Source organism: Meles meles, chromosome 14 (assembly GCF_922984935.1).
Source record: "Meles meles chromosome 14, mMelMel3.1 paternal haplotype, whole genome shotgun sequence".
NCBI lineage: Eukaryota > Metazoa > Chordata > Mammalia > Carnivora > Mustelidae > Meles > Meles meles.
In genome coordinates this window covers 25,403,078-25,547,256 of record NC_060079.1, presented here as the reverse complement: position 1 = coordinate 25,547,256, position 144,179 = coordinate 25,403,078, and the positions used below count along the sequence as shown (strand labels likewise).

Sequence of the window (144,179 nt, the reverse complement as noted above, 5' to 3'; positions counted from 1 at the left end):
GAGCTGTCTAAGGGAAGCACTTCTTCTTTGAAATGCATTTCTCAAATTGCCTCCAATTTCCTATTCTTAACTTTTGATTACCCTCAACCCCTCATTTCTACTTTTTTTTTTTTAAAGTAAGGGTGTTGAACTCAACATGGAGCTGGAACTCATGACTCTGAGATCGAGAGTCACATGCTATACTAACCGAGCCCGTGAAGGGCCCCTCAACACCTCACTTCTGACAGTGTGTCTGAATTTCCCATGGGTGATGTTAAATAATTTCGCGTTCAGAAAGCAATGCTTACTAAGCTGTCACATCAAGGCCCATCACCTTCCAGCTGGAGAAGACTATGGCCACTAGGACCCAAATAGCCAGAAAGGGGTAGCAGCCTCCAGCCTGCTCACACTGCCTGCCTGTCCTCAAAGTGTTTCCACAACCTTGCAACAAGTGTCCAAGCTGCAGGCCAAGCCAGCCTCTCTTGGTCTGGGGCATGTTTCCATATTCTCTGAAGCCAATAAGAGGTAGCTGTAAGAGTTCATCAGGCACCTCCTGGTCTACCCACTCTGGACACCCCAAACTTGGTTCAAGCTAGACATTGTCTTTGCCCTGTATCAACTCCCAGACCTCTTGTGGGGAAGCTCTGTTGAGTTCCTCAAGCTGACTTTGGCTGCTGGTTCTTTCTACTCTTAGTGCTGGTTGTCCACTTAGTGCTGATAGCAGCCAGCTCCTCCTTTCCCTCCACTCTCCTTCCCACTCCCACTCTGTGCCCTTATACTTCTTAAGGTGATAAGAATTATAATTATTATGATAATAATAGCCAAAATTGATTAAGTATTCATGATGTGCCAGGCACTGTGCTCAAGGTTTCACACAGGATATGTTTTCTAATCCTCACAACAACTTAGTGGGTTACATACGACCTTTTCATGATAAGAAAATTGAAGCATAGAGAGGTAAAGTAATTTTCCCATAGTCATAATGCTAATGAATGGGATTGCTGGCATTCGAACCCAGGAAATCTCCTTCCACCTGCCCCCACCCCGTCCCACGTGGTGTCTTCTCTGGAAACAACAGGTACACTGCTAATTAGAATTGCAAGCCAGAAATATGTCAGTATGTGTGTCAACCACCCCACTCAAATTCAGATAAGGAGGCTCAAGGCAAATTAAATCATATTCTGACTGTTGCTAGATTTAGCTTCCTTTTTCTTTCCTTCCTTCCTTTTTCCCCGCAGTAATAGACTTGGAGTAATACGGTGGCCCCATGAAAATGACAGGGATCATGTCACACAGTGGACAGAAGGTCAACTTTGGGGTCAGCTCACTGACCAACTCCTGATCAACGTCACTTGACAGTGGCAGTCAAGGGAAACACAGACTCAGTGGCCATGTGATGTTGATTTTATGACATCACTCCCTTGAAATTTCCTAGGAAAGTTGGCTGTCCTTCTGTTAACATAGAAGCTGGAAGGGTCTCTGCTGCTTGGTCAGACATAAGGGCAAGGCAGATGAAAGGGAGGGGTGTGAGGTACAGCTGCACAGATCATGGGTCAATGCTTTATCCTATTTTAGTTTCTATATACAATTGGTTTATTTAGGCTTCTTTTTTTTTTTTTTTAAAGATTATTTATTTATTTATTTGGCAGAGAGAGATCACAAGTAGGCAGAGAGGCAGGCAGAGAGAGAGAGAGAGAGAGAGAGGGAAGCAGGCTCCCTGCTGAGCAGAGAGCCCAATGTGGGACTCGATCCCAGGACCCTGAGATCATGACCTGAGCCGAAGGCAGCGGCTTAACCCACTGAGCCACCCAGGCGCCCGGTTTATTTAGGCTTCTAAACTCATGTGATTAAAACAGAAAATGTTTCAAATTTATATCTAATAATTTTGTCCAACTGACTTTGTCAAACTTTACCAATGAGTAATTCATTCATTATTGATATCTTTGTCAAATTTTTAATTCTTTAGGCATTCTTATTTTAGAACAGTCTCATCTTGATATTTAAGGCTCGTTCTTCTCCATTTCCAAACTTCTACCTCAAAAGTTGTTCTAAGCTTTTTTCCTCTTGCCCTCGTAGTACTAACTAGTCCTGTCTTGGCTCTTGAGGTTTTTGATGTTAAATGTGGTTTGTATAAGTTTGATTGAGAGCAGGTTTGATTCCCCTGACAAGATCAGATTTGATTTAACAGGCAACATTTCAGATCACATGGCTCTGTAAATTGCACTGGCTTCCCCCCTGCCCTCTCGCCCCGTCTCACTCCCCTATCCATACCAAAGTTGCTTCATCCCACACCTCTCAACCCTCAGGTCATTATTCCCTCAGGTTGACTATCTTTGATCTGGTATCAGCAATGTGACCTAAACCTATTTCTTTTCACTGATCTCTGCTTGATCCATTGGAAACACATCTTTGTCTTGCCAAATGGTAATGGAGCTATTCCACCTTGGAGAATTTCCTCTCTATCTTGCCATTATCCTGAAGTTTCTCTTCCTCTCTTTCAACTAACGGGCAGATTAGACCACTACTAGATAAGCAGATGTTCAACTGTGGAAAAAAATACAATTCTACCCCTCTTGTAGTTTCCCCAAAACTTAATCGTTGATTCTCTTGGGGTCTTACACTTGGTTTTAGAGAATGAAAGGAAATAGCTTCTTTTCATAAACACTGTATTAGTTAAAAAGCCCAGGACTCCTTTACCTCTTAAACTTTTTCTTATGGTCACTGGATGTGGGGTGGGGTGGGAAAGTAGGATTGCCCCTGAACTGATGCCTCTCATAGGCTCTGAGGGTAAAGAGATAACTCCAACTGTTGGCAGCTCTCTGAATGTGGGGTGCTTAATGCCTCTGGTTAATTCCAGGACACAAGAAAAATTTCCCTTCATGTTCTGTTATGTATAATTTCATGTTTTAATAGTTGAGGGTAGAATTTACCCAAGTGATTTTTCAGCAATAAAAGCCCACATTATTAAGACCTGTGTGCTTAGTGTGGGGTCCAACACCCATTCTTTCCATCATCCTTCCTAGAAGAACCATGATTTTTTTCATGAAGAAAGCCTCCTCTTTCTTCTTTCTGTCTCATTATTTTTCTGGATCATTTAAGAGTAAGACACAGACATAGTGTCTCTTCATTCTCAAATATTTCAGTGTATATTTTCTCAACTCAAGGAATTTTCTTCAAAAGCACAAGACAATTATCAAAACTAGGAAATTAACCTTGATAAAATAGTGTCTAATCTATAAACCTTATAAATATTTTGTCAATTGATCCAATAATATACTTTGTAGCAAAAGAAAATCCAAGGCATTTGTCACATTTCATGAGTCTCCTTTTATTTATTTATTTTTTTAATTTCTTTATGTAACAGAGAGAGAGAGATCACAAGTAGGCAGAGAGGCAGGCAGAGAGAGGAAGGAAGGAGGCTCCCTGCTGTGCAAAGAGCCCGATGTGCGGCTCGATCCCAGGACCCTGAGATCATGACCTGAGCTGAAGGCAGAGGCTTAACCCACTGAGCCACCCAGGCGCCCCTCATGAGTCTCCTTTTAATATACAAATGTTCCTGAGTCTATCTTTGTATTTCGTGACATTGACCTATTTTAGGAGTTCAGGGCAATGAATTTGTAGACTGTCCTCAGTTTGAGTTTGGCTGATGTTTCCTGGTGATCAGATTCAGAATTTCACTCTAGGAGGCACCTGTTGACTATGCCCATCGGGCTGAGAATTCCCCTCCTCTCCTCTCCTCTCCTTTCCTTTTTTAAAAAAATATTTATTTATTTGAGAGAGAGACCAAGAGAGGATTGGGAGGGAGGGGCAGAGGGAGAGGGAGAGAGAATCTCAAGCCAACTCTATGCCAAGCACAAAGCCTCACGTGGGGGCTCAATCCCACGACCCTGAGATCATGACCTGAGCCGAAATTGAGTCAGCCACTTAACCCACTGAGTCACCCACACATCCTGAGAATTTGATTTCTAACATGAAAACATTACTGGGTCATTGGCCCCTTATGTCTGCTACTTTGTTACCACCTTCAGAATTTCCCATATTCATGCTTTTGTCCTGACTATACTGACTCCCACTGCCCTTTCTGTAGCAAGTTGTTAATCATGATCAGGAAAGAACTGATCTGGTAAACTAGATCTATTTCTACTCATTTAATTTGGGGGGAAACTTCCTGCAAATATGGTTGGTCCTCCCGTGCACTCTTCCTGGTACCCACAGCCCTGCTTGCGGTTCAGAACATGACCCACAATTAGTTTGCTTGATAAACCTTGGGCTTCCAGTGACTGCTCCTGAATACATTCAAAATGGGATTCTAGTGCCTACTTTTCATTTTTAGGAAGTGAAAAGCTGCAGAGTTGATTGGTTGATTTTTATTTTTAAAGAACAAAGTCTTTTGACCAGGTACTATTTATCCTAGATCTGATGAAAATAGACTTTATGAGCCTGTGCTCAGAAGTTGGCTGCAGTTTACTAGGCTCAGCCTTGCTCCTCTTCAGAAGGACTGTTCCTATTACTTTGCTTGCACTTGGTTTTCCCAGGGGAGGAAGGGGCTCCAATGCGCTCCACTGTACTCTCTTCTGAAATTCGCAATGAATGGAGGAGACACCACAAGCATGTGAGGTCTTCTGTGTGGGTGGGAGATGTGGTCTAGCACATTCTCTGCAGAGTAACCCTCTCTCGCCAGGATCTCCCCAAGATTAGGCAGGTGACTCCAGGGTGTGAGGTGCTGATGGCTTCCTTTGTGGGTTGCCCCTGCACCCGGGAGAGTGCCTCCCCCTCAGTGTATCCTCAACAACAGATGTGCTACCACACAGCGGGACTCAGTGACAGGAAGTGAAACCAGAAGTAGCAGGAGCATGTGGCGGAGAGGGTGGTGACAAGAAGGGAATCTGGCTTTTGTGGTTGAGAACGGACTCGTGATGAATGACAGTCTATAGCGCTCCTCCAGGAAGCTGACATACTGGTAGTTTTATTTTATCTTTTATGGCAGCCAAAAGTATCATTTAATACTAGCCATGTTTGATACCGGATGTACTAAATAGTGCTTTTTGACACATGGTTTTGAAAGGGGCTACTTCCTCAGGTTCTTAAATAATGGCTAAGTGAGTTTTAAGAATGATAAATCACCTATAAATGTGTTTATATGCCAAAAAGAAAAAGAGAACAGTATGAGTATTACTATCCTTATGATTATAAATATGACCCCCATTTAGCTCACACAGTGCAGGTTCTCAAGGGCGCAGCTGGAATGCTGCATGCTCCTCTCATCTTGAGGCCGCGTTTTGCACCACTGCTAGCCCTTGAGATCTCACATCTTGAGAGCTTTTCTTTTTCATTAAAAAAAAAATATGGGGGCACCTGGGTGGCTCAGTGGGTTAAGCCGCTGCCTTCGGCTCAGGTCATGATCTCAGGGTCCTGGGATCGAGCCCCACATTGGGTTCTCTGCTCGGCAGGGAGCCTGCATCCCCCTCTCTCTCTGCCTGCCTCTCTACTTGTGATCTCTCTCTCTCTCTCTCTCTCTGTCAAATAAATAAATAAAACCTTTAAAAAAAATAAAAATAAAAAAATATGTAATTTACATACCATAAAGCTCACCACTTGGAAGTTTATAATTCAGTGACCTTTAGTATGTATACAAGGTTGTGCAACTATCATCACTAATTCCAAGAACACTTTTATCACCTCCCAAAGAATCCCTGTACTCATTAGCAGTCACTCCCCATTTCCCCATACCCCCAGCTCCTGGCAACCACTAATCTACTTTCTGTCTCTGTGGATTTGCCTCTTATGGGCCTTTCTTAGAAACAGAACATAGAATAAGTGGCATCATGTGGTCTGGCTTCCTTCACTAGCGTACTATGTTCAAGGCTCATTGGCATCCTAGCGTGTATTAGTACCTCATCCTTTTCAATTGCCAGATAATATCCTATTGTATGGACATACTATCTTGCTTATCCATTCATCAGCTGATGGACATTGGGGTGTTTTCCTCCCTTTGACCATTAAGAATAGTGTTGCTATGAAGATTGGTGCATAAGTTTTACTGGAGACAGGTTTTCATTTCTCTTCACTTTCTCTTCTCTTCACTTCCAGAAGTGAAATTCTTGGGTCATCGGGTCACTCTATCTTTAATTTGCCAACAGATTGTGGAATTGTTTTTCACAGTAGCTACCCCATTCCTGCCAGCAAAGTATGAGAGTTCTTACCTTTCCACACCCTTGCCAAATCTTGTTAGTGTCTGTGTGTGTGTGCTTCTAGCCCTCCTAGTGGGTGTCTTACTGTGCTTGTGAGCATTTTTAACACAACGTTCTCACACATATTAGAACTCTAGTTTGCATATAGGAGTGCCCCTAGCCCATAGTCTATTGGAGAACCTTAGCCGTTCTGTCATTTAACTAAGACTTACTAGCATCTGCTGCGCACCCAGTGCCAGACACAGGGAGAACAAGGCACATCTGCCTGGCCCTCATGGAATTTATATTCAGTCAAGACGCTACAGAAAAAGGTGAAACAATGAATAAAATGTCTGTACGGTGGAACGAGCTTCTGAAGGACATGAACAAAGACTGAGGAAAGGGATAATGATGTGTACGTGCCTGGTGTATTAGTCAGGGTTCCCCAGAGAGACAAATGTTTATAGGGAGAAACATCTATTTTAACAAATTGGCTCACAACTGTGAAGGCTTGGAGAGTACAACATCTGGTGGTGGGGGAGGGTGTGGGCAGCAAGCTGGACACTCAAGTAAGAACTACAGCTTGAGTTCAAAGACAGTCATCCGTAGAACCAGAAAGAATTGATGTTGCAGGTGAAGTCCAAAGGCTATCTGCCATCAGAATTCCTTCTTGCTCAGGGGAGGTCAGCCTTTTGTTCTATTCAGACCTTTAACTAATTTGACGAGGCCCACCCACATTAGCGAGGGCAATGTGCTTTACTCAAATGTAAATCTCATTCAAAAACACCTTCACAAGAACATCCAGAGTAGTGTTTGACCACATCTGGGCACCATGGCCCAGTCATTACCCATCACAGGGGGTATCCACAGTAGACAGGTGATTGGGAAGGCTCTCTCAGCAGGTGACATTTAAACTGAGGTCTAAAGGATGAGAAAAAATCAAGTGCACAGTTAGAAGAACATTCCAGGCAGATGATACTGGCATCAGTGTCACCTTCTCTAAAGTTCAATTTTTTCTTTCTTCTATCACCTGCCATCAAAGTTAGTAAATAACAAAAAAGGAATAATGGCTGGAACCAGGGTTGTGGTATCAAGTGCCAAAGGTATTTTGCTATTCCAAAGGTAATCTGCTAGTCTCCAAAACAGACAACTTTGTTCACTTCCCAGGCTGGACGCCAAGGCGGGTTTCAAAGGAAAGCAATGGAATAAAAGACAAATCTCAAAAGTTCCAGAGAAGATGCTTGAGGACTTGATGGCTAGTCATTTCTTTGGAAGTCTACAAAAACAAATTAGACTAGATAGGTAGGGTTTCCACGTGTGTGTGTGTGTGTGTGTGTGTGTGTTTAGTCTTTTTTTGGAGGGAGAGAGTGGGGCAAGGATGAGCAGAGGAAGAGGGAGAGAGAGAATCTTACTTAAGCAGGCTCCACACCCAGCACTGACCCCGATGCAGGGCTCCATCTCACGACCCTGAGATCATGACCTGAGCCGAAATCAAGAGTCAGACACTGAACTGACTAGAGCTTCCCAGGTGCCACCCCAACCCCAACCTATTTTCGAAAAGGCAGAGCCTATTCTCACAGTGTGGAGTCCGCAGATCCAGACCCATCCTCGCTGAAAAGATCCTAGCTACCTTCCACAATTGCCGGAGCCCCTGGCCACAGATTTGCCTTATTCCATTTTTTTTTTTTTTTTTTTTTTTTGGTGGCCTTATTCCATTTTACTGAGGTTTCCGAGTATAATGACACACAAAACAAAGCAAAATCCCTACCAAACACATTTCTCCTTTGCCAAGCCATTTGGTTCTTTTGGTAGTGTGGTGGCGACTGGGGTGCCAGGGCCTGTGGGCTTCTCCTCAGCTGACTCTCTAGGCTTCAGGCAGGATGTGACAGTCTCTCCTGGGTCGACTTTGTCTCTTGTAGTCTTCAGCTTTCCTTCTCTCGCGCGGGGGAGGGGCTGACCAACAGCTTCCATGCCAAGTGACATGAGCTCATTATTTGCCTTTCTGGCCTATTTATGTAGCAAGAATGCGCGTCTTTTCCATTCAGCTTCCTGCTCGAAGATCTCTTACTCTCCTCTTTCTCTTCCTATCAGAGAAGACACAAACCATCACTCTGCAAGGGAAGTATCAAATGCTCTGCATTGTGTTTCCTAGTCAGAGTGGGCTCCTTTTGTGCTCTTCTCTCTGGAAGGAGTAAGGCTCTGACCTCTCTCCTTTTCCTCGGGCCAGGAGTTGACGATTTGATTCCAGTAACTCAACTTTTACATGCAAATGTATTCACCAGCCAGATTGTAACAGCTTCAGAAACTGGCCCTGAAGCCAGAAGAAGCGTATAGGGTTTGAAAACACTTGGGTGAATAATTTAATTCCGCCAAAAATTTCAGGTACGCAAATGGGTCATAGGAAATAAATTTTCTGGTTGAATGTTAACTCCTCCTGATAAGATAAACCCAAAAAGAAGGTCATAGGACCTCCTTTTATCTTTCCTGAAATAATAATAATAATAGTACAAGCCAACTTACTATGTGGTAGACTTGTTCTCACATTCTATGAAGACTGACCCATCCAATGTTCACGCAGCCTCGGAGACAGACTGTCATCCCTGCCTTCCCGTGAGAAAAGAGCCGAATGAGCTTGAAACCTCCCCCACTTCCCAGAAGGAAGTGGTGAAAAGTATCTCAGAGTCCACTACAAAGATTTTAACATAACTGTCAAAGTATTAACTAGTTTGCCCGCCCAAGTCAGGAAACAGACTTGAGAGGGTCGCTATCACCTTCACGACGGTAGCCCTACAGGAGGGCTTCCTGGGCTTGCTCCCTAGGCCTGTGGCCCCTCGGTCCCTTTTCTGCAGCAGGACGCAGGCAGAGTCACTGAGGCACTTGGATGCAGCCCCTCTCAGCGGCAGCAAGCAAATCTTAAAGTAGTGCCTAGAGCACAGCGTCTCCAAGTATGATGGCAAAAGATCAGCTGAGACGCAGGGACAGTGCAGGGACTGACTCCGAGGGGCAGGGGGAGCTGCCAGCTGAGGCTCACATGGGATGCCCCTGCTGTTGGCCCACAGGGACTAAGAAGCAAAGACCTAGATTAACACCTGCTTCTTGATTACACCTGTTAATGCGGGTTTCAGCCGGAACTTTTCTACTAAATTAGTCCTGTATTTGAACATGCATTCACTGTCTCTGTTTTTATTTGCTGCAGTGGACATTTTCCATCTGGGAGAGTGTTCTGAGCTAAATTGTGCCCCTCCCCCCACCATATGTTGAAGTTCTAACGCTCAGGACCTCAGAACTTGACCTATTGGGAGAAAGGGCCTTTAAAGAAGTGATTAAGTTACAGGGAGACCTTAAGGGTGTGTCCTAATCCGATTTGACTGGTGTTCTTTTGAAAAGAGGAAATTTGGATGCCCAAAGAGACAGCCGGGGAGGCACTTCACAAAAGAAAGACCACAGGAGGACACAGTGGCTCAAAGGTGAGAGACCTCGGGGGAAACCAAGCCTGCCCCCACACTTGGATCTTGGACTTCCAGTTTCCAGAACTGTGAGAGAATAAATTTCTGCAGCTTCAGCTTCCCAGTCTGTGGCATTTTGCTGTGACAGCCCAAGCAAACTAGGACAGAGGGTACGTATTATCTGAAGTCTGCCACCATTGGGCAAGTTTGCTAGGCGTCAGAGTGCCACCTGAAAAGACAGGTGATTGTTTTTCCTGGCTCTCAGCAGCCTCAGAAGGGACAGGAGGCCCGTGGTGGGCTCTATCAAGGGCTTCGACTTCGGAGATGGGAACACAAGCAACGGCAGCTCAGAATCTTCCTAGTGGCAGTAGTGACTCCTTTCATCAGGGGGCCCCATGGCCGCGGTGGCAGTGGAGGAGGCCAGTTTCCAGCAGTGATGAGGCCACTGCTAGGGTCCCCGGGACAGCGTGGAACCGTCAGTGGCAACAGCGCCCCCACCAGGCTGTCCTGAGCTATGACCCCGGCCGAGTTCGTGGCCTGATTCCCTTCCTTTGCCTTCTTCCAAACCGGGTCCTCCGCCTCCCTAAGGGTTCCCCCAGCTCCCCAGCAGCTTTCTGGCGGATTCCCAGTCCGCTTAAGCTTATAAAGCAAGTTTTTATTCTTTTCAGTCAACAGTTTTGACTCGTATAGTCACAAAGTCAATTATTTGAATAACTGACCTTGCTTTGTGGCTTGAACATTCTTCATCTGGAATTTTTTTTTCCATTCATCTATGTTTCATTGCCTTCCGATCCGAAGCAGACTGATGAGGTTTGCTCTGTTTCCCATGCTATTAGATCCAAGAAGAGTCTGGAACCGTGGATTGCTTTGGCCCTCACAGGCTGCCTGAGAGCAGTTCCTCCCTTATCCTTCATTCCAGCCAGGATAAGGGGAGGTGTGCTTGGATGCCCAGTGTACATCTTCATCTTTAGCCCAAACCAGATGTCTCATGCTATCCATTATAGCAATGGCTTTGTGCTGAAAATGAAGAGAAAAACAGCAGTTCATGCAAGTGTCTTCATAGTATCTTCGAGCACGGCAGAGGTTTGGAGCCACAGAGGCCTGCCCGTGTGGTTATGGCAACACTGGCATTAGAACAGTTCTCCCCGGGAGTGCCTGGGTGGCTCAGTGGGTTAAGGCTCTGCCTTGGGCTCAGGTCATGGTCTCAGGGTCCTGGAATCAAGCCCTGTATCAGGCTCTCTGTTCGGCAGGGAGCCTGCTTCCCCACCCCCTCTCTGCCTGCCTCTCTGCCTACTTGTGATCTCTGTCTGTCAAATTCATAAATAAAATCTTAAAAAAAAAGAACAGTTCTCCCCAGCTATACCAACAACCAGATCTCTTTAATTCCTACCTAGTACTTCAACGTCCCTAGTTGCTGGTTTTCAAATCTCTTACTACAAAACTGTATACATTAATTAACAAATTTATCTTTTAAAATCAATCAAGGCATTACTGTGGAGCCTTTGGAAACTCTCTTAGTCTGTCCAGCCCTCAGTTTTATTATGAGAAGAGAGCAACAAGACTGACCAAGGAGGAGAGCAGGGTCCCGTCCGTCACCGAGGGTCAGAACATGTTGAGTGTATTGGGAGGCCTGGTAGGACAGGCCCATTACAGGTCTGATTTGCAAGAGGGTCATTAACTTTACTTGTTTGGTGAGGTGATGGATGTTTCATTTCATGAGGCCCAAGTGTTGTAGTTTCCATTTGCTTTTTGGAAACATGAAAAATTGCTCCAGGACTCTTGTTTCTGTCTTAATGGGCTCCTGGGGAGGAAGTCTTCAGGTCAGAGACCATGAAGGATGTGAACAGCAGAAGGGTGTGATGGGATAAGGCATTGTCCTCCATGTTTTGTGCTGCAGGCCAATCAGTGATTCCTGAAGAATTCCAGACCCATGTGTGATGGGTCGCTGGCCCAGCCACATGAACTTTTCTAGTGGGTTTTCGTTTGCTTGGAGATAGAACTAGAAATTCTGTGAGGCCTTAGGAGACCTGGGAATAAATAAAAAGGCCCAAGAACTTCAGGGTTAGTGCCATGAAATCGAGAAAAGAAAATAAGACTGAAAGTTGGGAAAATATTTGTGGACTGTAAGTGCTATTTTCAGGCTCCTGGAAAAGATTGAAATGCCACCCTGAAGCATTTAACACTAGATGGGTCACCAAATGTGAGGGAGCACTAAAGGAAATCGTGCTGTGGAGGAAGGGGAGGTGACCTGTAATTTTCATTCTATCCTGACTTTCTGTCAGCACGATAATTTGTATTTCCTACTATTTAGATAAACCCCTCTGTACAAACATTCTCAAGCCTTTAGTCCTCAAACTTAACCAAATCTGCCATTTATGATGCTGTTAAGGATTCTATAAAGAAGCCTATGTGCACTGAGCATTATTAATGAATAAATCTAAGGGATTTGACAGCTATATTGGAAGTAAGGAGGGTTGGAAAGGAAAAGGGGGTAGGAAAAAGTAGAGCTGGAAGGGGCAGCTTCAATGTCTATTGGCAAGATGTAATATTTCAGTTAATCTCAGGGTTTGATGAAATTGGGCAGAGATCATTTATTCTTAGCCCTACCCAATACTCTTTCTTCTCTTGTTCCTCAATATATAATTGAATTTAAAAAAAGAAAAGGTGAAGGGGCACCTGGGTGGCTCAGTCAGTAAAGCATCTGCTCAGGTCATGATCTCAGGGTCCTGGAATCAAGCCCCACACTGGGATCAAGCTCCAGGCTCAGCAGAGAGCCTGCTTCTCCTTCTGCCCCTCTCCCTGCTCATGTTCCCTCCCTCTCTCTCTCAAATAAATAAATAAAATATATTTTTTTAAAGTGAAGGTTTTCATCCATCTTCATCAGCAAATGAGATGCTTACCCTCCTATTTTACTGAAAAGTCAAAGAAAGCTTTCAAGGGGAATTGGAGGCAACCTAGCAGTCTCCCGAGCGCCCTCTCCCATGGATATACGGAATGTACAGTTACTCAGAGTGCGGTCAAGAAACTAGCCTAGTGACTTACACACATTGGAGGAATGAGAAAATACCGCCACCAAAATGTTTATGAAAGGCTGAGACACACCGTTACCATAAACTCTACTCCCAACACACATCATACAACTAGGGGGGAAGTCATAAGTCTCTGCTTTGCGGGGAGGAGTAAGGGGTGTGGATTCCACATCCAGTGCCCTAGCTGTGAAGACTCGCAGTACAGGAGCTGAGTTCTTGAAATACTTGACTCTGAAATCCAGTGGGCTTGTGTCTGAGACCGCAAAACCATAGCAAACAAAGAGGCGGTTCTTCAGGACCCTGTGAGCGCTCACCACAGCGGAACCCCAGGGCCCAGTGCAGACAAAACAGGCAAAATGGTTCATCTCTGTCTTTTCCTGAAAGAGAGGTTTATCTGCATACTTTCAAAGCTTCTGCCAGTCTTCTTATTTATCAGAACCCAACCTCCACCCCCCCTTAAAAGATGTTGAACTCAAAGAAACAAAGTAGGAAATTGGTTGCCAGGGGCTGGGGGTGGGATTGGAGAAATAGGGAAAGGTTGGTAAAGGGCTACTAAAAAGAGAGACAGAGGTATGAAAATAACAATTTACATTTTAATCCAGAATTATTAGACATTCTTCTCCCACCCCCCACCATGCCTCCATACAATTTGATATTTGGGAAAGTGGACATCCCACTGTTGGATTTCCAAGTTTATTTAAGTCCATATTTTTTTTTCTTTTTGTCAAAATACCTGGCAATAAGAGTAATAATAACATTTGGTTTGAGTTTTTGATGGACATTATAGTATAAGTTATACTTTATATATATATTACTTAACTTAATGATCATAACAATTTCATAGAGTAGACATTATTATACCCATTTTTCAGATGAGGCAACTGAGCCTCACTATCAGACAGGATACGTTCAGCTTAAAGTTACAGAAAACCCAAATCAAAGTGGCTTTGTTGCGGAAAATAAGAATCAGACTTGTGAGAAATCAAGCAATACTTGGAGAAATAGGTGAACTTGGTTTATTTTATACTGGTGGACCCAGACAAGCTTACACTCGAAATTCTGGGCCCTGGACATTGGGGTTATAGAGCTTTTATAGGGGAGTGCAGGAAGTGAGTGTCCAAGGGCTATGCTGACCGCTGGTAGGTGGGTTTAAACTGGGAGGTCGGAGTTCTTTAGATGGGAACAGCGGTTAGGGCAGGGAACTTATGGAGGGAGGCCTATTTACAGAAGCAGAAAGGGCTGGTTTTATATTGCTCCTGGTGGGGATTCTGTTTATCTCTTGCCATTTCTAGTAACTTTCTATCTTCTGGGCCTGTCAGCCTGGGCCTGCTCTGGATAAATTTCCTCTTCAACTTGACCAATATAGATTGAGTAACTCTTGTTACTGAAAAAGACCAGAAGTTGGTGGGACCAAGCACAATTCAGTATTCTTGTTTCATTTCTCTGAGATTCTCTTGGCTTTTTCTTCCCCCAGATGCCAGATTCATCCCCAGCCTGGTGTCATGATGGCTAGGAGAACCGTGGGTCTCACAGCCACCTAGGACTATATCCAGGATCTCTTGCTGTGGTCCTCCGTGGAGAGTGAAGAAACTTTCCCAGAATCCTTTGACTACCTTCTCCCCACATCTCACGAACCTGAGATTTTATCACCTGTCCATGTGTGAACCAGTATCTGTGACTATTTGAATGCCTTGTGCTGACTGGCTTGGGCCCAAGTTTCTAAACCAAACCCTGGCAAGGATCATGGGATTACTTTTAGACCAATTGGTCTAAAGGTTGTGTAAAACTGAGTTCAGCAATCTACAAGGCAAATAAAAAAAATATATGAGTGAAAATGCCCAAGACTCAGGCTCTGGTCTCGATTTTGCCTCATTAGGTGTGTCAATGAGGCCATGGAACTTTCTTTTGTCTCTGTCATAAAATGATGACTTCCATCTACCAGATGAGGTCTAGATAACTTCAGGCTCTAAGCCCTGGTGGGCTCCCTTCAGTGTCTTCCCCTCTCCGGTTCCCCTGGGACCTTCCCAGTCAGTGTTGAGGCACTACCATTACTGTCCTCTAGCACTGACCATTCCTCAGTGTTGTGGCGGAGTTGTGAGCACCCATAGTCACTTTCTAGTTCCACACGTGACCTTATGGAACGGTCCTGTGTCTCAGCTTCCTTGTTTATAAAATGGGGCCAAAAATATCTTTCTCTAAGGCTCTTGAAAGAATTAAGACAGTGCTTGTTAAGTAGCTAGAAAATGCCAAAGACTTAGTAGGCATGTGGTAATTTTTGTTCCCCTCCCTTTCTCCTCTGTTGTCCTCTTTCTAAGGTCAGTGACCAGCTCTTAACTCACTATGTAAACCTTTATTATCTAGCTCAAACCCTGCATGTAGCAGTGCAATGTGAAGTTCATTTCAGTGAGTGAATAAATTCCCTTCTTGTACAACTGTAACCAGGGTCAGCCATTGCTAGGGGATGAGGCATTGCTTGCTGGTGTTGGCATCAAGCCTGTGGGGCTGGGAGGGGAAGAGAAGGCATTCTAGATGGTAAGATGTCTCTAAACAAGGCATAGATGCAGGAAAGGGCAAGGCTTACTCCAGAAACTGTGACCCCCGGGTGATAAGAAAAAAGCAGTTGTGAAAATCTGGGGAAAGGATTCAGATGGCAAGGCTCTATGGTAGAAATGAGCTTGAAGTGTTCAAGGGTCAGAAATAATCAAGTATGGCTAGAGGATAGGGAAAGAAGAGCAGGGTTGAAGGAAATAGATTTGGCATGGCAAGCATAGGTTGTATTATGTAGGACCTTGAAGGGCTTTAGATTTTATACCAATCACCATGTTTGAAGGCTTTATGTAAGGAGGTCATATGATCAGATCTATGCAATGGGAAGATCACTCTGGCTGGTGTGTGGAGAACGGATTGTAGTGAGCTGGAGTGGCAACAGAGAGATCAGTATAGAAGTAGTTACTATAACCCAGCTGTGTTGGTCAGGGTTCTCCAGGGAAACAGAACCAATAGGATGGAGATATATAAAGATACTTATAGAGAGATATTATATATAATATAAGGATATTTATTAAAAGGAATTGGTTCATACCATTATAAAGTCTGAGAAGTCCCACCACCTGTAGTCTGCAAGCTGGGGGCCCAGGAGAGCTGAGGTGTTGTTTGAAAGTCTGAGAACTACAGAACTGATAGATCTATCAGGAAATGTGGATCCCAGTCCAAGTCTGAAGGCCTGAGAACCAGGTACACTGAAGGGGGAGAAGATCAGTATTCAGCTCAGGCCCTCAACAGATTAGATGACGTTCACCAACATGGAGGTGGGTCATCTTTACTCAGACCACCAATTCAAATGCTAACCTCTTCTAGAAGTATTCTCACAGACACATCTAGAAAAAATGTTTAATCCGATATTGAGTCATCCTTTGGCCCAGTCAAGTTGACACATAAAATTAACCATTATACTCACTGAGAGATAGTAGTGCTTCAGATCCGGGTGAGTGTCATGGTAATGGTGAGCCAACAAGATTGCTGACGAATTGCATGTTTGTTTGGTTTAGTTAAGATTAGGTTCTGCTGTATCCAAAAAAAAAAAAAAAAAAAAAAATAGGAAGAAATTTATTGTTCTCTGAAGTCGAAGTCTTTGTAGGAGATCCAGGGCCGATGCAGCCCTCTGTGCCAGTTAACAGTTGTGCCTGCCTTCTCTCCGAATACTCCTTTTAAGTTGGAAACCTACTGGGCCTGTCACACCACTGTGTTTTGGAAGCACATACTTTTCTTGGGTTCACACATTCATAGTAGAGAGGAATTTTGCCTCAGAATGCATCATACCTTGGGTCTCACTTATGCCTGATTTAGATGCTGTTTAGAGCAGACTCTGAACTTGGAGTCGATGTTGAAATGGGTTAAGACTGTGGGGCCCGTGAGGATGGGAGCAATGTATTTTACATGTGAGAAAGACATACATTTGGGGGTCCAAAGAGTGGAGAATTTTGGACTGAATTGTGTTCTCCCCAGATTGTTATGTTGAAGCCCCAACCCCCAAAATGACTACATTTGGAGACAGGGCTTCTAAAGAGGTAAGTCAAGGAAGGTCAGAAGGTTAGTGTAGAGCTCTAATGCAACGTGACGGGTGTCTTTAGAAGTGAGAAGACACCAGGGGATTCCTGTGTGCATGCAGAGGGAAAAGTCCACGTGAGGACACAGCAAGGAGGGGACCATCTGCAAGTCAATGAGAGGCCTCAAGAGAAAGCAAATTTGTTGACTTCTTAATCTTGGAATTCTAGCCTCAAGTACTGTGAGGAAATAAATGTCTGTTGGTTAAGCCTCCTGGTCTGTGTTATGGCAGCCTAGCAAACCAGTACAGATGTTGCTTCTTCACTCCAAATCCGTTCTTCATTGCCTTGTCTGTAGCACTGGAGTTGGATTCTGTAAGCATTTTGCCTTTGCTGTTTGGCCTGATGTTAGCTTTGTCAGTAGATGGTACAATAGGGATATGACAAGAAGAAAGAGCTTCTCTTCTGGGTTATGGTTCTCTTTCTCTTCCTCTTGCACCTACAAGGTAACTCCCAGTGGCATGCATACAGGACATCCCATGGCCATCTCTGCCCAGTTTTGGCCCACAGTGTCCCACCTACTACTTTTAGTCCACAGGCTGTGAATCTCCTTTAAAGTAACCAGCCTAAGCAAACTTCACCTCTAGTGGGCTCTGGCACACCTTTTCCAACAAGTTGTGAGCCCCTCTCCCCTTTCAAATTTGTTCCTTCATTGGCTACTCTTTCTCAGCCCTCAGGTATTCTTTGGAGCGTTCTTCTCTCTGCTTTTAGTACCCAATCCACTATAAATAGTTAGTATAGTAATTCATTATATTAAACTTTGCCTGTTTAAATTCTATCTCCAGCCTAGACCCTGAATAATACACATACTAACATCTCATTAGGGCATCATAGGGTGGTAGCCCTCATCCCCATGGTCCAAAACAGCCTCTGCCTTTAAGACATCATGATAGAAAAAGTGATAAAGAAGAGACAAAAAGTTGTCCCTTGATGCTTCCCAGTCCTAGGGCCACAATTGGGTGCAAGGGAAATGGAGAAGTTCCATCTTTACTCTGGGTGTACACGCGCCCAGTAAAAGTTCTACACTATGGAAGAAGAGAAAATAGTAGAGCCAAATAGGAGTCCCTATATCAGTTAGAAGTGAAATCAAGATTAGCTGCCAGATTGTTGTCTGTGCAAAAAATATAGATGGTAGTGTCATTTATTAGGATGGATAAAGCTAGAAGTTGAGAAGATTTTGGGGGTAGGTGTGGGTGGAGAAAGAATCAAAGATTCTGTTCTGTCACATTAAAATTGATGTTCTCATTAGAAATTTAAGTTAAGCCATCGACCATAGAAACCTGGAACTCAGGAGAGTCATAAACATATAGCTGACATTCAAAGCACTATGACTGGATGGGATCACCTAGGGAAGGAATATAAAAAGGAAAAAGAACAGAGGACACAGCCTGAGACTCCCAACATTCAGAGGTCACGTAGAAGAGGGAGCCAGCAAAGGAAGCTAAGAGGGAGCAGCCATCGATATTTGATGATATTAAGGACTGTTAATTTTTTTAGGTGTGACAATATGGTGTGGTCATTATTATTTTTTTTAAATAAAAGAGTCCTTATTTAGAGAAACAGAAATATTTATGGATGAAAGAATATATCTGGGACTTGTAAATCATTTGGGAGGGGGAAGTGAGTAGGAGATAAATGAAACAAGATTGGTCATGAGTTGAAGCTGATTGATAAGAGCACCGGGAGTTGATTATATTACCCTGTTTATTTTTTTACATATTTAAAACAAAATAGCTGTCACTGGTGGTCTTGTTAAGAGTCGCTGGGCGAGCTGATGAGGATGAAAGCCTGGCTGGGAGAGGAAGTTGTGTAGAGAATGGAGGATGAGGAAGTAGAATGAAAAAGACAATTTCTTTGCTCTAAAGGAAAACAAAGAAATGGAGAACTAGCTAGAGGAGCGTGGGGTCAAGGAATCTATTTAAATGGGTCATATTAAAGCATATTAATATGTTGATTGGAATGATCCAGCAAGGAAGAAATTTATGCTATAGAAACAAGAGCTTGAGTAAGGAGAGATGGTTGGCTAGAGAGCACAGGAGAGTGCCTGGCTTTGGAGAAGAGCAGGATCTTTGTTCCTTTGTATCAGTTGAGAAGGCAAAAAATCCATGTGGGTCTCCACACAGGTTCTGAGTTTGTTAGTGGGAAGATGAGGTAGTTCTCATCTAATTGTATTTTCTCAGTGAAGTATGAAATGAGGTCACAAGCTGAAAGTGAGGGAAGAAGTTTCTTGTAGGTTTGAGGAAAGGGAAGAGAAGTGGCCTAATAGTCTCCTTGAGGAGAGGGGACTTGATTTACTGGGGAAATGTGATCACTTAAAAGCTGTCATTTAAAGTTTTTTTTTGTTAAAGATTTTATCTATTTATTTGACAGACAGATTACAATTAGGCAGAGAGGCAGTTTTTTTTTTTGTTTGTTTGGTTTTTTTTTTAAGATTTTATTTATTTATTTGACGGAGAGAGAGATCACAAGCAGGCAGAGAGGCAGGCAGAGAGAGAGAGGAGGAAGCAGGCTCCCTGTGGAGCAGAGAGCCCGATGCGGGGCTCGATCCCAAGACCCTGAGATCATGACCTGAGCCGAAGGCAGCGGCTTAATCCACTGAGCCACCCAGGCGCCCCCAGAGAGGCAGTTTTAAAGAAAAAACCAAGCAGCAGGATTGTCTTATTTTCTTCACCGAGTTTCTGCTGCTGGAGTATGACCACATAGTAGGCAGATAGTTGGATTTAATTAGGGTTGGGGTTTTGGCAGGTGAATTCAATGATGGGAGAAGTAGGGGTCTAAGGGTGTTTGGAAGAGTGAGGCTGGAAGGCTGGACCATGGGCTCTAAGCCTGGGAAGTGTATGATATGTGTGTATGTACATGTGTGAGTGCACGCATGTATGTCCTGGGGGTTAGAGGGCTGGCCATGTGATTTTGAAGAGTAGCTCAAAGAAGTGAATCAGGAGGTGAGGAGGCAGGGGCCAAGAATGAATAGCATATTGAAATAGAGAATTTGGAGATGGTGTTCTTAACAGTGAAGGCAAAGTCAAAGCTATGCCAGCGGGGGCAGATGGCGGAGGTGGGTGGGGAAAGGGCCCACTGGAGTTAGAGGCCAAGAAACCAAGAGGCTAGAGTTCTGCTCCTTTGTTTTCCCACCAGACATCAAGCATGGACTCTACATCTTACTGGTCCTTGGTAATTGTTGACTACATGTCGGGCATGAGGCCAGGTACAGGTGAACAAGAAGCAGGAATTGCCTATGTAGGATGGAGGGAGGAGAAGCGAGAGAGATGAGTAGCTTCTAAATGATTCCCCTATCCCCTTGGGTCTGCCTAGAATGCTGCCATTTGTGGGAGTTTAATATACTCTAATGGAGTAATCTGAGGTCTATGGGAGGACATATTCAACTCAATTCATCCAAGCAATGTTTATTGAGAATCTGTGTGTTTAGAATGGCAGGCTACATGCTGAGAGTCCCCAGAAAAGCTTATAATTCAGTTGGAGAGAGGGCATAAGCCATGCACAAAAATGCCAGACACTCCTGCTAAGTGCCAAATAGTGAAAATAAATTGCTTTGTCTACTCTTTTCAGGTAAGTGAATCCCTTAAGGGGTTTGTTTGAACTGTACCATCTCAAGAACACCTGCTTTAAGACACTGAGGGGGCCACAAAATAGAAACTTGCAAATAGAGAGAGGTAGATGGTTTGTTTGGTAATTATCCCTTTCTCCCCAGGTGCCACAAATCTGTATTCCCCAGAAAGAACAGTTACTAACCCAATCTTTCTCCTTCTGTATAATCCTATTCATTCCTCATAAAATTATGTCATATGTTACAATTTCCCAACATCCTGTATATTAGGGTTTTCCAGAGAAACAGAATAGATAGACTACGCACAGCCACACACCCCCACACACACATCCATATACACATAAACAAATTTATTTTATGGAATTGGCTCATCCAAATGTGGGGGCCAAGTTCAAAACCCATGGGACAGGCTGGTAGGCTGGAAATTCTGGTACCAATTAATGATGTCTTGGGTCCAAATTTCATAGGGCAGTAGGCCAGAAACTCAGACAGGGTTTCTATATTGCAGTCTTGAGAATTTCTTCTATTTGGGGGAAACTCACATAGTCTTTCTCTCTTTTTTTTTTTTTTTTAAAGATTTTATTTATTTATTTGACAGAGAGAGATCACAAGTAGGTAGAGACGCAGGCAGAGAGAGAGGAGGAAGCAGGCTTCCCGCGGAGCAGAGAGCCCGATGCGGGGCTCGATCCCAGGACCTTGAGATCATGACCTGAGCCGAAGGCAGCAGCTTAATCCACTGAGCCACCCAGGCGCCCCCATAGTCTTTCTCTTAAAGCCTTCCTCTGACTGGATGAGGCCCAACTGCATGACAGGGGATACTCTGCTTTAGTGAAAGTCTACTGAGTTAAGTGTTAATCACATCTAAAAAATACCTTGCAGCAACCTCTAGACTAGTGTTGGACCTAGTAACTGACCACCATCGCCTAGCCAAGCTGACACATGAAATTGACTATCATACCTGCCTAGCAGATAACACTGAAGGAATTTTTAATTCATCTGTTTTTTTTTTTTTCCTGCAGAATGTTTATACTCTATCAAATGTATAATTTCTGTGAAAGTATCTTCTCTGAACTGGGGTTCTTTCAGCTCCTTAATAGTAGGCTCTATTTTCAATTCATCTTTCCATCCTCTCCCAAAACCTAGCACAATACCATGAATTACCAGGTCCTGTGCCGAGCACTTCCCGCACATTAACGTGGTTGTCCTGCACGACAGCCCCATTTGGCTGCTGCACTATTGTGACCATTTCATGGCGAGCAAAGAGGCTCAGAGAGAGTAAGTCACATGCACACACACACACACACACACACACACACACACACACAGCTGGAAAGGGCAAGGCAGGGTGGAGCCCATGCTGGGCTGTTGCTCCCTGCAGAGCCCTGGCATTTCTTCCAAGATTCCTTCTGCCACAAAGGCCCTCCTTCCACCTGGGACCACTGCTTCTGTCCCGGAGCCAACTCCTGCCCCACAAGCGGGAAGCAGCCTTTTTCTGCTGTGTTCTGCCTTAGGAAGATCCTGCCAGCGCCAGCTACGTCCTGGACTGAGAGGATATTGGATGGAAATCCAACCTCTGTGCCCTGGCAACTAAGAGAGCCCTCGGTATGGGTGACTGAGGAAGCTACACTTTATTGTAATTCTCATATTCAGAAGGGTTGTCACTCATACAGGGGCACCTGTAGTGTTAGCTGGGCCCTAGGACCCACCATTCCTCCTCCAGGCCCCGACCAGCTCAAGGACTCAGGAATGTTCGCTTTCTGCCTCTCTCTACTAGGCAGTGACCCTCCTGAGGGCAGGACCCATGCCTTAGGTAGTGTTGTATACCTCCCTCCAGCATGGGGACTGACACAACTCTGCTTAATGTCTGCTGAACAAATGGATTAAAAACAAAACAAAACAAAAAAAACGAGTGGAGGAAGGGAGGAGCCCAGATGTATTTTTTGAAGTTGGCAAGATTATTTCATTTCTTTCTTCATCTGTACACATATATTTATTGAGCATATAGTACGTGTCAGTCAGAGTATAGACAGTGGGGCTACAAATGCATGTGAGATGTTCTAATTCTGGCCCACTGGAGAAACTCATTTATTCTTTCCCACTATTTTGTACAGAGAGGAAAAACAACACCCCTACAGCAAGCTGGTTCCTTAAAGTACCCTACGAGGTTTCCTGGCTCCAAATTACCTAACACGTTCAAAACAGAAGAGCCTTTTTTATATATACCAGGGGAAGGAATTTATAAACGTTGACATTCCTGGAGTTTGGAAAATTTGGATTTCAGAACGCCTTCTTCACTGCATGTTTCCCATCTGTTTGTTTTTCCGCAGCATCTACTCCTCAGCGGAATCCACCGCTCTCCACTCCACCGAGACAGAGCCCAGCCTGGACTGCCAGGCAGAGCTCCTTTCCTTCTATGGGTTCCCTGCCTCCCTGTTGGAGCAGAGGGTGGTGCTAATTGGGCCCTGAGAAGTCATCAGTAGGAGCCTCATGGCTCATCTGTGAAAAGCAAAGTGAATTTGTTCGTCTGGGCAGTTCCTAAGTGTCTTGGTTCGTTGGACCTCCCTAATGACTCAGATGAAATAATGCAGTTTTCTGGGCTCTGAGGAATTCTGAGGCCTCCAGCTATTAAATCAACTGCAAAGTACTCTTTAGGTACTTGAACGCATGACGCATTTTGTGTTACTGTTTTCGTGGGCCACGCACTTGGGCTCATTCTACTGAGCATGCCCAGCTGCGAGGGACATGCTGCCCCCCTTTCCATGGCTGTTGAGAGGGAGAAGCCGGATAAATTGAGAAAGCCATAGTGTCAAATGAATGAGTGCCATTGAAAAGCTCAGCAATGCCAAGAGGACCCCAACCTTTCTGTGAGTAAGTAGAAATCCGTTAATATCGATGGGTGGTTTATAATGTCAGAGGGATCTCTAGTGTGTATCCCAGGCATCTGCTAATCGCAGGAGGATGCATGATTACCAGCGTCTCTGAAATGTGGGCACCTCATGATTTAGGTGATGTCTCAGCTGACAATATTTGCAAGGGTCCTCGCAGTGAGAGCATGGGTATGGGTGGGGAAGTGCCTGTCTGGACCAGGCGCACAGTGGGTGCCCAGTAGCTGACTGTGGGGGCATCTGAGTGTGGTGAACGCATGTCCCTCATCGAGCGAGGATCTCGTCGTCTCACGCAGGCAGGGGTGGTATAGCTGCCAGAGACCAACCAGGAACACAGAGCCCCCTCCAAGTATTTAAAATAGGGAAGGTTTCTGCTGTGCTGGAGGAGCTGAGACCAGAGGGAGATGAGGTGACACAGAGATTAGCACAGTGGGAGACTATCACCATGGTGGCTGTAGGGACAGAGGGGGGACACAGCCTTCCCCAAGCTCAGGGGCCACCTTGCAGAAGCCTGGTCGTGGCAGGCAGGAGCTGGAGCCACAGAAAAGACACAACAGCCATCAGAAACAGCCATTCACCTGAAGGGTGAATGGGAAGAGATATCCTGTCTCCTCACTCCCTTCTTCTGCATTCCACCTTCCTCAAGAGCCAGATCCAGCCGGAAGCTGAGCTGACCTGAGGGCCTGAGGTAGGCAGCCTCTAGGGCTGGGCCTGCCACCCCAGTGCAGAGAGAGCAGGGCAGAAGGCGTGGTGGCTGTGAGGAACAGAGCTGAGGGTAAGCAAGCCCAGGCTCCGGCGGTCCAAAGGGCTTTGGATCCTGCCTCAGTGACAAAGGGACCAGGAGAATGGTCTGGCTCAGAGGTCTTCATCTGGGATGAGAGTCTATTTCCAACTAGCTCTTCCCTCTTCTTGTTCCCAACCTTTCCATGCCTATTTCCCAAATGTCCCTGAGGTTTTCTACTCAAGCTAGGCCATCCTTCTGTCTATGAAGGAAAGGAGGAGACACCACAGACCCAGTGTGACTTCAGGCCATCACCGTGCTGCCATTGTGTCTGCCATTTAAATGCCTGAGATAGGCAGGGCCAGAGCTGGCCAAGCACAGAGGGAATCAGGGTAATGCCACCATTTCTGCCACTCTGCCCAGAACTGGGCAGAAATTGCTCATAGGATCTCTCAGGGAACCCCTGGCACCTGGCTCTAGGGTGGGAGATGAGGACAGTCCCCTACCCCTAAGCCACCTACATTGATTCTTAAAGCTCTGGCTTCAGACTCAGACTCAACGCAGAGAAGGCAGAGAACAGAACGTTCCTTAGGGTTTTCTGACAGACCTTTGCTCTTTTTCGTAAGAGTCATTCTTCCATCATCCACCATGTTAAACTCCATGCTACAAAAATCCCCTCTTACATTCTATTATTGAAACTAACCCAGAGCAACCACAGTGGTCTGTCACCCTGAAACTGGGAATAGCTTTATGCATCAGGGGAACAAAAATAACCCTGACAGCAGTTTAATCTCCCAACTACCGTCCATCCTGTTGACGGAATAGAATTCAATCATTAAAATATTTCATCTGAAGTGGAAAAATGCTTTAAGGTGTTAGTGGAAAAAAGCAGGATGCAAATTTACGTCAAACAAAGGAAACGACAACTGTGCAAACAACAGCAGAAAAAATGCTGGGAAGGGAACGTACTACAATGTGGTCTTTCAGGGGATGGCGCTATGATTGATTTTTGTGCAAAGACACTAAGTTAAGCCCAGAATTCCTTGTGTTACTTATCATTGTGTCGTCCTTCCTTCCCCTCCACCATGGAGAAGGTTCTAGTGTATTTCTAAGACCATACAACTAACGTGCCAAGATTGGACCAGACTATCTCTTGACTTCCTTCAGGATTCTTACCTGGCCACCTGCCACCTCAGGCCAAGGTGGGAATTAAGAAGGCACTCACTGCTATGGAGGGCAAAGAGAGTGTGAGATCACCTTAAGCAGGGCTCATGACAGCACCGTTGAGATCTGGAAGATGAGCTGATGAGCCATTACAGATTTGAAACTAAACTAGCAAGTTTCATTGAATTCTCTTCTGTACCATGCATTTTGTTGAGGCTCTAATCCTTTGCTGTTGGGTGTTTTTGTTTGTTTGTTTGTTTTTTAGGATGCTACGTTGTTAGGCGCTAATTCATCCCAAGTGACTTGACTATTTGCTTCCTGAAGGCCTAGGGTAAGCAGCAAGAGGTTTTATGGGTCTCCGTGAGGGGTGGCCTAAAGGGAGAAGAAAGGGTCTGATAGGGGAAAAGAAGGATGTAAAGATAACTTCAGCCCCCTCCACACAGAGAGCTCAGCCTGAACCCAATTTTAAGTGTTGTAGCTTGGGAAATGGACCAGCTCCTTCCGAAAGAATGTTGACTGGGTCTCTGAAATAGACTGGGAGTCTCTAGACTCCCATTCTCATGCAAACTCTGAAGGGACCCGGAGTCTATTGAGTCTCATTCTCATGCAAACTCTGCAAGGGATGCACACCTCCTGTTAGAATTTCTAACTTGGCAACTCATCACCAAAGTGTTCTAAAGCACTTAGCAAAGGCGGAAGTGTGAGGTCATGTGTCACGTGACCAGCGTACAGCACGTTTCTCTCCATCTCCTCCCAGCCCCTCTGACTAAACTGGACTGGAGCGGCCCTGAATGCTCACTCCAGCTCCACCGCCTCTCCAGAGAGCTGATCCCACTCGGGAAGCTAAGTTGTTCCTTTGAAGGGAGAATCCAATATGAGAGGTTAAAAATCAAAACATAAAAATAGAAGGATTTTTATTTTAGTTTAAAAAAAATCCTCTATGGATTAGTTAAACCTATTAGTCTACTGATCACTTTCTCCCCACATTCCGGGTCTTTGTGGTCAGGGAAGCTTAGGCGTATGAGTTCCCCAGGGCTGCCGTAACAAATTACCGTCAGTTGGTGGTTTGAAACAACAGAAATTCCTTCAGAGTTCTGGAGGCCAGAAGTCTGAAATCAAGGTGCTCCATCTAGAGGCTCTGGGGAAATCCTTCCTTGCCTTTTTGAGTTTTGGGTGGCTTCAGGAATTCCTTGGCTAATCGTTGCCCCTCTGTAACCAGTGCACATGGCCTTCTCTGGATGGCTCTGTCAAAAGTCCTTCAGCTTCTCTGTCACAAGCATAACCACGACTACATTTTGGGCCCACCTGGATAATCCAGGAGACACCCTTCTCAGGAGTCTTCACTTTGTCACAGCTTTTGCCATATAGGAGGCCATGTTTGGCCATCTTTCCAAGCACCAGAGAGCCCACATGGGGAGGGGAAGTGTTTCAACTGTCCAGTATGCTTTCTGGATGGTTTAGTTTGGTTTGGGGTTTTTTTGTTTTTTTTGTTTGTTTGTTTGGGTTTTTAAACTTGAAGCAGCCCAGTGATTAGTAATTGCAATAGTAAACTAGTAAAGTCCCTCCCGGGTAGGCTTTGTTTCCTCAACATCAGGCAATGCCTGAGGAGTGACTGCTGGAGGAATGGCTCAGAGGGAAGGAGGTCCTGGAGGGCTGGGTGTGGGTGGATTCATCCCTCAAAAGCTGCGGGGCCGTCAGCTGTGAATCCTGTCACCACACTTCCGGTCCTAGTAAACCATTCTGGCTTTGCCTTTTGTATACTTAAACTTCTGTGTATCCAGTATAAGTAAGGAATGAACATTAACACTGGTTATCTGTGTTAACATCTCTCCAAGGATTATGATTTGTAAGCAGTTGAGCCACTGTGAACACAAGTTACTCTGACTCAGAGTACTCTGGGATTAGGATGGGGACCTATCTTTGGTGCCACCATTCAGCCCATTACGCGGGGTAATTTTTTTAGTCTTATCATAGAATGAACCCTCCTGTGCATACACTTTGGTGCTTTCTAAATTCCCTGAGCTTGCTTCTATTCTTTCCCTCTGTTAATGACCTTTATAGACATGACTCCCACGGACTTCTTCCATGGTGTTTAATCTTGCATTATGAAAATAAGCTACTTTCTCCAGTGCCCTAGCATCTTAACGGTAGTTCTGACTTTGTAGGAATCCCAGATTTGCGTTTACAAGAACATACCTGCTAGATTCAAGTTTATGACTCTCAAACTCTGAGGAAAACGTTCTGTGACTAGGGCATCAGTGTAATCAGCAAGAAATTGAACCCAAATTCCCCTCGTTCACTTTGTTACCCAGGACCAGCTGAGATCTCCTTCAAAATGAGAGCAGATTCCCATCTTTCCTGCAGGACATCTGTAAGCCCTTAAGAGTTCCAGACAGCTCTCCATGTCCTGAAACATGCTGCACATGAAACAGGCTGACTTTTTTCTTGTTGTTTTCTCAAGCTTGTCAGGAACAACAAATTTTTAAAAATATGTTGATTTATTTCTCTGCTCTCTGAGGATTTTATTTTTCTGTTTAAAGCCATGAAGCCTTTCCATTTCTACTCTAAACAAATGCCTTCATTGGCCATCCTGGAAATGTCGTATTACACGAGTTTTGATCTCATGTTATCAGGCCAAGTGGTACAAAGAAATACTTTCTAATGGGTCCTTTCCGGTGAAGTGACTGCCTGCTCTTGGAATGCTTAGAAATTCCAGACTGCTCTAAAAATAAAAGAAAGTCTTGATGAGATTTCTCCTCTACCAGAGGTTTACAGAATCAGAGGTAAAAGGGGGAAAAAAAAGAGATTTTCCTTCCCTGTCTTCCTAACTATTGAAGAAAGTGTTACTCTGCTCCTTGAAAACCTAATACGCAAAAGTTAGTTCTGGGTGTGTAGGGTTTAATTTTTTCATCATTTTTATTTTAATGAGTTGGACATTAGTCAATTTGCTCGATTTGGGGAGGAGGAGAATGAAAACCTGCAGTGATTGCTTGTAGACTTTTTTCTTAAACTTTTTTCTTTTTTCTGAAGGTAAGAATAGTAATATAATATTTGTACACTGTTAATTTCTGCTTGGGTCAATCAAATACCAGACACAGAGTTCCCGGCCCAGGAAGAACCTTGTTCTCAGAGCAGCAGCCTTGGCCCCGGTCCCGTCTCCACAGCTCCACGAAGAAGCGGCACAGATAAGCCCCCGCTGTCACCCTGGCTTCTGTGGTGTCAAGGTCACCTCACCACACTGCCCTATCCACAGCCATTGCTGGAGAGCTCTGGGATATTCACACAGTGGTTCTAGAAGCCTCTTTCCTTTTCATATTCACAGCAGCAGCAGCCCAGAGCTTTTGAGGAAGATTCCTTTTTTTCTCTCCAAGTTTCAAGATTTTCGTCACCTGCGGGACCTACAGATGGGATGAGGAAGGATTTGCCATTCCAGCTACTATCACCAGGCCATGGTGAAGGGGGGTGGGGGACGGGGCTGGGTGCTAGAATCTGCAGTTTCCTGGGTTCTAGGAGACATAGGGTGAAGGTGTAGTCAAAGACAGCATGTCTTTTCTGCAGCCTTTGGGCTGGCAGAGGACACCGGTGGAGTGAGGTCAGACGGGTGGGCCTGGGAACTGTTTGCAGCTTTTCAGGACGCCGCCTTGGGTTCTGGGGCTGCTCGTGTCTGCACTGAACTCCTTAGCAGGTCTGAACCTCTGCGTCTTTAGAAGATGCGTGATAATTTGTGAGGTCTGTTATAGGGCCAGTGAACAAAGTATAAACAAATGAAACAAACAAATGTTTATTTTTAAGGAAGCATTTGCTGTTTTCTATCCAACACAACTAAACTCCTTATCATTCTGTGCTATTCCTGGGCCCCAGTACAGTGCTTTTTATTCTGGGAGATAAAATAAACAGTTCAGTTTGAGGCATGGGAAGGGAACAAGAGAGCCATGAGCAGGAAATGTGACATGAAAGGGAGGCTGGAGTGGGTCCATGAAGGCAGACTACTCTTACATAGGCACGAGGAACCACTGCCCTGGGGGGGCATGCTTTGGAGGACCCCTCTCTGGTCCTCCTCCAGCCCTTCCTGTCCCAAGGGTGCAGGGAGTCTGTGGAGCTAACCTCCCCCAACTTTGCTATCTGTGGTGTGCTCAGGATACCTGAGGATTCACCAGCCAAATATCCCTAAGGGCTGTGTGATCCCCTCCCCAAGTGTGTCGGAACGTACAATTTGTGGAATTGTCTTTTCCTAGCAGTGGCCAAGGGCAGCCATTTGCAGGGGCAGGGATGTGGACAAAAAAAGGTGGAGTGTCCACAGTCCAAAATGTGGGGCTCTTGATGATGTGCGAGGGAGCCAAGGGGGGAGGGACCAGGACACAGGCAGCTGCAGACATCTGAGGTGGCCAGAACCCCAGGAAGTCGAAGTCTGCACAAACATTATAGGAGCTCCACAATTTACAAATACATATATTAAAGAAGTAGTGATGGTGATGAACACTGTAAAGCACAATAAAGCAGGTTAAGGTTGGGATAGAGTGTGTGTTGGGGGGGGCTCTTTTAGAAATGGAGATGAGGAGGGGTGCCTAGGTGGCTCAGTCGGTTAATCATTTGCCTTCGGCTCAGGTCATGATGTCTGGGTGTTTGGATCAAACCCCGCATCAGGCTCCTTGCTCAGCAGGGAGTCTACTTCTCTCTCTCTCTCCCTCTGCCCTTCCCACGGGCTTCTTCTGTCTGTCTCTCAAATAAATAAATAAAGTCTCTCTCTCTCCCTCTGCCCCTCCCACATGCTTGTTCTCTCTCTCTCAAATAAATAAATAAAGTCTTTAAAAAAATAAAAAAAAGGGAGATCGAGAAAGTCATCTCTGGGCCAGTGGCATTTAAGCAGAAACCCAAATGTAGTGAGGGAGTCAGGGGGCAGGAACATTCTGGCACAGGTGCCTGGAACAGCAGCAGGAAAGGCCTCAGGGAGAGAGATGAAGTTGTACAGATATGTAGGATGGGCCAATAGGTCAGGTTTTTGTAGACTGGAAGGATTTTTTTTGTTTACTATAAGGATTTTTATTCTGAGAATTTTGGGAAATCATTCCAGAATTCTGAGCAGGAGACTGCCATGATTTGATTTACTCTTAAAAAACTTGACAGTAGGATAACAAAAGGGGAAATGGGAAGACAATTAGGTAAGTTGTTAGACAGCATTCTTTTATTAAAGATTTTTCCAATTTATTTTAAAAATTTCTTATTTTTAAAAATGTGGTTAAGTATGCATAACCTAAAATTTACCATTTTTTTAAAAAGATTTTATTTATTCATTTAACAGAGAGAGGGAACACAAGCAGAAGGAGCAGGAGAGGGAGAAGCAGTCTCCCTGCCGAACAGAGAGCCCGATGTGGGGCTCGATCCCAGGACCCCGGGATCATGACCCGAGCTGAAGGCAGACGCTTAATGACTGAGCCACCCAGGTGCCCCTAAAATTTACCATTTGTATGTGTACTTCTCAGTGATGTCAAGTCCATTCACATTGTTGAACAATCACTATCCATCTCCAAAACTCTTTCATCTTATAAAACTCAATCTCTGTACCCATTAAATAACTCATTTCCCCCTTCATTTAGCTGCTGGGAACCACCTTCTACTTCCCGTCTCTATGAATTTGACTACTTTATTTTTTTTAATTTTAATTTATTTACTTTTAGGAATACAAGAGTACTCTTATTTTTTCATTTTGATGGTGCAAAACACAAATGCTGACTTGACATCCATTCACATATCACTTTTTCTGTCACATTTACGACCCGGCACATTGGTGGATCCAAAGGAAATGGTATCATCACTATTTGGAGCATATCACATTAGTATTTCAATAGTTTATTCCAACCATTTCTTCTCTGATAAACTAAAACATCTTCATCATGTTGTTTGATGAGAGAGATCCACAAGAAGATGGAGGTGGTGAAGGTCAGTCCTACTCGCAGCCAGTCAGTTCTATCATGTGGTAGCTTTTGAATGTAAAATTTTGATCAGGCTGAAGAGCCTCTTGGGAGCCCAGCCAGAGCCAGCAGCTTGCAGAGCAGGAGCAACAATGCAGTTGGTGCCATCTTGCCGGGCCAGGCTCCCAAATTTGACTACTTTAGATACCTCATCTAAGTACAATCATACAGTTTTTGTCTTTTTGTGATTCAATTCCCTTAGCATAATGTCTTCAAGGTTCATCTGTGTTGCAGCATGTGCCAGAATTTCCTTCCTTTTTTAAAAGATTTTTTATTTTTGCTTGTGTGTGTGTGTGTGTGTGTGCGCGCGCACGCGCGTGCACATGTGAGAGAGAAAGAGAGAGTATGAGCCAGGGAGGGAGAAGCAGACTCCCTGCTGAGCAGGGAGCAGAATTTCCTTCCTTTTACTAATGAATAATATTCCATGGTATGTATATAGTATATTCTGTTTATCCATTCACCCATCAATGGACACTTGGGTTGCTTCTACCTTTTGGTTATTGTGAATAATGCTACTATGAACATGAGTGTACAGATAGCTCTTCAAATGTTCCTGGGTATGCGATAGGTGCCTTCAATTCTTTGGGGGTATATACTCAGAAGTGGAATTGCCCTACCATATGGGGTGTACTTCTATTTTAAAATTTTTTTGAGAAGCCACACACATCCTAGCAGCGATGCACAAGAGTCCAATTTCTCACATCCTTGTCAACACTTGTTATTTTCTTTTTCTTTTTCTTTTTTGGTAATGGTCATCTTAATGGGTAGGAGGTGGTATCTTACTGTGGTTTTGACTTGCATTTCTGTAATGATTAGTGATGTGTATCTTTTCATGTGCTTATTGGCCATTTGTATATTTTCTTTGGAAAAATATCTATTCAAGTCCTTTGCCTATTTTTAAATTGGGCTGTTAGTTTTTGTTGTTGTTGAGTTTTGGGAGTTCTGTTTTTATTCTGGATATTAATCCCTTATCAGATATGTGTTTTGCAAATATTCTCTATCATTTTGTGCATTGGCTTTTTACTCTGTTTATGTGTCCTTGACGCCCAAAAGTTTATATTTTTGATAAAGTCAAATTTGCCCATTTTTTTTAAGATTTTATTTATTTATTTGACAGATAGAGATCACAAGTACGGAGAGAGGTAGGCAGAGAGAGAGAGAGGTGGAAGCAGGCTCCCCGCCAAGCAGAGAGCCCGATGCGGGGCTCGATCCCAGGACCCTGGGATCATGACCTGAGTAAAAGGCAGAGGCTTTAACCCACTGAGCCACCCAGGCGCCCCAAATTTGCCCATTTTTTTAAAGCCTGTGTCATATTCAAGAAATCATCACAAAATCCATGAAGCTTTCCCCTATATTGTCTTTTTTTATAGTTTTAGCTCTTATGTTTAAGTCTTTGATCCATTTTGAATGATTTTTTTTGTGTATGGTAATAGGTAAGGATCCAGCTTCATTCATTTGCATGTGGATATCCAGTTTTCCCAGAACTATTTGTTCAAAATGTTTCCTTTCCCCATAAATGGTCCTGGCACCTTCATCAAAAGTTATTAGAACATATATGTGAAAGTTTATTTCTGGGTTCTCTATTCTGCTTCATTAGGCTATCTATCTAACTCTATGCCAAGATTATATTGTTTTGATTACTGTGTGATGTAGTAAGTTTTGAAATCAAGAAGTAACGTTCCTCTAACTTTGTTCTTTTTCAAGACTATTTTGGCTATTTGGGAATCCCTTTAGATTCCATATGAATTTTAAGAATATATTTTTCTATGTCTGAGAAAAACATTGTTAGGATTTTGAAAGAGATTGTATTGCATTTGTAGATTGATTTGGGTAGTATTGCGGTCTTAATTATATTAAGTCTTCCAAACCATGAACATGGGATGTCTTTCCATTTATTTATGTCTTCTTTAATTACTTTCAGTAATGTTTTGTAGTTTTTAGTGTACAAGTCTTTCATCTCCTTAGCTAATTCCTAAGTCTTGTTTTTATTTATTCTTCTTGATGTTATTGTAATTAGAATTTTTAAAATTTCCTTTCAAATTGTCCATTGTTAGTGTATAGAGATGCAACTGATTTTTGTGTGTTAATTTTGTATCCTGCAACTGATGAATTTGTTTATTAGTTCCAACAGTTTTTTTGTGTGTGTGGAATCTTAAGGGTCTTCTACATAAAAGATTACATCTTCTGTAAACAGACATAGTTTTCCTTCTTTCTTTCCAATTTGGATGTCTTTTAGTTCTTGCTTAATGTTACTGCAACATTCTATCCAAGACATGATGAAGAAGATTTTAATGGGGATGGGGGAAGTAAGAAATGATTGGATTTAGAACACATTTTGCAGGTAGAACAAATAGAATTGGTTGGTTTGGATATTGGTTGTGGGAGAAAGAGAGGAGTTAAGAATGACTTCTAGGCTTACAGATAGAATGACTGACTGAATCACTGTGGTGCCATTTGATTAGATGGGGTAGATGGGGGAGTGTATGCTTGGGAGGGGCCATGTTAAACGTATCCATGGACGTGGACAATAAACAAATAAAAGCAAGAGAACATGGTAGGAAGAGGTCAGAAGACAGACTTCTGAGGCAACTCACCTTTAGAAATGGAGTAGAAGAAAAACATCAGGAAGGTAAGAAGAAGCAGCCCAAGGAGTACCAAAAGAACGAGAAGAGTCAGAGAAACAAAACAGAGAAAGTTTCAAGAAAGTGGCCGTAATTGCACAATGAGCTTGGACAGGAAGATGAGGACTGAGCAAGAACCTTTTCTGTGAGCTGTGAGATTATGGGTGACCTGCAACAGAGCATTTGCAGCAGAATGGGGAAGGCCTCTACCCAGGAGCAAGTAAACTGGAAAAGCAAGAGGTGGCGGGAAGTGCTTTAACCAGCTCTGCAGTGCTCTATCTATAAGGCGGTAAAGGCAGCTTTGCTGTTACTATTGTCACGGAAACAAAAAACATTTAGGAGATCTAATAGCTATTTAACGGCCCTGAGTCTAGCCCACCACATTCCCTTGATCTGTTGTGAAAGAGGCTAATAAAAACAGGCTTAGAGCGACAGGGTTAATCTGGGCTTCTTCCTTTTAGATGTGTAGTCTCTAACTGGAGAATTCCCCTTCTTAAGAAGGAAGCCAAACCAACCCCCACACCAAGTTCTATAAAGCCCTGAGAGACCAGCTGACCAAAGTTCCTTATTCGCAGGCTGTTAGCTGAAATTTGTATAAAATAAATTTGCTGTTTTCACTTTTAAGTAAGCAAGCTGAATTACTTGGAGGAGGAAAGCAGGAGGAGTAGAGGAGACAGAGAAGACAGCTGGAACACAGGAACCTTTGGGTGAGCATTTTAATCTTTGTTTTGTTAATTCGTTATTGAGTATCAGAAGTTGCTGATAGCATGCTTTCTAAAAAGTAAGTTAATTTTGTTCCATTGTAAATTTTTTTTCCTACCATATACATAGCCGATTAAAAGATACTGGGAAAGTACAAAAAAGGAGAAGAAAGCAAAACCACCACCGAAAGTCTTTATTGACATTTGGGCAGTATTTCTTTCCATTCTTCTTTGCATGTCTGCATATAATTTTAGTTTGATTTCCACAGTTGTGTCCATACAGCATGGATTACTTGATGCTCACTTTTTTTCCCCTTAGAGCACGAACCGTTTCTGCATTGCTGTAAAGTCTTCCTAATCCTAATTTTAAATTGCTGGGTACCGTTGCATTGAGATTCGCCACACCTCACTCAAGCATTCCCCTGATTTTGACCAGATAGCGTCTTTCCTGTCTTTCATAGACTGGGTTATTTTATTACATAAAATGTAGTTTTTCCCATTCGGGGGATAGGAGGTTTTTGTTTTTGTTTTTGTTTTTTGTTGTTGTTGTTTTTGTTTTGTTTTGTTTTGTTTTGTTTTGGCGGGGTGGGGAGAGGAGGTTAAATTTGAGAATGTGTCAGTGGTTTTACTCGGAGGTTAAATGAGAGGTAAAGCATGTGTGAGAGTGTATGTGTTTATCTGTTTGTCACCTCTTTGGGCCCTGAATCTGGTTTAGCTACACATTCAGCCAGAATCACCTGATTCTGAGGAAATTAAAAGTATCCCTAGAATAATTGAAACTTGGCTTTTGGAGATAAGCCAATCATCTGTAGTAGTTTTTGTTCTGTTCTGGTTTTGTTTGTTTGTTTAAAAATTTCCCAGGTCATTCTAATGGGTGGCCGGCATAATGAGACCTGTCATTTATACCTAGGTCATTTGAAATATTTTCCTGTCTCTGACACACACCTGAGATCAATACATATTAAGGGAGGGAGAGGTACAATTTCAAGCACACCACCCAAGTCTCTCTTTGAATACTGTATTAATAATGCAGAAGTAATTTGTGGGAAACCTAAAATGAACAAAACCTCTAGAAATATTTTTAAAGATCTTGTTTATTTATTTGAGAGAGCGAAAGAGAGCGAGTGCAGGAGGCGGGGCAGGGGCAGAGGGAGAGGCAGACTCCTGGCTGAGCAACACAGGGCTCTATCCCAGGACCCCAAGGCTCCAACCCAGGACCCCAGGGTCATGACCTGAGCTGAAGGCAGACAGATGCTTAATTGATTGAGCCACCAAGGCGCCCCAAGACCTCTAGAAATTTCTATCATCCACCTTAACCACACAAACCCTTGCAATGAGAATCTACTTATGAATCCCAATTTACTAATGCTTTAAAGAGATGGATTTGTTTCCAGTCCATTGGTTAAAAGTTAGAGGGGCTGGGGCTCCAGAATGCTCCAAATGAATCAAAATTATGCCCAGCATCTGTTAGTATTCCTGTTAGCCTTCCTACTGGCCTGGGTTCATAAGGGGTACAACACAACATAAACAACACCTGTTCTGGAAGAAAAATAACATCTTTTTGCAACATGCTCATTGCGATGTGTCAGGATCACCTTGGGCATTTTTAGTATTTCATGTGTATTCCAGACTCAGGGACTCCCATTTTCCAAGTTTGTCTTACACACCAGACATCTGAGGCACATGAATCCTCCCAGGATTAAGCTGGAAGATAAAAGCCAAGCAAGGCTCATACTGTTACCCAGGGGGCTCTCCTTAACACAGTGGCCAAGTGGGATGCTGTAGGGAAAGGCAAGCATTCTGGGTTGCTCAGCTTTGCCATAGCGCCTTATCAAAGGATCAGAACCTCCAGTCCTGTGTCTGTGATTTTCTTGGGGCACTGACCACTGCCCCCTTGTCCCGAAGTTGCTTATGTGCAGGTCTCAGTCCCTCTGCTGACTAAGAATGCCTGTGGATGGAGTCCTTGCAGGCTACCTAGCACATGGGCTTCACTCAGAATAGATGGAAAGGGGGCATCTGAGTGGCTCAGTCGGTTAAGTGCCTGCCTTCGGCTCAGGTCACGATCCCGGAGTCCTGGGATTGAGCCCCGCATTGGGCTCCCCGCTTTGAAGGGACCCCGCTTCTCCCTCTGCCTGCTGCTCCCTGTGTTTGTGCCTTCTCTCGATTTCTCTCTCTCTCTCATTCTATCTCAAAAGAATAAATAAAAATTTTAAAAAAGAAATATTTTAAGAAAGAATAGATGGACAGGGCGCCTGGGTGGCTCAGTGGGTTAAAGCCTCTGCCTTCAGCTCATGTCATGATCCTAGGGTCCTGGGATCGCGCCCCGCGTTGGACTCTCTGCTCAGCGGGGAGCCTGCTTCCTCCTTTCTCTCTGCCTGCCTCTCTGTCTACTTGTGATCTCTCTGTCAAATAAATAAATAAAATCTTTTAAAAAAAAAAGAAAGAATAGATGGAAAGGTATAAATAAACTAAGTCATCAATAAATGTGCAAGTTAGATAACAGCTTATGTTTATCTCTGTTGAACCTATTAACTTCTTTATATTAACTCCTCTGTGGAGAAGACGGTGCAATGTCTGGCAATATTTGAAGGAAAACTTCTCCTGTTGGACTGATGACTTGGTGGTGGTATGGGCTGATGCCTCTGACAAAGAAAGTAATGGAACCTGGAGTACTGAGTTGGAACCAAAGAATCCCAAAGGTGGAAGAGTCCTTAGGAAGAGCCAGGGTCAGGAAAGGAAGCTTTTTGAATCTCTAGTGTTTTGAAGAGAGGGTTTGAGGAAAGGAGGAAGCTGATTTGAAGAAAAACAAGCAGGAAGAAAAGAGGAGAAGGGAGGGAGGACAGGCCAGGGGAGGGACAGAGAGAAGAAGGAAGTGGAGGGAAAGTGAGGCCGTGGAGATAGCATTTTACCTTGTTTGCGACTGCAGTACAGAAGATGGGATTGTCTGCAGGGGACTTGGGAGGCAACACAGATTCTTTAAGGGAAGTTGGTTTCTTTTTTATTTTGTGTTTTACCATGACAATAATTTTGTTCTCTTATAAATTCTCTGAGAGAATTGAAGGCGGTTTTCCTTGTTAGCTGGTAGCAGACAAATCCCTACCAGGAACTCATTTGGCATAGAGTGAGAAAAACAACTGTCAACCTTCAGATATATAAATAGTGTCCCTTTCTACAGTGTTCAGTACAGAGCACCACTGGGTCCTTTCTGTCAACACCCCATTACCCTCAATGCCATTGATTCTGTATTCTTGTCCCTAGAACCTATATTTGAATTTTAGAAACAGTAAGTGTGTGAGGGAAAATATGCAAACATCATTTGCTGCAAAAGACTATTGGGCATTTTCTCCCCCTCGGAAGATATTTATTGTGAGACATAAAATAGGGGAGGTGAATAATACCATCCATAGCTCACTCAGGGATCATTCATTGGAACACATTTATGGGCCTCAAGCTGTGGCAGGTCCTGAGGATACAGCAGTAGACAGGTGAGACCCCCTTCCTGCCATCAGTGGTGAACAGTCTGGGGGGTGAGGATACACAGGAACTATGGTGGCCCTGAGGAGGAAGTGCTGGGACAGGAAGCCCATGGCACTGCGGGGCCAGCAGCCAGCCAAGACCTGGAGGGGTCAGAGAAGTCTTTCTCTGGAAGAAGTGCTGTTTAGAAAGAAACCTGAGGTCGGGTCAGAGATGGCCAGAGGAGCTGGAGCTCAGAGTGAATAGGCAAGAGAGAGCCAGGTGTGTTTAGGGCATTGAAATAAGTTCCATGAGGCTAGAATGGGTTTTAGTGAGGGAAGTTGCGGGGAGAGAATATGCTGGTTGACAAGGTCCACACTGTGATATTCTTGGAGGTGAACTTCATTCTGTTGTGATAGTGGGTTTTAAGCAGAAGTCAGGTATGCATTGTGGAAAGGTCACTCTAGCCACCGTGTAGAGAATGGGCTGAGCATAGCCAGAGTGAAACAGGAGACTGTGTGTTGTTTGTGCAGGTGGAAGACGACGACCTGTACTGGGCCCCCCATCATCTGGTCCCTGGGACAGAAAAGAGGTACAGGTGGAGATGGGTGGGTAACGAGGCCAGGTTTGCCCCAGGGAAGGAGGAAAGCCCTTGGTTTGCTTTTGTTCCGTACTCTCTCCTCTTTAGGTTACAGATGCCCACAGCCCCATGCTACTGGCAGCTTCCCAGGGCACCATTCAGGGCAATTCCCCTGGTTTTCCATTTTTCCAGAGATACTGAAACATTCTGTCCTTCTCCGTGTGTTTCTTACTCTCCTAGGCTGGCATAGCAGCTGGCATACCCAGAAGTTCTCAGGCTCTGCTTCCCTCGGCCACAGACAGGTCGCATCTAGCATGCTAACGCATGGGCCGTGTGTGAGTGCCGGCCTCGGTGCGGCTGTGCTGGAGGCTTCCACCTTTGTCTTCTGGAGAAGTCCAAGAGGTTGAGTGCTTGCTAATGCCCATGCAGTTAGCAAGGGGTAGAGCTAGGATTTGGCTCCTCTTGTGATGTACAGCTTTTCCATGGTATCATGATGCCTCTGTATCATTTCAGGAAACAAAGGATGCTTAGCAAGTGACCTCTGTAAATAATTTCTTGGCTCTACGATGTGAATTTAATGGCAGAATATGAAGTGCCTCCGTAGGAGGGAAGAGAAAGAGAGACAGTTTTAATTTGATTAAACTTTGTCATTTTGATTGTGAGCAAGGATAGTCCTAGTGCTGACAGTTCCTAGGAACTTATTGGACTGTGTTGGGTGACGGCTTCTGAGATGACACGTCCTGACCTTCTGTCTTCCTTCTGTCTTTGCAATGAGAAGACTGGAGGGGATCGGAGACAGACGCAGAGTGGCCCTGCAGCCTTCCTGAGGTCAGAGACTGGGTTAGTCCCAGACACGGTCAGTCTTCCCGGATACACCGGTGAAGAGCACTAGGGGACAAAAAAACCATTGAGATAGTTTTATAAAATTAAATCCACAATCAGTGTCATGGGTTCATATGTTTTATTAACAAACAAGAGCTGAGAAGTGATAAGAGCCAGAGAAAAAACAGCATTTAGTCAAAATAATGCTTAAAGAAAATGAAGTCGTATCTTTAAGGAGCTCAGAGCAGTCCTTACTCTCTCAGTTCCTTGCATTCAGCTTGTCTTTGTTTGTTGTAGTGGCTGAGTGTTGCTGGTTAGGAAGAAATTGGAAGAAAAGCTAGAACATTAGAGAATGAAACAAGGAGATTAAGAAGACAGAGGTGGGAAGTAGGATGTCAGGGATAATGCCGTGCATCTCACCCTGGGGGGCAGAAGAGAGACGCCCTTACATGTTCGGATGCCAGCCTTCTGCTAGGGTTCAGCTCCTGCTCCTCCCCTGGGGGTAAATTGTTCTTTGGAAGCATTTGTACCCTCAAAATACACAAGAAAGGATGAAATTGTGAAAAGAGCCCAACTTTAAGGGACAGTTATCCCCAAATGTGCCCCAAATCCATCAGCACCTTTTTGAACAGGAAAATTATCCAGAAAGAAGCTTCACAGTGAGAATGAACAAACAAGAGGAGAAAAGCAAGCAAGCAAGCAAACAGTGGAGACAAACTTGTTAGCAAAGGGTAGAAAAAGGGCAAATATTGCTAACTCATAAATCTGATGTTGATATCTGACCTCTGATGCTTTTGAAAAGCCACTTTTCATCCCTGCAGATCTTTGCCCTAACGAGGCTCTGGCAATAAACATGTTCTCAAGGTGCCTCTTCTTCCATCTGTCCATGTGCATTTGTGGTGGTGGGTGTCATTTTACTACACATTCTGGGGTCTGAGCTAAGTTCTCCTTTTGGGGGAAGAAGTGGGTGCTGCGTGTCCGATCCCACCCCTGAACTGGGCCCAACTGTCAATATTTCAAGAAGGCCCAGCTTTAGGCAGAGCCCAGGCCAGGAAGGCTCTGGTGGCTTCCTTGAGTTCCCAGGAGTCGGGAAAAGTGCTAGAAGGCGAAAAAGGCAGATGCAAACTGAGGGGCACATGGGGATCGGCAGCTGGGCGAAATCACCAGAAAGCTGACAACCCAACTGCTGTAATTTTAAGAAAATGTTCTAATTAGCAAACTTAATACGATAAGGTATCTGGTCTTTAGAGCTAAAATAAGAAACCAAATTAATGAAATGTGGAATTTATTCTGGGGGGTTTCTGAACTTTCTCGGGACATCCTGGAATTTAGTCAGCAGGTGGTTCAGGGAGACAGACCAATGGGCTGTCTCCTCCTTGCCGATCCTGGCGGTTGGCTGAAGGATCTGAGGAGAGATGGCGATGGGGGCTGGAAAGTCTGGTTACAAAAGAAACCACTTGCGTCAGACAATTACGGTGGAGAAAGTGCTCAGAGGACTTGGGAGCCCAAAGAGATCCTCTTGGCCCTATTGTGATGCCTGCTGGTGAAAGCCTTCCCACCCTCGTGGTAAGGGCTTGCTCAGGTCTTCCCCCAGATGGGAAATGGGCCAGATCCTGGGTTTCAAGCTCGGGGTTTCAAGCGACTCCAGAAACCCTCAGCAATCCTATGAACAACCACACGTTGAATTTTTGGGCTGCCAAGCTCCAGGGCGAGCCATGCACAGGTTGTTGGGATCTGGGAGGACAGGGCTCTATGAGCGTTGTGACTTCCAAACGTGGAGTCCTAACTAGAGGATGGAAACTAGACAGTGAAACTCTGCATTGGCCACGAAGCAGAAACTCCAATTATCCCTCAGGGTGAGTTACCAAGTCCTAGGACTCTGGCTGAAAAATCCCTCTGGCCCCAGAGCTGTTAAGGAGAATTTCTGCGGTAGAGAGAAAATGAATTAGAGAATTCCCTCTTCAGGGAACTTGCAGAGCCGTAAATACTATGGAGCATTTACTGGTTTACAGCAGATCGGGGCCAAAGTGTTGACTTCTAGGCTATGAGGCCTGGGGAAGTGAGTGGCATTTGGAAGGCAAAGTGGCATTAGCCTGGTGCTTCGTGAAGTGACTTGCACTGTGGGGCACTTTGATGCACTTCGGGAGAGACAGGGCAAAAGAAGGATGGGAGCAGCAGAATGCTCCAGCGTGCTGACTCCTTGGAAACCGGGCCCTGTGTGGTTCACTCCTCCTCCCCGTCCCCCATTTATCCTGGAGGCCTGGGGACCAGCTCAGCGCCTCATTCAAAAGATGTCGCAGTCTCGGTTCTTTTTGCTTTCAGTTCTGTTTTGGTCTCTAAAACTTAAATTTACTTGATCCCTTTGGGAAAAAATTGGAAAGCACAAGACTGTTCTGAGGAGGCAAGAAAGTGTACGAAGGTTTACGTGTCTGCCATGGCATTTGGGGCCAGTTTCAAGAAAGGGCTAGGCTAGCAGGCTCGCATTCCCAGGATCAGGAGCTCGGTGATACTTCCCTGTTTGGGGGGATGTGTCAGTTCAGCACTCTGGGGCCTCTGGGGTTTCGAGGGTCAAACATGTAGAATCTTCTGATCCAGAGGACTGCGTCCTCTCCGCCCAATTTCAGGGGCTCTCAGTCTGTGATCCTTCGAAACAACGACTCCCACATGGTGCTGTCGTCCCAGCCCTGGCCTGCGTGCCGTTCATGCGTCATCGCCCGTCATCCTCACAGCAGCCCTGTGAGGGAGCGACTAGTATCATCCCTGCCCCCATTTTACTGAGGAGGAGTTGGGGCACAAGGGCATGAAGTGACTTGCCCAAGGTCACAACACTTGTGAGTGAAAGAACCGGCGCTCACACCTGGGATCTCTGCCCACACCTGCTGCTCTCTGCTGTTTTCCTGAAGCACAGACACCATATTTATTTATTGTTGCAACCAAATCATCTCTCAGCCTTGCTTTTATATTTTTACTAATGCCCCGAAAGCCTCGTCCCCTTTTAAATCATTTCTCTAGACCCCAAATTTGAACTTTAATCCTAATAGTTAACATCGTGGAGGGCTCAGACAGTGTGAAATACCTCACGCTCATTCTGCCGTTTACAGACAAGGAAAGAGAGGCGCAGAGAAGTTACATCACTTGCAAAAAATCCCCAAGCTGGTAAATGGCAGATCTGGCTCCATGACCTTACCCCAACTCCCTCCTCTGAATATTTCTGTGAGCTATAAAAAGAATGTCCTATTTGCCATTCCACAGTATGCAGTAGCTCTAGGGGCTCAAATCTAAGTTATAATCTAAAGTTGTCAGAGAAAACGAAGAGCATTATTGTTAGGGGAGAGTAGTGAACTGCAGCGTGGTTATTAAAGCAGAAGCCTCACACTGTGGAGAACTTCAAACCCACGGTGACTTGGGGGAGGATGTAGACATCAGTGAGGGGGAGAGGGAGAGGTCTGACGGGGCCAAGAACTCACCTGGACCATCAAATCCCATGGGTCGGCGATGTTTTGACTGGTTTAATCTCGCAGTGGTATACAGGTCAGGGGAGGCTAATCGTTTCTAGGCATCAGCTAACAAAACCCAGGGTTACATGGTGCCTTTGTATGTGGAGAGGAGGGATAGAATTCAGGGCATGTCATACAGAAATGATGGTGATAACTCTGTCAACTGATTGGATGTGAGATATTAAAGAAAGAGAAAGATGAAAGAAAACATCCCCCAAGTGGTCACCAGCCATCTTGCTCCACTCCGGCTGCCATAACGAAATACCACAGACTGAGTGGTTTAAAGAACAGAAATTTATTTCTCGCAGTTCTAGAGGCTGGAAGTCCAAGATCAAGACGCTGACAAGTTGGGTTTTATTCCGAGACCTTTCCTCTTGGCTTGTAGGTGGCTGCCATCTGGCTATGTCCTCTCACATGGCAGAATGTGTTTCTTCTCCTAGGACACTAGTCCTATTGGATCAGAACTCTACCGTATCACCTCATTTAACCTTAATTACCCCCATGAAAGCCCTATCTCCAAATACAGTCCCGTTGGAGGTTGGAGCTTCAACATGTAAATGTCAGGGGCTCATGTTCAGTCCCTAACACCAGCTGAGTGGGTTTGATTTGAGAGGAAGGACAGACCCAAGTAAGATCTGAGGTAGAGACAGAATCTCCAAATAAGGCTATCCTCTAGACAACCAGAAATATAGGAGCATAGCTTAGGTTAGAATTCAGGAAAAACCACTTAAATTTTCTGGATCTCAGAGCTCTTTTGCTTTATTTGTAAAACTGAGATAAAAATGCTAACTCAGCCTATCTCAAAAGATAGCCAAGTGGAGCAAATGAGGTAACTGAGAAAAAAAAAGTCTTTGTAAATTATAAGATGAAAATATGGTATTTTCATATGTAAGCGACATCTGGGAGTCGGAGGCAGAGAGATGGGGTAAGGTCTCCATGGTGGGTGAGTTCTTGGGGGGTTATAGAGAGAGGTGAACTGAGGACCCTGGTGGGGCTCTGGTGGGGTCCACAATTGGGTAAAGAAGAACCAACAGTGGATTCGGAAGGGCTGAACAATCACAAAATGGGAAACCACAAGGACTTGGGACCACAGAAGAGAGAGAAGGAATGGAGGTTTCACTGATAAGACCTGAGGATCAAATTCTAGAGTAGCCGAGAAGGAAGTTTGAGAAAGGGCAATAGAACCAACTTTTAAACAGAAACAGATGATCTTATCCTAGTCCCCTGTGATGCACAGGCAGCTCTCATGAGGTTGTGGGGATGGGGCGGGGCAGTGACTGCTGTAAGTTAAAAAGAGGACGATGAGAAAGAAATGACAACAGTGAGCCCGGAGTTCAGGGAATTTAAGCATGAGAGGACAAGCAAAAACAAAAATTCCAGTAAGTCGCAGGATTAGGTAGAAGAGAACACTGGCGTTGGGTTGACCATTCGCTGTGTGGAGTGAGCATATTCTTTCCTTTACAATTCAGAACAATCCTACAGGCTCTCTTGTTTAGCCTCACTTTGAGGGTGAGGAAGCCGAAGGGCGGAGAGTAAGAGTTATGCCCCTGGAAAAGTGGGAAGGTTGGGAGTCAGACAGGCCCGCTAGCAGTCAGCTACAGAGTACATTCTAAGCCTAGAGGTTCGGGCGGAATGAGTTGGAAGAGAGAAAGAGAAATGCAGAGAGGAGGAGACCCAAGTCACAGGAGGGAGTGTGGTTAAGGGTCACAATCAAGGTGTCTCCAGAGAAGAGAATACTTGCAGCTTCCCCCCCAGACTCAGAATCTACCTCCAGCAACATGCCCTTCACAGCAACAGAACTGGACAGGGTCCTCTCCCGGCTCAGCAGTCACTGCTGCCCCTGTCCTTGGGTTTTCGCCTGACCCCTCTGGTCACTGATAAACTTCTTATTGCAGAGTCCTCTGAGACTTTTTATCCTCACTGACCTCCTGCTCCTTCCACCAGTCTTTCTCCTGGTCTCCTTAACACTGCATTCTTGATTCATCTCTTTTGGTTTGGGTTTGGCCAACCTTTCTCAGCCATCTTTCCAGGCTCCTGTTCTCTGTCTGGCTCTGGCTCCTAATTGGTGACTCCCCCACCCCCAACCCCCAACCCCCAAGGTCTTATCTCTGGCCCTCTTTCCTTCTCTATTCTCATGCCCCTGTGGGAGGTCATTCAACGTTTCTGGCTTTAGTCACCATCAAGTGCTGATGAACCACAAACTCAGCAAGCTCCCTTAACCCTTCCACCCCAGCTCTAGACTGCAAGGGGACAGTTTCATTTACATGTGTCGCAAAAGCCTCATACCCAAAATGTCCCTAGTTGAACTCATCCTCTCCACCCCTCCCCTGCCCCAACCCGAAAACAGCATCTTCTTATGTCCTTTTTATTAGTGGGAGGCACCATTCTCCCTGCAAAGACCTGAGAAGATTCCCCTCCCCACCGCCACTTTCCTTGACATTCCATAACTGGTCCATCCACAACTCTGGCCACCTCTCATTTTCCTTTATGTCTCTCAGTTCCATCCAGATGTCCACCCCCTCTGCCCTGGACAATCCGTTGCAGTCTCTCTGAACCTAGGCTTGCCTCCTTCCCAGCTGTCCTCCACCTGCTGCCAGAATCACCCTTCTAAAAATACACATCTGCTTTCTGTAATTCAAGGGCTCTTATTGCCCCCAGAATAAAACCCAAACTCCTTTGTGTGGATGTAGGTCACTCTCAAACCACCCTCTGCCCAACTGATCCTCCCTTTCGTGCTTCCCCTAGGTTGTTATCACTTGCCGTTCCCCAGACTTGCCCTGTGCTCACAGCAACCAGTCTTCACACAGCCTGGTCCTCTGTCTGGAACCCCCGGCCCCTCTCCTCAGCCAGCCTTTCCCCTTAGTACCTTAAAAACACTCTTGTTCCCCAAGGCTGTTCCCTACAGCATTTCGTTCTGATCGCCCTCCTCACCTGGTTTTGTCTACTATGTTTCTGGTTTATTCACCACTCTGGGGGTTCCTTCAGGTCTAAGGTTGTATTTTCTTCCGTGTCAGGTACACAGGACCCAGTATTTGCAGTGCAGAGAGAGGCAGAAGAGCTTTGTGACAGAGAGCTGGGAGCGGGGTTTAAGCCCCATCCCACCACTAAGCGACAAGTGAACTTGGGCACACGAGCTATTCCATATCTTTGCACTTTGATTTTCCTCATCTATAAAATAGCCAATTCAGACTACCTAGGGATATCTGGAGACTGAGTTAACACGCAGAAGGAGCTTTGCAGAGTGCAGACCACAGAGTAAACACAGTACGGGTTGGCTGCTGCTTATTCTGAATGAGTAAACATTTGTGACTGATGGAGGACGTGAGCTTTCCCAGAACCCTCAGGCAGGTCTGGCAAAGGCGGGTATCTTGAAGTGAGGGCAGTGAGGGTAGCTGATGAAATCAGACAACTAAGGGCCTGATGTTAACTTGATGGAAGGATTTGCACTGTGGGAGTTAGAAGTCCCAGAGACAGTGGCCAAACAGAGGACCCAGAACGTCACCTAGTGGTAACCTGGGAGGCTGCTGGCAGGCAGGTCTAGAGCTCTCCTGTCTCGGTGCTGATGGCTTAGAAAAATCCCATCATGAATTCTTCATAAAGATGATGCCTGGGGCACGGACCTTTATTCTCCAGAAGATTCTCCATTCTTCACTGGTTTATCTCAATCTCACAGCCTCCGGTTGCGTAATGCTTATCGCTCTCTGCTCCCCGGGGCATGTGTGGGTTGGTCTGTCTGAGTGCCTCAGTCTTCAGATTCTGAGACAAGTCCCAGGCCCAGACCTCAGCACTGAAGTCGAGTACACCTGTGGGCGCACAGTCCCAGTTGGATCTGATGGGGGCGGTGGAGGAGTGGGGGGCACAGGGGGAGGTACTCTGTGACAGGGGATCCTTAGACCCTGTCAAAAAATGGGTTATTCTTTAAAAAAAAAAAAAAAGAGTACTTTTCTAAGTACAGTTGAAAATATCTCTGTGACGTTTTGGACAGTTGCAGCTTTGCTCTGACCGTGAAGACATCCCAAACATCAATGGAAGCTATTCCTCTACAGCAGATTCTTACCACACAACACATGTGGCTTTCTTCCTCACTGAAATACGGAATCCCTATCTCCTGCAGCTTCTCACTGTTTCCTCTGTCTCGTTTGGTCACCAGTAAAGCTGCAGGAGACAAAGCCTTAACTCTTTCTTTGTTTTCTGGTCTCCTTTTCAGTCTAGGAAGCTGTGTACTCCTCTCCCACCAAGGCAGTGGAAATTAGGCTGTCAGTTTATTTCCTAATTTTCCTTGAATTTACCTCTTCATGTATTTCTCAGCTTCCTGTCACGTACTTAATTGGTCTGGCTGATTTTTATAGCCACAGACAGCAAACGATTTCTTTTTCTTTTTCTTTTTTAAAAACAGTCCAAATGGTTGAAGTGTGATGTGGTCAGTTGTGTTTGATATGGGCAGGGAAGAACAATCAAAATGTTTTAAAGGGTTCTCAAGAGAAAGTGTTGAGCTAAATGGAATTTTGGAACTGAGCTGTCCTGCTTTTAGCCTGTGGCTGGTAGCTGGATGCGGCTTCTAGGAAGGGTATCCATGTATTTTTTTTTCTTTTTCTTTTTTTTAGATTATTTATTTATTTATTTGACAGAGAGAGAGATCACAAGTAGGCAGAGAGAGAGGAGGAAACAGGCTCCCCGCCGAGCAGAGAGCCCGATGCGGGGCTCGATCCCAAGACCCTGAGATCATGACCTGAGCCGAAGGCAGCGGCTTAATCCACTGAGCCACCCAGGCGCCCCCCATGTATTTTTTTCTTAAGCTTTCCAGGGATTAAGATGCTCTTGGAATCGAAGCTCTAGCTTCTGTAGGACATCCTCTCCCTGCAACTGAGGCTGTTGGTCAGCCACCGACCACTCCCACTCCCCTCCAGTCCCCTCAAGGGCCCAGAACCAATCCCAATCTCAGGCAGAGGAACAGAAACAGCTCTGGAACTCAGTTACCCTGGGGGATAATATGATCCTGACTTTGTGCCTTGGCTCTAAAGTTGGGCATCTCTCTTTTTTCTGAGATTTGGTCTCCACCTCATTAGGGAAAATGGACCCCAGTCTTGACATCTTTGGCCTGAGCCTCTGTGCCAAAGCCCTTGGGCTCTCCAAGACTTGGGGCCTCTGGGACTCGGAGCCTCCAAAACCCAGGGCCTCTACGACTTGGGCTTCCAAAACACAGGGCCTCTAGGACTCAGGCCCTCTAGATCTCAGGCTTCCAGGATTCAGAGCTTCCAGTACTCAGGGCCTCTAGGACCAGGGCCTCCATGACTCAGGGCCTCTAGGATTCAGGCCTCGAGATTCAGGGTCTCCAGAACTCAGGGCCTCCAGGAATCGAGCATGTCAGGACTCAGGGCCTCCAGAACTCAGGGCCTCCAGGAATCGAGGATGTCAGGACTCAGAGCCTCCAGAACTCAGGGCCTCCAGGATTCAGGGCTTGCTTATATTGACCCTCTCCTTGCACCATGGCGTGGCTCTGAATGGTCTTGGAGCTTACAGACAAACTTCCCCATGAGTTCTGCCTTGCTCTCCAGTTGCTCAAGGAGTCCCTGTTGCTAGGGTCTGGTTTTGATTCCCTCACACCCCTCAGCTTCCTGGTGGAAACACCTGTTACCATCTTTTATAATGACCTCTTGTCTGTGGTCACACCTACTAGATTCCATGCTCTGCCTATGATGAGGGACTTTCCTCAGCATCCGTAGCTGACAGTGTCTCTGAATGCTTGCCACACCCTAGTCAGGGAGGAGGGCAGGCTGCTTCCCAGCCTTCCCCAGCTGCCATTCTTTTTTTTTTTTTTTAAGATTTTATTTATTTATTTGACAGACAGAGATCACAAGTGGGCAGAGAAGCAGGCAGAGAGGGGGAAGCAGACTCCCTGCTGAGCAGAGAGCCTGATGCAGGGTTCGATCCCAGTATCATGACCCAAGCCAAAGGCAGAGGTTTTAACCCACTGAGCCATCCAGGTGGCCCCCCGGCTGCCATTCTCATTGCAATTCACAAGTCCTGTTGGTCTTGAGACAGGAGCCGTGGTCTTCATGGTCAAAAAGTCTAAAGACTGATCATTTTTAGGTCCATTTCTACTTTTTCCAGATTCTTCCCTGGTCTGTTAGATATGAGCTTTCCCTAAGATTCTATCAGAATCCTGGCTCCAAGGTTAGGGTCTTTAAGACTACAGTAGATTCTGTATGGTCATATGGATAAGACTCCATCCTTCCCCCACCCCCCACCCCCAAAAGCCATTTGTAATGAAACCCCTGGGAACATGGGAATTCCTCTGGCTGGTCATATACCAGTCTTATTTCTCATGCCTTGTCTCTTTGTCCCCAAGGCTCTGTTTGTTGACCCTAGTTCTAGTGCTCCGCCCTTCCAGACACGTAATTTTGACATTGAATCCAGCTCCAGGCTTGCTTCATGGACTTGGGTTGTGCTGCCTGTACCACCTCTAGCATTTTGGGATTTGGGGTTTGATCCTTCTGTCCTAGCCCTGCCAACCAATAGAAATTTTAATTCCCTGTAAGATGAGTTCAAACACTGTCTCCAAGTTCCTCATTTTGCTATATTCCCTTTCCTCAGTTAGGCTTACAGAATTCCAGCCTCTGTGTGACCATCTTTCTGAACTGCTTCTCTACCTTGAGCTGTCTCCTAAGCTCTAGAGCACGCTCTCCTCATCCCAGCTGATGGCCTCACCATTTTCCCTAAACCCAAGCAAGAAACCTCAGACTTGCTGTTGAGACAGATCAAAAACAGAGAGCTGTGATTCATGTCATCACAATGAAGACCCTATAGTCCTCTCCAAAATAAGAGGTGGCCCTCAGCTCTGCATATGAGAACTCTCATCTTGTCAGTCTACTCCTAGGCCTAAAGAAATCAATTTACACAAGTCCAACTCACAGGGAAATAATTTTTAACCCAGAATTCTTGTTATTCTGATTTGAATGTTGATAATGGGAAGTTCTATGTTCCCTTTATTATAACCTTTCAGCTCATGATTCAAAGTCCACCCTTCCAGAGAGGCCTGAGGAAGCAGATGGGTTATTAGAAGGCTGCCTGATAGAAATGGACTGAAAGCAAAAGAGTGGAGGTGTTTTGAGAGATTTTCATCATAACCTTGTCAGAAAAATCCAAGAGTTGTCAGTATTTCTGTACAGTATGCCCTTCTAGTAAACACAAAGAAGAGTCTACTTTTTACACTTCATACGAAATGAGAACTGAGGTCTTCATCCTTGTGGTCAGTGGGATGACATATGTCGAAGCGAGATCATTCCCACATACATTCCTGAGGGTGGAAGAGCAAGGGGGCATTTATCCAGTACCAAGTACTGTGTGAAGCACGCGCACTCTCTCTCTCTCATTTAATGGTTACAACAACCCCATGAAATCAATGTTATATATCCTTGTTGTGGGTTGAATTATATCTCTCCAAAAAGACAGATCCAAGTCCTAATCCCAGGTACCTGTGAATGTGACCTTATTTGGAAATAGGATCTTTGTAGATGGATTTAGTTAAGATGAGGTCCTACCGGAGTAAGATGGGCCCTAAGCTGAAAGACCTGGGTTCTTGTAAGAAGAGGAGAAGACACAGAAACATAGAATATGTAGTAGGAAGATGATGTGAAGACACAGAAGAAAATACCATGGGAAAGTCAAGAGATTGGAGTGATACATCCACAAGCCAAGGAAAGCCAAAGATTGTTGGTAGCCACCAGAAGCTAGAAAAGGCAAGGAAGACTTCTTCCCTAGAGGCTTCTAAGGGAGCATGGCCCAACTGACACTTGGATTTCAGATGTCTAGCCTCCAGAACTGTGAGAGAATACATTTTTGTTGTTTAAACCTCCAGGTTTGTGGTACTTTGTTAAGGCAGTCTTAGAAAATTAATACAATCTCCATTTTACAAATGAAGTAATGCATGCTCAGAAATGCTGGTTTTCCCAGAAGTAAGTGCTTAGAACTCCCCAACTCCAAACACTTGAACACTTGCTGGTTGAACTGGTCCATTGGGTGGGGGTTCTCTTTCTCTTCTATCAAAAATTCCTGTTCCAGAAAAATTATATACTAACATCAGCATTTCCCTGTAAGTAAGATTGTGTAGAACATTAGTTCTGTGGAGTATTAGAATGTGTTAATGTGCACAAGAGTTTTTAGGATCAAAAAAAGGGAAGGTTACTGTGTGTAAATCAGGCTTTCTTTTTTCTGTCTTTCTGCAGGACCCCTATAGAGCCTTTAACGTGCATTATGAATCTCCAAGAGAAGAATACTAGAGGTTACAATATTTTGCAAACTGATTTAAACATGGAAGGCTTGTCTTTTACAGAGTATCCTATGGAATTCATATTCTGTGGAAGATACTTTGCGAAATGCTGAATTAAAGAAAAAAACTTTTTTTTTTTTTTGGTACATCATTTACATGTCAACCATGTTTTCTGAGTTACACCTTCACATAAGTGTCTGAAGGAGAATTGAGAAACATCCTTGACACATTAAAATATATTAACAACCCATCTCTTTGGGTAGGTTAATTTAACTAATGTTTTACCATAACTTTTTTATTCTTTAGATCTTTATGTGGATTCTCAGAGTCAATGTCTTCTAGCCAAGGCCATTGGGAACATACCTGTTATTGAACAAAGTTGGGTCTGTTGACTTGTGTCAAGGGGGAATGCACGTGAAGGGAAACTGGGGCATTTCAGAAAGAGGATGTTAGGAATTATAATAGGGTTTATGCTTACATTGGATAATTTGGGGGTAATATTCAAGGAAGCAGGACTTTTCAGGAACAAGCATGGTTAGTTCATATAACAGACTCTGAAAAATAGGGACCCATACTGTCACACTCCAATAATGAAAACATGTCCCCTGATTCTCCTGTTCTTTTCTAGACATCCAGCAAGGTTCCCTATACCCATACCTTAAGTCTTAGGCTGTTATGTAATATTTATACAGGTGCAGTAGTAAGTGTTTACTCTAGTAGAAAATTCTCTTTGGCTAGTTAAGGAGAAAGTAAGGACTGCGTGATTATCTGTGACAACTCTGCCTAACGAATTTACATTTAAACCTGGGCTTTGTCAAAGATAAACAAAGCCAGATGTTAGTTAAAGGAAGGACAGATTTTAATTGGTAATATACTCTTACAGTAGAGAAAAGAGCCCAACGTTAACTGTACTCAACTTCATTTTTTACAGAGGTGAGTGGATGTTTTTAAGGAAGAATGAAGGAATAGAGAGGAGGTAAACAGGCGTTCAGCAGAATCAAGGAAGTGAAAAATTACAAAAAATGGGAATGAGAGGTTGGCCCACGTGAACTGCATCTGGGTTTGCTAACTGACATTTTTGAAGCTTAGGATCCTACCCTCCCTAAGGGAGGGAGACAGGAGGCCTATCTTCGGGTGTTGGCTGGAACAAACAGTTAAGTTCTTTGAATTGCCTTGAGCTTTTTCAGGTTCTATAAGAAGGGGAGGTTATGGTCATCCTAGAGATGTAGCCCTAAGCTGTTAAAAAAAAACTCTTAGTCCTTCATTTTAAAAAGGATTTTATTTATTTATTTGACAGAGAGAGAGAGAGAGAGCGTGCGCACAAGTAGGCAGAGAGGCAGGCAGAGGGAAAGGGAGAAGCAGGCTCTCCACGGAGAGCACGGAGCCCAATGCAGGGCTTGATCCCAGGACTCTGAGATCGTGACCTGAGCCAAAGGCAGCCACTTAACCGACTGAGCCACCCAGGCGCCCCTCTTAGTCCTTCATTAAGGAGGGCATGTGATGTAATGAGCACTGGGTATAAGACTGAAGAATCATAGGCCTGTACCTCTGAAATCAGTAATATAGTTTATGTTAATTGAATTTCAATAGAAAATATTTAAAAAAAAAGTGTGGCAAACATAGGTTGAGAAACCCTCATAAACTGTATGACCAGTTGTTGCATATTTATGTGGTTAGCCTAGGCCATCTACTCTTCAGAAATGTTTTCTCCTCTGTCCTACCACTAATTCTTATGTGTTTGGGCATGAGGCAAAGTTTTCTGGCTTAGAGTCATGTTACATCCTTACTGTTTACACAAGCAAATTTGTTTTGTGTGTTGTAGTAGAAAATCTATCAAATGGGAAAACAATTGTTACATTTTATTTATAGGAAAACTGTTCCCAGACAACAAAATAGCATTTACAACCTACTGTCGTTTTTGTAATTAAAAAAAAAATGTTAACACAGAAAAAACAAAAACCAAAAACCTGTTAGTCCTTTATTCAAGTAGGAAGCCTAGCAAGAAGAGGGCTTCGAGAAGACCGGCTAGCATTTGATCAAGGAGCAAGTCTTTGTCAGGTTCCAGAGCAGAAGTTGTATACTTTAAATACATAATGCTCTCCAGGGTCAGAAACAAGTTATGAGTGATTCTTTCCAATTGCATTGTTCCAGCTCTGGTGGTTGGTTACCTATTATGCACACCGGGCAGTCTGTTATCTCTCCTGAGAGAGACTTCTCTCAATTAGCCTGTGCCTGACTCTCTCAGATGTAACTTTTTAGGGAAACATGATTCCTGGAGAGGTGGTAATTTTAAACATCTGATGTCCTCTAACGATGATCTTGAATACACAGGGTGAAGTAGTGTGTGGCAGGTGGGTATACCTCGATGTCTCCATAAGAAGTAGACAAGTGGTAACCGGGAATTTAAGATTCATTTCTCACAATAGGAATGAGACTTCTTCTTTATTTGAGTATCTGTGGTGGAGAATCCTTGGAGGTGGACAGATGCCTTTAGTGGAGTCAAACAGGTCCTGCAAAGCAGGCTGGAAGGTTGTTGAAGAAAATAAAGTAATGATTTCTACCCAGGTTAAACTCAATCTTTGTTCCCACTCCCAAAGGGTTAGGTTTTGCTGATAGGGTTGTAAGGACTTCAGCAGAAGCATTTTGTTGATATGGGGTCAGTATATAATTTTGATAAGACTGAAATTAGGGTTAATTATGTGAGGAGAAACTTAACTATCAGAAGGGATAGAGAGAAGAAAATTTACATCTTGAAGTATTTTTCATTTGTTTTTTTTGTTTTTTTTTTTTTTAAAGATTTTATTTTATTTATTTGACAGAGAGAGAGATCACAAGTAGGCAGAGAGGCAGGCAGAGAGAGAAGAGGAAGCAGGCTCCCCGCGGAGCAGAGAGCCCGACGCGGGGCTCGATCTGGGTGGCTTAGGTAGTTAAGTGTCCCTAACTCTTGAGCTCAGGTCCTGGTCTCAGGGTTGTGAGTTCAAGCCCCACATTGGGCTCCATGCTGGATGTGAAATCTACTTTAAAAAAAGAAGAAGAAGAAGGAGGAGGAGGGGGAAGAGAAGGGGGAAGGTTTTACAAATTAAGTAAACAAATTAAGCAATTACAAACAAATTAAGAGGAGTTTGTAATCTGAGTTTCTAAACTCAGGTTATTTGTGGGTTCTAGGGGGGTTGATCTCATTGCCTGCAATCAAGGCCAATGGAAATACTTCAGTTATGAGAAGGTTGAGGGTGTTAGAATGCCATTCGTTCTTGTTACTTTCCTGTTGTCTGTGGATAAGGACAGTGACGTTACTAAGTAAAAGTTAAAGCTTTATGGTTCTTTGATGACTCTATCAGTGAAATGTATGTCTCTTACAGAAGAGACAGGTTGGGATTCCCAAATTAAGCAATTTTTTTTCTACCGAGCTCTGTAGCAAAGAAAAGCCTTAACACACTCTGAGAATGAACAATAACCAGAACACATTCATAGACCTTCTGGAGATGTTCAAAGGAGCCTTGGGACTGTGGATGTCCGTGTTCTGCCTTTACAGACTTGCTAGAATTGTGTTGATGGCAGATGGGGCATACATGGGAGCATCCTTAGCGATAGCCTTCAAATTACCCTGCCAGTGTTGGTTTAATACCATCACCAGTTTATCTCTGCTGTTACAGGTAATATCATGAAGCAGGCTTGGTAAACTCTACTTTTATTATAGCTGTATCTTTGGGTAATAGCAAAGCATCTCAGCGTTCTTTGATCCATCGTTTGCTTTATAGGGAGTCTTGTAGTATCAGGAAATCTCTATTCCTAAAGTATTTTGAATTCATGAATGAATCCAAAATCATATTCTCTGTATCAGTATAAATATTTGTTCTTTTATCCATTTGTCAGCAAGTGTGAGTAAAGGCAATTAACTTAGTCATCTGAATATTTTATTTCAAGGTAAAGCTTATATTTCAAGGATAAACTCATGTCACCAACAACATAGCCTGTTTGACAATTTTATTTTTCTTTCTAAGTATTAGTCAACCAACCAACAAAATTAAATCAGGGATATGCAAGGGAGAATCTAGCAGGTCCATGCAAGGTATGGGCACCTCGGTTACTAAGATAACGAATCATGGGCTTTTATATACATATTATATACATATATATGTATATATGTGTGTGTGTATATATGTGTGTGTATATATATATATGTATATATATGAGGAAAGGAGGGTAGCTTGGTTTCATGTTACAGCAATGGATGGTGATGTTTTAAGGGAAACCAACAAAATTGTATAAGAGGTTATGTGATCGGCTGAGAAGTCCCAAGTCATTTCTATCAATAGGAAGTTCTGTACAACAGGGAAACTATTTATTTATTTTAAGTAATCCCTACACCCAATGTGGGGCTTGAACTCAGGACCCAGAGATCAAGAGTTCCATTCCCAGCGTACTGAGCCAACCAGGTGCCCCCAACAGGGAGACTAGTAAGTTTAGTGGAGACCATAGAACTAAGTGGCAAAGTTGACTTAAGGCCTCTAGAAGCTTTGCTGAAGCTCCTGTAGCTCTTAAACAATATGGTTACACGGTGGCTGCTAGTTAAAACATTAAATTCTTATGACTTATCCCAAAGTAAGAATGTCATAAAATTAAACTTTTAAAAAGGATTCATGGTCACCATTCCTTTTAGTTAAATACAATTTTATATGTATAATTTTAAATTTTAAACAACTTAATGGAAATGGTGGAATATTGCTTAATTCATAAATCCCATGGAGGAAATTCAGTTTAGCCAATGGAAAATCAACCCTGGCCTTGTTCAAATCAAAATATTGTGCTGACACTAGTTGTCATATACTAAATTAATTTTTTAAAGACTCTGAAACATGCCAAAATTGGAATCTTCTTTTAACTTGTATATAGTGCCCTTTCTTTGTTTCCTTACAACTGTAATAATAAAAGCTATCAGTGTAAATACACATTTAGTGTCCACAAAATGAAATACGTCTTAATAAATTTGTCTTCTTTTATTTCAGACATTTCACCTGCTTATCTAGACCATATGTTCCTAGAAATGTGCACAAAAAGAGTGAGGGACTCTTGATCAGGTAATCATTCATTTCCTAAGAGAGGGAAAAAGAGAAAGAGGAATTGAAAGAAGAAAAAAAAGGCAATGAATCATGGAACACTTCATCAAAAACTAATGATGTACTGTATGGTGACTGACATAACATAATTTTTAAAAAAGGAAGAGGAACCCTTTAGATGAATATGACATTAACACTAAAAAAATACAATTTTTACATGAATTATATTGAATATTGAACGAGACTTGAATGCATGAAATAAACCCTGCTTGGTTGTGGTGCATTATTCTTTTTGTAATATTGCTAAATTTTATTTGCTAATATTTTGCTAAGAGATATTGTGTCAGTATTCATAAGAAATATTGACTTGTAGTCTTTTGTTTTATACTGTGTCTGGTTTTGATATCAAGGTAACAGTAGCTTCATAAAATAAATTGAGAAGTGTATCCTCCCCTCCCATTTTCTGGAAGAGATTTTATGGAATTGGTGGTAATTCTTATTTAAATAAGGTAGAATTTGGTAGAATTCTCCAGTGATACCACCTGGACCTGGAGATTCCTTTTGAGAGTTTAAATTGTAATTTTCTCGGTAGTTTAAATATCATTTTATATTTGGTGAGTTGAAGTAGTTTTGTTTTGTTTTTTAAGGAATTAGTCCATTTCACCGAAGTTATCAAATTTATGCACGGAGAGGTATTCATAGTATTCCCTTATACTTTTGATGTTTGTAGCGTCTATAATTATGTCCCTTGCTTCATTCTTGATAATGGCAATTTGTGTCTGCTCTATTTTTACCTTTGTCTATCTTGCTATAAGTTGGTTGATTGTATTGATCTTTTCAAAGAACCAGTTGTTTCTTTCATTGATTTTTGTCTATTTTTTTTTCTGTTTTTAATTTCCTTGATTTCTGCTTTTACCTTTATTATTTCCCTTATTTTGCTTGCTTTGGGCTTATTTCACTTTTTTTTTTTTTTTAAGTAGGCTCCATGCTCAGCTTGGAGCCCCATGCAGGGCTTGAATTCATGACCATGAGATTAAGACCTGAGTTGAGATTAAGAGTTGGACACCTAAACAACTGAGCCACCCAGGTTCCCTGAGTTTATTCCACTTTTAAAGGATTTTTTTTTTTTTTAGCTTCTTGAGATGGTAACCTAGATGACTGATTTAAAACTTTTTCTTTGGTCCTGTATGCATTTGGTGTTATACAGTTTTCTCTCAGCATTTCTTTTGCTATACTCCACAAATTTTGATATGGTACATTTTCATTTTTATTCAGTTCAGTACATTATTGGTTTCCCTTGAGACTTCTTCTTTGACCCATGGAGTATTTAGAAGTGTGTTGTTAGTTCCCCCAAATTGGGGGATTTTCTATATTTCTGCTATTGATTTCTAGCTTGATTACATAGTAGTTATAGAGCACACTCTGTATGATTTCAATTCTTTTAAATCTGTTGAGGTTTGTTTTATGGCCCAGGATGTGGTTTATTTGGGTATATGTTCTGTGAGCACTTGAAAAAATGTGTCTTCTGCTGTTGTTGAATAGAGTATTTTATAAATGACAGTTGGTTCCTGTTGGTTGATGTTGTATTTGAGGTGTTCCATATTCTTGCTGAGTTTTTGCCTATTTGCTGTATCTGTTATTGAGACAGGGTTTTGAAATTACCAACTATAACAGTGGTGTGTATTTCTCCTTTCAATTCTATCAGTTTTCCTTCATATAGTTTGCAGCTCTGTTGTTTGGTGCATACACATTTTGAGCTGGTATGTCTTTTTGGCAGATAAACTCTTTTATTATAATATAATGTCCCTCTTCCAGAATTTTCTCTGTTCTGAAGTTTACTTTATCTGATATTAAAAGCCAACCCTTATTTCCTTTGATTAATGTTTGCATGACATGTGTTTTTCATCCTTTTACTTTCAACCTGCCAATAGTATTATTTGAAGTGAATTTCTTATATAAGCATATAATTTATATATATATGAAATCTGTATTTTAATTGGCATCTTTAGACTATTTATGCTTAATGTAATTATTTTTTTGTTAGAGATAAGTCTGCCATTTATTGTATTCTTCTATTTGCATTATTTATTTTCTTTTTCCTATCTTCCTGGGGATTATTTGAACACTTTTTAGAATTCTGTTTTGATTTAGCTCTTTTGTATTTGAGCATATCTCTTTGTATCGCTTTTTAATGGCTGCCCTAGGTGTTACATTACACATATGTCACTAACCACAGCCTATTGACATCATCATTTTACCAACTCAAGCAAAGTGTGGAAAACTTACCTCCTTTGTGCCCCTTTACCCTCCCCCAATTACAATAAATTATCTTTAAAAATTCCCCTACATCATATCAAATCCATCAATGTTAGAGTTTTTGTTTCAATCATTAAACATAGCTTAGACTCAAAAAGAGAAGAAAATCCTATTGTACTTATATATTTTTGCTTTTCATGTCTTACCTTTTTTTTTTTTTTTTTGATGTTCTTAGGGTCTTTCTTTTATTGATTCCTTTCTGTCTAGAGGACTTCTTTTAGCCATTCATTTAGGGTAGGTCTGCTGGCAACAAATTCTCTTAGTTTTCCATCATCTGAGAATGTCTTGACTTCTCCATATTTGAAGGGTATTTTTGCAGCATATAGAACTCTGGGTTGGTAGAGTTTTCTTTTAGCACTTGAAAATTTGTGCCATTTCCTTTTGTCTTCCATACATTCTGATGAGACTTCTGCTCTCTGGTAGATTTAGCTGCAGTAATAGCATAGGCACTGGGCCAAAGGTCTCCCAAGTTTGAAGCTTTGGCTTTAACCAAATAAATTAATGTTTATTTTGCATTCTAGAAATTTATCGTGACATATAATGGAACATACAGTAAAGACTTTTCAGATATTTTTTGACTCAAGTGGCAAAGAAAAGCTAGTATTTCTCTGTTTCATTAAAATCTGAAAAACTGTAAGTAGTGAGCAAGAAGTAACTTTTTGTGTGTTTCTTTTTAATCTAGGATGGAGAGAAAACTTATGTCCTTGCCTCCATCCACCTCCCTACCAGAAATGGAACCCAATGGCACCTTCACCAGTAACAACAGCAATGAGAACTGTACAATTGAAAACTTCAAAAAAGATTTTTACCCTACCGTGTACCTGATAATATTTATCTGGGGAACCTTGGGAAATGGCTTTTCCATATACGTTTTCCTGCAGTCTTATAAGAAGTCCACGTCTGTGAATGTTTTCATGCTAAACCTGGCCATTTCAGATTTCTTATTCACAAGTACACTACCCTTCAGAGCTGACTATTACCTCAGAGGCTCCAATTGGATATTTGGGGACCTGGCCTGCAGGATTATGTCTTATTCTCTGTATGTCAACATGTACAGCAGCATTTATTTCCTGACTGTGCTGAGCATCGTGCGTTTCCTGGCAACCGTTCACCCCTTCCGGCGCCTCCACGTCACCAGCACCAGGAGTGCCTGGACTCTGTGTGGGATCATATGGTTCCTTATCATGTCTTCCTCAGCAGTGCTTCTGAACAATGGCTCTGAGCGGAATGGCAGTGTCACATTATGCTTAGAGCTGAATATGCGTAAAATTTTTAAACTGCAGACCATGAACTACATTGCCTTGGTGATGGGCTTCCTGCTGCCATTCTGCATGCTCAACATTTGTTACCTGCTGATCATTCGAGCTCTGTTAAAGGTGAAGGTCCCAGAATTGGGCGTGCGGGTTTCTCACAAGAAGGCTCTTATCACCATCATCATTGCCTTGATCATCTTCCTCCTGTGTTTCCTGCCCTATCACGTACTGAGAACCCTCCACCTGCTTGCATGGGAAGCGGGTGTATGCAGAGACGAGCTGCATAAAGCTGTGGTCATCACACTGGCCTTGGCAGCAGCCAATACCTGCCTCAATCCTTTGCTCTATTACTTTGCTGGGGAAAATTTTAAGGACAGACTAAGGGCTACGCTCAGAAAAGATCACCTACAGAAGACAAAGTGCAGCGTTCCTGTCTGCATCTGGTTGAAAAAGGAAACACAAGTTTAAGGGTTTTGTAGGTAAGGCCTGTTCTTGTATCCTTGTGCTGACCTTCATTCACGCATAGTCTCAAATGACCATATATTTACACCATTTCCAACAAAGGTCAATCGAGTCCTACTTCAAACATTTTATTAGGTGTGTTTTCAGTGGTTGAGGCTAGATGAGAAATGTAGCAGGCAAAATCTCTACCAGTCTTGCAACCTACAATGTCAGACTGGAAAAAAGGGCTTAGCACATTATGTGCTTCTTTTCATCAGATTCTGTACCAGATCTTGGTTCCACCAGGCATTCTAGATTAAGGTTAAGACAACCTCAACTTCTCCAGCTTCTCCAGCTCCTCTTATATCTTCAATCCCTTGAGATATAGCCAGTTAACGAAGCTAAAGGAGGTTCCAGAGCAGATAAGAAAAGCATCCTAGGAATTCACTGAAAACACTTTGTGAAGAAGGTTGCCCTTTAACAGGTCCCAAACAAGAACAGTGAGAGAGAAAGGGAGAGGAGGACTGGGGCAAGAAAGAGCTGGTGAAAAGTAGGGAGAAGGAGATATTTCATTTTATACTGAGACAGAGGCTCTAGCACACTGAAGGCAAGAAAGTTCTCTTTGCCTCTCTCTTGCCAGGAGGCTAGAAAGGATAGGAAGAGTAGGAGGAAGAACGAGGCCGTTGCCTAGGAATAGAGGGATTATGGGTGAAAATACAGAGAAGAGGGAGTCAGTTTTACTCTTGGGATTTGGGTTTGGACTGACTTCACTTCAGTTCTCAGTCTTGCACATTAATCCATTGGGATGGGAGCCAGAACAGAAGAGCTTGCTCTCAGTGTTTGGATGGGCACTGAGAAAGAGTGTGGGGTAGAGGATAAGTTGCAAAGGTTGCAAAAGTAGAAATTCTACTAATATTTTGGCAAAACATGAATAGGATGATTTTCCTTTTGAGGGAGTATAGAAAAGAACTGGATAGTGGGAAGGGGTTCTTTTGTCCACTGAAACAAACCTAGGGAGACTACCAACTGCTACCTCCCAGACCACTGTACCATGAACAATTGAATGCCCTCTCCATGCTGGACAGACTGTGCTAGACATTTCGCATTCAGCAACCCCATTTAACCCTCACACCAAAGCCTTGTGTTTCTATTTCATGAATGAAAAAAACTGAAGCTCGGAGAAATTAAGAAGTTTGTTCAAGTTCACACAGCTCGTAAGTTTTTAAAAATATCTGTGGAGAAGAGATAGCTTGGTGTTTACTCCACTTCTCTCCCTACAAAACTCCAGAAAGATTGGCTGAAGGTCTGAATAAAAGTTCCCTTTCCCCATCAGGCACCTACCCCTCCTCATTTTCACAAGATACTCTCTTTGGAGTTACTGACCTCAGGTAGAGTAGAGTGTGGGAGGGAGGTGGTGATCTCAAGCTAGGGAGAAAGGAAATGTCTTCATAGTAAACAGGAGCCCCAGGGACCTTCCCTTCCTCAGTTATCAGAATGCTGACAGACTCATATCCCATCAAAACAGGTGTCTGTAGGATCCCACTGTGGGGAAACAGTCCAACCCAAGAAAAAGACTAACAAATACAGACTGTTGAGGATTTCCCAACACAAAAGCCAGCACCTCCCTTATTATCTACCTGACAGGGAAGCCCACACTGCAAATAATCCCTTACATTCAGAGAGCATCTAGTCAGCCTGTTAGAGCCTCACTCTTAATTATGAATAATCAATGACGACTGCACTTGGAGGCTGGGGAGGCCAGGGGGTGGGGGCATGAGGCACAAAGGCCCAAACATGAAAAACACCTACAAATAAATGAGAGGGTAGATAGAGAATTTTTAGTAGGAAGGTCTCAACCCTCTTTATCATCCTTGCACTTTTTATCAGAAACCCACTGGAGGATGTGCTCCTCCAAAATAAGTGATTAAGCCAAGATAGGGGAAAACGTGGGATCTAGGAAACAAAGAATCCAACACAGGAGAAAGGTGAAGAAAATAAAATAAGATGTTGGTGGTAGCAGAAAAGAAAAAAGAACTAATTGATTTGCACGCATTGGAGGGATTTATATTTTTCTTGAAGAACTTGGGATGAACTAGTGAAAAAAACATAGAAAAATAAGCAAGGAAAAAGACACTGTGATCCTTGAATGCTAGCAGAAAGAAACAGTTAAGAACAGAAATATAATTGTAGTGCATTATGAGGCTCAGCTGTAAATGATGTTTACACAGAGAATAATGTAAATAACAAAATACTGTGATACAACTTTTTTAAGAAATGAGAGGGCATGTATGCGGGGGAGAGGTGTGAGATGTCTAGATCTCCATCTTCCGTCATAGAAAATGCATAATAACTAAAGCTAGGGAATGACAAGAGCTGTAGAAAAATGTTATTTAGCAACAGGAGCTACAGTCCAGAAGAAACAATGAAAAGGAGAGACAGGAATGGCCTCTGAGGAGTTTGGGGTAGAACAATAGAGTGGAGATTTCTCTTTTCCTGTTAAGAACTTTTCAGCCATCTAACTTGTAAATATGTATTGTTGAAGCAAAAATTAAGTTTAAATTAAACTTTAAAAGTCAAGTGGATTCTGTGGGTTTTGTTTGTTCGTTTTCAAAGAAATGGGACAGAAAAGAAAGGTCACCAGAAATGGGCACTGAACACTGACAGGCGAAAGGAAAGCAGGAAATGGCTAGACTTGGACTTTGGCCTCTGAAGGAAGCCCACCCAGCCCTGCCATGGGAGGGGAGACCCCTCTTGGGATGGCTGGAATCACTTCCTAGGATCAGAGATTATTTAGTATATCCGGATATTTTTTAGAGACAAGCAACAGAAAACCCAACTCCGAGTGGCTTAAACAATCACTATCTCACATAACTTAACATCCAGAGAGAAGTTGGACTTCAGGCACTGTGGAACAGGGGCTTCTGTGAGCCTTCTTCTCCAGGCATCCGCCCTGTCTGACGGCTGAATCCCCCCAGGGGAACAAGCTGATTGCAAGCAGCCTGAGGCTCCATGCTTCCTTTCTTATATCCAGGAGAAGAAACGGCATCTCCTATTCCAAGCATTTAATCAAACTCATTGGGGATCAAAAGGAAGCCCCGGCTCCTAAACTAGACCAAGGAAGGATTTCTCTGATGCAGCAAGGATGGTCAATGTCTACAACTGCAGGAGGGCTAAACCCACTGAAATCTCGGCAGGAAGAAGGGTGGAATGGAACTGCAGAGGCCACATAGCGAGTCACCTGCACCACAAGTGAGGTGGAAAAGAGCTGCCAGCCAGCCAGGCATCCAAGCCCAACATGGCTGGTACCTATGTAGCGGCCCCAGCAGCTCAGGCATGTGAAGGAATGATGTGTTAGAAGAAAGACAAAAGCTAAAATCGGAGTTTATATTGTAAAGTCACAAGGATTTTCAAAAGGTGATTAGAAATCTCAACAACTCTCCAAGGGTAAGCTAGCCCAGATAAAGTTGGGGTACCTGAGAGCAACCGACTTCCTTGGAATCCACAGTAATGGAGGGGTTGTGAGTCATTGTGTCTTTAAATCTGTGGTGCCTGGGCATGTGTATATGTGTGTGTGTGAGAAAGTACATGTTTAATGAATTATTTTTATTTTTTTCCAAGATTTTCCCTTTCTCCAGTCAGGGTGAAGCATCTCATGTGGTAAAGAATGTTGTCCTTGAGGAAGAAAACAAAATGGAATTCTTTATTTACCAAAGTGAAAGCCTAGAGTGTCCCAAAGTTTTAGATACAGTTCTTTTTGTTTGAAAGATTAGATAGCCCCTCAAGCAAGTACACAAATTGTTCAACTCAGAGCAAGGATGTTTGTTGTGTCAGCTTTAGAGGAATTATGATACTGCAACTCTGTTTTTTCCGTGGGGACCTAAGAAGCAAATGCCATTAAGTTTTGTAGCTATTTTGAACCGCCAGTTCTCTGCGTTGGATTTAATTAAGAAGACTTACAATTTATTCTGCAGCAAAAATGATGTCAAACTGGCCAAAAACAGGTTTACTAGGGGAGATGGACAAGGGAGATGGCTTTCTATAGAGCTTTCATTTTTCTCCCTGCAAAAAAGGCTTGAAAGTAGAGACCCTGTTAGGGGAGAATGGAGGTAGGTGGGGAGGAGGTAATCCAGAGAATATGGTGATAGGAGATCCTTCCTCTAAGATATTTTTGTCCCCAAGTGGGTAGGGGCAGCTACTCATGGCTAATAAAAGCCACAAGGAGAGTTTTAACAACAGAGAACTTGTTAAAAAGTTAGTGTGTATTTGAAAGCTCCAATAAGCAAAGAGTATAGCAGACGTGAGAGTCCACAGAGAGTTCAAAGATACATAGACAGGAATGGAGGTTAATTTACATGGGTAGTTGGAAAGGTCTCAGAAGTTTCAGCTGCATGAAAATTCTAAGCCCAGGAACCACTGGTCCCTCTCCTGCTTCCTTGTCCCCAAAGATCCTTGCATGCCAAGCATGGGACAGACATAGCAGGGCCTGTGGGACATGGAAGGAAGCTACTACAACCTGTGTTGGCTCATGTAGAACATCAGGAACTTTGCATAACCCTCAAGTCAGGGAAAAACAAACTCTTGTATAACTCTCGAATTGGAGAACCCGTATAACGACCAAGATGGAATTTCCTATTAGCCTTGTGGGATAGGTGCTTCAAGTCTGCTGTAAATTAATTTTCTTAAAATAAAGCATGATGCTTTCTTTATTCACAAGATCTTTCAAACAAACAAAAATGTCTGAATTAAGGAAGAAAAAAACTGTTACTTCTGTTCTTACTCCCTACGCTAAGAATTAGAATCTTCTTTTTTTTAGATTTTATTTCCCTTTTTTTTCCTAAAGAATTTATTTATTTATTGGACAGACAGAGATTACAAGTAGGCAGAGAGGCAGGCAGAGAGAGAGACAGGAGGAAGCAAGCTCCCTGCTGAGCAGAGAGCCCGACGACGTAGGGCTCAATCCCAGGACCCTGGGATCATGACCTGAGCCGAAGGCAGAGGCTTTAACCCACTGAGCCACCCAGGAGCCCCTAGATTTTATTTCTAAGTAATCTCTATACCCAACATGGGACTCAAACTCACAACCCCAAGATCAAGAGTCACCCAAGCACCCCAGAAATAGAATCTTATTAGTCCCACTACTTATTTATGTACCCCTGATCCTGGAGGTAACCGTTATTCTGAATTTTGTGTTAAAAATTCCTTTACCATATAAATGCATCTCCAAGCAACCCTTAAACAACATAGGTTTTAACCACGTGGGTCCACTTTTATGTGGAGTTTTTTCTATAAATACAGTGCAGTACTGTAAATGTATTTTTCCCTTCCTTATGATTTTCTTAATAAGATTTTCTTTTCTCTTGCTTATTTTATTGTGATACCTATAATACACAAAATATGCATTACACACCATTTATATTTCATCAGTAAGACTTCTGGTCAAGAGTAGGCTATTAGTTAAGTTTTGGGGGAGCCAGAACTTATACGTGGATTTTCAGCTGTGCAAGAGGTCAGCACCCCCAATACTCACATTGTTCAAGGGTCAACTGAATTTAGTTTAGCATGTTTTTGCTCTTTCTAGAAATAGTTCCTACGGTAACAGTTTTTTCCATTCAGCTTTATTTTCTTGAGGTTCAATCATGATACTACTGCTGGTACGAGCATAACATTTAATTATCCACACTTCTGTTAATGAGACAGATTATTGTCAGTGTTTTTCTATTAGAAACAATGGCTCTATGAATATTCCCGTACATGTCTTTCAGTGCGCACATGTAAAAACTTGTCTAGATTATACATTTAGGAATGTGTTCATGATCAACAATTCTATATAATACTCAACTCTTTTCCAAACTGACTTTACCAATTCAAACCCCTGATAGCAGTGTATGAGAACTTCCACGTATCTGTCTTTTTGGAAGCATTTGCGATGGTTAGACTTTTAACCTATTGAAACCTGGGGAGTTTCAAGTGACTTTCACTATGGTGTTCATGTTTCACTGTGATTTTCATATATTATTTACACTTAGGGAGTTAACAACCAATAAACACCCACAAAAGGAAATTTAAAGATTGTACTTTTGGCAAAAGAAAAATGGTAGCAAATGGGCATTCTGAAATGCAAGAAGGAGTAGTGAACAAAGATATAGATAAATATATGGGTAAATCAAGAGTTCTAGGTTGATAGCTAGAGTGACTGTCTTCATTCAGAATGAGAAGTCAGCTGTCCAGTTCCTTTAATAGTGATAGCTACCATTTATTAATCCCAGATACTCTTCTAGGAAATATGTGTGCATTTTTTGTGTAGTACAAGAAATTGAAAATGGTAATAATCATATTTTATAGATGAAAAAACTAAGTCATAGAGAGGTAAAGTAACTTGCTAAGATGTACTTGCAAAGGCTAGAACTGGCATTGAAACCCAGTCAGTGCATTCCGGAGCTCATGCCCTTAGCCACTACACTTGCCACTTAGACTTTATTTGCTTATATACCGCACTAAACTACAGTGTGATAGTGCTTCATAAATGAGTTGACTTTCTTGCTGGTTGGTCTTGAGATCTTCTCTTTATCTCTTGTATTCTGGAATATTACTTTGTGCATATCATTTTTGCTTCTTCTCATCCATGGTGATTCGGTATGTTTTGTGATTTTTGACTCCAGGCCCCTGTTCTTTGGAAACTGATGGGTGGGAATCTTTTGAGGCTTATGTGGCTTTCCTCCAGAGAAGTTTTATGTTTATGTCTGCTAAGTTCCTGGATTCATTCCAATTCTGGGACCACATTAAATTAAATTCACTACTTGATCTTTTTTATACCATGTAACACCGAGCCTAAGTCCGAAACTGATGGGTGTTTATAGGCTAGGAACAGACAGACGAACCACCAACAGAACACAAAAAAGAAAGAATTCTAGTTTAAATGATGTTTTTTTGGAAAATGAGCTGTTTATCTTAACCCTTAAAGAAAAGGCAGAGTTTAATGGGCAGACATTGAGGAAGGGTAAAAGGGAAGGGGATTTTAGTTGAGGGACGTGGGTAAAGACCCAACCCAACAAAATCTAGTGCTTTTTGGAAACTGTAAGCAATCTGATGTGAACTGGTGCGCATATAGCCTCCTGGCGGAGGGGGTTGGGGTGGGCAATGGTTGTGCTTAGCAGGTTGGGTAGGATCATGGATGATTGTGAGCATGATTCGAGAGACAGTGGGGAGTCATGGAACACTTCTGAGGAAGGCTGTATGATGACTAGAGTCATCTGCGTCTGAGGAACGTTGCTCTTTAAGGAACATGTAGACTAGATCTTCAGTGTAAATATAGAACAATGCCCTACAGCCAATTGGAATTTATTCTTCATTATCTTCAATTGTATGTGATTCATTCCGTCTTCTCTGTTGGAGGAGCTATATGCAAATTAATTTTATTAAGTTTGCCTGCAAGGAAATGGCATGTCTTTTTTTTTTTTAAGATTTTATTTATTTATTTGAGAAAGAGTGTGTGAGCAGGGGGAGGTGCAGAGGGAGAGGGAGAAGCAGACTACAGCATCCCCCTCCCCCAGCAAGGAACCCAACACAAGGCTAGATCCCAGAACCCCGGAATCATGACCCAAGTGTCTGAGTTCACAGACACATAACCCACTGAGCCACCCAGACACCCCCATGAAATGGTGTAAGCCTTTGAGCACAGGAGCCACTCACTTTGCAAATCAGTGACTCTCCTCACCAGTTCTCAGATTACCTCATGCTGGCCACATTTAAACTAGTACTTTTTAGTTTGGGCTGAATCAACTCTTCAGCTTTTAAAACAGACAGACAAACAAACTAACCCACACCTGGAAATTCTTATTGAATATATTTGTAGTCATGCTTGATTACCTGTGTTTTTTAAAAGCTTCACTAGTGCTCCTCATGGTGTATAAATTCAGATACTCTTTTCAGAATGTTGCCGACCTCCAACTGCCCTCTTTGGAAAAAATTGAATCATTTTTTTAGAAATGGTTCTCCATTTCATATTTGAATATACGCCTAAGTAGCTCCTGAGTCTGTGAGTTCTACTTCAAAGGAAAATACAAATCTGAAAAAGAAACTTGCTTATAAAGGATAAAGCGTTTTAACACCGAGTCAAATGAGCTGAGACCCAGGCTCAGTTCTGATACTTTCCATCCACGTGACCTTGGGCAACCGACTTTGATGTCTTTGCCTTAGTTTTCTCATCTGTAACATGGGAGTGACATACTTGCCCCATCTTGCAAAGTAGTGGTGAGGACAAAATAAAATATGAAAACGCATGTCAGTCCTCTCGGAATCTAGAAAAGCCTGCAGAAATGCAAGTTGCCATGAGCTACTAGATGTTTTGTGTAAGCTGATCTTTTATTAATTATTTACTTTTAATTAATTATGAGTCGGTCTCTAATTTGTTCTTCATAGTTGAATTTTGTTATTTTGAGGGTTCTGAAAACACATACTCATGTTCCTACTTAAAAGAACGCAGTGATTATAGACAAACCATAAATGACTCTTAATCTCACAAAACAAACTGGGGGTTGCTGGGGGGAGGTGGGATTGGGAGAGGGGGAGCGGGCTATGGACATTGGGGAGGGGAGGCGAACCATAAGAGACTATGACTCTGAAAAACAACCTGAGGGTTTTGAAGGGTCAGGGTTGGGAGGTTGGGGCAACCTGAGGGTTTTGAAGGGTCAGGGGTGGGAGGTTGGGGGAACAGGTGGTGGGTAATGGGGAGGGCACGTTTTGCATGGAGCACTGGGTGTTGTGCAAAAAGAATGAATACTGTTACACTGAAAAAATAAATAAAATGAAACTTCTACCACTAAAAAAAAAAAAAAAAAAAAGAACGCAGTGATTATTATGCTGGGCGTCATGCAGCTCTGGACAGAAGGGGGTCCAGAAGACAGCGCGGGCCCTTGTGATGAGGGAGAAGCGAGCCTCCTGGACCTGCTCTAGGCAGGTCCCCCAGAGCCTGTCAGAAAAAAGAACTTTTGTCCTCTGCGTAAGAAGTGAGGTCATGGAAGCCAAATTCATCATGACTCAAAGCAACTCTGGGTCTCCTTCACCTCTCAAATGTAGACATCTATAAACAGCTTCTTACATAAATATACTTCGTTACTTCCAGAAATATGGGAACAAAGCCAGAATCTCAGAAGATAAAGGTTAGATGTTCAGAGATGAGTGCTAGAAATTAAAAATAACCCAAAACCTGGTTGAACTCAGTCCTGATCGCCTGTTCTTTAGGGAGGGTTGATATTCACAAGCTTAAACTGAAGATTAGGGGTTTTACCTAAACTTTGTGGTGGTTTGTTCCATTTTGCCACAAGGCTGCAAGAAATGCAGCCCCTACAGAATGGTGGGGACTAGGTTGTGGGTCAGAAACAAGACTCAAGGCTATTGTTTGGGGAAGCAGTCTGGAGCAACAGGGAGACTGGGGGCTCACAGTCTGGGAGGCCTGTGTCCAAACTCTCGGTCTGGAGTCCTCAGGCACGGAAGGCACTCCCTCGAAGTTTTCATTTGCTAGTCGGTAAGCCTGAAAATATTGAGCTCTGTCTCGTGGGGCTGTGAAGATGACATAGGACAATGTATGTAAAAGCACCTAACAAAGTACTCATACAGGATAGGCCTCCCTGAGATGCTCTCCCCTAAACACCACCATCCTCCGTCTGCAAGTCACTTTGGACAACTTGGACTTGGACAAGTCACTTTGCAGACATCTTAAGTTTAGTCAGTTTGTACTTCCCAGAAGGGAAGCCTTTGGGCTATTTGGATAATACTCCAGAGAAAACTGCTTCATTTGAATTATTCTGTGCATTTCCCGTGCACATTCATTCCTGTAAACTGTGTGACGTCCGGGGCTTGTGTGGTCCGACTACAGCAGGGAAGGCACACTCACATAAACACCGGCAGGAGTAATTAAGCAGTTAGAATCTTTATTACATCCCTTCAAGAAAGTGCCCCAGAGGATTTATTTTCTTTGGCTACAGCAAGGCTCCCCCCATCCTTCTCTCTGTCATTATCTCTCAAATGTCTGGGAGCTGCTTCGGGGTCTCTCTGCACACCCCCTACTCTGCACTGTTAACAGGCCCCCCCCCACTTCTTCCCATTGTTTTGTTACCTTGGGGCAGTGCATGGTGTTGTAATCTTACATATATATTTATTAAGTTTATTCGCATTGCGTTGAATATCAAATAGTCAACAACCTCCCAAATAGTCCTAGACTATGTACGTAACTAATAAATCAAAATATATAAATATAATAATATATAATAAGGTATAATAAATATATAAGTATCATAAGTAATATATATACTAAGGTATTTTTTTCTAAATACTTAAACATTGCAAACCTATTTCAATACTTTTAAATGTTTAATTAAATTCACAAATGTATGAGAGTCTTGTAAATCTTTTACCACTTTAAGAGACAATACTTAGAAGGCAATAATGATTACAAAAATCAGTGCATTTACATTCAACAAATAACAAGATTATTAACTTTATAGGAAAAAAACCCTCCTCATCTAAAAATCTGACACTCCCAAAATGCTTTCACAACTATTTTCTACACATACATTATTACTGAGAAAAATTTCCTGTAACAGATTGCACATGTGTATCCTTATATTCTTGCCAATACAACACTTTGCATGAATATCGTCAGCCACTATTTATTCAGTTGAATTTTGTACCTACGATTTCCCCCACAGCATTGGTAGGATCATCTCCATTTTACAGATGAAGATACAAAGCCACAAACAAGTTAGGGCATCTTGGATTCTGAATTATCCCCTCCTCCGCCCTTCTGCAAGCAAAACTGCCTTTCCCGGGAGTCAGAGGGAATGCCCCTCCCCAATCTGATGGTGAGGCAGGCCGTGGCCTGGCTTGCTTGCGGCCCAGTGATGCGAAAGAAAACAGAACTCATTAGAGTGTACGTTAGTCTGCTCAGGCTCCCATAACAAAATACCACAGACTGTGTAGCTTCAAACATAGACATTTATTTTCTTTCAGTTTTGGAGGCTAGAAGTCCAAAATCAAGGTGCCCTTGGGGCTGGTTACTGAGGAGGCCTCTCTTCCAGACGTGCAGAGAGCTACCACCTCCCTGTGTCCTGCAATGGCCTTTCCTCTGTACACACAAACAGAGAGACAGTGAGACAGAGACAGAGAGAGAACTCTCTCTAGTACCTCTTCTTCTTCTTGTGAGGATACCAGTCCTATCAGATTAGGGCCCTACCCTTATGACCTTAATCCCCTCCTCAAAGGCCCCATCTCCAAATATAGTCCCACTGGGGATTAGGGCCTCAGCATAAAATTGGAGGGTGACGCGTTTCCTTCTGCAGAAGAACGCAGCAATACATCTGAGGCGAACTGCTCCTTCTTGGCCCAGTGGTTCTGGGCTCTCCTTATGGCAGATTCCTCTCTCCTCGTGGGCTATGTGAACTCAGAACCTAGGAAAACTCTACGGGAAGAAGAAGGGAGATGTCAGGAAGTTTGTCCTTTGTATTCCTGATCTTGTACATGACCTTCCTTCTGATTGTTGGTTGGCTTGCCAGTGAACTGAAGGAAAGCAAACCTCAAGCCAGTCCAAATGATCACTTTTGCTGACCTTCAACTGGACTATCTCTTAGGAGAACTCTTCAAGAAGCAGTGCGGTACAACGTAAAGAGCTCTATATCTGGAATCGGAAGTCCTGGGTTCGAATCCCAACAGCTTTTCATGGCCTGTGAGCTCGGTCGTGACTGAAGCTCTGGCTCTCTCCACTCACCCCTTATACTCTTCCTCTCTTACTCCCTCCAGCAATGCTGGCTTCCTGCTTCTACTCAAAACCCACAAACACGCCCACCTTAAGGCCTTTGCAAAGCTGTTTCCTCCGGAAATCTGTCCCTCAGGTATTGGCTTGGACCATTCTCTTACTCCATTTATTACTTTACTTAAATGCTGCCCCTCCTAGAAAGCTCTTCTCTGACCGTACTATCTAAAATGGCACCACTCTTCCCTTCCATCAGGCCCATCCCCTGACACTGCTTAATTCCTCTTTCCAATACTTATCACCATATGATGTTATCATACACATTCATTTGTGTGTGGCTTGTCTTTCCCGATATATTACCGACTCCATTAGGGCAAGTTCATTAGTTTCATTCAGGGCTGCGGCCCATGCCAAGAAGAGTCCCGGAAACAGAGAAGCCACTCAATACAGATTTTGAATGAATGACGGGGAATGAATGAGCCACCTAACCGTTGTTTTGGCTTCCCTAACTTGGCTCGTCCTTACTCAGGCCTAGTCCTCGGGGGGCCTCTGGCCTGTCCTTGGCCTCACGGGCAAGGGCATCACAGTGGACACTAGGGTGCCATCACCCTGCAGCTCCTAGAGCCATCCTCACTGTGGTAGCTTTCAGCTTGCTGCAGACACTGGGGAGCCAGGCTTCCATGAGCACAGGGGAGGTTCCAGAAAGGACATGGTAGAGGGTAGAAGTGAGGAAAAGTAAAGTGGTTCAGGGACAGCCAACATCTTAAAGGCTGGGAACCGAATAGGGTACTGCATGCAGAGCGACCTTTGCAAGAAGAAAGCCTGGGAGGGGTTCACTAAACTTTGTGCGTAAGATAAAAGTGTTTCTGGGCTAAAGGCAGAAGCAAAGGAGCCTGAACGAGCCTCAATGTCAGTGAAGAAAGGAGAGAGTGACAGCTCCATGAGACAACGCTTGCTCACTGCCCTCTCCCTGGGGACGAGAGAGGTCCCTGGTCCATCACCGGTACCTGGTGAATTTGTAGTCTCCTTGAAGATGTGTCCAGAAGGCACATCATAGAGATGTGTGTGCTGAGGTCTAGCAAAGGTGACACATGGGAAAGAGAGTGAGCATGGACGGCATCAAATGAAGAAGCTTCTTAGAAGAGACATCAGTGATGTGATGGAAAGCTGGGCAGCCACACCATGACTCCCTGGTCCCAGCAGTAACTGGCTATAGGAACCCCTGCAAGCTGCTTACTTCTTCTCTGCCTTATTTTTCTCATCAGGAAAGTGAGTTCAAATGCCACCAGCTTTGTGCACTGTTTCTGAATCATATGCTGAGAATCCAGCATGGACCTGGCATGGGAAGGTGCACGTTTACAATGCATGAAGGAGAGGGGCGGGAAGCAGGGTCTAGATGGAGAGGTGCAACTGGACGGGGAGAGAGCAGTGGGTCAGTATGGAGGATTCAGGCAGGGCAGACAGAGGAAACTCCAGAGAAAGGAAAGGCCACAAAGAAGACTGAGCCTCTAAATGTTCAAGAAGAGGGGGCTCTGTAAATGGATGGCCAGGAGGGAGCAGGTGAGGAGGAGGACAGTGGAAGGGAAGGAAGAAGGAATCTGGCAGAGACCCATGGATACTGTCGCAGCTCTGGCCCCACTGGCTGGTAGCGCCCCCCCCCCCCGTCCCCCCCGCCACCGAAGACAATGGGAGAAGCCCTGCGAGAACCTGGGTAGATGTGGGGAAATTAAGGCCCAGGGAAGTTTCATAGGTCTCTGCAGGAGGCAGCAGTTCGTTAACAAGGATTCATCAGTCTTGGATGCCTGCTGGGGAGGAGATGGAAACACAGTTAATGCGTCTCATTATCAAAAGCAGGAAGGAAACAAAGCATTTGGAAGTCACTGCAAGACAGACTTTATGTAAATTTGAAATAAAGGGTTTGGTTAACCAGGTGCTCTCAGAGGGACTTTTTGATTTTGTATGTTCAAGACAGATAATCACCTTAGCATGCATTAGAAGGCCGGTGAGCTCAGGCTTGTCCAACGGGCCAACATCGGACTCATCTCACGGATTAGTCCACCTCTTGTTGGGTTCTTTGCATGCTGAGTGATAAGCCTCGTAGACTCTTGTCAGACCCTTTCTCCAAGGACCAGGTCACCTCCTAGAACATCCCATGTTACAGGCTGGTGTGGCTACCCAGAAATTTGGAATGAACTCACTCAGAGAACAATGTAATCGCTACCACTTACTGAGTTCGAGATCAGAAGGATTTTCATAGAACACTAAGATGTTATTTGCATTTTTCACTCTCGTTCTCTCATGACTGTACTGAAGGGTTTTCTAGAAGCTACATGAGGTGTGATACCACAACAGTCTGAATGAGGACATATAAGTGAATGCCAGATATTAAAGAGGTTTGCAAAAATGGAAAACAATGTCACTCTCCTAGGCTTTTTTTTTTTATTTTGAAATAGAGCTTTTTTCATAAAAACATGTTTTTTTAATTTAATTTAATTTTTTTAAAAACATGTTTTTAAAGTTAGCGTGTGATGGGCTTATTATGTTCTAATGAAATGAATATTTTAATGAGAAATTTAATTGAAAAGTAAATTTTCGTTTTTAATGTGGTAAATATTGATTGATAGAATCTGCATAAATGAAGCTTTTTGAGTCTTCAGTAACTTATAAGAGTGTAAAGGGTGTAAAGAGTGTAAGACCAAAATGAATGCAAAGGGCATAAAGTCGTGGACTTACCTTTTCTGTACACTATCTTTAGTCTTCAGAACAGACCCCTAAGAGAAAGCCTTTGATTTCCAGCATACAGAAAACAAAAAGGAGCCTCAGAAAAAAACAAAACCGACCCCTCTAATAAGAGACAGATGTGGGATTGCCCATGCTCACTTTTCTGCCCTGCCTCCTCACATCTGTAGCGAAAGGACATTTTAAGTCAGAGCAAGAAAACCATTAGTGATTTGCAAGAGGCAAACCTCACTCTCCACTGCTTTCCGAAAAATATTCTCTGCGTTACTTTGTCTCAAGAGAAGAAAACCAATTGAGTTCAAAAAAAACATTTCTCCATCCCTGGCTTCACTCTGAGCACCTGCTCTGGGCATTGCTAGGTCTGTGTGGGTGGGGGGTGGGGGGGCGTTGGAGTAGGGTGTTGGGGGGTGGGGGTAGGCCTGGAAAGACCTGGGCTACCACATCTGCACAGTGCCCTCTGCTGGCCACTCGCGGCTCCAGCACTGCTTGCGGGGGGGGGTCACACTGCAAAAGGATTCACTGTCACTGAGGGGGAGCCCAGGGGGGCGCGAAGCTTCAGGACCACCAGCTCACCCTCTGGTCTTCATTCATGGGTTTGGCTCCCACCCCAGGCAGGCATTAGTGCTGCTCCCGGGATAGAAAGTCGAATTGTCAGGTCTCCTCCCCCAAGGAGCTAACAGTTAAATGCAAATAAACCCTTACAGGAACATTGCTCAGATCATTCTTTCCTTACAAGACTTAATTCACTTATTTTTATTTATTTAAAGCAGCTTTAGGTTCACAGCAAAATTGAGCGGAAAGTACAAAGATTTCCCATTTATTCCCTTAGCTCAGATATGCATGGCTTCCCCTACTACCAATACCCTGCCCCAGGCTGGTACGTTTGTGACCATTGATGAAGCTACACGGGCACGTCATAAGCACCCACGAAGCTACACAGGCACGTCATAATCACCCACGGTCCGTGCTTCACCCACGGTCCGTGCTTTACCGTAGGGTTTGCTCCTACTGTTGTGCTTCCTGTGGGTTTGAGCAGATATGTGTACCCTCGATGTGCGTGGACTAACCTGGAAGCAGGGGTCAGAGTGAGAGAGAGATTTGAAGCTGTTAGGTTGCTGTCTTTGAAAACGGAGGAGGGGGGCCACCAGCCAGAAATGTGGATGGCTTCTAGAAGCTGGAAGACGCCAGGAAACGATTCTCCCCCAAAGTCTCCAGAAGGAGCACAGCTTTGCTTTGATTTTAGCCCAGTGTGGCTCGTATCAGGACTTCTGATCTCAGAAGCAAAAGAGAGCAAAAATTGGTGTGGGTAATAGGTTTATGGTAATTTGTTACGGCCGCAACAGGAACTGACTACTCAGAGAAGTATAAACCTCTGGGGACCCAAACACCCCAGCTGGCTGGGATGTGAGAACAAGCCCAGTGCCCAGAAGCGGGAGTCTCACCCAAGGGGCCTTCAGCGCAGCACTTTACTTTCATGAACACCATTTGCATCAAAAACTCATTTCAGCCTTCCTCGAAATAAGGCATCTATAGCACTGAAATGATTCCCTTCCTTATGTAAGGGGTTATTTATCGTATTATCCTATTTGAAGTGATTACTGTCATTCGTCCAATTGAATTTAATTAATTTTCATTTTTCAAGGACCCTATAGCTGCTAACTGTATGTACTCGGCCAGTGGCTCGGTAAAACAATCTGGGTTTTCCCCTCTTGCATTTATTTGCATTCTAAAAGGCTATATTGACTTCTCTCGGGTGAAACTGTTCTGTATGCCAAGCCATACCGGCAAATTCTCTGGTGCGAAGAGAATCCTCTAGTAAAACACGGATCGAGAATGTGTGGCGAAGAGATGACCAGTAAGAACGCCGTGTTAGCTGATGGAAGAGGGTGGAAGGGCGAAGGCATCCTGCGAAGGGAACAGGCTCTGTGAGGTCCCCTCCATTTGGAGCAGGGCTGCCAGACCGCCCATCAGAGACGGTCGCCACCAGCAGCTGCCAACAACCTCAAAGGTGCTTTCCGCTCTGCAGAGCCTATTCCTGACATGATTTGTCTGGGGAAATTTGCAAATGGCTTTTTCATATTTGTCTTCCATTTACCTCAGAGGGAGCTCATGTCGGTGAATGCCTTCCTACCAATCGTGGCCATTCGAGGTCTCCCGTTCAGGAGCACACTGCCTTCGGGGCTAGCTGTGACCTCAGGGCTCCATCTGGGTGTCTGGTGACCCAGCTTACAGTGTCATGGTTTATTTTTGGCAATCAGCATAGACAGCAGGACTACAGTTGCTCGAAAGGGCTTCAAAACAAAAGAACAAGCCTATTGCTGGATTTACGTGATGTATAATTAGACTGACATCATCATAGAACATATTGTTACACTCACCTAGAAAATTTACATGTCTATTTACATATATACACACGACTAGACATAGAATTTAAGGCGAAATTTCTTTTTTTTTTAAGATTTTATTTATTTATTTGACAGACAGAGATCACAAGTAGGCAGAGAAGCAGGCAGAGAGAGAGGAGGAAGCAGGCTCCCCGAGGAGCAGAGAGCCCGATGTGGGGCTCCATCCCAGAACCCTAGGATCACGACCTGAGTTGAAGGCAGAAGTTTTAACCCACTGAGCCACCCAGGCGCCCAAGGCGAAATTTCTTTACATCTCCAGCAAGATTCTGCCATGTGCCTTCTAGAACCTGTGATTAGTACTCTGATCAATAATGTTGGAGCTGTGAACTGCTACAGGCTCCGGACTGACCCCGCACTTCCAAATATCCCCCACAGCTGCACATCGATGCAGGCTTTCCCACGTGACACGGCACTCTCACGTGCATCATCTCACTGATCCTCACACAGCAGTCTGGTTTTAAAGTGAGGAACCTAAAGGCTAATCGGGTAAGTAATGTGGCCGAGTTTACAGACCTCACTAATGCTGGGGCTGAAGTCAGCAAATAAGATTTGCTATTTCTTCTGTATGGTTACACCTTTTGGGAACTCAAAACTATCAAGAGGTCGTGAAGGTCCTAAAAAGAATGATTATCATTGACTTAGCATATTACTGTCCCCTGGGCTTTGCATTGGGCCCTTCTGTGCACTTCTCGAGTGATCTTCCTGCTCACTTTATAGATGAGGCATCTCAGGCTCAGAGAGGTGAACCAACAAGCCTGAGGCCACACTGCTCATATCCGGTGGAGCCAAGGTTGAACTCTGTTCTGACTCCAAAGCCCAAGCTCTTCTCTTTTGATTGTGTAAACCGTTTGCATGATGTCTAGCGACATCACACTCAGAACACCTGAGCCTGAGTGGCCCTGCTCTTTAGGAGCTGTGTGGCATTGATGCCTCTCGGGGACTGTGCAGAAAATAGGGATTAAACTAGATAATGTTGGGGCGGGTAGGGAGGGGGAGAGGTGCAAGGCAAAAATGGAGACTATTCTTACAACTCCCTTCTGGTGAGTCAAGGCTCCCTTGGCCTCTCTGAGGGAGCACTCAGAGCTGCTTTCTCACGTGACCATCTGGAGGGCTTGTGCTCTGCTGGGACGTGTCCTTTCCTGCAGGAGTTTCCAAACCTCCTCACCAAGAAGCTACCTTACATGAAATAGCTGCTGTTTGTGTTAAGAAACAACTTGGCTAATCTCAGGAGCAGCTCCAGTTCTATAGGCCCCAAGGGCACGGAGAAGGAAGGCTGCATGCGGATTTTCAGGACCTGAGGGACCCGAGGCCATGCAGTGTGAGCTTCCAAGGTGGGTGGAGCCCAGCTCTGTAGTTTCCCAGCCGGAATACCAGCCCCGCTGGCCTCGCCTCTCTAAGCTTCAGAGTTGTTCTTTACATAATGAACTAACAGTTGGCCACCCTTCAGGACACCTGTAGGAACCGCAGATAATGAGAATGAACTGCCTAACAAAAAGTCCAGAATATAGTAGGTGGTTAGTAAGAGTTGTCTGGGGGCCCCTGGGTGGCTCAGTCAGTCAAGCATGTGACTCTTGATTTGGGCTCAGGTCATGATCTCAGGGTTGTGAGATGGAGCCCTGCACGGCGCAGGGGAGGGCTCCACGCCCAGTGGGGAGTCGGCTTAGGATTCTCTTTCCCTCTCCTTCTCCCCCCACCCACACCCCTGCGTGCTCTCTTCCTCACGCCCACATTTAGAGATGGGCAACTACAACAGACACAAGGGCAAAAGTGCAGCCATTAAAGAAAGGCTGTGTGAAAGGCCCTTACTGGGTTCTGTCCACTCTGGAAGAGTTGCCTGGGTCCACTCTGTTCAGATATTCCCCCCAGACTGGAAATTTATGAAGGTGACAAAGGAATTGGCCAAAGATAGCCAAACTTTCCTGTACTGATGAGAACAATATTCAGACTCCGCTGTGTGGCAACCCCTACTGGGTTCTGGCATCAAACCCCCATTCATCCTCAGGACTGAGGGACTGCTCTGGTGTGTCAGAGGCCATCAAGAGGCCCTCATCCTAGTGTTTCTCTGCCGCATCCTAGGGATGCTCTGGTGTGTGATGTCGGATTTTCCCTCATTGCCTCTGCTGAAGTGTCTGCTTCCTACTTCGCAGCTGGTAATGCTGACTTCTTAGCGTTTGTTTACTCAGCCGCTGAAGTGCAGTTTTGAAGCCCTACGTCTTCATCGAACTGATTCCTGTAAAAGGCTTTGCTTTCCTTGCCAATGCTGTGCGGACGCTGGTTGCCACTGCTCGGGCTGGACAGATGTAGACCCCATTTGGCCGAACCGTGGTACTTCTTGAGAAGCAGAGTTTAAATAATTGCCAGGAAGCAGCCTCATCAACATCAGTGTTCATCACTTCCAATCCAGTTTTCTGTGGTTTCATTGGACTCTATGAATTTGGCCTCAAGTTTAAGGAAAAAAATGGAACAGGAGGCAGGCACACAGGGAGCAAGAGCTATGTCCTGAGTCCTGGTTACGCGCAGAGGGCTCTGCTAGGCAGGTTGGGGATTATGTGTCTGTACAGTGTGGTCCCTGAGCTCAGGAACCTGTGACGGGGTGTGGCTGCAGATGTGACATGCTGACGTGGAGAAGGCAAACCTGATCAGTGTTTGCAGTGTGCGAACCGAGAGATAACTGACACACATGCAGCTTCGGGGACGGTATCTGGAAACTAAGAATTAAGTGAGGGGTGCTCAAAGACCTACAGGAATCAAAGAAACCAATGTCAACATGGGGAAGCATTCTGGGTGGAAGAAACAGCTCAAGTGAAGGCACCCAAGTGAGAACTTGCCCATTGTGTTTAGGGCATGGAGAGTGTGCCTGCATATTTACTTCCTTTCTTCTAGAATCGTGGGAATCCAGTTGGTAAAGTTTTTATTTCTTAAACACTGATGGTTCAGAGATGCTGCAGGGGATCCAAGCTCCCCAACCCCAATTACCCGATAACCCAATAAAACAGGTCTTTCTGTTTTACTTATCGAGTTTTGTGGTAAGATTTAATCTGAAAAGAAATTTCCACTACTAAAATAAAGTTTGAAAATCACTGGTGGGGGATCCGGCCTTCCTGAAATAAAAGCAGAGGCATTACAATTGCTAGAGACAAAAAACTCGAGACAACCTCAAAGTCAATCAATAAAAGAACAATCGAATAAACAGTGGCATAGCTATGATGCCCAAAACACTGCAGCCGTTAAGCCTCATCAGCCAGACCTATGTTTACAGGTTGACCTAACATCAGAGCTATGTCCAGGGAATATTCATAAGGGCTAGAAACAAGTTTCAGAATAATGCATGTGGTATGTATACTTGTAAACAAATAAACAAAAAGCAACAAGACAGCTTCCCCCTTCAGTCCGAAGAAACAGAAACTCATATGTTTTTGTTTGTATTGATAGAAAAGATAAGGAAGATTTACACAGTAGACTTTGGCTCCTTCAGAAACTGGAACTGAAAGGACATAAGGAATTACCACAGTTTTAGGAGATACTTTTATAGTACATAAGTGGTTACTCTGAGCTAGTATTTTTATTTTTATACTTATTTGAAAATAACTCTAAATTCACCAGAAGTTGCAAAAATAGTACAGAGAATCCTGTGTTCCCTTCATCTACTTTCCCCCAATAGTAACATCTTACATAATGATAGTATGATATCAGAGCCAGGAAATTTACATTGGCACATTCCATAGACAATATTCAGTTCTCACGAGGTTTTTTGGTTTTTTTTAAGACTTTATTTATTTATTTGACAGAGAGAGATCACAAGTAGGCAGAGAGGCAAGCAGTGAGAGAGAGGAAGAAGCAGGCTCCCTGCCAAGCAGAGAGCCCGATGTAGGACTCCATCCCAGGACTCTGGGATCATGACCTGAGCTGAAGGCAGAGGCTTAATTAACCCACTGAGCCACCCAAGCACCCCATTTCTCACGAGTTTTTATGTGCACTTGTGTATGCATGCATGCATGTGTATAGTTCTATATAATTTTATCACGTGTAGATTTGTATAATCACCGTCAAAATCAAGATACAACATGGTTCCTTCACCACAAAGATACCTCATGCTACCCCTCTCTAGCCATACCCATTTCCTGCCCTTCCTCCCACTGCCTGACACCAGGCAACTAGTAATCTGTTCTATAATCTTGTCATTTCAAGAATGTTACATAAATGGAACCATATAATATGTAACACCTTGAGGCTGGCTTTTTAAGTTATTGTTTGGCATAACTTCCTTGAGATTCATTCAAGTTGTTGCATGTACCACTAGTTGATTCTTTTTTATTGCTGAGTAGTGATCCTTAGTATGAATGAACCATCATTCGCCCACCAAAGGATATATGGGTTGTTTCCAATGTGAGGTTATTACAAATAAAATTTTTATGAACATTTGTGTACACATTTTTGTGTGGACATAATTTTTCATTTCTCTGGGATAAATGTCCAGGTTTGTCATTGTTGTGTTATTAGGTACATATATATGTAGTTTTATAAGAAACTGTCAAACTATTTTGCAGAGTGACTATATCATTCGCATTCCCACCTGCAATGTTCAAGTAATCCAGCTGCTAGGCATCCTTGCCAACATTTGATATCATTATTCTTTTCCTTTTAGCTATTCTAATAGGTGTGTAGCGATATTTAATTTGTATTTCCCTAATGGTTAATTATAGTGAACAGATTTTCATGTTCTTATTTGCCATCTGTATATATTCTTTGGTGAAATGTCTGTTCATGTCTTTTGCTCATTTTCTAATTGGATTTTTTTGTATTTTTTAAATTCTCCAGTTTTGAGATTATTTATTCTAGATGTAAATCTTTTGTCAGATATGTGGTTTGCAAATATTTCCTTCTAGAAGGGATCTTTGGTTTTCATCATTTTTTTAAATTTTAAAGATTTTATTTATTTATTTGATAGACAGCGATCACAAGTAGGCAGAGAGTCAGGCAGAGAGAGAGGAAGGGAAGCAGGCTTCCCACCAAGCAGAGAGCCCGATGTTGGGCTCGATCCCAGGACCCTGGGATCACGACCCAAGCTGAAGGCAGAGGCTTTAACCCACTGAGCCACCCAGGAACTCTGGTTTTCCTCATTTCAATGGAGTCTTTTGCAGAATAAAAGTTTTTCACATTGATGAAGTCTAATTTATCGATTTTTTTTTCTTTTATGAATTGTGTTTTTTGTTATCACATCTAAGAATTTCACATCTAGCCCGAGGTCCCAAAGATTTTTTTCCTATGTTTTCCTCTAAATATTTTATACTTTCATGCTTCATATTTAAATCTATGATCTATTTTAAGCTTATTTTCTTTTAAAGTATGGGGTTTGGGTCAAGTTTCCTCCTTTGCTCCCTTGCTCCCTCCCTTCCTCCCTCTCTTCCTTCCTTTCTTCTTTCCTTCTTTCCTTCCTGTCTTTCTTCTTTTTTTGCTTATAGGTGTCTGATTGTTCCTACTAGTACTATTTGTTGAAAAGACTATCCTCCATTGAGTTGCTTTTGCATCTTTGTAAAAAATCAAATGAGCATATGTATAGGCCTTTTTCTTGATTCTCTGTTCTGTTCCATTGTTCTGTTTCTGCCTTTTCACCAATACTACACAGTCTCAATTACTACAGTATGTAGTAAGTCTTGGAATTGTGTAGAGTGACTCCCACCTTATTCTTATGCAAAATTGTTCTAGCTATTCTAATTTTTTTGTCTTTCCATATAAACTTTAGGACAAACTTGTCTTTATCTACAAAAAATTTCTTGCTGTGATTTTGATAGGAATTGTGTTAATAAATCAGTTTGGGCAGAACTAACATCTTTATTATGTTGAGTCTTCCATTCCATGAACATGATGTGTCTTTCCACTTTTTAAAATATTCTTTGATTTCATTCGTCAGTATTTTGTAGTTTGCAGCTACAAGTCCTATACATATTTTATTTTATTGGAAAAATCCAGTAAGTAATTTTAAAATCATTGATAGAGATGGTAAGTCCTGTGACAAAGGGTTTTGAAATGGAACTGGGTGTCAAAAGCAAATATTCCATATTTATCTTTCCTCCCCAAGGTAGCAAGAAAGAAAGGAAAGAAGCAAAAGCTGCCAAGGGTGAGGCCTAACAACAAAAGGCTCTGGGCACCCCCCAGTTTTCAGGAGTAGGGAGCCCAGAGTGGGGCAAAGGCCCCTGAGAGGGATGTAGAGGAGTACGGCCTCTGCCTACTGCATAGTGTTGTCAAGGAGTACCCACGGCCACCACCAGCTCAGGGCGAGGCACAGAGCCCTTTTCCAACGTGGCCCTATTTGAGATTCCCTTGTTTCCATCCAATGATGGAAAGCGAGTGTTATGAATTTGAAACCACCCGATGACAAGGGGAGTCAACCCTAGAAAGTGCACGCATGGCAACCTGCTCAGACGTCACATCCACTGTGCTGATGGGCTCCTCTTCACAGCTCAGAGAATTTCTCCTTGTTGCCAAACAGCTGTGGCAGTGAACAAAGATGCCATTACTTACTCTTACCATATCTTAGCTGCAAAGTCACCAGGACATGGACTCCAGTTAAGTCTACAGTGGTCCCCTCTACAGGGTGAGGGAGCTAGTAAGAGGAAAAGCCATTTTCTCTCTCACACTTTTGCAAAGATAAAAGTAAAGCTGAACTCCAGTATTGAGAGTTTTTGCCTTCAATTCTCATCTCCTCCATGATAAGCAGAGAGAACCAGAATATTAGAATTCAGAAAAACAAAGATGAAAATGCAATATCCATAGACAAATCAAACTATATTATATCTGAAAGAAATAGAATTTTGTTTTTAAAGGCAAATACTATCTTTCTACAGCAGGATATAAGTTTTGGCTCTTTTGTCACAAATAAATCACTAAAAAAGTAGCATTTTATTATTGCACAGAGCCACTCCTGAAGAGAAGGAAATGATGGGTGTACAGTGCTATGTCGGGTTCAGGCTCATAGAAATATATGGAAAACACCAACAGAGACATCTATCCCAATTTCATTCAGAAACCCACAAGTGAATGCAGCAGACCTCAAGACCAAAGAGTGGAAAATGGCGCATTCGAATATTGGTCTCCATGAGCATAAATTACAAATTTTAATAGAAAGCTTTCTAATATAAACTGGTTACACCTACTATTTGAGAGTACTTGAGAGAACTCAGAACTAACACTAAAGATGAAATGGGCACAATAGCTAAAACAGTCTTCAGCTGGGCCTTTGGAAGGCAGCCCTGGAGAAACTAGAGTGTAATTTTGTCAAGTAGGAGGAATGAGTGAGGAGGGGACACACTGTCCTATGGGCTTTCTTGAGTCTGGGGGAAGTCACTGCGAAGGAATGTGAAGGAATGCCACTTCCCAAATGAAAACCACCAACCCCTTGGCAACGCATTTCTGTACGCAAATGTTATCTAAGTAAGACACGGGGGAAATAACTGATGATTTGTTCATGTTTGGAGGAAGCACAGGAAGGAGTCAGACAAGAGCGCAGGAGCTGGGGCCAGAACCAAGCCAACACTTCGCAGCACTGAGTCGGGGCCTGGCGCTGTCCCTGTGCTGTGCAGCTGTATCTCGCTAGTTTTCAGGACAATGCCTCATGGAGGGGAAGTACTTGAACTTGGAAGGTCCCAAGTGCCGTTAGGACAATAGTTCACAGATGAAGAAAACGAGGCACAGAGACGTTAAGGAACTAAGATTATTCAAGTAAGACAGTGGTAGAGCTAGTTTCCATGCCGTTGCCCAGCACACTAAGAACGTGGTTTAGCAGGATGCTAAATATGAGTCAGAAATTAAAAAATGGTGCCATGTCCTCCCACATTCCATAGCCAGATGCCACAGCCAGGTCCCCTGTTTTGGACCTATGACATGTCCTCCGCCACTCATGGGAGACTCCTGAGCTACTACGATGACTTAAATAAAGGAATGTGATCTCTGAGAGAGAATTTCCTTATGAGGAGAGAAAGGGCGTGGGAGGGGAGATTGGGTTCAGAGACAGAGATAAGTGCTAACGAAACACCAGGTTGGGATTCAGGAGGCTATGGAACGACCATTCATCCTGAACCAGAGCAAAGTCTGGAATGTCTAACGAGAAAGTCCAAAGTGTCTTCCCAGGCCCATGGGAAGTGACCTAATGAGGCAGGTAGCAAACAGAAGAGACCAAAATGTCCAGGCAATAGCCCAATCATTGTGCGAAACCAAATCCCGTTGACCAAATATATTGCGTGCCTCTAAGTTATCTTCCTCACGGTTTACTAATATTTTGGTAAAATGGCTTTGCCTGATAAGCACCCAACTAACATAGTTGTTCTGAAGACCACGAGGAGGGCGGTCCCATGGAGAAACAAAGGGAAAGGTGGCTTCCCCCAAAGTTTCACCCTTTAGAGAAGGGCCCTTTGCCTCTTCCACACCATCTGGGGAGGGTACTAGCAGCGAACAGCTGGGAGCCTTCTCTTCGGTTGTTCAGTTGCAGTGATTTCCTTCTTCTCTGTAGTCATGTTTAATAGGAAAACAAGGTTCATCTTCCCCAATTTTGGCGTTGAGATTGCATCAGGGTGTATGTAATGTTGGGACCACATGACATTGGCCAGCCCACCAGGTCTTCCACAGCTGAGCCTCGAGCTTTGCCATAGAACACCATTGCCAGGCTTCTCAGAACTTCCCCGAGAGCCCAGGACAGCATTTATGCATCCATTTCAGACCACAGAGTAGGGGCTGGGGAGGGGAGCTTTCTTCTTACCTCTTGCAGAGCTCCTTTGCAAGGTGGTGTTCTTTTCAGAATGAGGTAGCCAGCACCCTGATGGACACAGAAGACAAAGGTCACCCCCCAAATGAGCCAACTCTTTGGTCTGTCCCTGAAAGTCTCCAGTCATGAGAGTGTTTCCCCCTCTCAGCACCCATCCGGGACCTCTGGTTCCTCACCTCTTGCTTATTCTGCCTGAAATTTTCTTCTCTAATCCCCTCCTTCCTTAGCACCTGCCTAATTTGCACCCATTTTATAGGAATGACCTTGGTCACCTTCTCCAGGAATTCCACCCCGACTGCCCCAAGGCTATACTATAAACCAATTTTATTTATGGCCCCCTAAACCCTGTGCTCACAAAAGCATTTATCAAGCTATATTGAAATTTCTTATTTACTTTTCCTTTCCCTCACAATAGACTATAATCTCCATGAAGGAAGGGTCTGTCTGGATCATGGCTCAACCAGTATTTAACAGAGTGCACATTCTGGGCCCTGACAGACATTTGCAGGATGAGCAAATGGAATGGATCCAGCAGGTGTAGAAAAGTGAAGCCATTATTCCAGGGTAGAGTGGACAAAACACAGTTAATGATGTCAGACAAGCCTGGGTTAGAATACCAGTTACCAGAAGCTAAGTGATACTAGAACCCTCTGAACCTTAATTCCCTCATTTATAAAACAACAACCACAACAATGGCAATAAATCACAATTATTGGTCTTGCTTTTATTACAGTACCTACCTCAGTTTAAGGGAGATAGATATTCCTAGTGCCTTCAACAGAACTTGACATATTCTAAAGTCTTGGCAAATATTAGCAGCATACCCTCACCTCCCCTGACATGAGCCACGAGCCAGCCCTTTCTCTCCCAGGGTGGGTTTTAGAAAAAAAAAAAAAAAAAAAAAAAAAGTCATTAATATGTTTAGACAACCCTGAAATTTATTCTTTAAGAAAACAAAATGGAATTGTTTTCCAAAGACAGCCAGCCTCCAATCCGTCAGAAACACTTAGTCATCTCTTACAAAGACGAGTAAATATCACACTCTCATCCGGGATGACTCATACCAGCTGAGGGTCTCATCTCCGAGGACGCGTTTCCAGGGTTTCTCAAGAGCTGTTTTTTACTCACAAAATTCACCATTAGGTGGCATCTGAGCCAGGGTCGCTCAGCAAGAAGAGCGGCCTGACCCTTAAAGGCAGGGCTGTCTGCAGAGGCCGCGCTTCGAAGCATCTCTGACTCATCCAGAGTGTTAGCCCAGAAAATGACAAGGGCTTATTTCAACAGCGTGTAAAACAGAACATCTCTGGGCCCAGAGTAGTACGACAGACATGGGAAGGCTGAATGTAATCTCCCCGGAAATAAAAAATTAAAGTGGTTGATAAATGAAGACGTCAGAGCTCACAAACTATCTTGGACCCATGTTGTAAGTTTGATCCCAAGATAATGAAATCATATTGCAAACGGCCTCATCTAGTCCTGTGTCTCCTCTGTTTAAAACCCTGCAATGATCCCATGGGGTTTCTCAACCACTGGGACAGGGCAGGGGTGAGGTGGTGGGGGCAGGAGACCAATGTCAGGATTTCCAGGGGGGCAGACATGGCTTAGGAAAGAACATTTAATAAGTCTATTTTTTTTCTCATAATCCAAACTCAGGAAACCTAGCTTGATGAAATCTAACTGGTAGCTGAACGCAGAAGGTAGAACGAAAAAGTATTGCAAGGGCATGAATGTTTTAAAAAGCTATCAGATGTAAATATAATGACAACGAGTATCTATTAGGTACTTGATGGGCACAGTGTGATCTGCCTTAATGCTTTATTTCGTTTAGCTCTTACAAGCACCCCATGAGCTAGGAATGACTAATATTCCCACTTCACAAATAAGAAAATTTGAGGGAAAGAGAGTTTACATCATTTGTCTCAGGGCACACAGCTAGAATCCAGAAACAGGGTGCACATCCCAGCATTTTGAATCCATCAGGTACAGAAAATCTGAGGTGGCGGGCAGGTCTGGGAGTGTTCTTTCCTGCCTTCTCTCCTCCCAAGTGCACCCAGACCTCTTAGGGAACTACGCCCCCTGGGCTGGCTGGACATTCTAGGATCTGAGGTGTCTCTTAAGGTTACACTGAGGTTGGGGAGGGACTAAGGGATAAACAGCTCCTTCAAATAGGTGTTTGTTGTTGGGCCGCCATGGCTGGGTGCGAATCAAGGCATTCACTGGTCCAAGATGGAAGCCTCCAAATTTAGAAATCTCCAGCCCAAACAGTCTTCAACTTATGGTTGTTAAAATAAAGTACTGCTTGCCTTGAAAGTGTTAGGAATCTCTCTTTCCCATCTTTCTTGGTTTAAGGGCAGAACCTTGAGCTCTCCGTGCTCTCTCACATGCCAGGATTCACATGTGTGCTCTCGGCCACTTGTCATCTGCTCGGACCCCTCTTCCTGCGCGGAAGCGCACCCATCTCCACCACGTTCCATGCGCCCACCTCTCTGCTCCTGCTCCAGGCGGGGGAGGGGAGTGGTGTAACCATCAGCATCAGAACACTTCTCGTACTGGGCCCTACCCATTTGTCTGCCTCCCACACCAGACTACGAGCTTCCGTAGAGCCCAGACTTGCCCTCAGTCATCCTCAGCTGCCCAGTCCAGCCCGCTGCCTGGCACAAAAGAGACACTCTCCATTCTGAGTGTTTACCGAATGAATGGACTCTTAAATACCCTGTTTGTTCACAGGCTAGAGGGTGGGACATCTTAAATCGTGAAACTGGTTCTTATTTAAAATCAGGAACAAGCTCTATGCACCCACAGTTCTTGGCTCCAAGATCCATTCCAAGATAGGACACACTGGATATTGATGAGGCTTTTAGTTTATTTTATTATTATTTTAAATTTTAATTTAAATTCTAGTTAGTTAACATAACAGTGCAATATTGGTTTCAGGGGAATTCAGTGATTCATCATTTGCATACAACATCCAGTGCTCAGCACAAGTGCCCTCTTTAATGCCCATCACCTGTCTAGCTCATTGCCCACCCACCTCTCTCCATCTCCCTTCAGTTTGTTATCTCTTATTAGGAGTCCCTTATAGTTTGTTTTCGTCTCTCTTTTTCCCCATCTTCCATATATCCATGTTTTGTTTCTTAAATTCCACATGTGAGTGAAATCATATGGTATTTGCCTTCCTCTGACTGGTTTATTTTGCTTAGAATAATATCCTCTAGCTCCATCCACGTCACTGCAAATGGCAAGATTTCTTTTTTTTGATGACTGAGTAATATTCCATTGTATATAGATACCACATCTTCTTCATCGATTTGTCGGTCGATGGATATTTGGGCTCTTTCCACAGTTTGGCTGTTGTTGATAATGCTCTATAAACATCAGGGTGCCTGTACCCCTTCGAATCTGTATTTTTGTATCCTTTGAGTAAATATCTAGTAGTGCAATTGCTGGGTCATAGGGTGGTTCTATTTTAACATTTTGAGGAACCTCCATACTGTTCTCCAGAGTGGCTGCACCAGTTTGCATTCCCACCAACAGTGCACGAGGGTTCCCTTTCTTCGTGTCCTTGCTGACACCTGTTGCTTCGTGTGTTGTTAATTCTAGCCATTGTGACAGGTATGATTTGTATTTTCATTTTGATTTGTACTTCCCTGATGATGAGTGATGTTGAACATCTTCTCATGTGTCCATTAGCCATCACGATGTTTTCCTTGGATAAGTGTCTATTCATGTCTTCTGCCCATTTCTTAACTGGGTTAATTTGTTTTGGGGATGTTGAGTTTGATAAGTTCTTTATAGATACTGGACACCACGCCTTCATCAGATATGTCATTTACAAATATCTCCCCCCATTCTGTAGGCTGTCTTTTCATTTTGTTGTTTCCTTCCTGAGCAGAAGCTTTTTATCTTGATGAAGTCCCAAGAGTTCATGTTTGCTTTTGTTTCCCTTGCCTCCGGCAACATGTCTAGTAGGAAGTTGCTACAGCTGAGGTCAAAGAGGTTGCTGCCTGTGTTCTCCTTTAGGATTTTAATGGTTTCCTGTTTCACATTTAGGTCTTGCTGAGGTTTTTAAAGGGAAATCTGGTACGTCACCCACAGGACTTCCTCAACAGCCTGTAGGTGCTTAACTAGAGTGCCTTGATTGTAGCAAGGTTTGGGGGGTAGGTAGTCCCACTGGCCCCCATCTTGATGATCTCCCTGATTCTCAGTTATAGCTGGGGGTTCTTTCCCAGAAAAACCCAGCTGTAAGCAGGTCTGTTTTATTCACAATTAACTTTCAGGCCATTTGTCTTTCTTTAACCATGTGGTTCTACAGGGCTATAGCTCACACCCACTGCACTTAGTCTTTCGAAGATACAGATGCACACATTTTTAAACTATACAGATGTAGCATTTTAGTTTCAACTCATTGCTCATAGTGTCAATTTAGAGCTTTCCATGGGCACAAAACCACCCCAGCAATCTTGTTGCCTTGAAAGAAATACCTTCTGAAATTAATCTCTCCTGAGAGTTCCATCTCCTGAGTTTAGAGCAAGTTTCTAGCATGGCTCCTATAGAAGCAAAATAAAATACATATTTTCCAGTCCTATTCTGCCAAAGATTTCAAAAATATATTGTGATTATTTTATGCTAACAGTAAAGAGTAAAATTAAAAAAAATCTGTTCTCTACCACCCAGATTCATGATGTATTAATATTTTGCTCTATTACCCCCAAATTATTTTTTTAAAGAATTACAGATACAGTGGAAGAGTCTCTTTGGGGAGGGAGGCCAGCTACAAGCACATTTCCTCTCTTTCTTTCTCTATACTATCTTGAATTTCAATGTTTATCATCTAATCCTAATATTTTTAAACACTGACTACATATGTGTAGATCCATAAATAAGATTTAGTATTATTTTGAATTATTTTAACAGTATGGAAATGATATATTACTGCACTGGTCCTTCCATAAATTTCTGTCTTTACTCAATATTATTTTTGAGATTTTTAAAATATTGATATACATAGGACGAGTTCATTCATGTTTCTTAATACTGAATTGTAGGAATCGATGCTTTCTTTATCCTGTGGTTGGTAAATATCTAATTCTTCTCCACTTTTTTCTCTAAAAACAAATACCACAGTGAACTATCTTACACACATCTTTTGTGCAATTTGAGAAAATTATTTTGAGTAGAATTGATGGGTCATAGGATGAGGAATCTTTAACTTTACTAGATTTTGTCAAATTGTTCTTCAAAAGTGATTGTATCAATTTACCTGACCATAACAAAGACAAAGTTTCCATTTTTTTCATGCCCTTGCCTCCTCTTCATGGGAAAAAATTCATATTTACAGAAAAGTTGCCAAGATGATACGATGAACACATGTATATACTTTATCTTAATTCCACAGTTACTAACATTTTTGCTTTCTTTTGCTTTTTCTTTCTCTCACTTCAAAATTTTTCCACCCTTTGTTTTCCATATTTCAACATGTATACATATATAGAATATATATATAGTAGAATGAGGACATTCTCCTATGTAACATACAGTAATTATTACAATTAAAAAATCAAAAATTGATATATACTCCTGATTCAAATTTCCCATGAATGTAATAATACTCTTTAAAATTTTCCCCCAGTCCAGTTAATCAGGGATTGAATATTGCATTTAATTATCATGAATCTTCAGTCTTCTTTAATCCTCTTTAATTTAGAAAAATTTTCAACCTTTTTTTTTTATTTTGTGACACTGACATTTTTTTATCCTTGCCAGCACTTGCTAATGTCAGATTTTTTATTCTTTACCAAATTGATGGGGGTGAAACAGTATTTCGTTGTGATTTTGTTTTTCCTTGATTCCTAGCCAAGCTGAGGACTTTTTTATATGCATATTGGCAATTTAAACATCTTTTTTTATTTGCTTCTTAATACCTTACCTATTTCAGTACTATGTAGTTTACCACTTTTTAAAGATTTATAAAAGTTCTAGGCATATTCTGGATACTCAGTGACTGTCAGTTAAAGGCAATGTTAGCTATGAGGCTGGCCTATGTTGTCAGAGGTTTTAAATTTTAATATTTAAATATGTCTATCTTTCCTTTAATGATTTCTGACTTTACAATAAATCATTCTTTATCCCAAAGTCATAAGACATTTTCATAATAGATACAGATAACTTTAGATATTTCATCCACTTGAAATCTATTTTTGTTTTAATGTATGATGCAGATCTAATTTCAACTTTCTATGTGTAATATTAGTGCCATTTATTGAAGAGTCCTTCCTTTTCCCACTGATCCATAATGTCACCTCATGTATCAGGTTTCCCTATATTGGCATTCTGGTCTTTCCACTCAAGGGTGGAATTGATGGGTCATAGGTTATGGCCAACTTTAACTTCACTAGATATTGCCAAATTGTTCTTTAAAATGGTTGTATTCATTTAGGTGGCCAATAACAATGACGAAGATTCGATTTCTTCATTCCTCACCAACTATTTTTTGGAAAAAATTCCATTTGTTTATTTTTCTATCCATAAATCAATATCACACTATCTTAGATTAAATACATCTTGACAATAAATGTTCTTATCTGCTTGGGAAGTTCTTTTTCACCTGCTGGTTGCAAGATGAGAGACACGTAGGACAGAGTCTGACTTCCTCAGTTGTGCCTTAGCTCACCTCTATTCTCCCACTCACAGACACACATGGGCTAAATAAAGGCTTATTGGTGAATGCTACTGAGATTTTGTGGTTGTCTGTCTTGTAGAAATATAAGGACATTGTGAAGATTAAATGAGCAAGTCCCTGGAAGTGCTTGGTACAAAGTAAGTGCCTCTATAAATGTAAGCTATTATTACAATTTCAGTTAATGGCATTGAATTAGCTGAGTCATTCAAATTGGAGACCTGGGGCTCATCACTGATTCCTATATTGTCCCTCCACACACAGTTACCAAGTCCACTGATTCTACTTCCGTGATATTTCTCATACTAGTTACTACTCCCCTTCCCTGATGCCTATGCCCTGGTTCAGGTCTTCAGAGCTGCTTCTCTTAACAACTGACCCCCCTACTTCTAATCCTTTCTCCATGCTACTGCCAGAATGACATTTCTAAAATAAATTCGATCATAACAGTCCTCACTGCCTTCAGAAAAATATGCTTATTTACTAACTGTGTGATTTTGAGTAAGCTACTTAACATCTCATGCCTCTGTTTCCTGGTCTATAAAATGGGAATAATTATAGTACCTCTTATAGCTATTGTGAGCATAAAATTTAACTTATGCATAGTGCATGGTGCATGATGAATACTCAGGAAATATTACTACCAGTTATTAGTTTCTCATTTTCATTATTTGATAATACCTGTAGTGGTTCTGTGGTTCTGGTTGTGTCTCCAGCATCCTCATCATTTTCTTTTCTTTGTATCTTAAGTCTCAGTCATGTAGTTTGGGTTGGATTGATTCCATCTCAACTCAAAGGTCAGTCTTAACTGACTTAAATCAGTCAGAGTATCCCACTGACTTAAGCCAAGTCAGACCAATGAGAACCAAAAAACTGTTTAATTCTAGGGCTTCAGTTTGCATCATTGAAAAGTGGACTCTCTTTCCCTGAAGATCCTAAGCAAGAATATTTGCAGCACCAGGAGCTAAAGGCTAATCTTGTAGGACCGCAAGTGAAGTCAGCTTTATGAGGAAACAACTCTATGAAGGGCAAACTGGAGGCTTGGAATGAAACATGAGTGAGCTGCTTGTTCAAGCCTCCCCTGGAGGTAGCCCTATATCTTGACTTTCCATGAATCCATTAATTTGTTTTACTGTTTAGGCCAGTTTTAGATGGGTTTTCTGCTATTTGCAATATAGAGTCTAACATATAGTACCCTGAAAATGAATTCTGGAACACCTCCTCTTCTTCAAGCCATGCTGTTCTAAGTGAAGCTGACAAGTTCCTTGCCTACTATAGTGAGTTGAATGCTGGCTTCCCAAAAGATATGTCTGTCTGGAACCTGTGAATGTGACCCTGTTTGGGAAAAGGGTCTTTGCAGATGCTATTAGGTTAAAGACCTCAAAAAGAGATATAGTGAATTAACTGGGTGGGCCCCATATCCGGGGACCACTGTCCTTATAAGAGACAGAAGGGGATAAGACACAGGCAGAAAAGAAGGCCATGTGAAGCAGAAACAAATGTTGGAGTTTTGCATCCATAGGCAAGGAATGCCTGGAGTCAGCAGAAGCTTCAAATGGCCAGGAAGGATCCTCCCTTTCAGTCTTCAACACCAGAGCCTAGGGACACTGTGATTTTGGAATTCTAGCCTCCAGAACAGTGACAGAATTCACTTCTATTGTTTTAAGTCATCAGGTTTGTGGTGATTTGTTATGGAAGCTCTAGGAAATTAATATACCTGTCTTAGGCAGGCAGTTTATATATCTAGAACTACCAGAATGAGGGGACCCGCATCTCCAGGAATTTCCACCCTACCTAGGAGAAGTTGCCAGAACGTGTTCGTCACAACCCCTTTTTCACTCTGGTGCTTCTGTATGTGTATATAACACATGATTATTTTCCAGATCCATATCCTGAAATTCTATCTCGGTCCTTTTATTCCTCTTATATCACAATTCAAGCTAAACAAGGATAGCCATAAGTGAAAACCAAGCTGGTTTACACTTTCTGGGCCAATGTTATTCTTAATAGCACCCTTTCACTCTCAGAAATATCTCATTTGGTCAGTAAATTCTATGGTCACCCAAGGTTCAAGCCTTGTTAATGAAATCTGTCAGCCTCTGCTAAACTTGTTGTGTTTAAGATACCAGCTATATTTTTTCTTCAAAAAAGAGAGAAATTATCACCTTCTTACTCATACTTCCTGAGGAAAGGTGCCTATGCCCATAGCTCTAGTCCAGGGCCACATGTTTCCACATCCATGATGGACTGAGGCAGCCACCTGGCTCAGGGGTACCTCATGCATAGACTGGTCAGAAGCAGGTGACTTTTGCCATCTGCCTGAAAAAAAAAATGAGCTGGATATGTTAAATTTCTCTGTCAGGAATTTGAAATTGGGAAATTGAGAGACTTGGGTGACTAGGAACAAAGCTGTAGGGAAAGGACATGGGGCAGCATTCAAAACTTGAGTAACAATCTGTTGGTCCTCCCATGAAAGGGATGGGGCGTACCAATGGTCAATGGGGCAACAGAATTGCTTGTCTGGAGCTGCGCTCCAGGGGGCGCCATTCACACAGACCGCCTACCATTGGTGCTCCCTGAAGCTGTGTAGTGAGGGAGCCCTGATTGTTCCACTTCCGGGCACCCTTCTGTTCCACTTCCGGTTGTTACATTCTCTATCTTTGGTTCACATACTCTACTCTACGTTAGAATTACCTGGGTAGTTTAAAAAAATTCTGATTTCCCAAGTCGCACTCCAGACTGAATAAATGAGAATTTCTGGAGAATCTCTATAGTTTTAAAAACTCTTCAGACGAGGTGAATACGTAGCCAAGTTTGAAAATCACTGATAACTCCCTGGGTCCCCTTTTCTGAGGTCATTTGAGTGGGTCTTTGTTGTGGCCTAAACACTCCTATGTGTTACTTCTACTTCCCCCAGGGTCTCTGAGAGGTTTTGACACTTCCCTGATGTTTTGGAGGCAAGGGCAGGGTCTATGACGGTTTTCTTATTGCCCAGCTGTCATCATCTTTATCTGGAAAAATCTCATGCACTTTCCCTGACACTCTAAATAGTGAGGTAGTTAAATTGCCGGCTAATTTCATGAGCTGTTTGAATAGCTCGTTGCATGAAAATGAGAATTATGTAAAATAGATACATTGTTTTTTGTTCATTCTTCTTGGTGCTTCTGTAGAAAGGATGAATCATCTCTCGGCTACAACTGGACTGGAATTTCTCTTAAAATACACAGCAAAAGTTGATTGTGCATTTTTTCTTCCGGTATTTCTTCTTATTGGTTTCAGCCCTCTCATTTTCTACCATGTTTCTGCCCCTCTGCCTGGATATAAACATTTTTCTCTCAGCGGCAGCAGCTGGCAGATGCCTGTGGTTTATAAAAGAGTATAGAGACAGAAGAACTATATCTGGGAATGGCCCCTCTTAATAACAAACTGATTTATGTTCTAGAATTTTCTTTATTAAATGGACATGGAGGAACAGACTTTTCTGCCCACTAGTGACTTTCTCCTGTATTTGCCAGAAAATCGTTGGCAATTTGTTGTTATTAACAACATCCACCCACCCAGCACCTGAGCATGGCTGTTAGGAATGAGGCTAAATGATCTGATTCCAGAAAGAAAAATCTTTGATGACCAATGGTGACAGGTAGGACCTATTTATACTCAGATACCACCACTGTGATTTGCTTAGTTCAGGTAACAGAGAAAAGTAGAAGCTAAGCATTTTCCAGGTAGACTTATAGGCCTAGGCTCATATATGCAATAGTCATGAAGAATTCTTGGTTTCTCTATTGACTGCAATGCCCAGAGATTTGACATGGATGCCAGTCAAAGGAGAGACTGTGAGAATTCTGGGCAGGGCATTCTAGAAAATAAAGAGAAATGCTCATCAGCTTTGGAGCCTTCCATGCTCATTGTCTTTGCTTTTGTACCTGCTCTTTTTGGCTGCCTAGTGAGCTCCTTCTCATCTTTGATCCAGCTAAAGCGACATCTCTGTAAAGGTCTCTCTTTTATGTCCAATGCTAAGATACGGGGACCCTGGACATAATATTATGATTGTACTTAGTCTCTTGAGTTCACTTAGCCATGGCCTGCCTTTCTCACTAGTTAAAAACCCCCTGAGGCTGAGACTGTCTCTCTGATGCCTCCCTTTATCCCGCAGCCTGTAGAAGTGTCTGCTGACACATAACCGGTACTCAATACAAAGGTGGTGAATTCAGAAGCCTTTGTAAATGACACTAGAACGGTAGGGGGGCTTAAACATTATTTAAGGATGTCCTAGGTACCCAGCACTTACATTATCTCATCAAATCATCTTAACAACCTTATTAGGTAAATACAAATATAAGAATACTGAGGTTCAGAAACATTAAGGATCTTTCACTGCTGATAAGGGATGAGGATGGAAGTCAACCCTGGAACTTCCTGACTCTGTCACATTCTCTCTCCACTCCATGAGAGCCTGAGTCACCCTCAAAGCCCCTTTTAAAATGGAGCCATGTATTTCCTTTCCTTAAATAGAACAGGCTAATGAGTACAATTCACCTCGTTTGAAAATTATCATTCTAAAGATATTAATTTAGCCTCTTCTAGGCAAAACCTTTGAAAAGTAGGTATCCTCGAGTGCACAAGGGAGTAGTTCTCCGGGAAAAATGTGAGCGTGACTCATACCCATATTTGGTATATTAAATTCAAAGCATCACGTGATTTCATGAGCTAGAAGTTCACAACATGGTGGGTTTATTTCAAAGGGTGCATTTAGCAATAGAGCACAGTGTGTTAGCACCCCTCAAAAGCAAACACACTCTGTAGTAATAACAAGTGAGCTGCATCCCACAAGGACTGTAATAAAGTAACACCATGTACAGATGAGCTTAGAGAAGCACAGTAGCAGTAGTAAGAGCCACCCGTCGTCACCACTTGTGTGTCAGTATTACAGGCTCACTGATACTCTGCAAGCAGGGTCTTGAAGAGATTATTTGTACACTCATGTTCAGAGCAACATTGTTCACAGTCGCTAAAACATGCAAGCCACCAAGTGTCCATTGGTGGATGAACAGACAAGCAAAATGTGGTCTGTGCATAAGATGGGCTATTATTCAGCCTTAAAGGGAAGGAAGTTCTGACACATGTTACCACGTGGATGAACCCTGAGGACATTGTGCCGTATGAAATAAGCCAGTCATGAAAAGGCTAATACTGAATGGATTCCACTTACGTAAGGTGCTTAGAGTTGTGGGATTCTTAGAGGCAGGAAGTGAAATGGTGGTGGCCAGGAGCTGTGGGGAGTGGGGGATGGGGAGTTAATGCTTAATAGGTTTGGACTTTCAGTTGGGGAAGATGAAAAGAGCAGTATGTGTGCATGGTGGTGACCACTGCACAACATTATGAAGAGACCTATTAGCACTGAGTTGTACACTCCAATGGTGAAGGCAATACATTTTATATGTATTTTACCACCATAAAAAAAAATTGGAGAAACAAAACAAAAGTAGAATGTATGTTTATAGGTATATTCAGAAAACAGAGAGAAAAGGGAATGGGAGCATACACACCAATCTGACAAGAGTGATTCCCTTTGGGACTGGGGTGGGGAAGGGACCCTGCCTGGGGAGGTGGGCAGATAGACCTTGAGCGTTATTGGTCATGCCACACAGATGCCTGCTTCCTCCCCTGCTCCTCCCTTCCTCCTGGTTCTGTTCTAAACCCTGTTCCACATGAGCACATCTGATTGGCAGCCTCGAAACCACATCCTGAAGCATACTACAAGGAAGATTGGCAAATGTCGACTGTAGCTTCCAGCCTCCCCGGGCTGTGATAGGAAAGGGCTGGGCCACATGTCAAGCTTGTCAGTACACACAAGAATATTCTGGGCCATGAAGGCTGTGGTCAAATTGCCAAATAAAATCATGCTACCCTGAAGAGGATGGGAGTGTGAATCACAGGGATTTTTATAGGATTTCTTACGCCATGAGGCCAACTACAGTCTGAAACTGCGACAGTACAGTAAGCACACAAGGGAAAGAGGTTGCACCAGAGATCGTGACCTCAGTGAACCCGACATTTCTGCATTCTCCCAGGGTGCCCCTTCTCCACCCCACCTGCCGGAAGACAGCCACTCTTACCTCCTCTTGAGATGTTTTCATTCTGTCATAGAGAAAGGCACCACCAGTATGAAATAATTTAGAGAAGGATTTGAGGCCAAAGATGTTCATCACGAAGTTAATTATCACTGTAAAATCGAAAATGTTTTAAATATTCCAAAACAGGAGGTGAGTTTTATTTATGCACTTACAGACTGAGAAGAAAGTCAAAAGCAACACTTCAAGTTACCTACAATTCTTGTGGGTATTTTCTTCATAGCTCCTTTTCTCGTTTTCCAAATTCTCCACAGTGAGTTTGTATCATTTTTATAATCAGAAATAGAGTAATTTTTTTAGAGTCATTTTTTAAAAAAAGAAACACACACAACTTCCCTTTCTCATCATTCCCATATTCCACCACTCTTGCTGCCTGTTGTAGGGAGTTTCATTTCTTCACGAAGCTCCTTTTCCAAGGGCTAATCTGCAGCCAGCAAGCATTTCTAATTACTCTGGCAGAGGCTGAGGAAAATGAGAAAAAGCATACACCAACTGTTAAGGGTTTCACCTGAAAAATGGCACAAGTTTTATTTGCTCACATATCACTGGCCAAAATGAGTCACCCAGGCACACCCGATTTAAAAGGGACATGAAAGAGCAACCCTTCCCATCTTCCTGAGAGGAGAGAGAACCAAACATATGAGAATAGCCCTAATCGGTGCTACACATGGTCAAGGGGGGGGGGGGGCCTCTCTGATAAAGGGATACTTAAACAGAAACCTCAAGAAAGTGAGCAAATAAGGAGCTAGCTGGTAGATATTGGGGGTGGGAGACATCATCCTTCTGGCTTCTCATGCCAAGCAGCTGAAGCCATCCTTGACTCTTTCCTCTCTTCCTTTCCCAGCTTACATCAGACCTATCAGCAAATCTCGGCAGCCCTACCTTCAGAATACATCCAGATTAGACCACTGCTGACTGCCTCCTCTTCATCCTTTCTCCTCTGGGTTGTTGCCATAATTCTTGTTGCTTCTCCCTGTGGCCCCTGAAGTCTGTTCTCCCAGCAGCAGCCCTCTGCCCAAAGTCATCTTTTGTTTTTTTTCCCTCAAAGATTTATTTATTTATTTATTTTAGAGAAACAGAGAGAGAGAGAGTAGGGGGATGGGCAGGGGGGACAGAGTGGGGGGATGGGCAGAGGGAAAGAATCCCAAGCAGGCTCCACGCTCCAGGCTCCAACTGGGCTCAACACAGGGCTCAGTCCCATGACCCATGAGATCATGGCCTGAGCAGAAACTAAGAGTTGGATGCTCCACCGACTGAGCCACCTTCTCTGCACCTTCTCTGCCCAAATTCTTCTATGGGTTTTTCTTGGAGTAAAAGAGAAGTCCTTACATGGCCCCACACTGCCCAGACCCCACCCTGGAAGCTCTCCACCCTCAACCATGGTTTGCAGGCTTGCTCACGCTCCTCCAACCGTACTAGCTAGCCCCTAGCTAGATTTATTAATCCAGTTTGGTCAATGAGGATTGGAGTCCCTTGTCTGTGCTAGGCACCATTCTCAGTACCATAAATGTAAGGGTGAAAACACTTAAAAAAACACAGGCCCCCTCTGTATTGTAATTAGTCTGCTTACCTGTCCATCCCTTTGATTACACTATTACCTCTGTTTCTGTGTTACTCTTCTAAGTAGCTTTGTGCCCAACACTGTGCTCGGCAAGCTTTGGTGAATGATCAAAATTTATTTGAGGGGCACCTTGGTGGCTCAGTGGGGTAAGCCTATGCCTTCAGCTCAGGTCATGGTCTCAGGGTCCTGGGATCAAGCCCTGCATCAGGCTCTCTACTTGGCGGGGAGCCTGCTTCCTCCTCTCTCTCTCTCTGCCTGCCTCTCTGCCTACGTGTGATCTCTGTTTGTCAAAGAAATGAATAAAATCTTTAGAAAAAAAATTTATTTGAGTGGAGGATGGAAAGATGAATGGACAAACAAAAGTACATAGATGACAGAGAGATAGACACAGACAGACTTCAACATTATGGGAACCGTGGCACATGCTAGATGGAATATACCAGCCTCTAAAAGCTGAGGTCATCTGCAAGAAAAGCCTGACGGTGGAGAGCCCTATCTGAACTTGATCAGCATTTTTAGGGAGACCATAAAATGAACAGATTTTCTTGTATGAAAAAACAGTCCCAGATCTGAAACAATTTAGTCTTGCTAGATGAGTCAACTCTAGGAAAGAAACACAGGCTCAAGTGGTAAACCACAGCGCATTTACATACCCGATGGTTTGACTTGAACTTTGAGGAGAGGAAAAAGATGGCTTGATGAGGTCAGAAATAAAAGTAATTTATTACCCATAATATTGTAGGAGAATATATTAGTGTCCTTCAGGCTCTGTTTAAACTAATAAGTTTTTTTTTTAATCTAAAGTTTGTAGTTAAAAATTCTCAAACATGAACATATAATCTTTCCATTCTACCCATGTTAATTTCAGAGAGCTCAAAATATTAGTGTGTACCAGCAGGAAGTTTATCTAAATTGCAGGTTGAAGCTTTTGTGATAGAAAAAAGCACTAATATTTAATGAACATGTAGAAAAAGAAAATTATCCGGAAGATACCAAAAAAGATTCTTAATGGATTCCCCTACAAAGATGGGTCCTTTCCTTTTTATTTTTTTATTTTTATTTTTAAAATTATATTTATTTATTTGAGAGAGAGACAGAAATAGTGACAGAGCATGAGTAGGGAGGAGAGGGATAAGCAGGCTCTGCATTGAGAAGAGAGCCGATGTGGGGGTTGATCCCAGGAACCTGGGATCATGACCTGAGCCAAAGGCAGAGGCTAGCTGACTGAGCTACCCAGGTGCCCCTTTCCTTTTGAGAAGAAAGAAAGTTACTCCCCATGGACTGGAAGAAAGACAACCATGTGGTTTTGCTGCATTCAATGCTGATGAGGTTCTATGGTGTGCTCTCCTTCCGTCACCTTCTGCCAAGTGATTGGGAGTCCACTTTCCTAGTGCCAGGTGAAAGGAAGAGAGTCAGGGCAGTTTGTAGCAATGTGGGGGCACCAGAGGCTGAGTTAGACAGTCCTGGGCCCCCCAGGCCTGTTAACAGAGAACTTTGTGGCTAACGCATGATAACAACTGTTGTTAGCAGTTAGTAAGTAGTCCAAACAACTGAGCCTGTTCTAGATCTTCAAGAATTCAGTTGAGGAAATTCTGCATCTTTCTCAAAAGTTAAAAGGATGTACCCTTTATATTATGTAACAACATGCATAATTTATATTCCTCAGAACACATATGGATGCGTTTATATAATTCAATTATATTTTATAATAACATGGGTTGTTGCACAGCCCAACTAGGGGGTAAGATCCTAATTAGAAGAGGTCATGTCAGGGTGCCTGGGTGGCTCAGTTAAGCGTCCAGCTCTTGATTTCGGCTCAGGTTCAGGATCTCAAGGTTGTAAGATCCAGCTCCGTGTCAGACTCCACACTTAGCATGGAGTGTGCTTGAGATTCTCCGTCCCCCACCCCTCTGGCTCGTGCTCTGTCTCTCAAATACATAAATAAATCTTTAAAAAAGAGAGAGAGAGAGAGAAGGGATCATGTTTAGTTTTTTTTTTAAAGATTTTATTTGTTTATTTGAAAGACAGAGATCACAAGTAGGCAGAGAGGCAGGCAGAGAGAGAGGAAGGGAAACAGGCTCCCTGCTGAGCAGAGAGCCTGATGCGGGGCTCGATCCCAGGACCCTGAGATCATGACCTGAGCTGAAGGCAGAGGCTTTAACCCACTGAGCCACCCAGGCACCCTGGTCATGTTTAGTTTTAAAACACATTTAATGGTATTTATATAAAGGACTGAGAAGATAAATATATGCCAATTAAATGAATATGTGAATGAATGAATGAATGAATGAATAGCACTGCCATGGAGAGGAAGCAGTAAGGGTGAAAACCTGCCGGAATACCTTGATTTGTTCTCCTTAGGGAATGGATAATAGTTCATGTACCATAGAAGGCTAATTATTTGGGTTTTGGGATAGAAACAATGTAAAAAGCCTAGATTCTTACTTGCTATGCAAAGAGCAAAATAAGAAAAGAAACGTTTTGGGTTTCTAAGTATCCAAAGGAGTAATGTAAGCAGTAGGACCTGTTGGTGAACCTCAGAGGACATGGCAATGTAAATTAATTAAGTTCAGGTTGAAAGACTGAGGTGGGCCCTAGAACAAAGTCATATGGTGGGAGTTGAAAGCAAACTTAAAAGAGATGAAACCATGGATATGCACAGCATGTAACTGAACCATCTAGAAGGTTTAGATCCCTTTTCTGCAGTCTCAGAAAAGGGCCCTTTCTGTGAAAAGTTTATGTTCATGAAAATTTTGTTCCTGTGGTGATCTGTATAACTTGCTCATATCTACTTGGCATTAAGTCATCCATGAAGAGATGAAAACGTCTCTCACTAGCCAACATAGAACGCCTTTGGACCAGCTTGCCTCTGTGCTTCCCTGTTCCACCTTCTGGAAAGAGTGAATTCTCCCACATTACACATGGGCTCAGTGTGCATGACAGTCCCAGGGGGCTGGTGAACACTACATTCATATTTTGTGAATGTACCTGTAGGAAAGGCAATTATGAAGTTATATGAGAATGAGAAGAAAGAAGAAAGAAAAAGAAGAAAGGAAGGAAGGAAGGAAGGAAGAAAGAAAGAAAGAAAGAAAGAAAGAAAGAAAGAAAGAAATAGGCAGAGACACCGGACCGCACAGCAAGACAACGTAGGAGCTCAAAATAACACATATACAAACAAAACAAAACAAGCAGAAAGCACAAGGCATAGAAACGCTCAAACCACCTAGAAATGAATTACACTCCCTTGGGTCTCTCCCACGATCTCCATGGATGTTTGTTGAAGGGTGTGGATGGCATTAGCTGCTACAGGGGTGTCCCTCTATCTCATGGCTCCTCTGGATAAGGTAAAAGGGGCGGAGCACTCTGTGGTAGGCTGTTCTAGGAGTCCAAAGACCTGAGTTCTGGTTCTTACTAGCTAATTCAATGTATCTTCTCTTAACTTTGGGGTTTGTTTTTTTTTTTTTTAATCTTTAGCTGGTAAAATTTTTCCCTTAACTTTTTTTTTTTAACTCTAAAGATAAAAATGTATGCCTGCCCTGTTGAGGGGGAATGAATGAGGAAATGTGTGTGAGCATACTATAGAGATGTGAGCTCTAGGAGGTAGATGGTTGCAGAATTTCTTGTTGAGTTGAGGGGGAAAGAGAGAGTGATCAGAGGTATCCATGGTAACCACTAAGACAGAACCTCATGGTTGGCTGCCACAAAGTTGCTGGATCTTATCAGTGTGTCTGGAGGAGATGAGGCTCAGCAGGGATGGACTTGTGCTAACCAAACTTACAAGGGACCAATGTTTAAATCAGAATGTCAATTGTTAAATATATGGGGGGGGGGTTATTCCTTTACAGTGACAGGAATGCTCCTATCCACTACCTAGGGAATCCTCTTGCTTTACTGTGGTGGCTGGAAGGACGTTTTATTAAGAGCACTGGTTAGGGTTCTTAGATGCAGTAGAAAATGATTATGGTGGATTTGAGTAGAAAAGGTATTTATAAAATTATATAGGATAACCTTAGGAATCATGAATGGCTATAGAATCAAATGTGGATACACAGCCAAGTGTAAGGCCCCAAGTCATGCCTCAAAACAGGTATGGTAAGGACACTCCACTTCAGCCACTTGATAGTAGGTGTTGTGCTTTGCACAGAGAAGTACTAAGGAGTCTGTGCTACTGTGAGTAGGAGTAAATGCTCACTACAGTCCACCACTTTGACTATCTCACATTAACAGTCTTCTTTACCCTGAATGCTCCTGCCTAGCAAAATGAAACCATCCCTCCTGTAGTTATACTATTTCTCACTCCTTTCCTCAAAACTCCTCAGTTACTGCACCCAGCCCATGCCCTGGATCTCTGAATGAGGCCTTTCTTCTTTGTATTTATTTTATCCCTCCTTTATTTCTAGAAAAGAAATATCTGTACAGATATTCTTTAACATCCATATATTCTATGGACTTGACTGTAGAGGAAATTTCTACCAGCTCATCCCATACAAAACAATGGGGGGAAGAGAGAGAGAAGAGGGAAAATGGTTAAAATATAAACATGATACTGTATGGAAGGCAGTAGAACCTGGAAGAACCATATGGTTTCCCACAGTGCTACCACTGGTCTCTGATAGGGCCTATAAGCAAGCCCACAGATATTATTCAAAGATGAATAGCTCCTTTTCTTGCTCTAAAACCTTAGGAATCAGCTCCTTGATAATCCCTTTGGGACTTTCTACAGGCTTCATTCGACATCACAATATGTCATGAATGCTTTGAGTATTGTTGCTGTCACTATAACCTTGACCAGCTGGAGACAATTCTTTTCCTCTGGGTTCCACACAAAGCTGCTTGCCTTTCAACTGGTAGAAGCAGAATACCCAAAGTTGGTGTATATATATGTATATATATAATATACATATAATTTTTTTCTATAAAATCCAAACACTTCCATTGGGCATTTTCTTCTTTCCTAGTGGTAGGGGTTGCAAGATGCCACAACAAGTCTTTGGTTTGTGAGGTTATTCCAATGTGTCTCAGACTGGATCCTCAAAACACTTCCCTGCCATACCGAGCCTACTATTTGCATGGTGTTCATCTTCTGATATCTGGCATGCTCGGGCATAGAAATGCATATCAAGTTCCAGCAACATTCTGCTCCCAGGTATTTATCTAATAAGCATGATCTTCTGTGAGATGATGAGATCATCAAGGTCCCTGCATACGGTCTTGTAGCACAAGGACAGCGAGGTGACATAAACCTGGGGCAGCATACTGAAGGGATACCTCTCTTCCCACTAGATGAAAGCAAACTACTTCAGGCGTTTTCTGTGTTGGGGGATAAAGATCAACAGCTGTGTGCCAATGCCAAGGGTTGTGTGTTACTTGCTCTCATAAAACACACACACACACACACACACACACACACACACATCTAGTTGCCATTATAATTACTCCCAGATTAAGCTTACAACAAATTACTGTCATGATCCAAATTCCATCCATTTTTTCAATTTTAATTTTTATTTATTTATTTATTTATTTATTTTTAGTCCTAGAAACTTTTATTTATTTTTTGATATATTTATTTATTTATTTATTGTATTATGTTAGTCACTGTATAGCACATCATTAGTTTTCTATGCAGTCTTCCAAGATTCATTGTTTATGCACCACACCCAGTGTTCCATGCAATTCGTGCCCTCCACAATACCCACCACCAGGCTCAGCCATCTCCACACCCCCCTCCCCTCCAAAACCCTCAGTTTGTTTCTCAGAGTCCACAGTCTCTCATGGTTCATCTCCCTCTCTGATTTCCCCCCCTTCACTTTTCGTTTCCTTCTCCTAATATCCTCCATGCTATTCCTTATGTTCCACAAGAAGTGAAACCATATGATAATTGACTCTCTCTGCTGGACTTATTTCACTCAGCATAATCTCCTCCATAATCTCCTCCAGTCCCATCCATGTTGAAACAAAAGTTGGGTATTCATCCTTTCTGATGGAGGCATAATACTCCATAGTATATATGGACCATATCTTCTTCTTCTCTTTTTTAAAGTTATTTCTTTTCAGCTTAACAGAATTCATTGTTTATGCACCACACCCAGTGCTCCATGCAATACGTGCCCTCCATAATACCCACCACCTGGCTCCCCCAACCTCCCACCCCCACCCCTTCAAAACCCTCAGATTATTTTTCAGAGTCTATAGTCTCTCATGGTTCATCTCCCCTTCCAATTTCCCTCAACTCCCTTCTCTCCATCTCCCTATGTCCTCCATGTTATTTGTTATACTGGCCAAAATGGCACTCAAATGGGGATGTGAAAGTAATCCCATCCCTGTATCTTTTTGGGTCCATAATGATCATATTTATGTCTACAGTTTTACCAAGGATGGGGCTTTGCTTTGGATTTACTATTTTTTAAAAAGATTTTATTTATGTATTTGACAGGTAGAGATCACAAGTAGGCAGAGATGCAGGCAGATAGAGAGGAGGAAGCCGGCTCCCCGCTGAGCAGAGAGCCCAATGCGGGGCTCAATCCCAGGACCCCAGGACCATGACCTGAGCTGAAGGCAGAGGATTTAACTCACTGAACCACACAGGCGCCCCTGGATTTACTGGTTTAGTAGGCAAGTGGAGAACTCAGAGTTTCTAAATTGATACTTCCAACTAGAATGAAAATTGTTCTGTGGGTCAAGAACCCAACAGGGAAATTCTGAAGATTGCTCAGTAAATCTATACCAATGACATACTAATAAATTAGGGAAATAACTATGGGGTCTCACTGAGCCTTCTATGAGGTAGAACTTGGGTCAAATCTCCACTTATCACATGACCCCGAGAAGCCTCCATGCTGTCTGTGCATTAGAGTGGCATCTAGGTCCCTGAAAAATCAGTGTTGCTCAGAGACAATGTCTAATATCCTGAATAGACTAGGTATTTCTTCTTCAAGTAAGTGACCACAGGACCCTTTGGAGAAGCCACAAGATGAGATACAATAAAGTATGTGTCAGACGATTTGTGATCCTTCTGTAAGTAGTCCCAGCCTATGTCCATTCAAGGGGCTCTAGTGTTTACGTTGACTCAACTTGGGAATAGGGTGGGAGAGAGTGACTTCGTTGTGGTGGCTTTGTTCATAATTCTTAGAGTTTGGGGGTTGACAAGTAGGCAATATCTTTATAGTCTGTTTATCTATATTGGCTCTCAGGACTCAAGATCAGTTGGATCAATGGTTCTCAATGTGTCCCTGGACCAGCAGCATCAATATAACCTGGGAAGTTATTAGTTCAAAATGCAAATTCTTGGATCCCATGAACATTTACCAAATCAGAAACTGAGGATGGGGTCCAGCCATCTATCTATGCTTTATTTAATAAGCCTTCCAGGTGGTTTTGGTATACACACACAAAAAAAACAGTGAAGAAGTCACTTATAAAGACTGTTGCTAGTTGTTTCTTCTGATTTATATAATGATTTTAATGCCTATAATGATAGCCAAACTTACTTTGCCTCTGTGGTATCCCCAGAGAAAATAGGGATTTCATTTCAATTGCAGTCCTTCTCATTAGACTTCCAGGCCTACAGTTTACAGTCCCTTCAGCACTTTTCAAATGTGCTGACATTCTTTTCACCAGTCAATATATTTCCTCAAAGTCAAGGGGGTATTTTCTGGGGCTTCTTGGGGATATATTGAGAGTGTTTGTGGACTGGTCACACATGGCAAATCTGCTCCAACGTCCTTATTTCACAAGCCTCTGGGTTCCTTACGCTATATTATATTGAAGAATTTCTGGCTTCTCCACTTCAATAAATGAAGACCACCATTAAGGTGAAGTTTCAGTCAACCAATGAAACAAACCTTTAGGACCACTCCCAGTTGCTTAAACTGGTAGATATCCAGAGTCTCTGTTAAGTGATACCTATGGATCAGTTCAACCTGATCTCATGTTATGTTCTTTTTTTTTTTTAAGATTTTATTTATTTATTTGACAGAGAGAGATCACAAGTAGGCAGAGAGGCAGGCAGAGAGAGAGAGAGAGAGGAGGAAGCAGGCTCCCTCCCGAGCAGAGAGCCCGATGTGGGATTCGATCCCAGGACTCCGGGATCCTGACCTGAGCTGAAGGCAGAGGCTTAAACCACTGAGCCACCCAGGCGCCCTCATGTTATGTTCTTTACCTCTTGGTCTGGTACCCTCCCCAGACATTCCCATACATATTCTCAATATTTTCTGATTATAAACTGGAAAAATTTTACAACTATTTAGCGATGAGAGCCTTCCTTCTCTGCTGACTTTGAAATGAAATCCCTGGTGCAGGCCAGATTCTGCCCAAGTTCTAGTAGCAGCAGCGATGACAGCAGCCACCTCTAGTGGAGGGGACCAGTGGGGATGAGGACATAAGCAGCAGTTCCTGCATTCTTGTGGCCCCAAGTAGCCTGGGGGCAGGGCTGCCCTGGTGAAGCACACCAACTGTGAGTGGTCCAACTCCAGGCCACCATTCAAGCTGTGGGGGCAGTGAATTCATCTAGTAGAAAGAGCACCAGGTGTGGAGGGGTACAGACTGAGGTCTAAGCCCCAAAGCTGGTGCATACAGCTTGGGTGGACTTAGACATCGTGACTCTTTGCCTCAGTTTCTCCATCTGCAAAATGGGCATCCCATCTACTCTCATAAACTTGTAGGAGAACCCAAGTAAGAGAAAGCATGTCCAAGGGCAAGTGCATTCTAAAATGTATAGCACTCTAGAAATACAAGGCCTCATTATTATTATTTTCATCCTAGCCATCTATCAGCAGAGCTCCTGCATCCTCTTAAAGCTCTTAACACCCTCCTTCCTGTACTGATGCCGCTTCCATGTTCCCAGATCTCACCAACCTGTGGGCTCACAAGTAATGACATTAACATTAACTGTGTAACTGCTGACGGGGCCCTCATGTCCCCCACCCCCTCCAAAACACAGCCTTCCCATGTCTTTGAGATTCTTCATGGGTGTCTTCTTCACATCCAGTCAGATGCTCAGGAACAACTACCTCCATGCTGTTCAACCCCAGCCTGTTCAGCAGGGCGTGTTGCCTGTAATGGGGCCCCTTTACCCAGTCACAGCTGCTGGCCCCTTGCAGAGAATAGAACGCGGTGCCCAGTGGTTCCCACGATAGCTGCACTGAGCTTCAGGATAACAGAATTTGGGGCCATGGGTGCCCCCTTTCCCTACGCTGTTGTGCCTTTCACCTGGACTCTGGAACAGAACTGCTTGGGCCCTAAGTCTTGTGAAATTCCTTCCTCTAAGTCTCATGGTTTCTGCCTAAAGACCCTCCTTCAGAGGATTAAACATGGTCCCCAGTGTGAGTTGGGCTGGGAACTGGACACTGACTCTTCTTTTGTGGTCTCTTCTCTCCATCTCTCTCCCACCCCTGCCCATACTCTGGCCTCTTCTTTGTTCCTTCATTAAAAAGATGTCTTCATCCCTATCAGTTATGACTGGCTGGGAATCTAGGGGGAGGCACTCTGTTTCCCAAGGTCCACCTTCTACATAAGTATAGCCAAGATCACCCTGCTACATTTGATTTAGTAAAGTTATAGATAAAGGATCTACGGAGATTTTAAATTTTGGAACCATCATAGCCAACAGTGACTTTGAGTATGGGAGGGTGAGTGTTTCAATATATCTTGTTACAGTGGTTTGTCATCATGACTCACACTTAGAAAGCCTCCGTTTAGCACTGCATCAGCATAATATTTTAATCCAAAAAGCAAGTGGACTTTAGTCATTGTCCCAGTGCTACGTAAATAGTTCTCGCTTGCTCAGAGACAGCTTTTCCTGTTGTCATCAATCTTAGGAGTTCATCTCAAGGATGACATATGGCCCTCCCCCAATGCACACATTGCTTGCCCCGTCACTGTCTCCTCCCCTCCAAAAAGTTCTGTTCAGGGGCCCGGCTCTGGAGTCTCACATCCGGCTTGATGCAAGGACATGTCTCCTAATTATCCCTGAGAATGAGTCCCAGGGTAGGCCTGAGTCCCCGCAACAATGTCATGACCCACTTCTCCACACTGAACTTGTGCTTCCTTTACAGGACCTGGTGGTCTCTTGAAGGACCAGTGGCACTTCTGTTAATGAGAATACATTCTGGCAATGCACTTTGTGATCCGGAACTTTATTTCCAGAAGTAAATCTGGACACATAAGGATGTACCCTTGAAATCAGGGAGGGTCTCAATAACCTTGTAATATTTGGTAGATGCTTTTAATCATCTTACCTGATCTCTCTTCTACCTGACAGGGCTCAATCAGAGAAGCAGGAGACAATAGTAGAAACGCATAAACTGGGTTGAAATCCTTGCTCTTGCCTTACTAGTCATGGGACTTCAGGCAAGCCATATGACTTCTCTGAGGTTAATTTTCCTTTATCTATAAAAATAAATAAGATGATACATGAGGAATTTCCAAGGGAGAGTATAATGCATGTAAAGTTATTGGAATACAGGTCTCTGATAACTGGTAGTTATTAATGCTATTATGGACCAATTTTCATTCTTATATTCTATCCTTATATATGGTGATAACTCTCTATATCATAGTTCTCCTACCTCATTTTCCTTTCCTTATCCACTCACTCAACAATATTTGTTAAATGTCTACTAATTGCCAATAATGAATAATACACAGTCCCTATCATGGAGAAGTTCATACTGTAATGGGGGGAGAGACCTACAATTATGACTCAATGACTATAACTACTATCCTAGATGTCCACTCACAGTGGTCTGGATACAGTGATCTGATGTGCAGACAGGAGCCCAGGAAGGCTTCAAGCTTGAGCTGCCTTGAAGGATGGGTCTAAATTTACCAGGCAAATAGAGAAGGGAAGTATGTCCTGATCAGAAGGAAGAGTGTCATCAGTGAAAATCACCTAGCTAATAGTAAAATCAAAAGCCTCAAACAGGAAAAAAAAAGGTGGACTATACCATTTATTTTAGTTGCAGACAAAACATGATGTGATAAATTTGCCCACAAACTTTTGGATATTTAAGCAGTCTCACACATGTTCAAAGTGAACATCACTCGAGAATACTGAACAGTATTGTTCAGTGTTCTGAACAGTGTTGTCCTGGGTCCAGGAGGTACGTGGTATGAAAAATGCTCTACAACTCTAGAATCACAATACACAGGAGCAAAATGTTCACATTAGGAGAAGCACATTAAAATTCAGACCAACTGAGGAAAAGCGGGTTCAAATTTCCATCTCAAAATCATGCACATTCATTAAGTGGAATGGTCAGAAAGAATCACTGTAAGCCTAAATATCGTTTTTCTTTCTCTCTTTCTCTCCTCGTTCTCCTTCTCGCCTTCTAGAGGGTATAACTGATTTTTCTCAAGTGGAATTCGTATATGATAAGACTTTACCCACTTTGAAACCCTTATATCAGAGTTTGCTAATAATTTGCAACTATCTCCCTTTTATAGCCTGGAACATAAGCAATGTAGTCCTATAATCCATGTTTTTATTATAAAACCTATAAAGAATTCATTAAAGTGTTGTTTAAGAGACATTTTTAAAAAGTGACCGAGTTTGATTGGCAAAGAGGTGTTTACATGGCATCCTTGCCAATGCAAGTTGCATTCAGGTTGATCCCCTTTTGAAAAGCAACCTGGCAACTTATCCAGAGTCAGACAATGATAATGATGATGGTAGTAAGGGTATTAATTGACTGTATTAATGTTATTAATCACTGTGTACTAATCACTGTGTAAGTAATTGACATGTGTTAATATACCTCATTCTCCTCTGTAATAATACTACTATCACCCCTATTTGACAGATGAGGAAACTGGAACACAGAGAGTTTAAGAAACTTGCCCAAGGTCACACAGCTAGTAATTGGCAGAACAGGGATCCAAATGAAAGCACTCTGACGCATACTCCAGAGACTGCTCTGAACCATTCGCCATACTGCTTCTATTGTATCAAATGCTAATATCTCTTAACCCAGTTATTGAATTTCTGGGAATCAATCCAGAGCAAAAAATCCTAATCATGGACAATATTATATGCAAGAAGATTTATAGCATAGTATTATATGTCATTGGAAGCAACTCAAGTGTCCAAACATTGTGGAACAGTTAAATAAATGATGTATATCCAAACATTTGACAACTTCACACCATTAAAAATAGTGGTCATGACTTCCAGGCAAAGAAGATGGATTAGACACATACATCTACTATTACTCCTTCCCTAAATGACAGTGAAAGGATCTCTTTAAAAGGCTTAAATCCACAAGGAGTAGAGTAAAAGAAGAGGAAACAATAGCAATTTTATTTGCAAAGCTTGAAAGTAGTAAATTATTCAGTAGTAAATGACTTAGCACATCTGAGAAGGTTGGCTTTAAAACAGGCAGTGGAGGAAAGGTATGAATCAAGTAATTGATATCATGGGATTCTTTAAAGGCTCAGAAATTGGTGGCATCAATTTAAAAGTAGAGTGAAGGAAGGGAGTGCTAGGATAAGGCAGAGTGGTTGCAAGTCTAAGAAGCAATTATCTAAATCTAAGAAGCATTATCTCCTCTCCTGTTCCACACAACCAGGAGACTCTCTCTCCTCCAACCTCAGCAAAAGGCTCATTTGCTCTTGGAGGTTGTGACAAGCCCTCTGGATCAGACGATCAAAAGACTTCTGAACCACAGTGCTCTTTCAGCAGGCTTGACATAAATCACTACTCTTGTTCTTGAGACATCGCTTCCATTGACTTCCAAATAATTCTTTCTCCTGATTCTCTAACTTTCTTGCTGTCCCCTGCTTCTCATCTCCTTGACCTCTGAATGTGAAGTGCTGCAGGTTCTATCCTTGATCCACTTCTCAGTCTACAATACTCTCTAGGCAAGCTCACCCGATCGCATGACATCTCCTGCATTTATATCTCCACTGTCTCTCCTGAACACCAGATTCATATATCTACCAACTCTGGGATACATTCCACAGTTGTCTCAAACACATGAAAAATCAAACTCATGATGTTTCTCCAACCTGCTTCCCCATAATCTCCCCCATCTCAGTAAATGGCAATTCTATTCTTCCAGGTGATCAGACCAAGAGCCTTGGAATCATCTCACTTCTTCTCTTTCTTTGTCACCTCACAATGAACCCATTAATAAGTCCAAAAAAACATCCAGAATCTAACCACTTCCCCTAACAAGTTGGTCACCACCTTCGTCCAAGACACCGCCATGACTCAACTGGGTTGGTGCTACAGGCTTCTAATGGTGCTTCCTGCTTCTGCCCTTGACCCCCTACAGTATATTTTCCATACAGCATTAGCATGGCTATTCTCCCCTTTACTCAATAGCTCACCATGATATAACCATAGCTTTTTGCTCTCCTCCAGAGATATCAGGTACATTCCTGCCCTAGGGACTATGCCTGTTCCCTCTGCCTGAAAAACTCTTCCTCACTAGCTACCCTATATTCTTCAGGTCTCTGCTCAATGGATCTTCTCAGAAAGGTCTTCTCTGACCACTCTATTTAAAGTAGTCGTAAAATAGGCCATTTACCCTAGCTCCGTCTTTCCTTTTCCCACATTTTCTTTTTACTTATAGCATTTATCACTCTTTGACAAATTGTATTTTTTTTTAAATTAATTGATTGATTGTCTGCCTTCCTACATGCATTACAGAGGAAGAAATTTTTATGTTTTATTCACTGCAGCTCACCCGGTGCTTAGCGCCTGATGCACGGCAAAACTCAGTAAATAAGGAATGGGAAAAACCAGATGCAGCTGAAGTGAGAACTAGAGGATACTTTCATGTGGGAAGCTGAGAATCCCTGCTGCATTCCCTCAACCAGAGCCCAAGAATGTTCGCAAGCAGGACTTTGACCTCCATGCAGGAAATGGGAATTGCATTCACTGGGGAATCTGCCAGCTTGAGAGAAAACAACTGATGGCGCTGGACTCCCGATGAACATTTCCAGACAGTTCACCCCCTAAAGATTGTCCCCAAGAGGGTGACCTCAGCCAGAACTGAAGAGTTTCCTGGCACATGGGACTTTCAGTGCTAACGCTGGGGCAGTCCCCTGTAAACCAATGTAGTTGGTCATGCTACTGTAATCAGTGAGTCTCACCCACATGCTCAGACTTCCCAATCCCCCAGTTATTACCAAACTTTATAAAATATTATCTATATTACCAGACATCTAAGCACTCAATAGCTTGGAAGATTGGGACAAAAATAAATGACGAGTTAAAAAAGGAAGCTGGAGAAAATAAAGATTATGCATGGAGAAGGAAAAAAAAAATTATTGATATCTTTAGAGAGAAGAGACTATTCCAAGCATGAAAAGGGACAGCAAATTGGAAATTAAACATAAAAAAAAAAAAAAACTAGGGAATTAATCCAGGAGATCTAATAGTAGGATTCTAGTAAGGGAGAAAAGAGAAGAGAGGAATCCTTCATAACATAGTTCAAGAACATTTCCCAGAACATAAATATCTAAATTTTCAGATTAAAATGGGTCCACTTCAGGGGCACCTGGGTGGCTCAGTTGGTTAAGTATCTGACTCATGATTTCAGCTCAGATCATGACCTCAGGGTTGTGAGATCGAACCCTGCTTCAGGCTCTGTGCTGGGCATGGAGTCTGCTTAAGATTCCACCCCCCTCTCATTATCCCTCTCTTAAAAAAAAAAATCTGGTCTTTGACCAGAATAGCAGGTGAAATTACATCCATACATAGCAAGACACAACAGTAAGAAATTTCAGATCATTAAGCACAAAGAGAAGCTCCTGCAAAAGAGGTAAAACAGGAAACATACACACACAAAAGGAAGAATGACCACAGATTTCTGAATCTTAACACAGAAATGTATAAGTCAATGGAGCAATGTCTTCAAAATTGTGTAAGAAAATTATTTTAAACAGAATTCTATATAAAACAAAATTATCAATCCAGTGGGAGAGCAGAAGAAAAACATTTTCATACATGTAAGAACTTAACATTTTTATGTCCCACCTACCATTTTCTCAAAAAGCTACTGAAGGATACTTTCTTTTTTTTCTTTTTTTTTTTTAATTTCTTTTCAGCATAACAGTATTCATTGTTTTTGCACCACACCCAGTGCTCCATGCCTGAAGGATACTTTCAATTAAAACCAAAGATACAAACTTTCTTTTTTTTAATTAAATTAAATTTTTTTTATTTAATTTCTTTTCAGTGTAACAGAATTCATTGTTTATGCACCACACCCAGTGCTCCATGCAATACATGCCCTCCATAATACCCACCACCAGGCTCCCCCAACCTCCCACCTTCTGCCCCTTCAAAACCCTCAGATTGTTTTTCAGAGTCCATAGTCTCTCATGGTCCATCTCCCCCTCCAATTTCCCTCAACTCCCTTCTCTCCATCTCCCTATGTCTTCTGTGTTATTTCTTATGCTCCAAAAATAAGTGAAATCATATGATAATTGACTCTCTCTGCTTGACTTATTTCACTCAGCATGATCTCTTCCAGTCCCACCCATGTTGATACAAAAGTTGGGTATTCATCCTTTCTGATGGAGGCACAATACTCCATAGCATATATGGACCACATCTTCCTTATCCATTTGTCCGTTGAAGGGCATCTTGGTTCTTTCCACAGTTTGGCGAATGTGGCCATTGGGATACAGATGGCCCTTCTTTTCACTACATCTGCAAAGATACAAACTTTCAATTAAAAACAAAGAAAAGGAAGGCAACATGGAATACAAAAAACAGCAGATCAACCCAGGAGAGGGTAAGTAAATACCCAGAATAATTTTGGAGGCATGTTTCAGGATAAGGGTATAGAGGGCAACTAGTCCAAGGTAGAGCAAATCTTAAGACTCTAGGGCATTTCTTCAAAATGAAATTGATATTTTAACAACTAAGTCTTATCGCCTTAGAGGAATATTTAAGCAACTGGTAGAGCTTAGGGATCAGAATTCTCTGGATACTAACAAGCAAGCAAAGCAAAGATAACAGAGAAAACAAGAAATGCAGCAAAAGGCAAGTGATCATAATTTATTACATGACTCAGCTGAAATAGTACACAGAAAATATTATATAAATAAACATTGAATATTAATCAAACTAAAATTATAAATCACCCACACTGGAAGGATATAGATGTGGGAAGGATACCAATGCACAAGAAAGGATAAGAAAAAGAACTATATCCCCATCTTCCACATTGGGAAGTCAATAGATATCCCTTAAAACCAAAACAATCAGACTTGTTATTTAGATCCATGGAGGTCAAAAGCAAAAGAATCAATTAGAAAAAGTTGAAAGAGGTTATCTCTGGGGAAATGAACATTGCAGAGTGAGGAAATGGGAAGCAAAGAAATGCTATTTTTAAACCTTGTAGAACTATTCCCCTCTTTAAAAGACATGCATGTAAAATTTATTAACTTTTATTTTTAAATAAACATTTTGTTCAAGTGTTACGTAAGTAAAGTATACACATCGTAAGTTCAATGCACTTTTTAACTGGAAGAAAATACATGAAAATAATTATTATCCCACCAAGGATAACCAGTATCCTTACTTGGGACATCATAAATCAGTATTTCCTGCTTTTGAAATTGGTATGAATGAAATCGTATATGTGTCCCCTTTTGTTTCTGGCTTCATTCTATAGTCTGTAGGATTCATCTATGTTGTGTGTAGCAAGAGTACAATATTGCTGTGTAATATCCCATTTAATGAAAACACTGCAGTTTATTTATCCATTCTCCTGTTGATGGACGTTTGGGTTATTTCCAATTTGAATATTCTTATTCATGGGTGGGTATCATTTTGATGAAAGTAAAAATTATAATGCAACAACATGGAGATGTGGATTTGGTATGACAAAGCAGGGTATAAAATTGTATGTATACCATGACCACAACTATTCCTAAGTCCACTCACCCACAACAAAAATTCTTAGCCTCTATTATGTGCCAGGCAATGATCTAGGTGATCAGGCTTTATTGGTGAAGACAAGTATGGCTTCTGCCTTCCAGAGACTTAGAGGGTGAGACAGAAAGAGAGAGAGGAGTCCCATTGTTACATGTCTGATGACTATTTTGAAGCAGAAATTCAATGATTTAATTTAACTTTGTGATCTTTATGCTGCGATCTGAAAGTAGAGAAGAAGTTAACTGAGTGAAGCAGAAACTGAGAGGTAGAGTCTTCCAAGGAGGAAGTACAGGACATACTAGAAGCCCAGGGCAGGAAAGAACAGAATGTGTACAATAAATGAGTCAAGCCCAGAGTGTCTGGAACAAGAAGAGTGAGGAGTTCTCTGTTGTGTTGAGTGTCACTGATGGGCCAAGCAGGCTAAGGACTGAAGAGAATCCATTGGGTTCCTTGGTGACTTTAATTTGAATTTCAGTGGCATGGTGGGGGCAGAATCCAGACTAATGTGGGTTTGGAAGGAGTAGAAGGTAAGAGCATGGACATATAAATAATTGGAAGTTGGGGCGCCTGGATGGTTCAGTGGGTTAAGCCTCTGCCTTCAGCTCAAGTCATGATCTCAGGGCCCTGGGATTGAGCCCTGGATCCAGCTCTCTACTCAGCAGAGAGCCTGCTTCCCCCTCTGCCTCTTCCTGCCTCTCTGCCTACTTGTGATCTCTCTCTTTCTCTGTGTCAAATAAATAAATAAAATCTTTTAAAAAATTAAAAATAGTGAAAAAAAATAGGAAGGAAATATATGAGAAGAAAAAGTTGTGTATTAAGTTAGGGTGAGATTATGTATGTCTTTTTTCTTCAAACTTTCTAAATCTATCATCTATCCTTTTTTTTTTTAAGGAAAATTGAACATATTCAAATTTAAGGATTTATTTTATTTACTTTTAAGTATTTTATTTGACTATAGTTGACACAGTTTTCCATTACTTTCAGGTGTACAACATAGTGATTTGACTTCTCTTTATCTTGCGGTGCTCAGTGTTACTATTGTCTGACCACACAAAGCGATTACAGTACTATTGGCTATATTCCCTGTGCTGTGCCTTTTATTCCTGTGATTTATTCCCTCCATAACTAGAAGCCTCTAACCCCCACTGCCCTTCGCCCATTTTGCTTACTCCCCACCCCTTTCTCTCTGGCAACCTTCGGTTTGTTCTCTGTGTTTTAAGTCAAATTTAAAGATTTACATGAAGGTCAAAAGGTACTATTGTTGTTAGGTGGTTATATAGACCAACTGTGTACTTAGTCTTTCTGGATTATATTATTATTCTACATTATTAAAATGAGGTACCTTAAATACATCAGAAACACATTGTTTTCAAGGTATTGTAAAAACATTGGTAAAAGTATGAATAATAAAGAATGTAGGACCTGGGGAGTCCTCACTTTCATTTGCTACACACACACATACACACACAATTTTAATACAAAACACATGGTGTGGTGAGGTCAGCGATCTAATGATTCAACTTCGGCCCAGAATCAGAGACAGCTCTGCAACTGCAAGTGCCTTCATGCCATGGGACAGAAACAAAATGGAGCTGACTGCCACAGTCCGGAAGAGGTTTACGTTTATGGAAAAGGCTTCCTTCTTTAGGGAATGCATATCTTTGCCAGAAGCACTTTCTACGTATTTATTTATGCTAAAGGCTCTATGGAGAGGATGAAAGGTTTTATTTCATTTGAAAACCAAGGCATAAGTAACCACAGTATCAGCAATATTTAGGGAAAGGTTATTCTCTTCCTCATGAATTCTGATGCTACTTGAACACTATTTCTCTGGCGCCCTTTATGCTTTCTTTGTTATATGTATATGTCCTGTCTCCTCTGATTCAGTAACCCATCTCTAATTTCCTTCAGCACAAGACCTTGCACAGAAAAGCAACTTTGTAAGTCCCATTGCATTTTTTCATTCCTACGTTCATCCAGCCTGGCAGTAGATGAGTAGAAACCTTCCCTTTGACAATGGCATTTGCTTTTCCTCTTCAAACTTGCCTTGGTTTTCAATGTCTCCTTTGGCTACTAGGTCATTGCTGTGACTAAATCTACAGAAATCCAACATCCCCTATATTGCATCAAACTTTGGTCTCAGGTCCTCTAAGTAATGAGTAATGGTTTTGTCTACCAGAATATTGGCCCAAGATTTGAACCAACTGCTCATATTTCATCACTTTTCTGGGCTAGTTTCATCAACAGAGGCTATGTCTTATAATTAACATTATAATTATAATAACATAAGCCTTTGTAATTAATTTGCTCATGCACCCTCTAGTCCCAAGAAACAGTGGTGACTCATTACCCTTAATTTGCAAAACACACTCTATTTTTTAATTTTATATTTAACATAATGAGATACAAAATTAATTTATTCAGGGTCTTACAAAAACAGAATCGCTGAGACAGGATTAGAACACAATTACCAAGTCTCAGGTCTTAGTGTTGCGTCAATCATTTTTCTAATAGTCAAATTCATCCATCCATCCATCCGTTCATCCATTTATTCATTTGGCATAACTCTATCAAGCTAGGCATTATGCTAAACTCAATAGAGACAAAAATAATTGTTACTGCTCTTAAGAAGTTCACAACTTAGTTGACAAATGCACATAAGAAAACAGGCAGTTAAAAAAAAAGCGGGGGGGGATGATAAATACAATGATTAGAAATGTGCCATGTGTTTTATAAACAGATCTGTAGCCTTTTGATGTTTGAGCTGATAAAGGTTTCCTACTTTCCCAAAAACAGCTAGCGTGCTACCACCAGCTCTCAAGTAGGGATTTTACATGTAGGAATATTACAGTTATTTGAGAACAGTTTTAGGATTGTTATGTGACACTAATTTCTGAAGTTTTTTCTTCTTTCTTTCAAGCCGTGGAACTTGTCCTCCAGAGGAAATTTTATGGACTTGTAAGCAAATCAAATACAAACAAGCGTCCCTGGATGAAGGCAAAAATAACAGATTGGAGCCCTATCCAATTGGCTTGCTTGAGATTTCCATGAAACCCCAAAGGTTCCTTGGAACGCTGTTAAAACTAACGAAGAAAAGTCGCCATACTTTCAAGTTTGAATGTCAATGTGTCAGATTAGTCCAGTTTGGTCAATTGTGAAAATTAATTAAGGGTCTGATATTTGAACCAAACATGGCTAATCTAAAAGTGGTCAGCTTAGGAGTAAAAATGTTCTACTCTATTAACAAGCCTCAGCACTACTTCCTGAGGTTCTTCAGGTTTATCGGTGGCAAAATTTTCCCCCTTACTTGTAAAATCTGCTAAATACTTTCAGAAATTTTGATTAACATTGCTCTCCTTTTCACAAAAACTGCACAATTACTTATGAAATGTAACGATGTATCAGGATCGGAGATGTCCTGGTTGGCAAGACAGAATTACCTCTTCCCTAAAAGGAGCCATATATAGAAATAAATACTTCCACGAAAGACCTCATAAAGTCTAGGCAAGAATCAGATAACACAGGATGCCTGGGGAGCTCCACTGGTTAAGTGTCTGACTTCAGCTCAGGTCATGATCCCTGGGTCCTGCTTCTCCCTCTCCCTCTGCCTGCTGCTCCCCCTGCTTGTGCTCTCTCTCTCTCTCTCTGACCAAAAAATAAAAAATAAAAAGGAATCAGATAACACAAGTTCATCGTAGCCAGATCATACAACTGTCTTATAATTCAATTCAACAAATAATTATTGTTACCTTCTAAATGTCATGCACTATGTTAGACTGAAGGATACAAAAGATGAGTGCTACCTTTGCCCCCAGGAAGCTCACAGTACAATGTAGAACAAGGAAAAGACAAGCATACAAATGGAAGGCCATTAAATGTTGACATGGTACCATCATGGTTCCTAAATAGAGTGACATTAGAATGTCCATTACAATCATGTATGGAAAAACCTGCCCCAGAGACTTTTGCTGAACCCATCTGCATGGCTCATACAATGGTAACTTTCTTTGGGGGAACCAAAAGACTTTCAGAAACTCACTTTTCTTTGGAGGTGGGGAAGAGACCCAGCAGGAGAGGGAGGAGAAAGAGAGAGGGAGGAAGAAAGAGATCAATTTACGGTATCTTCACTCAGATGCTTCCCTTGGATTTCGCTTATTAACCTGTTCCTCCTTCGTCTTCCCCCTCCTGATGGGTTACCAGCCAGCCAACTAATTACCCAGTCACGTCCTTGACTCCTCGCTTACCTTCACTACTGTTCACACCCACATCTAAGACATCACCAGGCCTACTGATTCAGCTTAAATGTATCTTAAATATATCCATTTCTGTCTTCCATACTCAATCTATATTTCTACGCAGCACTTGTAAACATAGTTAATTGTCTGCGTAATTAGTGGTTTGCTATTTCCAATCCCTCCATCCACCACACTCTGCCCATCTCAACTATAAACACCCTGAGACCAAGAACTACATCTGCAGTATTCACTGCTCTATTCCCAAGATCTAGAGCAGGCTCACCCAGCACACGTGCCCCATGAGTGGAGGGAGGGAGGAAATCTATCAATTAAAATTTAGTAATTATCGGCTCTTCCATTAAACTCCCTGTGATTACGTGAAAACAAAATGTAGGTAGAAATCTAGGTGAAGAGGATGCCTGGGTGGTTCAGTTGTTAAGCCTCTGCTTTCGGCTCAGGTCATGATCCCAGGGTCCTGGGATGGAGCCCTGTGTCGGATTCCCTGCTCAGCGCGAAGCCTGCTTCTCCCTCTCCCACTCCCCCTGCTTGTCTTCCCTCTCTTGCTGTCTCTCTCTCTCTGTGTGTCAAATAAATAAATAAAATCTTTTTAAAAAATAAAATTTTAAAAAATTTAAAAAAAAGAAAGCTATCTAGGTGTATTGACTCTAAGACAGTATCATTATTTCACAGAAATAGTCAGCTCCTGACAATGTCAAGTATTCAAGCTTGTTCTATTTCATAATAGATAAAGATTAAGACACAATACAATATATGTGTGTATACCAAATCACACTATGCTCATGTTCATTATCTTACAATTTGATTTATCAATTATACCTCAATAACGCTGAATTTTTTTTTTTTCTAAAGAAAAGAAACAGAACTCCATATCCCTTTAGGAGTTGATACAGTGCGGCACTATAACCTGTGAGACTTTTACTTAATCTGCTGGTCTATAAATACTGTGTGACTTGTGCAACCGAATTTGCTATGCTCGTACGGCAGCCCTAGACGCGTGTGTGAGTGAATCTAAACTTGACATTTGTGATGTGCATTACGTACTTGGTTAATCTCAAGTGTATTTCATTCACCAGGAAATACAATAGGCTCTTGTGTCCACTGATTTGGGAACATGTCCTCTGCTTGTCAAGGTTGTCTCATAACATACTCACAAGGTCTATGTGACTAGAGCCAACATTTCCCAGATCAACACACTTTGAAGTAGAACTCATTTTCAACAAGCTTTTTCAAAGAGGGAGGAGTCTCCGTCTTACCTTTCAAAGAGCAGAACGTTTGCTTTGATTTGGTGAACAGTCATGTTTCATCTCCTGTCTGCCTGCTGCAGGGACCACATATCACAAATCCCGATGCCCCTGGAGGAGTCAGCCTCCAGGCTGGATGCTCTTTATCCAGTCCAATCCAGCAATTCCCATCAAGCAAAGTCAACCTCATTATGGCCAGTTCCATCTGCCTCTAGTCTTGGAAAAGGTTAAAACTTTGCAGAGGCTTAATGAACCATGTCCTGCCCTGAGAAACACAGATTTGTTATTGCTTTGCACAGAAATGAAACAAATGGAATAAAAACAGGAGTGGATCCTCTGAGTCACAGGATGTGGGTGAAGAGCTCTTACAAAATTGAGAACTTAAATACTAATTCACTGAGGTGACAGCAAGGATATTTGAGGTCAAGGTTCTGTTCTGTGCCAATGAACTATGTGACCTTGAGTAAATTATTGAACTCTTCTGGACCTCTGTTTCCATACCTCTAAAATCAGAATAATAATTCTTATTCTCAACTCCTTTCAAGACAGATAAAAGGATGAGATGACAGGTGGGAAAGCACTTTATAACTCTAAAGAAAACCAAAAGATACTCCAAAATAGAGGTAACCTCCCCCCCAAATCACTCCTATTGAGAACTTGAAACAAGTAGATACTTTCCTTTGCAGCTATCTGTTCTTCTAGATGAATATTAAAATTAACATTTCCCGAGTGTGCTTCTGTGTTTCAAGAGCAAGTTTCTAGAATTGGGAAAAAACAGAGGAGGGAAGACAGCTCATGATTCAAATTTTCCAACAAACACTCCAAAAAAGCATTTAATCGGTTTGTTCATTCATTCATACACTCATGCATTCATTCTAGAAGCAGCCATTCAATTCCACAACTGTTTACCAAACACCTACTATGCTCTAAGTACTGTGCAGCCACTGTGGACACAATAAGGATGAAAGGCATTCAGATCCCTGCCCCTGTGGATCTGACATCAAAGCATTTTTTTGAAATGCAAGAATGAATCAGACATGATTTCTACCCTGAAGCAGTTATAAACCAGTAGAAACGAAAGTGACCATAAAACAAAATTGAATCATTCTCAGAGGACTCTGCTTTTAGGGACAAGAGTTGATGAATGGGTCACATCAATTCTCTCTTTTTCCTGGATCAGTAAACAGCATTAATACCAACATAAGACATGCTTTAGTAGCTTCTGTCCTCAACCCTCCCTTGACCCCACTCTCTTTCACAGCACAACATCTTCCAAGACTTGCCTATGGTCAGAGTCCCCTTTTCTTTTCTTTACTTGTTCTTCTTGAACTGGTTCATTAAGGAGTCTCTCCCTACCACTCTGTTGAGACCCACTCTTGGCAAGACCACCAATGGCCTCCACCTTGGCAAGTTAGGGGGTCACTGAATTCAGTGGTCGATATATTGCAATGAGATTTTCATTACATTTGCTTCCAGATTTTGAAGTCTGTAACTGAATCTTAAAAACATCTCTCTTCTCATGGAGTCAATCTTACCCAATTTATTGAACATTATCTTCAACACAGTATAGAGAATGTCCACCGTCAGAGAAGGGCAGGAACACAACCTGGAAGGGTGGGGGGTTGGGGAGGAGGGTGGAGAAAAATTCAGAGATGAAACAACACAGGGAAATGCTGCCTCCCGCCCGAGTGAGGGATGGGCACCTGCTGTTCTCAGTCCACTCCAGTAAATCGGTTCTGTGAATCATAGATGGGATGACGGGAGGTGGGTGGTGATTTTAGATTCTGTTTTGTTCGTTTTATTCAAAGTCATGGGGAATGGTGAGCCTGAACCTCTCCTCCAAACTGGAGGGTGTGGAAGTGGCACAGTTTGCTGTCCCTACCACTTCCACCTCCTGGACCCCCACCCCTTCACCCATAGGGACACCACTGAAAGGTAGACCTTGCTTCCCAGGGAGCCAGTGGGAGAGCACTCTGATGAAAGACAAAACAGCAGTGTTCTCTGCCTTCTAGAATGGCCAGGAGATGCTGTTGTGGTGGGAGGGGAGATCTCAGGGTGATAATGAAAGACTCGGACTTGCGTCATTTAGAGCCACAAGGCCCCTGTCAGTCTGATGCAGCTATTATGGAAAAACACATGGGCTCCTGCCCAGACTGTCCTAGTCCCAGCCTTGGCTTTCCCCATCTGTAGGGACCAAAGCTAGCTTGCATTCTCGGTAGCAACATGTTTATAATGGAAATGTTAAGTAAGCCGAGATGATAAGAGAGTTTTACCCACTTTTCCAGAAACACACTGGGAAATATGCTACAGGAACAATTCTTGCTTGTGTGTGACAGATACCAACAAATCTCAGAGGCTGTGATTTAGAAATGACATCCTTCCTGAAGAAAGCAAGCTGGTGAGATTCCGTGGATGACCTGGGTTGCAAATGGAGACTTCTCTGCCTCCATAGAAGCCCACTCTCGCTCCTTTTAACAGGTTGCACACAGCCCAGAGTGACTACACCAAAGAACACATTCAGAATCAGGATCCCTGGACTTTGATCACGTCCACTATGGCAAGGCCTTCACAGGTGAGTGGGAGTATTGCCGGCCAGGGCTGAGTCCAACTAGGCAGCCACACAGGAGAACGTGCCTGGTCTGACTCAACTCAAGAGACTGCATTTCTCCTTGTAGTTCTCACAGCTCTGAGCAGGGAGGTCTATCATTTTTCTGAGGGTTACATTCACCAGCTTGACCCAAGAACGTAAAAATGAAAAGCTAAATGGGAAAGCCCTGTATGGGCATTGATTTTTTACAAGCACCATGACCCTGGGCTTAAGAAATATTTTTTCAAATCATGAAGCCATAGATCTGGTAGGAACATGGAGTAAAGGTTATCCTCCAGAGAATGCACAGCAACCCTCCAGCCTGGTCTGTATTTCCCTCATTGTAAGAGGTTCTATGCCAGCCTTCAGAGCATATTCTAGGGCTTAACAGCTTCTCAATCAAAAGGCACCAAATCCTGTCTAATTTCAGTCTCCCTTCCCACACACAGTCAAAACCTACTGGTTCAGGTTCACACAATGGGAATGTAAAAGGGTTGCTTGCTGTCCTCCATAGAAATGTATCTTACCTATTAGAAGGCACTTGTTTTCTTTTACTTTTTTTTTAAGATTTTTATTTTTAAAAAAGATTTTATTTATTTATTTGTCAGAGAGAGACACAGTGAGAGGAGGAACATAAGCAGGGGGAGTGGGAGAGGGAGAAGCAGACTCCCCACTGAGCAGGGAGCCTGATTCGGGGCTTGATCCCAGGACCCTGGGATCATGACCTGAGCCGAAGGCAGACGGTTAAGGACTGACCTACCCAGGTTCCCCAGATTTGTAGCTCCCACTTATTAATATGATCAAGGTGTCTGCAGAAAATTAATCACCATACTTTCTCTCCTCTGCCCAATAAAGAGTTTTTCCTTTTCCGTAATAACTCCATGGTTTTCCAGAGACAAATCAGTTCTGAGCTGCCCGCCCTGACCTGTGACACCCACCACTGCTTGGCTTCAACCTACCTGTGCAAACCCGCCACCTTCCTCTCCCGCTCTTCCCCCTTCCTACCAGTTCACGAGCAGACCATCTTCAGTTCCCCTTTTACTCATGTTAATGGTCTCATCTGTAATGTGCTCATTTTTCCCAACCAGTGTCCCAGGGCACTTCCCACCTCAGCCTTACCAGTCTCTGTTGCTCTGGCCTCCTGGGGATACTCAGCACATACCCCACAAATTAACAGCTCATAATCCCATCACCATCCGCCAGTGCTCTCCTTGTGATTCTGCCCCCTCTCCCGTGCCCCATTTTTTAAATAAACTTTTTACTTCAGAACAATATCATATTTGCAAAAATAATACCGAGAGTTCCCATGTACCCCTCACCCATTTCTTTTCCCCTAAAGTTACCATCAAACACCATGATAGTACCTAGATCAGTCCAAATTAAGAAACTGTTACTGATACACTGCTAGTCACTGAACTCTAGATCTTATTTTAATTTTACCAGATTTTTTTTTCTTTTCTTTTTCCTTTATTTATTATTATTTTTTTAATATCAGGTCTTCCTTCAAGTTCTTTTCCGGTTCCGGATCCAGACTGGAACAATGTTGCATTTAGTTGCCATGTCTCCTTCTTGTCTTCTTGTCTTCCAGCGAGAGTGTCTGTGTCTCCTTGTTTTTCATCACCTTGACCTTAACAGTTTTGAGAAATACTGGCCAGGTATTTTGTAGCATTTCCCTCATCTGGGTTGGTCTGTTGCTCTTCATATGACAAAACTGTGGTTATAGGTGTTTGGAAAGAATGCCACAGAGGTGAAGTACCTTTTTCATTATCTCCTAAGTGGGGTACGTGACAGCGACGGGACGCCATTGAGAACGCTGGCCTTGGTCATCTGGTTAAGGTAATGTTTGCATGTTTTCTCCTCTATAAAATTTCTATTTTTCCATTTCCATACTCTGTTCTCTGGAAACACGTCTAGCTCAGACACAAAGCACCCTCACACTCCTTTTTAACCCCCTAATTATTTTGGCTGCCATTTGGCGTAACTTTCTAAATTCTCCCTATCGCTTCCCAGAGTTCATCCCTAAAAAGAATATATTTTAATATGGATTCAATCAACAGAATAAACATTTTTATAACTTCTACACATTACATACTGGTCAATTGTTTTTATTCCTGTTACACTGCTCTACCCCATTCTTTTGCAGCTGTTAGAAATTCACATAGAAAGATTTCTTTAATCTGTCTCTTTCAAAGTTTATTTAAAAATAGAAAGGAAATGACCCTAGCTCCTTTAAGAAAAAGTTTCAGAAAACAAAACAAAACAAAACAAAAAACAATAGCCAGGCTGTGAAATACAAAGCTTATCAATGGAGTATTTTCGGCAATATGGCAGCCATGGAAAAATAAAAACAGAATTAAGAGTTTCGAGTGAGTGAGTTCGGGAGAACAAATACACTGCAGTCTCAGAGAAGATAGTAGAAGCGCCACAAGGGAGACAAATGCAAACCCAGGGCTGCTTCCAGAAGCAGAGCCCACCCCGCCCCCTATAGAAGCACAAAAGAATAAATAAGTTAGATATTTTTATCAATTGGATCAACACTTGGGTAGAACGTTGGAACTGAATGACCAATAAAATCAATTCAACCTTTAATAATTTTATGACTCCATAGCATTCAAATTATTTGGAAATTTTTTTAAATATTTTATTTATTTATTTGAGAGATAAAATGAGAGACACAGGGCACAAGCCAGGGGAGCAGCAGAGGCAGGGGGAGAAGCAAGTTCTCCACTGAGCAGGGAGTCCGAAGCGGGGCTCAATCCCAGGACTCTGAGATCATGACCTGAGCCGAAGGCAAATGCTTAATTGACTGAGCCACCCAGGTGCCCACAAATTATTTGGAAAATTGCCAGACTTTTGGTTTTTGTTCATTCCATGGTGATTCAGCCCACGTCAGTGTTTCCTGGTATTTGTGTAGCGGGATGCTAATGCCAGGAGATTGTCCTCTACCAAAGGGTTCTGGGATCAGCCTATTTTGGATACTTTGCATACAATAGGTTAGGGATTGGCAAACTTTCTGTAGAGGGCTAGATACTAAATATTTTAGGATTTGTGGGCCCCATAGGGTCCCTGTTACTCCTCTTCCTCACCTTCCTCCTCCTCCATCTCCTTCTGTTTCTTCTCCTTCTTCTTTACAACCCTCTAAAAATGCAAGGAACTTTCTTAGGTTACAGGCTGCACCGAAAGGGGCTTTGGGCTACATTTGGTCCATGGACTCCTGTGGACTCTTCCTGAGGATTCAAAAGGTATATTAGCTCATTGAAAACTCTGTAGGATGGAAATGTGTTTATTATTGTTTAACCAGATTACCCCCAAATTTATTTAACCATAGAACTCTTTTTTTTTTTTTCCCTGTTACCCACTTAACATCTCACATAATTTCTAGTCTTCTTTGGAAAATGCTTTGGGAAATTCTGGCCTTCTTCCCATATGGAGAATAATAAAACTTATCCTTACCTCCCCCCATACATAAAGAAACACTCCAGATGGCTTAAAAACATAAATAGAAAAAGTGTCAGAGACTGTATCTGTGACCTTGGAGTACAAGTAGATTCTCAAGCAAGACTTCAAAAGTATTAAGCATAAGGTAAAAATTATTCATTTGACTAGATCAAAATTAAGGATTTCTGTTCAACAAATAGCACAGTAGAAAAACTTAACAATTGAGTAAAACATTGGGTGAAATTATTTGCAATGTCAGAGACCACAAGCCTAGTATTCCGAGAAACTCTTACTAATTAATAAGAAAATTTTGGAATCCCAATAGAAAAAAATGGGCAAATCACATTAATGAGCAGTGTGTAACAGGGGACATCAGAATGGTTAACCCATATATGAATAAGATGTTCAACCCCACTAGTAATCAGAGGAATGCAAATTGAGAGAATAAAATACTTCTTTACCCTATGCATAGTTTGGCAAAAATTTAAAAATTGGATAATAGTCAATGTTGGTAAAAATGTGGGGCAATGGATTTTCTCACACATCACTGGGGGAGGAGGCATCAGCCCACTGCGACTGTTCTGGAGAAAAAATTGGCAAAACTTAATATATTCAGTATGTGCATACTTACTGTTGGGTGTAAAACCAGAAAAAAGTATTCACAGGTCCTAGGGTCTCAAAAACAAAGAAGCTCATCACAGCGTTTTATTTTGTGGTAGGGAAGAGAGCAAAAAAGTAGCTGCCCATCCCCTAGGGAAATGGATAAATAAGATGTGGTAGAAGCTCATTCTGGAATACAGTAGAGGAGTCAGAACCAATAAGCTGGAGGTACATAAAACAACATGGATAGAGCTTTTTAAAAATAGTGTTAAATAAAAAAAGTAAAGAGAGCGAGAGTTATAGCATAACATCAATCATATAAACTTAAAGCACATATATATATTTAAATATGACATATATTGGGTGTATGTATAGACACACACACACACACACACACACACACACACACACAGTTCAAAGATGCTTATCAAAGTACATATACCAAACACAGAGGTGGGGTATCAAGGCTGAAGGGGAAAAAGAACAAGAAAATAAAACTAGAGAGACCTTTGCACAGATAGATGATGTTATTGTATTGTAAATGGAAAAGTGCAATCAACTCAACTCTTGGCAACTAACATTAAACTAGAAGTCTTAGTTATAGAAATGTAAATGCCTATTATCATTCTGTTTTCCCCATGATTCATCCTCTATCAAAGAGAAAAATTAAATTAATCTTAATGTTCTTTCTCCCCACACTGATCTGTGGATTGATATTCAGTAGAAAACAACCTGGTTTGAGCATTTTAAGAAGATTAGATTTTTTTACGTGGTAAAATATGCCATTTTAACAATTTTTAAGTGTACATTTCGGGGGCATTAATTTCATTCACATTCTTGTGCAGCCAACACCAACACACATAACTCTTTTTATCCTTACAACCTGCAACTCCATCCTCATTAAACAGTTGACTCCCCATTCTTTCCCACCCCACCCCCGTGGTTCCTGGCAACTACCATCCTATTTTCTATGTCAATGAATCTCATTACATTAGGTATCTCATATAAGCAGAATCATAGAATATTCGTCCCTTCATGACTGCCTTATTTCACTTAGAATAATGTCTTCAAGATTCATCTGTGTTGTAACACGTGTCAGAATTTCCTTCCTTCTAATCTTCCACTGTATGTACACGTCACATTTGTTAATCCATTCATCCACTGAGGGACACTTGCATCATTTCCACCTTTGGCTATTGTGAACAATGCTGCTATGAACGTTGGTGTACAAATACTGGTTTGAGTCTCTGCTTTCAATTCTTTCGAGTGTATACCCAAAAGTGGAATTGATGGATCATGTGGTATTTCTACGTTTAATTTTTTAAGGAGCTACCCACCGTGGCTGTACCGTTTTACATTCCTACCAGCAATGTACAAGGGTTACAATTTCACCACATCTTCTCAACATTTATTTTCTGTTTCATTTTGTTTTTTATAACAAGGATGCCTAAAATTGGCAGCCAGTTAATCAGCATTCACAATCACTTTTTGGGGAACAGGTATCCAATGTCTTAACTAGGATAGGTTAACTGCAGTAAGGACCCCAAAATCTTTTTTTTTAGGACCCCAAAATCTTAGTGGCTTAATACAATAGATGTTTTCATTGTTCACATCATACCCAGTGATTTTTAGTGGGAAGCTCTGTTCCACAGTGTCTCAGGCACCCAGGCTTTTTCAAGCCAGTGTTTTTGCATCTCAGGAGAGCCCTGGACTCTACCACTGGATCCTCTATAATCTCCCTGCTGTTGAAGAAAAGAGAGTATACAGCAAAGGCACCCCAACTCTTCTACTTTTTAAGTGAACTCTCTGTCTGACATGGAGCTCGAGCTCACGACCCTGAGATCAAGAGTCACATGCTCTACCAAAAAGGCACCCCAACTTTTAGCTGCCTATCTGGGGGTGACACCCATTACTTCTCCTCAATTGCCACGAGTCATATGACCCCACCCAGATACAAAGGGACTAGAAAATATAGCCAAGGAGGAAGGGAATGTGAGTTTTATTGAAAAGTTACCCAGTCTTTGCCATGGCTAATAACAAGAGGTTAGAGGAAAACTTTAGGTTTGAGAAGAATTTTTTAAATTACAGATTTCCTTTTCTGTCTGCAAATTATTTTTTGGACTGCAAATTATTTACTGGTTGAAATTCTTAAATTTCATGTTGAAAGTATATGGCTTTCCCAAAGAATACACTATCCTAATTACTTGGAGTGATAATTTTGTTAGTGTGGCTTTTGAACTATTCGAGGACCATAGGAAAACACAAAAACTCTTTTTGAAAAAGTAGTTCATTTGGGGATGTACTATAGTATACGTGAGAGCATCTTGAGTGTGTGGAAATAATGTGGTTTAATTTTCCCAGATGGAGAAAGGATGAAGCAAATGCACCTAAGACCTAATCATTCGTTCTCCATTTGCATATTTTCTATCAATTTCAAGTGAGATAGCAAACTACATCCCGCCTATCACAGGACCCTAAAGACAGAGTAAATTCTCTACCGCAAATTAAGGCAAAATGAGATAAGACAAAGACAACCATGAGGAACTAAGCAAAATAGGGTGAATTAGAGTTTTTCGGCAAACAGTATGAAAAACATAAACACAAAGGGACCGCAGACAGGCAACAAATGGTCCTAAGTTCCTCAATGGAGTGATAAGACAGGTGACCTGGAAAATGGGGTTGGCAGGGCTGTCTGAGATTGATTAGTTCGCTGCCCTAATGCTCAGGTAATAGGATGCCTTTCAGTTCCATTCTGCCTATTTTAGTCCAGATTCATTTTCCCTGCTACCTCAAAAATGAGAAGAGATCCTGTCACTTCAGCCCTGCCCTCCTGCGGAAGCCTGCTCTCCTAGGTGTCCTCCAAAATACACAAACGCAATCCTTGTTTGCTCTGCAACACAAAACGCAGTTCGTGTTCACCTAATGCCATCAACACACAATCTCAGAAAGTACTTCCCAAGAGACTGATTCCAAAACGAAGCAAAATGCCAGGAATTGGACAGAAAGGGGTGAGGGAGGGCAGACAATCTCATAAATGCAAAGAGGGCAGCCAGGAGCAAACTATAGGACTGAAGAAACAGATGCAAAAGCGAATCCGTCTCTACGCTGCAGTCTTCATGGGAAACCTGAAATGCAAACAATCATTGCAAACCCACAAAGTGCAGGCACCACAAGGTCTGTCGGAGGCAGACGTGGGAGGGGGTGTTCTGCACCAAGTTTGGAAGTAGCCCCAAAACCAGTGAACTAAATCGTTTGGTGGGATAGCTCTGGAACAGCTTGCTGGGGGGGTGGGGGGTGGGGGGGCCTTGACAGTGCTGAAGATGAAGGATGAGCTTGGGAGTAGCTATGTGATTTGCAGCGTGTCAAAAGTCTCCGACATGAAAAGTTATGCGTTAGGCAGCCTTCTCGCAACCTCCATCTATGTAATCCTAGCTAAATTGCTTTCTGCCAGGGAGAACTCCAACCTAATCCAGCCTGGAGCTTTCACAGAGAGCTCCGCAAGCTGTTGATGTCCGGAGTCTGCTCTCTGAGGGGGAGAGGTGTGCACAGAAAATACTATTTATAGTTACCAAGTTTAGAATTAAACTGGTTGATCAAATAACAAATTTGAAATATTGTTTACTTGAAGGTTTGAGATTTCACTTAAAAACTTTACCAGGCTATATAGAAATCTGATAAATGTTATATAATAAAAACAAAGAGGCCTTGGATTGCTTCGTGATCTGCTCATATTGAACACACCATGCAAATATTACGCTGAATCCTGGGGGCCTGGGTGGCTCAGTTGGTTGAGCAACTACCTTCAGTTCAGGCCATGATCCTGGAGTCCCAGGAGTGGGCTCTTTTCTCAGCAGGGGGTCTGCTTCTTCCTCTGACCTTCCCCCTCTCATGCTCTCATTCTCTCTCTCTCTCAACTAAATAAATAAAATCTTAGAAAAACCCCACTTAATCCCATTTACAAATTTAATCAGATCCTTTTTTAGCCTTTAAACTTCATTAACAAAAATAATGTATTCAGGTTCTTTTTAAGCCCTCCAAACGCCCAACTGGGCAGGCTTACAACCAGAAGAAGTACTACTTCCTTCAGGCACTTAGATACTTTGGTAAATCTAGTGAATTAAAATTTTAAGTTCTTCTGAACAGCATAATGCAGTTTACAGGCTAAGTCCATTTTTCTTACGCTCTTTCTGCTTACATGACAAGCCTAAAATCAATGACACATTTTAAAGTGAACGCATGAGACTAATCTGTCAGTTTCTCTAACATACTAAATTCTCTAAGACATGACACACCTTTAACTATCAAGTGTTCGTGAAATATTCATGTACTAAACACACGTGCACTAACCCTGTGACTTTGTTATCCATCATCTCTATATTCATTCTTCTTACCTATAGTTTCCTATCTTAGGTGAGTTGAGGTTATTGCCTTGACAGTGACCACAATAGGATCATTATCTCAGGCAGCCTGAGATTGCTTATTGATCAGAGATCTGAGGCCAGCATGCAGGCCTAGGGGATGAATACATTTGAAGGGATTCTTTCTGAGTCATTAAAGGACATTCTGAGCCTTTTGGAGATAATCTCTATGACAATAAAGAATACCAAATCCCGTATCCTTCAGATAGGGTGAGCTGCTCCTGGTTTAAAGTTATACTTTATGTAATTCTTTCATCTTATAATCTCAAGTTTTCAACCTTTTATCCAGGCGAAGCTATTTATTTTGTACCTCGCTGAATTTTAGATTCTTTTATTATCCTTCAGGTTTGTAGACCACCACACTTCCAGGCTTTTTAGTGAAATCCACCTGAATTCTGCCTACTTCTTACACCTTTTTCATGCTGTGTCTCGACAACTCCCAGCTCAGCCAGAGACAAGAGGGAAGGCAGAAAAGGGTATGGGTTTGCACGTGGATTCTGTCACTGATGCTGGATGGGATGACCCTGTTTACAGGCACCAATGGGAATGTTTTGTCCATAATACCTCCCTCTGAGAGTCCCATTCAAATTGCTTTCCCTTCTGTGATGCCGACCCCGCAGCAGTCTGGAGTACATTCAATGGGCAACATATCCCATTTTATTAAGAGAAAATAGGATTGCCGCACACAAGCTGTAAATTACCTGCCCATTCCCGGTCCCACGCAACACCTGGCAGTGTGACTCAACTCCTCCTCTTTCTATGCAGTAGGCTCCTGAAGATGTTCATGTCCTAATTCCCAGGACCTGTAAATATGTTGTCTTATATGGCAAGAGGCACTGGGCAGATAGGATTACATTAAGGATTTTAGGAGAGATTATCCTGGATTATCCAGATGGACTCAATGTCATTACAAGGAGTCTCTCTAACAGGGAGGCAGAAGTTATGAGAGGAAGGAGATGTGATAATGGAAGCAAGAGGCTGATTTGAGGATGGGACCACAAGCCAAGGAATGCAGGTTGCCTCTAGAAGCTGAAAAGAGCAAGGAAATGGGTTCTCCCTCAAAGCCTCCAGAACAAACCAGCCCTGACGACACCCTGCCTTTAGCCCAGTGAAACTGATCTGAGACTTCTGACCCCCAGAACTGCACTGTTGTTTTCAGCCAATACATGTGTGATAATTTGTTACAGCAGCATTAGGACCTAATAGAACCAGTCTCCTCCAAATGGATGTGGTTATGTTCATGCCATTTGATGTCTCTCAGATCTGACCTTTGACTATCACAGTGTCTTTCCTGGTTAGGCTTCCCCATCTCCACTCAGTGGGGTCATTTCCTATTTGCTCTTATATGTATTCCCCTGCAAGCTGCATTTTCTAGACTCCCACCACTTGTTTTCCAGTGGGGTCCAGCCAATGGGTAGAGACTGGAGGGCAGGAGGGATGGAGAAGCCAGTGTATGTCTTACCCTCTCTCTATGCCATGGAGTCCATGCCTCCAGGAGTCACTGTGTCTCCTCTGCAATTCCTGCTCCCACCAGTCCTACCCTCTGCAATGCAGAAACCCCTCCCCAAATACCACTATCACTCTGCCAACTCCTCCCTCCATCCCTCCAGCCAGGGGTGAGAAGTAGCGATTTCTATGTTGGCTTCTCTCTGTGGTGGCTCAATTTCCCTTGCTCGCTTTTTCTCCTAAACAAAATGTATCTCATCTTTCATATTAAATTTCCACTATGAAAACCCGTAAGTCATTTCTGAATCCCAGCCAGGGTGGTGGTCCTTTTCTCAGTGTCCTTGATCATTGCAGTAGTGGGAGGTAATGATTCTGGTTCTCAGGTCTACCTCAGAACATGGAAAGTCCCGCAGCTTGCATTTCTCTCAGCCTCCCGGAATTCTGCCCCAGAAATGTTCTCTGACTCTGGCCCAGAATTTCCCAAGCCCTGCCTTTTCCTGAGGGTATGGCCTTGAGTGTTTTTTTAATTTCATGCCATCTCAATAGTCTTCTTCATATCAATTTACTGTTTGTATATTAGTCGCTAACTCTGGCTATCTTAAGCCAAAGGCATTTGCTGGAAGGGCATGAGAGCTCAGAGAATCCACAGGCAGCTGGAGGCATTCAACCATTAAAACGCATAAGAACCAAGGGAACCCAGAAGACCGGATGCAGTAACAACCACCGGCACAGAGTGCAGTGGGTTGGTCAGCCAGCTCCAATGGCCCACTTCTCAAGTTCTTTTAGTACTTGCCCAGGATCCCGGTTCCTGACCCAGTGACTGGTTGAGCCCAGATCATGTCCTATCCCCTAGGGAGCCAGAGGATGGATTCCTTTTGGTTTCCCTAGAGGAGGTCAGGTGCTGCCTGTACTGTCAGGATGACACATATGGGGGAACGACGAGCCTTTCCAAGGAAATCAGGCTGCTCTGAAAGGGCTCAAGGTTGGACAGCCAAAAGCAACTAAGGACGATTTTCTAGGTATCATCTTGTGTGTCAAAATCCACAAATGATTCTTTTGAGATGAAAATTCTCACACCTCCACATTTCTATTGTATCTCATAAACCCCTGTTTACCTTGGTCTACATTTTAATCCAGCTCTTTTGAAAGGGCTTTAATCTTGGGTTGAATCCTTATTGATTTGGTATTTCTTGAAGTGGTTTTTTTTTTTGGTTTGTTTTGTTTTTTTTAAGTAGGCTCCACACTCAGCATGGGGTTTGAATGCATGGCAGATTTGGGATTTTTTAAAACTATTTTTAAAGTGAATTTCACAATCTGAAAAATATTTAATGAATGGGAAATGTCAGGACACATTCTATTACCATGCCCTGTAAAGCAAGTCCAATGAGACATTCCTTGTCCGGGCACTGAATGGGCTCCCCAGTTTAGGTCATTGGGTTTCCAGTGGACATCTGGGATAAATAAGAGTGTTTTTTCTTCTTAAGCTTCTGGTTTAACAGTCAACAAAACAACAGCATGTTCTCCACAAAAATGTTCCTAAGATGCATGATATTTCTCCAGTGAGGCACACAACCATACAACACCCATCAAATATTTATAAAGCAAGTCCTTATTTCACTATTGCTCCATTACCCATCAGGAAAGGCCTCCAGGCTCAGCCTTCATGCCTGGCTCTTCTGCACCAGCCAAACCTCCCTCCCAGGAGCCCTCCCCAAGGTCCCTCTGCACACTGCCTGCTGGGATAGACAAAACCCTGTTGTTGCACATGGCACACATCCGTGATTTGGTGTTCGGACCAAAGTTAACATTTGGTAAACAAGCCTGCTGCCTAATTCCCCTTGAATCACTTTTCCTGTTGCACAACCATTCGGTAAATGAAATGCAGTCCGCAGAGCTGAGTGATGAAATCAGGGGCATCTCTCTAAGCCAGCATCAGTCTACAGAATAGGAGTGGGACTCCCACCTCTTCTGTTTTCTGCTAAAGGCCTGCAGAGGCTGACCCTCCCCAGGACCCTGCTGGAGAGCAGCTTTGCTCCCTCTCTCCTGGAGACAGAAACTGACACCAGCTCGCGCCAGCTGCCTGCAATGTATTATGTAATGCTGACTCAGAACTACCTGGGGTGAGTCACCAGGTCCGATTGCACTTGTCTAGAAAAGAAGAATCCTTCAAAATGCACCAAGTTGCTGAAGGAAGAGGAAGCCATCAATATGCTTCCATAATTCGGAGCTACATCACTAACTTGTCTTCTGTGTTATTTTTCGGAAGTTATTTATTACTTGCGTGTTGGTTTCTAGTTACTTATCTTAAAATGTTTCATAAAGAAAGTGAAAAAGATCAGCCCCTCTTTGTTATGCTTTATTTTTCTGCCTTGAAATCACAGCACAACATTCACATACCATACACAGTGGGACTATTAAAAAATATAGACAGACAATAGTACTTTCCACCTCCTACAAGTTCAAAAATACTGTTGACAAGCTGACCAGCCCCATCCAAAAAGAGACAAGATGTCAGTTATACAGTGATTCCTCTTTGTAACAAATGCAAGGCCTTTCATCAATTCTTTCATTACATTAATTGAGCACCAACTACAATCAAGTGCTGGGCCAGGCACAGGGGGAAAAATGATAAGCAAATCCAATATTTGGTCTCCAGATAGCAATCCAATATTTACACAGATATGAAACTACAATGATGACCCATGTTAGGAAGAGATACAAAATGCTATAAAAACCTACTCTGGTGGGAACAATTCACTAGACAGGTCAGGAAAGTCTCCTCTGAAGAAGTGCTTGAGCTGAGATCAGGGAGATGAGTGGAAGTTACTAAGCTGCGAAGACAAGGGAAGAGCATCCCAGGCTAAGAGAACAGTTCTGGGCAGGAGGAAATATTGGTGGTAAATATGAAAAGCTAGAAAGTCATTGTGTCTGGGCAGAGTGAGGGGAAGCTGAGCAGGGCAGGGGCCACCCTGAGGAGTTTGTCTTCTTATAAGAACTATGGGAAGTCACTGTAAGAGAAGCCTGGAACAGGAAGACCAATATCGGGCTTGAGGATGGGGAAAATGAAACCCGTGGGCACCAATCAGTTCTGCTCACAAGCTTCTTGAAGCATCAAAGTGAGTATAAGAACAGCATGGAAGAAAGATACCTCTCAGACCCTCATGTTTTTCAAGGGGTCAATTGTGGCCTGCAGCTGGTCAGAGTAGCTCATCCTCTAAATGTGAAAGGCCTGAACCACAGGGTTTCCAGTATTTATTTAATCAACATTGTAAGGCAACAATTCTGCCTACTCAGCCATCCATACTACATAGGCCTAAAATCCCAGTTCTGAGTGATGAAATTCTTGCTGGACTGCCTTTAAGAATTTTCTGTGTCTTTTTTTTTTTTTTTTTTTGCAGAACCTGGGAAATTTCTGTTTATGTCTGTGTAGGGGCTTTCCACCGGCAAAAGCCTGGCTCTTGTTGACCACAGGGTTTCGAAAGAGGATTAGTAATATAGAGATTTTTGTTCTGAAATTTTCTTCAGGGTGTGGAACGGTCACAGGGGGCCCTCAGTGGGGGATAGTGGAAGAGGTGGGAGGTGACGGTGGCTTGGGCCAGCGTGGAGACTACAGAGGAGATAAAGTGAACAGAGCCATGGGATATTTAGGAGATAAACGTCAACAAGGCTCAGTAGTTGATGTAGGGATGAGATTCTAGATTTATGAGTCACACAACTAGATGGACTCCGAAACCCATTAAAAACTCATAACAAGAGGACTTTGTGTTTCTAGTTCTGCATGTAAAGAGCTTGGAAGTCACCACTCCGTTCTAACAAGTAAAAGGCTGAACAGACTGAAAAATCAGCAACTCTCTTAGGATCCGTAAGAGAGGGGAAGACACAGGGCAACCTTCTGCCCCTAAGATTAAAGAGACAGAAAGCAGAATGCAGAGAAATTCAAACCATGGGAGCAGAGATTCATGAGCAGAAACCACCACTGGAGCCAAGGCCAGAGGAGGAAAACCTGGACCTTAGTCAGGGACAATCCTGAGAGTTAAAAATGCCCAGGGGACCTAGTCATGAGCAATCTCACCCCTACATCAACCACCATGGGATAGCAAACACTGTGAGATTTACCTCCAGGAGCTCAACCAAGTTTTCACAGTACATACTAGAGTGAGGGCGGGGGGATCCCCTTCTGTTTCCAGGCAGGGGGAGAGGAAAAAGAATCATTTTGAACTATGGCTGAGTACTTGGCTCTTCTTAACTAGGCCTGGCTTTATGGGGAACTAGTTAACCAGAGCCTATCCTACTAGGGTATTAGCAGAACCTAACTGACCAGAGGAAAGGAAACAACTAACTCCAGTTCATCTGGCCATCCTGTCCCACCTAAGAGGGGAGAAAAAACCCTGAGAAACACTTGGAGAAACAGCCAGAGGTGTAGGCTCACTGAAAGACTGAGACCTCATCACACACTGTAGAATGCTTCCCCTCCCCCATAGCTCATGACCACATTACTAACGGCCTATTTACAATTCTTCCTTTTACCCTGTACATCACGTCCATCCACCAAGAAAAAATTACAAGGCGCACTAAAAGGCAAAAAAACACAGTCTGAACAGATGGAGCAAGTATCAGAACATGCTAACATCCCAGACATGCCAGGGATGTTAGAATTATCAGAGAGGAGGTTTAGAACAACTATGATTAATATCTTATAAGATATTACAATATCTTACAACGGTCTGATAGATAAAGTAGACAGCATGTAAGAACAGATGGGCAATGTAAGCAGAGGGATGGAAAGCCTCAGAAAGAACCAAAAAGAAATGCCAGAGATAAAAATACCGTAACAGAAATGAAGATTGCCTCTGATGGGCTTATTAGAAGACTGGACATGGCTGAAGAAATCATCTGTGAGCTAAAAGCTCATTATAGTGCCATCAGCTACGATAGGGAACATGAAAAGAGGACCAGATTTGATATGTACATCAGCAAAAGGAAAAACTTCTCAAGAGGAAATGTTTTCCTCCATGCTAAGAAGGGACTGTGGTGGTTTTCTCCATGCGAAAGTGTGTAGAAACCGTGTGGGTAAGCAAGTTGGGGAAAAGCTGGGCCAATGAGGAAAGACATAGCTTTGAATGAAAGTGCAGGGAGCTGCTATTTTCCACACAATTTTATTAAGACTACAGAAAAAAGTGCATAAAGAAGCTTTGCAGATTAACATGGGAGAGGTCCTGGGGTGCCCAGGTAGCTCAATTGGTTAAACATCTGCCTTCAGTTCAGGTCATGATCTCAGGGTCCTGGGATCGAGTCCCGCATCGGACTCCCTGCTCAGAGGGAGTCTGCTTCTCCCTCTCCTTCTGCCTCTCTCCCCAGCTTCTGTGTTCTCTGTCTCTCTCTCTCTCTCTCAAATAAATAAATAAAATCTTTTTAAAAATACAATAAATTAAAAAAAAAAAGAAACAAGGGAGAGGGGCTAAGATGGGAAGGACTTTCCAAGTATTCATCAATGATCAATGAAAAATTTTCTTTTCTGAAGCCAAGTAAGGCAGAGAAGCTAGAAGACTCTAACAGGTGGTAGCTGGCGTTCAGAGGTCAGGCTCTGTGGAACATCAGCTCTGCTCCAGGCATGGTTGATTAAGTTCTTATTCTGCAGGAACGTACCAAATCCCTGCCGTATCTCTGGGGTTTAGTCCATCCTTAAACTTTGGTGACGCTGAATACACCCCAAACAGTACTCAAAACACAGGCCATCATGTCTTTGATGGTTTGGTATGCTTTTGATCTAACAAGTGTATATCATGTCTTCCTGCTTAAAGCCACTAGCTTAAGTTGACATAGAATTCTAATACTAGGCGCATCCAGCTGGAAAATTCCTAATAAGCCTGGGAATTCAAGAGCTAATAATGGATCCCAAGGGTGGGAGAAGCCAGGGACGCTGCAGAAGCACAGAACACAGCAGGATCCACTGAACAGGTCCCAGTCCAAGACTGTCCTCCTGACCCAGTCGTTCAGTCAGCACTGCCATTATGTTAGGCAGCAGAAACATACAGAAAAGTGAGGTAATTTGGAGTGCTAATTTCAGTTATATCTAGCACGACTATCATCAGCCCCCTCATTTCTACTGAAATCAATCAGAGTTGAACTATTTTTATTCAGTAATTGTATTCCGATCCTAAATAGTTATTAGAAGCTAAAACGTGGCTTTTAGTTTCACAGTGATGTTGCATTGTTAATTTTTAATTAGCCTGCTACATTAGTGTATCCATTTACGGATGACAGATAATTAAAACGGTAACACATTTGTTTTTATGTTCCTATCTGCAGATGTATATCTACAAATGAGAAGGAACAAAGGGAACTCATTCACTGAGAAGCAGAATAGCTGGGCCTTTTTTCCAGTTAGAGACGCACAGTACAATCCTGTGGGTGGACAAGGTTTTGACACCTGCTGCAAGATAGAGAAGACAGACATCGGGCTAAGTACAGTTCCAAGCATGTCAGTGCTAACCGCCATTTTTGCTTTATTCATTGCAATGCATTGATGTGAGAGGCAACCCTGTAAATGTTACTTGCACCGTAGGGAACCATAACCATGCTGTTAAGCAGCAGACTGAGGACTCTAGGTTCATTTTAGCAGGAAAAAAAAGAAAAAAATATATATATATATTAATACCGGTATGAAAATATGAAATTACACTGAACTAAAGCCACAGCTGGTATGGTGCTCAAAATATGGATCACTGGACGTTGACAGGAGCAAGCAAGAGAGTGGATGACAAACTAGAAAACGAAAGGATCTTAGAAAACTGGAAAGATAGATTATATCTATCAAGTTGATGTTGAAAAAGGATAAATATAAAGAATTTCCCTTGTATCCAGAAACCAAATCTACAAGGATAGGTTGGAGGATACGTGGTAACACAGGAAAAAAGTTTAAGAGTTTTAGCTTACTTTAATCAATGTGATTAATTATATTTAATTAATGTGACTCCACAAGAATAATTCGTGTTAAATTCCATTCATAAAATGATAGTTTCTGACAAAAGAGAGTTAAGTGTTCTGCTCTAGTGAAGCCACAACACAGCCTGATCACTGGACCCATTTCTCAGGAACACTTTGAGAGGTCGTGTTCTGGTTAGTGTAAGCCCAGGCTTCTGATACAATGAGATCCATTGAAACAATGGCTTAAAAAACAGAGGCTTGCTTCTGTTTTATGGAACAGTCCCAGCTAAATGTTCTGGGATATTACGCAGCTCTGTTCCATGCAGTCATACAAGGAACCAGGTTCCTTCATCTTCCATCAGGCCACTATTACCTACCACAGGGTTGAAAGGGTCACCTCTCTGACCAGGCTGCAGCTGAAGGGATAGAGGAAGGACATGAGGGAGAAATATAGACTATGCTAAGGTTCTGGCCAAGAACTGGCGCTCACCATTTCTGCTCAGCTTCCGCTGCCACCCAGTCTGCCCACACCTAACTGCGTGAAAGGCTGGGAAAGGCAGTTCATCTAATCATCCCATTTGCCCCACTCTCATTCGGTAGTAGCGAAGGACAAACAGAATGGATTTTGGTGGCTGGAACCCAGTCTCTGCTAGGAACTCTTGGAGACCAACAGCCATCTGAATAATGAAGGAAAGTTGCATATCATGTTGGGAAGATAACACATCAGAAGAAAACAAGAACTGCGTTTCCTGTGGGAATGATTAGACTAGTTTATCCTGTGTGGCTCCAGTGGCTCAATCTAAGATAAATAGGTAAAGGACTTCCTAAAATATTTATCAGAAGATTAGAGGACTTCCTTCTGGAGGTGGAAAGTCCCTCTTACTGGAGGTGTTTAGGCACAAGCTGGAAGAAGACCTTTGGACTTCTTTTTTTTTTTTTTTTAAGATTTTATTTATTTATTTGACAGCGAGAGAGAGAGAGATCACGAGTAGGCAGAGAGGCAGGCAGAGAGAGAGAGAGAGGGAAGCAGGCTCCCTGCCAAGCAGAGCGCCCAATGTGGGACTCGATCCCAGGACCCTGAGATCATGACCTGAGCCGAAGGCAGCGGCTTAACCCACTGAGCCACCCAGGCGCCCCGACCTTTGGACTTCTTTAGAGGGGGTGAAATTTCTTCACACATTCTGAGTGGCCAAGTGAGATCATTAATACTTCTTTCCAGTTTGTGGATTCTATGCTTCTATCTAAACTTGTGTTCATAGGGCATCGGATAAGGGAACGGAATTCCAGAATTTCTCAGGGGGCTTGTCACGTGTGTGTCCACACAATAACCTTGTGAGATAGGCGTTGTTCACAGATTACAGATGTTCACAAAGGTTAAGGACCCAGAGACTATTACCGGGATTGCAATGAACACATATCTAATTACTAAACCCGTGATGTTTCCATTATGGAGCTGCCTCCCGGAAGGACAGTCAAAACTAAATTCTGTTCCTCTTGTCTCCCCCAGTCCCAACGCAAATCCTTTACCTTTTCAGGGTCAGCTGCGGGGGTGGGACTGGCTGTCCTACAGGATTTAGCACAAGATAGTATCAATTGAACATCCGGTCCTTTCTCTGGCTCCTCTTACTGGGCCAAATGATTGGCTTGTCACCCACGCTCTTCCTCAGCCCAGAAGCCAGATGAGCTTCCTCTTCATTCAGAAGCTTCTGCCTCTCTCCTTCCTTCCCTAAGAAGACTGCAGGGATTCTCCACAACCCCAGACCAAACCACAGTGAATCATTTTCTGCTTTCACCTGCCAGTGTTGTGGAAAAAGCAAGGTTTAATTTGAAGTTAATTCTTCAGCCCTTGTGCATTGAAATGGATGTCAAAAGTGAATTAATCACCACTGAAGCTTCCACCATAGAAAATTTACCCAAATTCCCTGCAAAGAGAGGCTGACTCATGCGAGCACCTGTTTTGTCTCCTTAGTAACTGGTCTTAGATTTCCCTCTTGCATTTGCATGCAGGCAAGCACAGCAAATTGGAACAAGAGAAGGTTCGCAGCATACAGAGTGTGCTCTGGGCAGAATGTCACCTGTAATATTGTTTGCAGATCATCTGGAGCTTTATGTGTTCACTTTGCGTTTCTGTAATAACCCCAGCATTGATTCAACCTCAGACTCAGTGTGGACGTAAGTCTGGAAAATTACTAATGGCCACAAGGAAGGTTTGGTGACACACAATGAAATTGGTACTAGCGCAACCTCTGTATAGAGAAACGGATTTATCTCCGCATTAGAAATGTACTTTTCTTGCCTTTAGCCTTTGCTGT

At 42.7% G+C, this 144,179-nt stretch overlaps 1 protein-coding gene and 1 pseudogene across 6 annotated transcripts; one reads left to right on the top strand and one right to left on the bottom strand.

Annotated features, from left to right (window-relative positions):
* Nucleotides 1-23,100: 23,100 nt before the first annotated feature.
* Nucleotides 23,101-126,616, top strand: CYSLTR2 (cysteinyl leukotriene receptor 2). Of its 6 annotated transcripts, XR_006814934.1 has the most exons (7): nucleotides 34,223-34,359; nucleotides 50,931-51,233; nucleotides 51,906-51,950; nucleotides 55,981-56,052; nucleotides 59,030-60,079; nucleotides 124,930-125,023; nucleotides 126,534-126,616. XR_006814934.1 is itself a non-coding variant. In XM_045978463.1 (5 exons), the coding sequence occupies exons 3-5, from the start codon at nucleotides 51,916-51,918 to the stop codon at nucleotides 60,066-60,068; spliced, it is 1,146 nt and encodes a 381-aa protein (XP_045834419.1). In that variant the 5' UTR covers nucleotides 23,101-23,156; nucleotides 50,931-51,233; nucleotides 51,906-51,915; the 3' UTR covers nucleotides 60,069-62,321. The 6 variants fall into 6 exon arrangements, 5 of the variants coding, with proteins under 5 accessions (XP_045834419.1, XP_045834421.1, XP_045834418.1 ...); XM_045978463.1 differs by lacking the exons at nucleotides 34,223-34,359; nucleotides 124,930-125,023; nucleotides 126,534-126,616 and adding an exon at nucleotides 23,101-23,156 and having other exon boundaries at nucleotides 59,030-62,321; XM_045978462.1 differs by lacking the exons at nucleotides 124,930-125,023; nucleotides 126,534-126,616 and having other exon boundaries at nucleotides 51,038-51,233; nucleotides 59,030-62,321.
* On the bottom strand, nucleotides 30,894-31,139 carry LOC123925254 (annotated as a pseudogene).
* Nucleotides 126,617-144,179: the final 17,563 nt, after the last annotated feature.

Bases quoted from the DNA above. Each gene is read 5' to 3' on its own strand.
- CYSLTR2 (XM_045978463.1), top strand. From the start codon at position 51,916: ATGTTTTTAAGGAAGAATGAAGGAATAGAGAGGAG. The intron at 51,951-55,980 runs GTAAACAGGCGT...CTTTTATTTCAG, and splicing joins AATGAAGGAATAGAGAGGAG to ACATTTCACCTGCTTATCTA. The intron at 56,053-59,029 runs GTAATCATTCAT...TTTTTAATCTAG, and splicing joins AGTGAGGGACTCTTGATCAG to GATGGAGAGAAAACTTATGT.